The following is a 115,449-nucleotide window of genomic DNA, read 5'->3' as shown; positions in this document are numbered from 1 at the left end:
AGCACTGTCCAAACGATGCCAAGAAACAGGCCTCCTTTGGCTGGAATGCTGCTACTCGTGCTGTTTTGGTGAACTTTGAGATCAGGGGACCTTTAAGAGTGTAGACACACCACCTCCAGTAGTTCTTGAAAGATCTGCATGATACTGCCCAACAACTACCCATCTCTCCACTCTTAATGTTGCAAGTGTCAGCCATGGATAAACCACATCCATGGCAAAGCTGTTGAAGAGTGAACCAGGGGAATCAGCCCAGATTAGCCTCTGAAACTGACCCTTTCAAACTGGCCCTGGGATGGAGATGATGACTCCTACTCTGCTCCTGATGTCCTTCTTGAGCCTGAAGAGTGCATCCTTGCAGTCCCTTGGGGTTGAGGTTTGTTCTTGCTGTCTATTGCAATGCTAAATGTGCGCCCCCAAAACCTGGAGTCTGAACATAGATCCAAGCGACACTATGTGACCCTGTTCCCAAGTTATTTCTGATTGCTGAATAAAGATGCCAATAGCCAATAGCTGGGCAGAAGAGACATAGGTGGGGTTTAGGATTCCTGTGCTTGGGGTCTGAGGATAACTATGAGACAGAGAAGAAAGTGAGTGGAGGAGAAGCCACCATAGGTTAGGTGAGTTCAAGAGAACATGGCCCCGAGGCTGGCCAATTCAAGTTAAGGGCAGCCCAGATGGAACTTAGTATATAATAATTTGGAGCTATTGGTAGGAAAGTAGACTCTCATAGCATAGAGGGTAGATATCTGCCCAGCTCTTGTGATTCTTAAGGCTTTTTGTAAATATAAAGGTTGCATGTGTTTTTTTAATCTGGGAACTGAATGGTCAAAGTAGGGTAGGAACCGCAGGTCGGGATTTAAATTTTCAACACCCCAGACTCTCAGATCCTGTCACATAAGGTATTCTGGAAAACAACCTTGTCCTAAGGCAACTCCAATTCCTAGAGACCCATCAATATGACCAACTGTCTTTATGACAGGGCTTCTGTCTTTTTTATTTTAAGATTTATTTATTTTTTACAATGAGTACACAGTAGCTGTCTTCAGACACACCAGAAGAGGGCATCAGATTCCATTACAGAAGGCTGTGAGCCACCATGTGGTTGCTGGGAACTGAACTCAGGACTTCTGGGAGAGCAGTCAATGCTCTTAACAACTGAACCATCTCTCCAGCCCAGAACCTCTCTCTTCTTTCCCGTAGTGCTGCTTAGGAATGAGCCATCCATGGTTCAACCCTAGGAAGTCATCATGCTGTAATCTGACTGCCCACAGCAGCACAGCAGACTGACTCCTTCTGGAGATGGCCCCAGCTAGCGACAGCCTGTGGACAGTGGCCAGAAGACAAAATGGGGATAGTGGGATAAACTACTAGTCTCATCTTAAATACTGGTCATGTGACCTTTGCCAAGAAAGGGGTCTAGAAGGGAGCTTCCACAGAGGGATGTGGAGTTAAGGCCATAGAGAGCCTGTCTTTCAGGGGGAAACCTGGCAAAAATAATGCTCCCTGGGAGACAGTTGCAGACTGGGATTCTTGACCCCAGAATTAGATGTGCTTCCAGGAAGCAATGGTGGCACATGCCTTTAATCCCAGAACTCAGGAAGTAGAGGCAAACAAATAGATCTCTGAGTTCAAGACCAGCCTGGTCTACAGAGCAAGTTCCAGGACACCTAGAGCTATGCAGAGAAACCCAAGCACACAAACACACAAACACACAAACAGGAGATACAATGAAAGAGGAGGAATTAGGATAAGGTTATACATCATCCCAATGGAGTTACAAGTTTCCTGTAGATTGAGAAACATCTTTTTGTTTGTTTGTTTTTTACTATGAAACAATGGAAACAATTTATTAAGTGTAAATCACAAGGTTATAGAGGAAGAACAAGTAAAAAATAAACAAAACAAAACCCAAGTTGATCTTTAGCTTGGGACATGATTAGCGATAAAGACCATAGGGAACGGTATAGAAATAAATCAACTTTTAACATTATGTTTAGCTAGGAAAAGGAAGAAAAAAATGGCATATTCCAATCATATTCTATGACTGAGGGAGGTCAGGGAAGGGACTCCAGCAGGAACCTGTAGTCAGGGACTAAAACAGAAACAATGTAGGGAAGCTATTTACTGGCTTTCTTTCTGTGGTTTACTCAGCCTGTCTCCTATACAACCCAGGACCACCTATGGATGCCACCATCTACAGTGAGCTAGACCCTTATGAGTCAATCATTAGTCAAGAAAATGCCATACAATTGGGCAATGGACCAATCTGGTGGAGGCATTTTCTCAATTGAGATTCCTCTTTCCAGATAACTCTAGCTTGTGACAAGCTGACCAAAGATGACAAGAACAGCACAGCACCCCTCCTTAGTCTCATTTCATGCTTTTCCCATGAATCCCTCTGCCTGATATTAATATCTCACCATCATGTTGTCTGTTTTTCGTTTTGTTTTCTCATCCCTTGTAATTCTATTTTCAGTGTTTTTGTTAGGAACCAGGTGCTCCCCAGCCCACCTTTAGTGACTCTGTGTGTTCAGCCATATCTTTACCAGCTCAGCTGCCAAACACAACACATTTCTACTGCCGCAAGACCCTTTAATAAAGTCCCTGCCAGCACAGGCAGCTCTCTACTGTCTCTCTCTCTTTTCATCTCTCTCTTGTCCCCACTCAGAAGCAGCTTTTCGCCCACCACTAAATCTCTTGTGTGAGATCCATTATGTAATGTGATCTCTGTGGTATTCCTTGGCCCCAATCCACCAACGAACTCTCCTGCTTCAAAACCCTAACACTTTTTCTTTCATGTACATTATAGTTTGAATTGGTGCCCAGTGACCACTCTCCCCTCCCAACCCCATGAGGGGTAGCTAGACCTCTAGCACTAGGCTAGACTAGAGGGAGAGAAATGTTTCCAGGCATGAGTGTGTGCAGGCAGGAACTTGGTCAACTGTGAGTGCTTGGGCAAAGAACACACACCCGGAAACAGCTTTGGAGAGCTGGTTCCGTTTATTGGTGGAGAGCAAAGGCTATGTAAACCTTTTGAGGGATGAGTATGGGGCTTCTGGGATAGAAAAACATATTTTGCAGTTTATGTTAGATCTAAGAAGTAGAAACAATGTATTTTTAGTTACAAATAGAATCTTTACCTTGCAAGGATTTAACACAGGAAAACCAGGAATTTATTCTTTAATTCTGTTCTACAAACAGAACTCTAAGGAGGCAGAGGCAGGCAGTTCTCTGAGTTCAATTTCAGCCTAGTCTATAAAGTGAGTTCCAGGACATCTGGGACTACACATAGAAACACTATCTTAAACAAACAAACAAACAAACAAATAAATAAATATTAAAATGATTTGCTAAAACTTTCCAATTCATTTTCCCCTTAAACCAATTAGTCTTTGTTGAAGCCTGCTCCTTTTAACATAAATATAGCCATTTTGTATTCAGACTGAGTTCATAGTTACTACTTTAACTGACTCTGGAGAATGTTACTAGTAAGCCAAAAAGTTATCTTGAATCACTTGCACCCTGTTATGTCAGTGTTCTCAAATTACCTGTCCACTTTTCTTACCTAACTCAGGACCAATCAGCTTAAAAGTTAGCTGATATAAGATGATGTCTTTATGCACGAAGGCAGGTACTAGATAAAACAAGGCCTGTCATTGGACAAGAAGGAAGACTGGGCGGGACAAAGTTTTAGAAAGAGGAGGAGCCAGAGCGAGGAAGAGGAGCTGCGAGCAACGTGGAGGTTCTTCTCTGCGCATAGATAGAGGTTGTTGTGAATATTTTTAAGGGGTGGGGTGTACAGGATTTTATGCTGTCTAGATGTGAAAATTATATCAATTATCACATAACAAGAGGTTATTGTGTGGTGTTTTATTTCATGTGGTGACTTAACTGAGTTCAAGAGAAGGTGCAGTGGCAGGACGCACCTAGTCTGCCACGGAATTGGGGTGTGTGAGCCTGACGTGGTAAAAACCTGCCAAGGGAGTTGCGAGTGAAAACAGCGTGGTGAGTGCCATGCTGGAACAGCTCATGGACCACCAGGGTCAGAGAATACTCTGGGGGTAGTGTGGAACCACTGAGATAAACTAGCTCTAGATCTATATGGATCTATGGTGCCAGAACTAGTGTGGGAGCGACTGCCGGACTCAGAGAGAACGGGAACTAGTGTGGGAGGACCACCCGGGTCAGAGAGCAGGAACCAGCACGGAGTGATACTCGCTAGAACCAGCCATGCTGCTTTTTTTTTACGGCAACAAGCTGATAATCCTTTGTCTAGTTAGCCAAAAATGTTGTGACACTTCACTGTTTGCCTTTGAACTTTTGAGCCTGGTTTTTAATATAAAAATCCTGCCCTGAGGACAGGCAGGTGCCACAATTAGGTTTTTCCTTCCTGTGGACATGGGCATCCAGTAGTATGGTGTGGTATAATCAACTATTCTTACTTAGTGGAGATTTGAATATAAATGGATTGTGTGGCAATTCCCAGGCCCCGGCAGTCCTGAGGTTTCTTTTGCAGCAAAATCACTAATGCCAAAGTGACCAACATAACTGAGCCCTTAGCTCCTATTTCTGTCACTGAGGAAAGGAGAGGGGAGGGGAGGGGAGAGAAAAGGAGAGGCAGACAGTGCTCTGGAATTTCTGAATCTCAACCAATAGCTGTTTTTCTCTTCTGTCCCTGAGCATTACACCCAGTCTACCCTTCTCTGCCTCTGCTGCTGGGCCTACTGTTTGCTGACAGAACTGGAGAAACACACAGACATAATGACAGACATACATCCATTCTAGCATCCCTTCATCAAAGCCATAACAAGATGATTACTGGAACTTTCTTCCCAAGACTAAAGCTAAGAGTGATCAAGTGTGCCTGAGGTACAATCTATTAGGGAGCTTGAACCAAGATTGTAAGTTTGAGGCCAACTTGGGCTACTTAGGAAATTGCAGGGCTGGGGAGATGGCTCACTGGTTAGGAGCACTGACTGCTCTTCCAGAGGTCCTGAGTTCAGTTCCCAGCAACCACATGGTGGATTACAACCATTTGTAATGGGATCTGATGCCCTTTTATGGTGTGTCTGAGGACAGCGACAGTGTACTCATATGCAATAAATAAGTCTTTTTAAAAAAATTGCAGGCTACACAGGTAGACTCTATCTCAAAAAATAATTAAAGGGCTGGAAGTATGTACATTTTTAATTCCGGGATTCACTAGACAGAGGCAGGTGGGTCTTTCTGTGCCTAAGGCTAGCTTGGTTAATATAGTGAGACCCTGTCTCAAATTTGTTTTTAAACATGGAGAGGGTGCACACCTCCGTGTTTATGAGTATATTCCTCTTCTGCAGATGACTTGTGTATATTTCTTAATATCCACATGCTGGCTCCCAATCGCCTCTAACTATAGCTCCTGGGGATCTGACACCACCCTCTTATCGTCTCTGTACTCACAGGTGTACAGTGTTCTGCCTTCATGCACACCACAAGAGAGAGTCAGAATCCCATTAGAGACAGTCGTGAGCCACCATGTGGTTGCTGGGAATTGAACTTGGGCCCTCTGGAAGAGCAACCAGTGCTCTTAACCACCTCTGAGCCATCTCTTTAGACCCCAAAGTGCTGTTTTTATCCCCAACATCATATAAGCCCAATATGGTGTCACAGGCCTGTTATCCCACTGCTGGAGAGATGGAGACAGTTGAGTTCAGGATCATCTTCAGCTGAAGATGAAGTCAGAAGATATCCTGGGATACGAGACAACTTCCTCAAAAATGGGGATGTAACTGAGTAGGAAGACGCTTGGTTGCTTGGTATGTGAAAATCCTGTTCAATACAATACTTTTACTAAAAAGGAAAGTGACAGGGACAGATGGGGTTGTGGATAGAAATGAGATTTTCCAGAGCAATAGTCGTCTAGATGCAGTAACAAAAGTAGGCAAAAGGTGGCAGCAGTACACCTTCAGTCTGACAGCCAGACCAACCCAGCGGGCTACTCAAAGCAAAGCAGGCTTAGCAGCAGAAGGCATGTGCCACCAAAACTGGGGCTGAGTTCCATCCCTGGGACAGACACACACACTGCTACATTCTCACCCGATTACACACACACACACACAGAATAAACATTAGGTTTCTAGAGAGATGTTCATTGGTTAAGAGCACTAGCTGTTCCTCTAGAGGACCTTGGTTCAATCCCGAGCACCTACGTGGTGACTCACAATATATAAATCCAGTTTCAGGAATACAGTGCCCTCTTCTGGCCTCTGCAGGCAACAAATATGTACTCAGTACACAGACATCCTTTCACTCTAGACCAGGCTGGCCTTGAACTCAGAGGTCTGCCTGTCTCTGCCTCTGGAGTGCTGGGATTAAAGGCCTTTGCCACCATATCTGTCTTAGATTCTTTTTAATTAAATATATTTTTAAAATACTTATTATTGAATCAGGTAGTGGTGGTGTACTCCCTTAATCCTAGAACTCAAGAGGCAGAGGCAGGTAGATCTCTGTGAGTTCAAGGTTAGCCTGGTTTACAGATTGATTTCCAGGACAGCCAGGGCTTGTTACACAGAGAAACCCTGTCTTGAAACAACAACAAAACCTGTCTTGAAAAAAGCCTAAAATAAAAGTATTTGTGTTTGTCTGTGTGTTTGCATGTGGGACCTGTGTGTCAGGTCCTGTAGGGCTGAAGTTACAGGAGGCTGTATTTGGCCGACGAAGAAGCTGGGAACCAATCTAGTCCTCTGTAAGAGCAGAATACACAGAACCCCTGAGATGTCAATCCAGTACTATTATTATTGTCACTATTATTATCATCATTACTATCATTGTATTACTAGCATCATCATTTGCTATTTTGAATGTGTAGGTGCCTTTCAGGTGCTGGGTGTTGACCCCAGGTCCTCTGGAAGAGGCACAACCATCTCTCCTCAGCTTGCAGCTTTAAAAACAAGCAAAAACAACAACAGAAAAAGGAAACTTTTTTGCGGGGGGAGGAGCTCACAACTATAATTCTAGAGGACTCTAAGCCCTCTTCTGGTCTCTGAGACCAAGAAGGCACAGGCATAGGGCACAGATATACATGCAGACAAAATGCCCAAAAGCATAAAATTAAAAAAAAAAAAGTTAAACAATAAATGTATCTTGCAAAGGAACCAATTGGTTTCCAGCCCTGACAAAGGGGCTCATGAACACTAAGTCCAACTCCAGAGGCTGCAATGCCTGCTGCTGGTCTCCATGGGAAGCCGAATCCACATGGGACACACCCACCCAGAAACACAGAAAGTACAGGGCAGACTAAAGGAAGATCAGCTATAGCCGACTGAGACCTCAGGTGAGGACCAGGTGCAGGGTCCGTGCCCAGGGCAGTCGCTGAGGGGGAGGGGAGGAAAAACAAGTGGCTGTTTCTGGACTCTAGCAATCAGTTCTTACTCTGAAGCTTTTGCTCAAGAGGGTCCTACAGGTCAGATCCAACAGAAGCTGCAGGGCAGGCTTCAGAGGTAGCTCCAGGCTGGTTTCTATCCCTCCCTTCCAGCAGCATCCCACATTCCTATTAAACACACCAGGTCAGTGTCTGTACAAGAGGCACTTTATTAACTGGCTGGAATGCAATTATGTAAGCACAGGGTGGGGCATACAAGAGAAGGGTGGGGTACCATGGCACACAGGCAGGCACAAGAAACCCCGGGACCCCAGGCTGGGAGCCTCTGGTTTCCAAGATCCTGGTATCTTACTGATAGCCAAATTAGGGGTGAGGGGAGGGGCTGAGCATATGATAGGTAAAGTGAAGACCAGTCTACTGGCTCCCAAGATCAAGTTTGGCAAACAGATTCTCTAGTTTCAAGTGAAAGAAACCAGATAGGCCTGGTTAACTTGGAATACGCAGCACACCCACACCTCATCCCCCCGAAACCATCCCTTGGGTGAACTTAAGTTTCTTTCCTCTTACAAAGAGAGCAGTGTGTATGAAAGGCCAAGAAAGGGGTGGGGAGGCAGGCCCTATTTTCATTCATTTTCCAACCTCAAGTTTTCCATTTGGAAGCCATCAATCAAAGCTACGCTGTAGGATCTGAGTACAGGGGCCTGTGTTTGCCACAGCCACTCCCAAGCACCACTCTCATTCCTTGCACAGGGCCCTCCTCCCAGATGCTGTCTGTTTATCCAGAAGACTCCTCCAGTTCTGGGTACACACTCCTTCCTGTGACACCGGCCACCCTTGGCTGGAGGTGGGGCTACATATGAAGGCACTCTTGGTGACTCCATCCAGCTGCGGAGCCCGATGGACGAGCAGGCAGACCTCTGTCTGTCTAGGCTACGAAGGATTAAGAGTGAGATGGTATTTGCTGGCCCTTAGGCCACATCAGCCATGGAGATGCAATTCTGTCTCAGCTGGGAAGCTCGGAGCTAGTATTCACTGAGCTGACTTGCCCGCTCTCATCCAGTCTTTCCCTCTTGGCCAGAGGGTTACCAAAATATAAAGAAGCTTGCTGCAGACATCCTCACACCATCTCCCATCCTCAGCTTCAAGTTACTTCATCATATTGGCACCATCTGAGCCAGTTAGGATTGGAGAGACTCATTCTGTCCCATCTTCCAGGGCTGCACTGAAAACTCTCAAGTGCCCTTTGGCATAGAAAAGAGATGCCCCAGATCCTCTGAGTCCCTGGAAATGGGGACTCGGGGAGGGTGGCAGAGAGGCAGTTATGTGACATCAGGCAAGTCTGAGGAGCTGGGGACTCTGACCCAGCTGCGCAGCCAGCACCGGATCACAGCGTCCTGAGGGCTGGGAGGCAGGTCTTTAGGAGTCTGCTACTTTCTTGTTGGTTTTATTCAAGAGTTTCTTGAGAGTGGAAGACATGAAGTAAGGCCTCTCAGCTGAACCGTCGTTTCTCTCCAGATCCTCCACTGTGGACAGAGCCCCAAAGTAGGTGACATGAGAGAGAGTTGACAAACTGGCGTGAGGGTTGGGGGTGGGGAACAGGGAAGGGAATAGACCGAAAAGAAGCCTTAGGGTTAGAAAGCAACACACAGAAGAACGGGGCGTAGCAGCAAAGGCCTGTTACCCAAGGTATTTAAGAAGCTGAAACAGAACACCACCAGCCTCAAGGCCTGCTTTTTAAGTCCAAGGCCAGCCAAGGCAACTGAGTGAGACATTGTCTCAAAATACAAAGCTAACAAGGCTGAGGCATAGTTCGGTTGTAGAGCCCCTGCCTAGAATTCCCCAGTGAGGGGCTGGGGCATAGCTCAGTGGTAGAGCCTCTGCCTAGAATCCCAAGAGAGTAGCTGGAGATGTGGCTCAGTGGCTGAGCCCCTGCCTAAATGCTCCAGTCAGAGGATAGGCTTATAGCTCAGTGATAGGATGACTTCCTAGTTTTGGAAAAGAAAAAGGTAAGGAAGGACTACAGAAGCCCCATGTTCCCAGTCAAAGAAGCACCATCACATGCACAAACCAGGTCTCCAGAGGCCCCCTGGCCAGCTTGCCAGTCTCCCTCACTCTCTACTCCTCCTCAATTTCCTCCTGCTTGCCCGCCTGCGAACTCCCCTTCAATAGGATGTCTTTCAGCTCGGGCGACATGAAGTACGGTCGCTCCTGAGAGCCGTCATTCCTCTCAAGGTCCTCACCTGGGCCCCCCAGGAACCAGCAGGGGGTGGAAATGGGGTGGTCAGGAAAGGAGGGGGTTGGAAAAGGAAGGCAGAGGAAAAACGGAAAAGAAGTCAGCAGGCATGGGGGGGAGGGGAAAGGGGAGAAAAAGACATGTGAAGACCAGAGTTAGTGGCAGCCATGGACCCGTGCTAGTCCCCAACAAAGCCAGAAATTCCAAAGCCACAGACCCAGGGGACATAGTACTCTGGCTATATTTCGAGGACAGGAGGGTGAGAAGCAGTTAGCTTTAAGTGTGGTGAGGAAGCCAGGAAGGCATGCGTGGGCCTAGAAGGGACACCTCTGACCCCGGGGAACTCTGGGGTGAGGGTGCCTTTGTGCTTCCATTGAAGGGAGGCATTTCCTGTCATCTGGGGAGAAGGAAGTCAGGGCCCCTGATGGGCTGAGATAAAGGGGTCACTCACAGAAACAGAGGAACAGCGTGTCCACGCACATGCCGTAGACACTGAAGAAGCCGTGCGCGATCAAGTAGGAGCCAATGATCACCGTCTATTCAAGAGGAAACATCTTATTCCAGCTGGCCTATCACTGTCCTCCCTAGGCTGAGAAACCTCTCACTCTCGTGAGCCAAGAGGCTGTCTGTAGTTAGAACTCATGGCAATCCTCCTGCCTCATCTTTGAAACATCTTTTTAACTTTTACAAAAGATTTGTGTGTCTTGCTGGCATGGTTATATGTGTAGCATGTGTGTGCTTGACAACCATAAACATCAGAAGTTGCCAGACCCCCTGGGGCTAGAGCTGAGAATGGCTGTGGGCCACCCAATGGGTGCTGGACCCAGGTCCTCTGCAAAAGTAATAGTCCTCTTAACTGCTGAGCTGTCTGTCCAGCCCTAAAAACATTTACCTTTCAGCTTCAGGTGTGGTTCACACCTTTAATCCCAGCACTGGGAAAACAGAGGCAGGGGGATCTCTATGAGCTCAGGACCAACATGGTCTACCCAGAGTTCCAAGCCAGCCAGGGATACATAGTGAGATTATTTATTTGATTTATTTATTGTGTCAATGATGAACAAATCGTCTCTTGCTTTGCCTCATGTTTAGCTTTGATTATATGTACGTAGCACAGACACCTGAGTGCAATTGCTTAGGGAGGCCAGAAGAGGGCACTAGACCACCCAGAACCGGAATTAGATAGTCTAGGGCAGTTGCTGGAGACTGAACACCTTAGTAGAGAGCAGCCTCGCCCTCTTACTATGTGGCCCCTTCTCACTCTGTCTCAGCCCTTAGTGGACTGCGGTTATGGGTAAGTACATCTCAGTCCTCTTGGTTGTTGATGTGTGTGTGTGTGTGTGTGTGTGTGTGTGAAGGCCAGGTCACTATCTGATGTCCTCTCTCGCCACCTTAGTTTAAATGTTTGTTTTAATATGCATATTGCATTTCATGGTAGCGAGCACATACTACAGTATGCTAGTGGAAGTCAGAAGGGAACCTGTGGTAGTTGATTCTCTCCACCCACCATGTGGGTCCAAAGGATTCATGTCTTCAAACTTGGCGAGTTTCTGAGCCACCTTGCTGGACGTTAGTTTTATGAGATAAACTGTTGCTCAGTGATTGGCTAGAAAGTTTGGCCAGTGTGCTCTGGGGATCTGCACAGTACAGGAACTATACACATAAACCACCATGGTGTGTATGTGTTGTGGTGTGAACTTATGACTTATGATCTCTCTTGCCTCAGCATGAGCCACCACACCCAGTCCAATTAGATTTTTTTTTTTTTTTTGAGAAAGTCTCACACATCTCTCTGTCTGGCCTCAAACACTAAGTAGCCAAGGATGACACTAACCTCTTTATCCTCCTGCCTCTACCTCCCAAGTGTGGGGATGAAAGGCCTAAGCTGCCAGTCTGGCCTTCTACACCTCAACTAGGAGAACCCAACCAGCTCCACAATACTCGTTGCTTTTTTTCAACCCCAGGGCCTTTGTATGTGCTGTTGAGTTTCTAGCTCACCCACCTTTTGCTTTCAACTCTAACAGCAAGTACATGCCCCCCCGCCCCGTAGCAACGGTTGATATCTAAACCAACCGTGCTCCACACTGTCCTAGCACTGCCCTTGAGGCTTTATCCACCTGCAGTTTTAAGAATGTTTGGGACACTATAAAGGTGGATCCCACATTCCACAAGGCAATGTGGTACATGCCTATAATCTCAGTACTTCGGCAGCTCAAGTGCAAGGCCAGCCTGAATCTGAGGCCAGCCTGGACTGTACAGCAAGTTCAAGTACTGCCTGGGGTGCCTCAGGAGGGTCAGCAGATAGGCAGGGCTGTGCAAGCTGAGGACCTGGATCGGACCCCAGCACCCATGCAAGCATCAGGAGTGAGGTGGCCCTGGACTAGCCAAAACCAGGGAGCCATGGGGGTAGCAGGGGACGCTACTAGAAAATAAAGAGATCCAGACCTCAGGGCCTTCTATATTCCCTCTGCCTAGACATTCCATACTGTTTTCTCTTTTTTTTTTTTTCTGTAGCCAGAACTGGCCTTGAATTCACTATGTAGCTAAGGATGACCCTGAATTTCTGATTCTTCTACCTGTACTTCCCGAGTGTTGGGTTGATAGGTGTGTGCCATCAGTATTACCCCTGGATAATGTCCCTACTTGTCTAAGTGTCAGGCCTTATCTGTGGTAACAAAATGTGGCTACAATCCTAGGGTTTGGGAGACAGATCAAAAGTTCTATGCCAGCCTGGGTGACACAGTTGGACTCTGTGTCACTCAAGGAAAAAAAGGCAAAGAGAGGAGTTCCGGACAGTTGGCTCAGCAGACAGGAGCACTGGCCTCTCCTCTACAGGACCTGGGGTCAATTCTCAGGACCCACATAGCAGCTCACAACCATCTGTGATCCCGTGTCCCAGGTCTAGAGAATTTGATGTTCTCTTTTGGCCACTGTGGGCATCATGCGTGTATGTAGCACAAATACATACACACAGGCAAAACACCAATACACATGAAATAAAAATTAATAAATTATAAAAAAAATTAAAGGCACACACATTTAATTTCAGCAGTTAGGCTGGAGCAGGCAGATGTATATGAGTCAGAGGCTAGCCTGGTCTACAAAATGAGATTCAAGTCAGCCAAGGCTACATAGACTTTTATCTCAAAATAAAAAACAAAAACACTGAGTTTGAGGCCAGCCTTGTCTACACAGAGAGCTTCAGGTCAGCCAGAATTACTTAGACAGACCCTGTCTCAAAAAACAAGAGAAGAGCAGGGCTGTGGTGGCCCACACCTTTAATCCCACCTGGGAGGCAGAGGCAGGTGGGTCTCTGTGAACTGGAGGCCAGCCTGGTCTACACAGCGAGCTCCAGGTCAGGCAGGTCTACACAGAGAAACCCTATCTCAAAAATCAAAACAAAACAGGTGGGAAAAAACCCTAAATAAACAACAAAATAACATTTTCCTACAATAATGGTAGGAGTAATAAGACCTATTATTATTATTAATTATTATTAAAGCTGGCAAGATGGTTTGGTGGATAAAGCACTTACCACCAAGCCAGATGACAGATGACCTGTGTTCAATCCCTAAATCACGGTTGGAGAAGTGAACCAATTCCCACAAGTATCTAAGTGTTTTTGATTTTCCACAAGTGCATCTACCCTGCACAAACAAACAACTTCTAGTGCCTCTTAAGGAAACGCTGCTCCATGCCTTGTATGCAGCGGGCATTCAGTAAATAACCAGTGACTGTCCCACCCCTAATCTTCCCCAAAAGAATCTAAGCAAATCCCAACCCCTATCTCCCACCCTCTGCTTCTACCCAGACCCTGATCTGTCCCTAAAGGTGCTCACCAGTATCGGGACCCAGTAATAATTGAGAGGTGGGGCTGTATCTTGCACGATTCTGATCCGATGGGTGAAGAAGAAGAAGGCCAGGATGCCTGTGGTGGGGCGAAGAAAGATGGCTGAGTCCCCAGGGAAGGACTCCACAGATTACTGGAGCCTGACACGAGTTTACAGGTCACTCCCATGGACAGGCCTGGGGGCACCACTCACCCACACTACCCACAATCAGAAGTTTGCCCAACAGGAAGAGGAAGTCTGTAACTTTGTCCAGGACGGCCACCCTGTAGGGGAGAGTGAAGGGAAGGGTGTGACTGTGGGTTCAGAGCCTGGGAAAGAGTGGAGGCGGGAGGGAAGCACAGTAAGTGGAAGGCTGGCTGAGAGGGGGGATTAGGGCAGGAGGGGGGCTGGGAAAGGTGAGATGGGACAGGTAGTCTGGGGGATGGAGGTATGTTCCCCTAACCTGATGATATTTCTCATAAGCAGGAAGAAGGCGTTCCTGGCTGAGGTGCAGAAGTTGGTGCCGTAGATAGCAATCTGGAGTGAACAGAAGGACATTTGAGGCCCACTGGGTGGAGATGGGGAGTCCTCCCACCCAGGGCAGCAACACAGCCCTGCCGTTCACCATGATGTAGGCATTCCTATTCAGGAATTTGATAAACTTCTCTAGGCACCAGAAGCAGCACTTGAGACAGACCATGAGGAACTTGGCAAACTTGTTCTGTGCAGCTGCAAGAGAAGGGAAGGGATGAAGGAATGGTAAGAGCCGGTCTGGGTTGAATGAGACCCCCAGACTCCAACAAGACAGCTAAGGATTGCAGAGTCTGAGGCTTGCCTCAACTACTTGGCCAGCCTCAACAACCTAGTAAAACCGCCTCAGCGTAAGTAATCAATCCACATGCTGACCCACACAAGTAATCTCCAAGGATCAGGAATTAAGGTCACCCGTGGTTATTTAGTCAGTTGGATGCCAGTCTTTTAAAACAAAACGGGGGCACTGATGTACGCCTTCAATCCAAGCACTCAGAAACATAGGCAGGTGGATCAGAGCGTGAAGCCAGCTGAGACTACCCAGGAAAAAGCTGCGTCAAAAACAAAACAAAACCGCCTTGCTGCTCTTCCTGGACCCACCCCACCTCTAGACACCCAGAATTCCAAGCAATTCAGTTGACTCTTTTCAGGGGTTCCATTGTTGCTCTGGCTGTCTTAAAGCTCACTCTGTAGACCAGGCTGGCCTTGAACTCTTACAAAAGATCTGCCTGACTCTGTAGGACAGGGATTAAAGCCCTGTGCCACCATGCCTGCCTTCAGTTGGCTCCTCTACCAGCTCCTCTGCCACTTAGCTCCACCCCTTCCACAAAGGAAACCCAGCAGAGGCATAGTTCCGGCTCCACCCCTCAAGCAAGACCCAATTAGGGGCTAAGTCCAGGCCCGGGCTGAAGCTACAGGAAGGGCGGCACCTTTCAGGCGCTGGTCCAGGTACTCCAGCATCACTCGGATGATCTGTACGATGGCTAGGATGAGGGAGCCAAAAGCCAAGGAGCCCGTGTGGTACCTGGAATCAGAATCGCTGATCAGTGGCCTGGCCTTTGAGGTCCCTGCATCCCTTCCCTTCCCACCCCAACACTCCCCTTTACCTGAGTGCGCGGCCAAAAGCAGAGAAGAGGGGGAAGGCAGGCATGTCATCAGGTTTTCGCATAGCCCAGTAATAGGAGGCAAAGGCTCCAGCAAGTGTCACCTGGCCCAGGGCCAGCACGAAATTGGCTAGCCAGAAGAACATGAAGGCATTGAAGATCTGCAGGCCCAGCAGGGCACGGTGGTAGGTCGACTCGCCACCATAGAAGGCAAACTGGCAGCGGCCATTGGGACACTGGCGACTCTCATTCAGTGTGGGGAAGGTCTGGGGAGGGCAAGGAGCCACAGTGTCAGGTCAGAGTACGCTGAGGCTAGACCAAGGGCCCATCCAAGAAGCAAAACTACCCATTACAGAAGTCCAGACAAAGGTGTTGGCAGGCCTGGAGAGGTGACTCAATAGGTAAGGACTTAAATAAGGACTTGAGTTACAAGTCTCCATCCCGCCCCAAAATACATGGGTGTGGCCATTTGCTAGCCTGTAGTCCTGGTGCCATAGAGAGCTGAGATACCAGCTTAGCTCCATATTGAGTGTGAGATACTGTCTGAAAGGAATAAGGCTGAGAAATATAAAGCAGGGCACCTCCACAAACACATACGTACATACACCACACACACACCAGAAATCAAGAAAAAAGTTAAAGGAACAAAAAGTGACATCAAATGAAAAAGTTCAACATACAGGGTTGGGGACAGCTCACCTGATCGGCTCCTGCCTTTGCCTGAAATACTACCAGATCCAGCAACAGCTTGGAAACCCCACCCCGCTCAGCTGAACATATAGAGAAAGTACCAAACATCTTCAAGGGGAGGCTGCCAGCGCAATCCTGTCTTCCTGTACAGGGAGGCCTACCTCTGGGTTGCAGGTTTTCCCCAAAAGTGGGCAGGATGTGTCATCAACAATCTTGTAAACGGCTACATTAGAGGTAGACAGGAAGCTGAAGGCTCATTAAGGAAACCAAAAGCTGGAACTGAGAATCCACCGTGTGAGGGGGATTCAGGAGTGCTGGCTCACCCTTGGAATCCCGAGACTTCGGGGGCTGAGGTAGGAGGCCCACTCATCTGATAAAGGTGTTTGCCACCAAGCCTAATGACCTGAATTGGATTCCCAGGACCCACTTGCAGAGGGAGTGCTCGACTCCTGCAAGTTGTCTTTACACCTCTAAATAAACACTGCCTCCCCTTTACCCAACAGAAATGTGATAGAGGTTTGTAAAGTGACGAGAGCCATGGGAAGGGGGAAGGAAGTGCTCTCTAAAAGGACCACACACCCATCATGGTGCAGCCCCACCCTGACTATGGTAATTCAGGGACATCTGTCCCTGGGGACCCAGACTGACAAATGGAAGATACACAGACGTGCTGGCCCAGTAGGCAATGCAGAGACACAAGAGGAAGAAAGTCACCAGTGGGTAGAGCATGGAGCACATGACATGTCCCACAGCCCTGGGGAGAAACAGAGACAGACATCAAGGTCAAATATCCCAGGCTGAGCCCCCAGGCACACCCCTGGCTACCCAGCTCCACCTGCTGGCTTCTTTGATGAGGGCAATGGCGATCAATATCCTTTTTCGAAGAAAGATGAGTAACAGGATGATGACCACTTCCAGGATGCTTAAAATGATCACTGTGGAGAAGGGCGGGGAGCCATCAGGACGGGACATCAGGTAAAGACGCTTTCGGTCCCCAGGACCCAAGGTGGAAGCAGAGAATTAGGAAGAGCTACCTCTGTCAGACCTCCACACAGGTGTTACAGACCACCCATCTCAACAAGGAAATAATACACAATTTTTAAAAGTTGGGCTGGAAAGATGGCTCCGTGGTTAAGAGCACCGACTGCTCTTCCAGAGGTCCTGAGTCTAATTCCCAGCAACCACACGGTGGTTCATAGTCATCCGTAATGGGATCAGATGCCCTCTTCTGGTGTGTATTTAGAAGACAGCTATAGTGTACTTATAATAAATAAATAAATAAATAAATCTTTTAGTTAAAAGTAATAAGAAATGAAATTGATTTAAAAATAAATAAAATAACATACAATTAAAGGATTTCTCTAAGAACTGAGGGTAACCTGTTTTGGAGTCCCACTTCGAGCCCTCCAAGGTTTCCCATAATACAGTGGGGGGAGGGGTGCCCCAACTCACTGAAAGCCATCCAGGTCTGCCTCAAGTGCAGGTACACTCGGAGGTCCGTCTGGAAGCCAAGGTCCACCAGGGAGACGTCAGAGCCTGCCTCTCCACGTAGTCTCGAGTATTCCATGTAGCAGTGGAATACGCCTGCACAGAGCCACAGTGCACACAGTAACTTGGATTGTTGTACTACGGGGCACTGTCTAGCCTGGAACTTAATATGTAGAGCAGGCTTGTGCTTGAGAAGTGGATGAAAGAATGAACGGGTATTAGATGTCTCCTGTCTAGTGGCAACTGGAGCCAGCCAGGTATGGAGGCCACCCCTTTAATGCCAGGACTTGGGAGGCAGAAAAAGGCAGACCTCTACGTAGCCACGCCAGCCAGGGCTATACCCTGAGACCCTGTCTCGAAAAACAAAAGCAGATATCAAGTCACATAACTTGCCAACAACGGTTCAAACCATGATTAAGATGAACAACTTTTTCATTGGTTTTGAGACTAGATCTTGCTACGGAGCAGGTCCATATTCAGATCCTCCTGACTCCGCCTCCTTTGGCAGAAGATGACAGGCACGCACCACCATGCTAACATGTATGTTTCGGTACGTGGATCCTAAGATGAAGGTTTCTTTCAGACGTTCAAATGAAAATCAGAATAAGGGCCAGTAATAGCTTGGTGGATAAAGGCACCCACTGCCAAACCTGAATTCAATCTCTGGTACCCACATAGTAAAAGGATTGAAACCCCTTTTGGAATTTGTCCTTTAACCTCTATATGTGCACACATACAGTCACACATGCGTGCATGCACACAAACACACATAATAAATTAACATAACAAAAATACAGAAGAGCTGGGCAATGGTACCGCTTGGCATTCACTGCTGGGATTGAATCAAGGTCAGCCTGGTCTACAGAGTAAGTTCCAGGACAGCTAGGTCTACATTGAGAAACTCTATCAACCACTCCCCCAGCCCCACCCACACCCCCCAAAAATCCCGCCGAAAAAGAAAACTGAATCAGAACATGAGACACTGGTTTGCAAGCCAGACCTCTGCCCTGGGCCTTCCTCTTGATATGATCATCACAATACTACATTACCACCTTCTCATTAAGTTTCCAACTCAGAAATACCAATTATTCATTCCCATTAGATGGTGGAAGTAATTACGCATGGGAGGCTTAGTCATGTGCCCCAGGAAAGAGGTAGGCGGCAGCAAAGCTGGGATTTGAACCTTGGGCACCACAGTGAGAAGCTCTAGTCACTGGGCTAAAGAGGTGTCTTCAGAATGTCTCTTGTTGTTGACTAAAATACCAAACTGGGCCCTGGGTCTCAAGTTGAAAGCAAGGAACTGAGGGCACTGCATGTGCTTACATTGTAACACTGAATCACAGGCCCAGCCCCTCACTGGGGGATTCTAGAAAGATCTACCACTGAGCCACAGCCACAGCACCACGAGAGGCTTACAGGCAAGCTGGACTTCATCAATCCCCTCTCAACAGGCTCTGGCTGCCTCAAAGTCCCTACAACAGTGGCATGAACCTCTAATGTGCCAGTTAATCAGTAAAGGACATCTGAAGGCTTAGAAGGACTTTTTTGAAAGCTGTCACTAGGGCAGCAGACCTTAGGCAGCAAAAAGTAGGAGGAAGGGGGAGACGCACCATAGCCAAGAACTAGGATCACCATGACAATCATCACCCAGACCATAATGCCCGCCAGGAATCGCAGCAGGACGATGAACAGGAGACTCAGCACCATGGCAATGACCAGACCTCTGGGGGATAAGACAGGGGCATGAGTGACACTGTCCTTAGGCTCGAAGACAGCGGACAGCCACCTTCCTTCCAACTCACATGACAATCCAGTACCAGGAGACAGTATAATCTTCAAATATCTGCATGGCGAGCTGTCGGGCCTCTAGAACCTTGTTGGCCTTTCTAGGGTTGGAAGAGACTCAAGTCATACCCAAGAAAAGGTCAGCTCCAGTCCCACCCCAGGATGCCAGATGCCACACACTAGAGGGCTATCCTCTCACTTGGCACCCTCCACTAGATCTGTAATGTTCTTCCTGGTGCCATGTCCGTCCTCATAGGTCGTCTCATTGCCCACCATGAGGACCCCTTTGCTGGCATGGATGGCGGGGAAGCACCGCTGGGCCACTGCGGGACAGAAGGCGCTGTCAGAGGGAGTCTTTGCAGATTCCCCAGCCTTCTCCTGATCCAGTGGGAATCCCAGGACTCACAAGGTTTGCTGGGGATGATAACTGCTGGACACTCCCCATCTCGGAGCACCTCAGTTACCCCCTGCAGAGAGAATGGGAAGAAGAGAATCCCTGAGGAGGGGCCCACCCCTTCCAGTGTCCATAGCCCGACCACCAAAGGGGTCTTTCTGCTCACTTTATTGTTCTGGAAGCCGGGCACACAGAACTGCTTATAGTATTCAAAGTTGCGCGAGTTGCGCGCATCCAGAAAGGTGAGATAGCGGTCTGGGCACTGTTTCACGCAAATCTGGGGGAGCAAAAGGAAAGGGATATGGAATGAGATGGAGACCCCATCTCGGACTGAGGCCCCACGGGATGCTCATGAGAAGAGCTACGGGGAAACATCAAGGGGAAGAGGTGGAACGCCATGTTACCTGAGGGGTGGGGCAGTGAAATTCCAGCAGGACCAGGGGGTTGGCACACTTCACGATGTTGAAGTAAAACAAGAACGGTTTGTCCCTGGGGTTGAAGGATGAGAATAGAGCTGGTCAAGAGTTCTTACCTACTGGACCCAGAGATGGCTCACAAGGCTAAGGCGCTTAACATCAAGCCTGCCATGGTCTGCCAAGACCTCCGCATGGATGCTGTTGCTTAAATGAGCATACGCAAATGTACTCACGCATTTTGTGTTCCCTTTTGCCCACAGAACTCGCCCCGGCTATCAGTGGGGTAGATCACCTTCCGAGGGTCTCCATGGGTCCAGGCTGTGGAGAGACCCAGAGATAGATAGACTCTGTCACTTCTCAGCCACGGCACCACCCTGGAGCCTGGATCACAGAGGCTGTGCCTGTCGTTCCAGCACTTACCTATGATGCCCACAGCCACATAGCCTACGATGGCCAGGAAGAGCAACACACAGCAGATGACATCTGTGCATCCCCTGGGAAGCAGAGCAGCATCAGTACATGTGACATTCACCCCCATTTTTATGAATAATCTGAAATGTGGGCCAAGGATTATGTGCTTCCCGCCACCTGGTCGTTTGAGGCAGGGTTTCTCTGTGTGTAGCCTTGGCTAGCCTTAAACTCACTGTGTAGACCAGGCTGGCCTCAAACTCTATCTACCTCTGCCTCCTAAATGAGATTAAAGGCATGTGCCACCACATCTGGTCTATGTTCATTTTTAAAACTTTTAATTTTGTTACTTAAGTATAGGGGTGTCTTAACTGCACAGTGTGTCTGTGAGCCACGTGTGTGCCTGGTGTCCATGAACTAGGACACTAGGAGGGGCATCAGGATTGCAGTGCTGGGAACTGAACCCTGAGCCACCTCGCCGGCCCCAGGTCATATGAATTTTACCGCTTCTACATTTCCTAATTCTGTGTGTGCTAAAGACAACTTTGGGAGTTGGTTCTCTTTCTACCATGTAGGTGCCTGCAGGAGACCATCAGGTTTGGTAGTAGGCTCCTTCTTTTTCCCACTAAACATTTCCTCCAGCCTTAAGTTTTGTTGTATGCGTTTTTTTTTTAAATCTTTTTTTAAAGACTTAAAAGAAAAAATTTATTTGTTCTATATAAGTATACTGTAGGTATCATCAGACACACCAGAAGAGAACATCAGAGCTCATTACAGATGGTTGTGAGCCATCATGGGATTTGAACTCAGGACCTCTGGAAGAGCAGTCAGTGCTCTTAACCACCGAGCCATCTCTCCAGCCACAAGACTTATTTTTTATGTGTCAGAGTGTTTAATCCCAGGCGGGTATGAGCATCACGTGTGTGCCTCTCAGAAGGACCACAAACTGAAGTTACAGGTGGTTGTAAGGTACTATGTGGGGGCTGGGAACAAATCCTGGTCCTCTAGAATTGCAGCGAATACATTTAACCGATGAGCCATCTTTTTGGCCCTACATTTTTTTTCTGTGTGTATGTCTGTGTGCCTGTGCAGTCAGAAGCCAGAAGAGAAAGTACACCGACTGGAGTTACAGGAACTTTGAAGGTACCTGGCTTGCTCTGTGAGAGCTGAGATCCAAACTCCAGTCCTTATGAACGGAAAAACACTTCACTGCTGAGCCACCTCTCCAGTCACCAACCCATCTCCCTCTCCCTCTGTGTGTGTGTTTCAAATGTATGCGAGTGACTTTGAGGGGTTCATTTTCTCTCACCATCAAGCAGGTCGTCAGGTTTTCTGGCAATGGCCTTTACTTCCTGAGCCACCTTATGACCTTTTCTTTTACTTACTTATCACAGGGCCCCACATACTCAAGGCTCCCCTCAAAGTTGCCACATAAGCATGTTTACCCTGAAGTTCTGATGCTCCTGCCTCCACTCTGTGTGCTCTGGTTGCCTCCTCATCCCTGGTAAGATTACCCGGTGCTGGAGTGGAAATCAGGGCTTCCTGCACACTGGGTACTCTATCAGCTAAACCATATCTCCAGTCCTGGCTTTAAGAAAACAAAAAACTGGGGCTGGAGAGATGACTCAGTGGTTAAGCGCACCCCTGCTCTCCAGAGATTCGAAATTCAATTCCCAGCACCCACATGGTGACTCATCTGATGCCCTCATCTGGCATGCTGGTGTACTTGCAGACAGAGCACTCAGACATTAAAACAAAAACAAAAACCATAAAAAAAGAAAAAAGAAAGAAAGAAAGAAAGAAATCTGAGGTGCTGGAAATCATCCCAGTAGTGATAAACCACTTGTTGCAGTTGCGGGTTCAGTGTGGTAGTGCACCCCTTTAATCCCAGCATTTAAGAGGCAAAGACAGGTGGATCTCTGAGTTCAAAGCCAGCCCAGTCTACAAATGAGTTCCAGGGCCATGTAGAGAAACCTGTAACCTTGTCTCAAAACAAACTAACAAAAGCCCAAAAAACAGCAAAAAACAAAAACAAAACAAACAAAAAACAAACAACAACAAACCTCACCCAGTATGATGGCTCACACCTTTAATCCCATTAACTCTGGAGGCAGAAGCAGGTGGACATCTGTGAGTTTGAGGCCAGCCTGGTCAATAAATCAAGTCCAGGACAGCCAGGGCTTTGTTACAGAGAAACCCTGTCTGGAAAAGCCAAAACCAAACCAACCCAGTACTTGTTGCTCTTCTAGAGGGCACAGGCTCAATTCTCAGCACCAAATGGCGGCTCTTAACCATCAGTAACTCCAGTAAAGGGTCTGATGCTCTCTTCTGACCTCAGTGAGCAGCAGGCATGCAGACAAATACACATATAAAGTAAATAAAACAAATCTATTTAAAATTTTGAGACAGAATCTCTTAAGTCACCCAGGAAGGCCTTGAACTCTCTCTCTCTTAAATAACTAACCAGGGAGTGGTGGCCTGTGGCCTGCCTGGTCTGTAGAACAAGTTCCAGAATGACCAAAGCAACACACACACACACACACTAAAGAAAGTGGCCACAAGAGACAGCTTTAAAAGCACTAAATCTGATTCTAATCATCAGCCTTCAGTAGCTCCAGTCCAGGAGGATCTGATGCCCCGATTCTGGCCTCCTTGGATACCAGCCAGGCAAGATGAAGACCACAGACATAAATGCAGAAAAGCATTTCTACAGTTCCAGGGGCTCTGATACCCTCTCTAGTCCTCCATGTGTGCAATACACATGCAGACCAAATATTCCTACACACAAAATTAAATCTAAAAAAGGATATTAAGCAGAAGCTGGGGGTGGCAGTATACACCTTTAACCCCTTTGACCCAGTACTGTCCTTTTTAAAACAATACTTTTATTGACAATCTGAGAACACCATACAGCAGATAATGATTGTATCAATTCTTCTTCCTTCCCCAGGCCTTGAACTTTTGATCCTCTGCCTCTCAAGTAGCTGGAATCACAGGACTAGGAAGCCACTTATCCAGCTCAAAAAGGTTTTGTCTATGTGTATAAGGCTCCTGCAGAGGCAGGTGGATCTGTGAGTTCAAGGTCAACCTGGACTACATAGAGAGTTCCAGGACAGCCAGGGCTGCAGAGAGACCCTGTTTCAAAAACAAACAACCCCCCCAAAAAACTAAACACACAAACAAAAAAGGGGTGGGAATGCCACCCTGTGGTGGGGCCCTGGCTTAGTACTGAGGCAGGGGAGTGGGGAGCAGGATGGGAGTAGACTGTTTTGGATCTTTGGGACACAATGAAAAAACCAAGTCATGCAAGATGTCCTTTGACCATCACACACACACACACACACACACACTCACAGTAACACATGCACACCACACTGGTACATGCAAGCATGAGCACACATAAATAAATGTAATAAAGGTTCCAGTGTATGTGCACATGAATGCCTAGTGTGTGCACGAGGCTCATCCATCCCAGGCTCCAAGAGGAGTCTTTTAGTGGGTTCTGAATCACTGAACATTGCAATGATTTATCCTGCTTTGCTGGAGAGCACACTCTGAGACACATCTCCCCATCTTTCCCTCTTCCCCAGGAAGGAGGTGTTCTTACCTGTTGTAAATGGGTCCTTTGAAGGTGGGGTCGTATTTCTGAGGCGTCCCTGAAAGCCAATAGGATTAAGTAGGATGAGAAAATGACACAGCCAGCACAGCAGAAGCTGGAGACCCAGGGTCCCCTAAACCATAAGGAGCTCTGAGTCGTATCTGCATCCTACCAACAGGGGACTACACCCAAGCTCCGAGGTCATCAGAGACCATTTTCCCTGGGGGTGACCAGCTGATTCCTCAGCCTGCTGTCACAAGGAAAATGCTTGAAAGCGCTTACAATGACCAGAGCAAACAACATAAAGCCCACTGTGGAGAGGTACAGGTGTTCTGGGAATGCGTGCCCGCCAGGTCCGCGGTAGGGAAGAGTGGAACGGTGTCTGAGGCAGCTGTGGGAACCACTGAGGTGATGGGAGCTAGCATGGGCCAAAGGGGGACTGCGACTCAAGTGCAATCCCTCTCACTTCCCTTTGGCAACCTTCCTTGCCAGACCACGGTCCCCCGCTGCTGCCCCTGGGGTGCCTAAGGAGAGCTCGCGTACCGTGCTTCCCGTAGTAATGCTGCGAATCCTTCCCCATTCCTTCGGTGCAGCCCGGACGGCGCCCGGACGGTCCCAAGCCCTCCCAGACAGAGCCGCCACCCGCTGCAGCTGCTCCAGGACGGCCCAAACCGGTCAGACGGGCCCCAGCCAAAGAACCAAGGGGAGGGACCATCCAGGGGGCAGGGCTGGGTGGGGCCGCAGCTGCTACTGCCATTCATTGGCAGGCCAGATTTAGCCCTCCCTGCCCCCCACCTTGCCCCAGCCCCCACGCAGGAGCCAGAGGTAGCTCTGGTCTTGTCCTCCATCCACCCACCTTCCTCCTACCCACGAGGCAATGCATCCAGGGACACTTCTCAATTCTAAAATGTCATCCCAGACTCTTCCACCCTGCAGGACGGAAACTGAGGAACAGGGAAGAAGGAAAACAGCAGACACCAAAGAAAAAAAACATTTGGGCTAACACTCAAATAAAAGGATGAATAAGAGGGTTGATCAGCCCTTTATTTATTTATCTATTTATTGAGTCTCATATAGCTTAGGCTGGCATACAACTCACTGTTCAGCCAAGCATAAGCTTAACCTACCATCTTTGTGTCTACCTCCCCAGTGCTGGGATGAAATAGGCAGTTTATAGGTGATGCGGATGGAGCCTAGAGCTTCTCACCTATCAGGCAAACAATGAACCAGCTACAGCTCTAACCTTTATTCCAGATGGGACGTTTGTTTGTAACCAACGCTCACTGCGTAGTCCAGGCTGGCCTGAGATTCACTGTCCCCCCGACCCTTGCAGCAGTTAGCTGCCCAAGTCCAACCCTGTTAAAAGTTTGGATTTACTGATTTATGTTCAGGTTTCTCTAGTTTATTCTAGATGTAGGAGTATGTGCCTGTATGCGCACACTAGGAGTGTGTGCCTGTATGTGCACATGTGCTCTATGTGTATGCCATGCCTGGTGCCCACTGAAGTCAGAAGAAGGCATCAGATTCTCGGGAGCTGGAGTTACAGATTGTTTAAGCCACACCACCATGTGGGTACTGGAAACCCAACCCAGGTCCTTTACAAAAGGAGCAGCAAGCACTCTTAACCACTGAGCTACCTAAGTGGTTTATTTTGAGACAGGGTCTTACTACATAGCCTTGACTGGTCTCTAACTCTCAAGGATTCACCTGCTTTGACCTCCAACAGGCCAACTTGGTGCATGCATATATAAATAAATATATATAATTTGCTATTTATGTGTATATATGTATATGGGTTGGTTGGGTAATTTGCACATATCTAAGAGGTCAGCGTTGCCAATCTCTGAAAACAAGAAAAATCTGGCTAGACCAAATGTGAGATCAAGTTCAAGGCGAGTCTGGGATACAAAGTCTGGGTCTCACAACTACAGCCACAGAAAACACCAATCCTGGAACAGGAGGCCAGGGGGAAGCAGCTGGCATTGGGGCTTAAGGTTGCAAAAGTGAAAACTTCTAGTTCTCGGGAGAGTTAGTTGTGTCAAATGATGGTTTGCTGGTGCTAAAGCAAACACGTGAAAGACTGTTTTCCTTAAGCAGAAACACCTGAAAGGGTGCTTGATGGAGTATAAACATGGCCTCACAGAGCACGGGAGGTGAGCACTGAGCTTTGGTTTGGTTACTCTGCCTTGACGTACTAACAACTCACATGTATTGGTTCGCCTTACATAGTGTTGTTGAGCTCAACTTGTGTTAATGCCACACACACACACACACACACACACACAAAGTGGTTCCTGCAATAGCTCGCTGCCTCTGCAGTGTGTGCCTGCTGAAAGGACTGGACGGTGGCTGCTGGTTTGTGCCTGTGTCTGTCTGCCTAGAGGACTGGTCTGCAGCTTCTGAGTTGTGTTTGGTGTTTGCTACGGGACTGAACTGCTGTCAAATAAGATCAAACTTGCCCCAAAGAACTACTGTCGAACAGGTCCACTTTCCCCACAACCTAATAACTTTTCTCTTCCACTACCTCTGCTGGGTGGTGGGCTAGAGGAAAAGTTGAGCCCTTATTAAAAGTAGGTTACAAAACATTCTTGCTTACAGTCAGTGTTCAGTCAATGTAGGGGCCAGCAGCAGGTGTCGGTGAGGGGCATACAGCTGGGGTAACTTTATACAGTTGGCATAAAGGTATATACACACAAATTTAAGTATATTGTACATTCCCATGAGGGTATGTAATCCACCAGGAAGTATACTGAGAAAACAGGTATCCAGTTGGTGTGATGTGTACACCACCCCAGGTGTACACATGAGGACATGTAATGTGTGCATGGTGAGAGTCACACTGTACCTTCAGAACTACTACACACACTCAAACCAACCACCAAACCACACTGGGGCATGGCTCAGAGGTGCAACACTATTAGAATTCCCCAGTGAAGGACAGGGGCGGGGGTGACTCCATGGTAGATTCCCCCCAGTGAGGGGCTGGGGGCATGGCTCAGTGGTTCAACTTACTGCTTAAGATTTAAAAGCACTGAGCACCCTCACACAAAAACCACTAATACTTAGAGCTTCCAAGCCCAGTACACCCAACAAGGCTCTGCTCTCTAATCAGTTGTCCTTAGAAAAAGGCCACCTCCCCTCCTGAGGCTCACTGTAAGGAAGCCTTGACTGACCCCTAAGCCACAGATTTCAACAAACAGGCGGGGCCAAAAGCTTCAAGCCACGGCTGAGCCTGACCAGAACTCCCAAAGAAACTCTGTTTCCAAAAGCCTCCGCGGCCCTCACGCCAGCTGGTCACACCTCGCCTGGATTTAGCAGTGGACAGAGTAGATTTGGTCCTAGGCAACAACCAGCTTCTGTTCTCAGCTAGACAGTTCCTTGAGGACAGTCAAACCAAGCGGTTGCCCTACACCACATCCTCAATGACAGCCCTCTAAGGCCTCCCTCTCATGGGCTCACCTGACCCCACAACTCTTCACAGAGGCCTCAAGTTCACCTTATCCCTGTCAAGGTCATATGCAAATCTCTGTCTCTCGGCTAGAACCAGCAGGGTGTAGCCCAATGAGCCTTGCTTCATATTCAGTTCCTTTGAGACAGAGTGCTTAGTAGCTTGAGTTCTGTAAAGCCTTAGGTTCAATCCAATCCCTAGCAAACTCTTTCCCCTAAATGCTGGGTTTGGTGGCCTACAGCTATATTCTACAGCAATGGTACCCATTGCCCGAGAAGCTGAGGCAGGAGGAATGCCTTGAGTTGAGGCCACCCTGAGTTTCATAGCTAAATCCTGGCTAAAAAAATAAAGAAATAAATGTAAACACTTGGGGCTGGAGAAATGGCTCAGTGGTTAAGACACCCTCTTCCTACTTCTAAGGGAACTATGCAGAAATATGATGAACATATATGCAGGCACTCACACATCCACATAAACCACATAAAAGTAAATAAATACTTTAAAAACTTTTTATGTGTATTTATTTATGGAGAGGAGGTGTTCAAGGCACAGTTTCTTTTTGTAGCCCTAGTTATCTTGGAACTCAGAGATCAGCTTATCTTTGCCTCCAAATTCTGGAATTAAAGGCATACACCACCACCGCCTGGCTATGTTTTAAACATTTTAAAACCCTGTGCAGACCACCGTGGCACACATTTGTAATCCCAGCAGTCTGGGGTTAAGAGCCAAGTGGACCTCCTGAGTTCTGGACCAACCTGGTCTACATAGGCAGTCAGTGCTACACAGTGAGACAATGTTAAAAAAAAAAAAAAATCGGGAGCTGGAGAGATGGCTCAGCGGTTAAGAGCACTGGCTGCTCTTCCAGAGGTCCTGAGTTCAATCCCCAGCAACCACATGGTGGCTCACAACCATCTGTAATGATTTCTGATGCCTTCTTCTGGTGTGTATATATAAGACAGCTACAGTGAACTCATATACACAAATAAAATAAATTTTTAAAAAATTGAAAAGAAAAACAAAACAAAACAGAAACCAAACCAGGAGTTTAAAGCTGGCCCCATGTCCCACACCTGTGACCCAGCATTAAGAAGGTGCCCTGCAGAAGATTCCCAGTTCATAGCTGGCCTCAGCTACGCAGTAAACTGAGGGCCTACTACATAATAACAGAAGGTGAGCCTCAGCTACAAACTTTCAGTCCACAGATAAAGCAAAAGTCTGTAAGTCAGCATACTTGATATGTAAGTGGAAGACAATAAATTTAACCTTGCCCTGACTCAGAGGCAACAAATTCCACAAGAATTAATCATGCTACTATAGAAAACCTCAAACTATTTGAAGCATGAAGAAACAGCAGTGTCTCTGACAGGAAGGCTGGCAGGCTGTGGAGAAAAGATGAGGGAGTATTTGATGATTCTAGTGTCCACTGGGATCCCTGGCCCAGGGGACAGCCACATGAAGAGAGGCGCTGTTTCAACCCTCTTTACGTGGGGAACCCGTCCCTGCCAGCCCTGGTTTAGGTTTGATGGGCAGGAGGGAACCACTGAAAGTCACTGAGCAGCAGCAAAGGCCTGTTGAGGGAAGGAAACCATCTATGTTGTCTAGAAGCTGACAGCTCTCAGCTACAGAAAGATAGAACTTGGATTAACCTTCAGATAGAATTTAGATTGCAGGGGGCGGTGAAATGGCTCAAAAGATACAGGTTCTTGCTGCAGAGGCCGATGGTCCGAGTTCCATCTCCAGGCCCCACATATTGAAGACAAAGAACTGACTCCTGCAGGTTAGCCTCTGACCTCTGACCTCCGTGTGATGCCATGAAATACGTCTCACATACACATAATAGATAAATGTAATTTACACACACACACACACACACACACACACACACACAACCAGTCCTTCAAATGGCACAGAAATGGCACCAAGAAACCCCCAGTCACAGAAATACAGATCTCTTAAGGGAGTCGACCCCAAGTTCCTGAGGAACATGCACTATGCCGAGAAGCACAAGAAAGGCCTGAAGAAGATGTAGGCCAGCAACGCAAAGGCAGTGCGTGCACACAGAGGCCATCAAGGCCCTTGTGAAGAACTGAGGCCATCAAGCCCAACATACCAAAGGGCTCCAGCTGCAAACTCAGCCGTCTGGCTTTCATCGCTCACCCCAAGCTTGAAAAGAGGATTTGAAGCTACATGGCCAAGGGTCGTAGGCTCGGCCAACCAAAGCCCAAGGTTCAAACAGAGGCAGGGGCCAAAGCTCCAGCTCGGGCTCCCACAGGTGCCCAGGCTCCTGTGAAGGCTCCTGCCACTGTGAAGACAGCCGGCCTGCTGTGACACACCCACCTCACACTATTGCACCCGTGTCCTGTGCTGTTTTTACAAATAAACTTGAAGCAAGATTTAAAAAAAAAAAAAAATTGTAGAGAAGGCACTGGGATGGGCTTGGCTCCAGCCTGGCACTGAGACCTCTAGGGAAAATCCGAGAACATTGCCGGCACAGTCTGATGGGTTCCAGTAGCCCTCATTAAGCTCAGCTGCTTGGGGATGAGAGAGGAGAGGAAGCTTGCAAGAGTTTCTCATCATGGAGGCTGATTCACCCTCCGCAGGATGGGAAAGGGTTGGGTTTTGCAACCACAAAACCAGACAAAGTTAACAGAGCTGAATTCGTGAGTGGGGAGGGGAAGGGGCTAAAGCCCCTATCTAGGAGGCGTGAAGTCCTTTTCCACTCCTGGGGCTGAATACACTCGTGCTCTGCACATCACCTCTACCTTGGGAAATAGAGGCAGGAGAATGGGAAGTGTAAGGTCCCTGACTGGGACTACAGCTAAATGGGTAAGAGCATTTGATCCGTAAGCACGAGGACCCAGGTATGAATTCCAGGCAGGAATCCATTTAGAGTCACTTAGCTGGGCGTAATGGCTATGCCTTTAGTCCCAGCACTTGGGAGATAGGAGCAGGTGGATCTGTGTAAGTTCAAAGCCAGCTTGATCTTACAGAGTTCCAGGACAGGCAGGGATACACAGAGAAACCCTGGGGTGAGGGATGGAGAAGAACAACATTAACAAACTGAGGTCTTACTGTGTGTGTAGCAGCCTCCAAGACTAGAAACATTCTATCCTGCAGGGAGGCAAAGAACAACAAAGTAGCTTCAGGAAGTCCCTGAAACTGACCAGATTCACTATACCCTCTCTGCCAAAGTAAAGAATAAAAGCTGAGAGTCCCTCTTCAAGGAGATGAAACTGAGTCAAGAAGATTCAGAGATGTGAAAAAACTACAAAGTCTCCCTGACAAAAAGAACTGTCTGGAAAAGGTTTAGACCAACTGAGGAACCTGGAAAGATCACCCTCCAAGCTATTGAGCTGCCTGCAGGCTGTGCATGTGCTCCAGATTCCCAGCTTTGGGAGCTGTCGCCCATGCTGGGGTGGGCTTTGGTGACATAGCGGTTTCGAGTCACTTTCTTGTAACTCCACACCCGTTATTCCTGTAAGTAACCCCAGTAAAAGCCATGGTTCACCAAGTTGGATTTTGGTGGTATCCGCTGCACTTTGGTCTGTTGTGGGTTCCCTATATGGGGTAAGTGAACAAGTGTGTTTCGTTTCCTCAGGAAATGTTGTCAAACAATGGGCATAAACCAGACACGGTGGCACCCACATTTAATCTCAACAAGTTCCAGGTCTGCCAGCACTGCATAGTTAGACCCTGAAGAAAAAAAAAAAAAGAGCTGGGTGGCGGTGGCTCATGCCCTAATCACAGCACTCAAGAGACAGAATCAGGCAGATCTCTATGAGGCCAGCCTAGTCTACAGAGTGAGTTTCAGGACAGCCAGGGTTACACAGAGAAACCCTGTCTCAAGAAACAAAAAACAAAAAAACCCAACCCAACCCAAACAAACAAAAGGCAGAGAGTAGCGGAAGACAAGGTCCCCAGTACTCTGCTCTCAAGTGCTCACACACACACACAGGAAAAGGCCTGGTGAGACGGGCCGGAGGCGCAGAGGCCGGGGCAGAGGCTGCTGTCCTGAAAATCACTATATAGATCAGGCTAACTGCAAATTCACAGGGATCCTCCGGTCTCTGCCTCATGAGTGCTGGGATTAAAGGCTTGTCCATCATGATAATTTTTTCCAAAATCTGCCTGAGCTACATGAGATTTTGTCACAATAAAACAACAAGATGGGGACTAGATACATGGTTCAGCCATTAAGAGCTCAAACAGCTCTTACAGAAGAAGACCTGAGTTCCTATAACTGTAGCTCTGGGGATCAAACACCTCTAGCCTCCTCTGGGAGGAGGACCATGCTCACTTGTGCAAGTGAAGGTGCATGCATTTGTGTTCTCTCTCTCTCTCTCTCTCTCTCTCTCTCTCTCTCTCTCTCTCTCTCTCTCACACACACACACACACACACACACACATGGGGGTGGTGAGGAAAGACAAAATTAGAAAAGCAAAAGCTAACTTAAGCGGGATCTCACTTGACAGAAAGTTAAACTGAGGCCACTTGGTTAATCCACACAGCCGGTGACCAACATAGCACCACAGTTGAGACTGACAACCAAGCCCTCCAGGGCTAATCTGGCCAGTTCTCTGGTAGTTCCTTTGTGTGGGAGTTGGAATGCAGTCTGTGCCCTCCCCAGCTACAATCCTCACTGGGAGATATTAAGACAAAGACTAGCTGTACACAGTGGACCCTTTGGGAGATGATTCGGAAAAGGGACTTTTGTCTTGTGGTTGAGCCCTGGTGGCTTTATAATAGAGCTGGGTCTGTGACATGAGCCTGTCATCCTTACTATTATGGAAGCTGAGAGCAGAGTATGACAAATTCAAACACAGAAAGGGTGAAAGGCCACCCTAATGCAGTGCCACGTGACCATCTGCCTCAAGCGCCTGTTACCCTCCCCACGTGACTGTACCTTGAAGTGTGAGACACAATAAACCATTTCTCCTTATAGCCCACCACCCAAAAGGTCAGCTTGAGCGTGACTAGCAGAATCCTGGCTGAGGATCCACTATTGAGGGGCTGGGGGCGTGGCTCAGTGGGAGAGCACTTGCCTGGTAGCCCTGTGATAGCCAACTTTGTCAATCTGACACAAGCTAGGGTCATCTAAGAGGGACCCCAATTGAGAAAATAAATGCCTCTGTGATGTCTATTTTTGTTTGTCAACTTGACTACATCTGGAACTAAAACCCAAAACTGGAGGGCACATCTGTGAAGAGTTTCTGCCTAATTTGAAGTAGGAAGAGCCACTTCTACTCCTCATCATTCATGTAGGAAGACACCTTTAATCCAGACGTTTTATACAGATCTAACCTGGGCCACACCTTCAGCAGGAAGCCTATAGAAGGATGTGGAAGAAGGGATCTTTTGCACCTGGCCTGCCTGCCCTGGCCTTTCGAGCAAGTCCATTCCTTAACTAGCCTACTTTGTCAGGATCGCAGCACACACTGCAGACCAGCTGAGACATCCAGCCTCGTGGACTGAGCTACTAGATTCTCGGACTTTCCATTCATAGCCAGCCAGCCATTGTTGGATTGGCTGGACTGCAGCCTGTAAATCATTCTTATAAATACCTATGGTGGTTTAGATATGCCTGACTCAGGGAGTGGCACTACAAGGAGGTGTGGCCTTATTGGAGAAACTGTCACTGTGGGGGTGGGCTTTGAGACCCTCCTCTTTCTGGCAGCTTTGAGTTCAAGATGTTGAACTTTCATTTCCTCCTGCACCATGCCTGCCTGGATGCTGCCATGCCTCCACCTTGATGATACTGGACAGATCCTCTGACCTATAAGCCAGCCCCAATTAATGTCCTTATAAGAGTTGCCTTGGTCATGGTGTCTGCTCACAGCAATGGAAATCCTAACTAAGGTAATACCTTAGATAGATAGATAGATAGATAGATAGATAGATAGATAGATAGATAGATAGATAGATAGACAGACAGATAGGCAGATTCATTCTATAAGCTCTGCTACTCTAGACTCTAGAAAATTCTAATTAATACAGCCTCCATAAGATCTGGTTATAGCCTGTCCCCTGCTCCAAAACGGGGTCTCTGTGTAGCCCTTGAACTCATAGAGATTCACTGCCTCGGAGTGTTAGGAGGGTATTTTCTTAATTAGTGATTGATGGGGGAGGGCCCAGCCCATTATGAGTGGTGCCACCTCTGGGCTAGTTGGACCTGGGTTCTATAAGAAAACAGGCTGAGCAAGCCATAGGAGAGCAAACCAGTAAGCAGCACCCCTCCATGGCCTCTGCTTCAACTCCTGCCTCCAGATTCCTGCCTAGTTTGAGTTCCTGACTTGGCTTCCAAATAAAACTCTTTCCTCCCCAAGTTGTTTTTGGTCACAGTGTTTGATTAAGGCAATGGTAACCCTAACTAAGACAATGCCCCAGTGTGGTATAGGGGTGTGGCTCAGTGGTAGAACTCCTGCCTAGAATCATCAGTGAGGGACTAAAGGCATGGCTCTAAGGAAGAGCATTTGCCTCCCATGTCAGTGGCCCTGAGTTCCATCCCTACCATGGGGAAACACACACAGGCTCACTGACTCTCAGCCCTTGCCTCAGATTTCTTCTAGCAAGAAAATCATCACCAGAAAAACCCTGTGACCTTGGCTCAAACTGGAAGCTAACTCTCTCTCTCTCTCTCTCTCTCTCTCTCTTTTAATTTTTTTTTATAACTTACATAGTCTACACCATGGAGTTAAGAGCAAAAGAATCCAACCAGACCCAGATGCAGGACAAGGAAGTGGGGTCGTGGAGGGGGGAAGGGCAAGGCATCTGGACTGTGAAGTCAGCCGAGGGAGGTCCAGCCAAGCTGGGCATGAGGGCTCATCTACACAGTGGGAGTGGGAGATAAGGGAACCAACACAGGCAGTGTGCCAGGATGCTTTTGCCGGGACATCAAGTGGCAGCCTGCCCCCACAACTTCCAAATACTAAGTCAAGGGCTCCAGTGTCCAAAGCCTGGCCTATACAGTCCCTGCCTTCCCAGAAGTCTGGGCCTGGCCCAGAGAGATTCTGACAAGAATTTGGGGGCAGTGCCCATCAGTGAAGGGATAAAGAGAGTTGGGCCTGTTAGCTGATGCCTGTAATTCTTCCAGCACTCAGATAATAGAGCCAGGAGATGGTAAAATTGAGACCAGCTGAGGCTGCAGAGTGAATTCTAGACCAGCCTGAGTCTACCTCTAAAAATAAATTAATAAATTAAATTAAATAATGTATAAATTAATTAGTTAAAAACTGGGCATAGGGGCACACACCTTTCATCCCAGCACATGGGAGGCAAAGACAGGCAGATCTCTCTTGAGGCCAGCCTGGTTATATATTGAGTACCAGGACACTCAGAGTTAAGTAGAGAGACCCTGTCTCAGAAAATGAATGAATGAATGAATGAATAAATATAAGAGCTCACAGGTATCACTGGTGGAGCCCTGGCTTTGTGGGAAACTTGAGAAACCTGGGTTCTTCCTCAGCATCACATCAACTGAGCAGGGTAGCACACTTCTGTCATCCCAGCCTTCAGGCAAGTCAGGAGTTCAAAGCAAGTCCTAGACTTTCAACGGAGTCTGAACCTGAGTGTGAGGGTAACCTGGGCTACTAGAGACCCTGTCATAAGCACATGAGACACTTTAGTACAAACTAAAACAAAACAAAACAAAACAAAACAAAAATAGTCCAAAGATGGAGAGGAAGAAACCACTTTTACCCTCACTTCCTCTGCTAGGCAAGTTCCCCTTTCTCTTCAGATGCTGTCTGTAGGCCACAGACCAAGCACATCTGTAACCCACTGTCTCCTAAGCTCCATGTGTTTGGTGCCCGGATGAACCACAGGAACGTTCACTGTCTTTGAGTTTCACCCACACCCCAGTCTCATCACCCACACTATTGCCTCCTGGCTTCCTCCCCAGCAAGGCTAACTCCTTCTTGGATAAGGCTACAAAGTAATCTAAGTTCGTTTAAATTAGACCTATTTCCTTTTATTTTACCTGCGTGTCTTGCCTGCCTGTATCTCTGTGCACAATAGGCCGGCCTGGTGCCTGCAAAGGTCAGAGGAGAGAACCAGGTCCCCTGGGACTGAAGTTAATGATGGTTGTGAGCCACCACCTGGGTTCTGGGAAAGGAAGAGTCCTCTGCAAGAACAGCCAGTGCTCTTAACCACTGAAGCATCCCTCCCTCCAGCCCTGCTACACTGTATTTCACTGAGCATCGCTTTTACAGAGAACCCTTTTCCAGACTGTGGCTCAAACCAAGGTGTAACTCCAGTTCCAGGGGACCCGACACCTTCTCCTGACTTCTGCACCCACACAGTGCAGACATGCATTCAGGCAAAACATCCATACATATAAAACTAAAATCATAAGTCTAAAAAGATACAGATGTGGAAGAGTCCTGGAGAAATGGCTTAGTAGGCAAAAACCTTGGTTGAAAGCCTAAGGAGCTGAGACCCCAGCACCCACATAAAAGCTGGGGGTAAAAACTGTAACAGGCTTAGGCACAGACACTGTCTGAAACATAGTGTGAGAGTTGAAAGACACAGCAAACTTGCTGCCAAGCTGGTGCCATCAGCACCATCCTCGAGACTCACATTGTTGAAGGAGAGACTCCCACAGCTGTCTCACACAAACACAATAAATGGGTAAATGTATTTTTAAAAACTTAACAAAAGTGGCTGGGCAGTGGTGGCACATGCCTTTAATCTCAGCACTAGAAAGGCAGAGGCAGGCAGATCTCTGTGAGTTCGAGCCCAGCCTGGTGTACAGAGCAAGCACCAAAACAGCTAGGGCCACACAGAAAGAGAAACCCTGTCTGGGAGGGTGGGGGTGGGGAAAACAACCTTATAAAAGTGTAAACCTTACATAAGGTGTCAACTTGTGGTTTCCACATATATGAACAGGATGGCACATGTGGGGCATGTGGAAGTATGTCACCAGACAAAAACTGGTGAAGTCGAGCAGATTAAGAAAGCCTGGCAATTCTCACACTTGAGAATGGTAGGCATTTGAATTTGTTCCCAACCCGGTTCCTGTCTTGGGGCATGTGACCATGACACTGCACATGGAGGACCATGTAGCATAGAACCCAGAGTTCTCCGTGTTAATGAGGCTTTAACCAATAAGCTTCCCTTCCCAGACATTCCTTCCTGCAAAAGATAAGTAATCTCTGGTCCACCCTGAGTAAACCCTGAGTTTCCACGATGAATGAATAAACAGTTTGGTCATGCAAGGACTGTCTTTCTCATCAAGAACCTCCATGGGAAGAAACCTTCATTACCTAGCCAAGCCACCTAAGTCTCCACAAAAGGCCCTTCCAGCACCAAGCATCCACCCCTGAGGTTCACAACGGCATCTGGATGCCCAGGAGGCTGGAAAAACTCCAGCCCCAGCCTGCACTGTCTCGCCTGGGCTGGAGCCCCCATCTCAGGCTGTGTTCCACGAGTCCGGCACCCCAAGGATGGAATGTAACCTAGTACCTCCCTGTTTTCGTCTGCCTCCACACACACCCCAAAAATTATATACACACATATCCATACATCCATATATCCACATGGGAGAATTGGTTTCTGGGGAAGGAGAGACATTTCCTCAGTGCTGTGACCATTGGTAAGGAGCTGACAGCCCTGTAAACAGTCTGTAAGGGACAAGCCCACTCTGTAAGGGACACGCCCCCACTGGATCACACACTAAGACAGGAAAGTAAGGGGACTTATGAACCTTTAAACTCAGTGCTCAGGAATGGGAGGGGGAGGGTGAATATGATGTAAATATATCAAGTGTGCTAAAGATATCATAATGGGGCTGGGCAGAAGGCTCAGTAGTTACAAACACTTTCTGAGCCCTGGCCCTCTAGAAATCACTAGGTAGAACAAGCTGGCCTAAAACTCTCAGAGATCTGCCTGCCTCTGCCTACAAGTGTGGGAACTAAAGATGTGCACCCCATACCCAGCGTTTATTTATTTTCATACATGCGCGTGTATATGGCATGTGTGCCTGAGTTTGTGTGTACCATGCGCATGGAGGGGGATGTGAGATACTGTAGAGTTGGGAGTTTTCAGTGGTTGTGTTCTGCGGTTTGGGTGCTGGGAACCAAACCGTCCTCTACCAGAGCAGTAAACACTCTCAGCTACTGAGCAGTCTAACCAGGCCAGCCACCCCCCCTTTTTTTGACACATGCTCCCATGTAGCCTAGGCTGGGCCTCAAACTCACATATACCCACCGATGAATTCTAAGCTTCCTACCCTGAGAACTGGGCACCTGGACCATGAGTGCTAGGGATCCACGTACACCTAGCAAGCGCAGTGCCAACAATAACGATCCCCAGCAAAGATGTCTGCTTGTCAGCCAAGCGTCACTGTGTGCTGCTCTGCTTTGGATTCTAGAATCTGCCTGCTCATGTCGAGGCTGGGCTAGGAGGAAGGCTGTGCCACTCAGGACGTGGGTCAGGCCCTGAGCCATTTCCCTTTCCAGTGGAGCTGCCACCTTCTTCCAGATTCTCGTTATCTACCAGGAAAGGCGCTTCCTGCCCTGCCTGCTCTGCCCTGCCCGGTCATGCCTCAGTCATGTTTCCTGATCTGCCTGTCCATTAGTTCATGGAAAAGTTACATCCCCCATGCCACCAGCCTCAGGGATATCTGAGCACACAAGGCCTTCTCACACACATATCATTGACAATGTAAGTCCAGCCAGGCATGCTGGCACATGCCTGTCACCCTTGCACTTAGAAGGCAGAGCAGTATAATAAATTGAAGGTCATCCTGGGCTAGATAGTGAGTTCAAGTCCAGCCTGCACTACATGCGATCCTGTGTTGAAAACCAAACAAGGGCTAGCCTTATGCATAATGGTGCAACCTCAGAAAGGTCACTCACTCACCCAGCCTCACAGTAAGTAAGGTCAGAACCTTAACTTTTGGCCAGGCTTTTCATCCCAGCACAGACAGAGAGGAGCAGAGAGGGGCAGAGAGGGGCAGAAAGGGGCAGAGAGGGGCAGAGAGGGCAGAGGGGTAGAGGAGGCAAAGAGGCAGGGGCAGAGGCAGGCAGATCTCTTGAGTTCAAGGCCAGTCTGGTCTACAAATAGAGTTCTAGGACAGACAGACAGTAACACCCTAAAGCCATGTCTCAAAACCCAAAAAGATCAGAACCTTGATATGAAGCTAGATCTGGGGCTAGAGGGATGGCTCAGTGGTTAAGAGCACTCACTGCTTTCCCAAAGGTCCTGAGTTCAGTTCCCAGCAACGATCTGTAATGGGATCTGATGCCCTCTTCTGGTGTGTCTGAAGACAGCTACAAGGCACTCACATAAAATAAATAAATTAACTATATAAAAAAGAAGAAGAAGCTGGATCTGTCTAAAGCCATCCTGTAACAATCCCTGAAGTCATTCCCATGGCTAACAGTAAAGAATGGGAAGCCGCTTACCACAGGGTTGGCCATTATGCCCACGAGAAAGCTGACACGGGCTACAGAGTATTATTCACATATAGGAAACCAGCGCTGCATCAGCTGTGCGTGGTGATGCACAACTATCACAGAATTTAGAGGTGAGGCAAAAGGATCAGGTTTTTCATTTTGGTCAGGAGGACTAAGTTTCAGACAAAATAAGGTCCTTCCTATAGTAAGGCCTGGTAGCCTGTAGTCCCAGCCTTGTAAGGGCTGAGGTACAAAAATGGGATGACCAAGGTCAAGGCTGTCTGAGTTACACCACAAGAACCTACCTCACAAATGTGCATGCTTGAGGCCTCGGTTCCACAAGGAAGAAAGGGAGGGAGGGAAGGAGAGAAGGTAAGAGGAAGAAGATAGATGGAAGGAAGGGAGGGAGGGAAGGAAAGAGAGAAAAAAAAAAAGAGAACAAAAAAATTCCATTTGCAAGCAGTCAAACAGGGTAGAAGCCAGGTAGAACTTCCTTCATGGGCTCCGAGTTTGGTAGAGAAAAACATGAAGCTTTCCTTCTGCCTGGAACACACTTGTCTCAACTCAGCTCACCCAGCCGGCACACTCCAACCTCCATTTCCTAAAATAGACCCAAGTGGCTCTTCCACACATAGCATGTTGTCCACTGCTCTACAACCTTGACAACCTACAATTACACGTTCATTCTCATCCTCCTCCCGTGGGCTAAGCCTTTCTCTGCTTGGCGGACTGGACTGCTGCGTTCCCCACACAGACCTTTGCCTGTGAAAGGTTCATTAAATTCTTGGGGCCTGAAACTTGGCGGGGAGGGTGTTGAGCGGCAGAGTGGGATCTAGGCTCAGACACTTGCTGAACTGAGGCCTTGGCTTCCAGTCCATGCCGCACCCTGAGCAAGCGTGTCGCCTTGAATTTCAGCCTCAGGGCTTGCAGAGGTCTTGAGCGCTGGGTTCCATCCCCACCCACACATAAACACCAGTGCTTTCTGAGCATGAGCGACACCATTGAGATTCCAGCTCTTGCTAAACACGAGCCAGGGTCCTAGCTTTCAACGCCACTGCTTACTGACCATGCTGCCATGTCCTCAGCTTCCATGCCAGGACAGCGTACAGCTCCCCTCTGCCTCTCCCCCCACGCCCCCCACCCCTGCGAAAACCACTTCCACCCTTTGGCCAAACTGAAGCTTGGGAGAATCATGATCCTTGCTCACTCTGCCCTACTCCTATTCCAAACAGACCTCAACAGCAAAGATTCCCTCAGGTGTGATACCCCAGCATACCCAGGCTCCCAGACTAAGCCTCCCACACCAGAAACAGCCAGCAGCACTCAGGAGTTGCATAGCAATCCCAGAGCCTGGGGCTTCAGAGAGGGAGACCTGGTGGTCTGGGGCTGTCAACTTCAAACTGGGAAATCTCTGAAAGGCTAGGTTCTGCTACCTTCCTTTAGGCCAGGAAGGGTGTGTCGCAGCCTCTGTTAGCCTCTGGAATCGTCTATTCTCTTTTTTTTTCTCCCCTGAGGGCACAGTCCCAAGAAAGAGGAGGAAGGCTCAGTAAGAGCCTATTTGGCTTTTCTAGTTACTTTTGAACCATTTCCGGGCCCCCCTCCCCAAGACTCTAGAGTTTAGCAGGTTCCAGGAAGTTCCCATCACACAAAGTGGTACATCAGGGGGAGGGATAGCACTCCTCTGCCATAGTCTCAAACATGCCTCTTAAGGCTTGTGGCACATTTAGGCCCAGAGAACCCAAAAATAGATAAGAGGAAGGAGGCTCATAGTTCAACACTCAGTCCGTGGGAACCCGGAGCCGGGAGGGGTGAGAAAGCTACATCTTGGCCCCACCCCCAGCTCCAAGTGGCTGAGGCCACCCTCAGGCCTTACTGTGGCCCGGGTCTCCTGTAACCCTTAAAATTTACAGGCACCTGCAACAATCAGCATAGGCAAGGAAAGTTTCAGCATTGCTTCCCCCTGCCCCCTCGTCAAAGGCACCCTCATTTCTGTCCTTCCCTGTCGCGTTGGCCACCTAATTCCAGTTATTCGGGACTATCCAACCTTGCCTCAGTTTCCCCATCTAGTCCTAAAGCTTGGGGGGTCGCACTTCTGGATGTAAATTGCAAAGATGTGGAAGGCATTGGTGTCTTAAGGAGACGGGACCTGAGGCGAGGTCGGGCCCAGTTCTTGCCCACACCCCAAGCTAAGATCGCCGCGCATCCCCTCCCCCGCCCACCATCTAATGCTTCCAGATAACGGGACCTCCAGGGGAGGAGCATGCGTCATATAAGTCCCGGCCCATCACTCGGGAAGGGAGTAAGCTTGAAGATCCCCGATAAGAGACACGGGGGACAACCCGGGTTAGAGCCAAGCGCTCCGGCTGAGCCAGCGCGGGATGTAGAGGCCTGAGGACGCGGACAGAAGGGCCTTCGTCCTGCCTGCAGCCTCGAGCGTTTTGGTTTAAGGCTCTCAGATGTCTCCCTTCCTCAAAACCCCCTCCTTCCCCTGTCAGTACAGGAGATCTACAGGCCGAAGGCTACTCCTACCATAGACTGCGTCCTTCCGATCGTCCTCCATGGCCGCAACAGAGGCCATGAGTCGCAAGCCAGCGAGACCCCAACCCAAGCGGGCGGGAGACACCGCGCGCTGCAGGCCCCGCCCTGCCCGGCTGACCCCGCCCCCCGCGCGCTCGCCTATGGCAGCCCGGTGCCTCGGGGGGCGTGGCCAGGGAGGGGCGTTGTGCCAGCCACCTTCCAGTTTCCAGTGGCTCTCTCTGAGGACTCCTCTCTGTGAACAATTAGTGTGTTGCATCTGCTTGTCAGTCATTCTTTTTGTTGTTGTTGTTTTGACTTTGTGTTTTTGTTTTTTGAGACAGGGTCTCTACACAGCCCTGGCTGTACTGGAACTCACTCGATAGACAAGGCTGGCCTCGAACTTAAGAGATCCGTCTGTCTCCGCCTCCCAAGTACTGGGATTAAATGTGTGCTCAACCACCACCCTGCAAGTCATTCTTTGTCTGGGTTTGAGCACTGACTGTGAACTAGCTGATGGAGAAAAAGTTGTCATGTGTTCATCCGATTGGCAAGAATTTGCGAGTTTGAACACAAATCAGAAGGGAATAAAGTAGGAGGAGCAGAATGTTACTTGGCAACCAGGCACGAAGGTTTACCCAATCCCAGCACTGGGGAGGCAGAAGCTGAGGATCTCCTTTAGTTCTTTGCCAACCAGGTAGGTAGGGCACATAGTAAGACCTTATCTCAACGAAGAGAAGGAAAGAAAGAAAGAAAGAAAGAAAGAAAGAAAGAAAGAAAGAAAGAAAGAAAGAAAGAAAGAAAGAAAGAAAGAAAGAAAGAAAGAAAAGAGAAAAGAAAAAGAAAAGAGGAAGGTAGGGCTGGAGAGACGGTTTCTTGGCTAAAAACACTGGCTGCTCTTCCTCAGGACCTGAGATCAGTTTCCACCACTCACATAACCCGTAACTCCAGCTCCAGAGGATCTGATGCCCTCTTCTTGCCTCCACATGTGCTGCACTCATTGTGTGCCTGGGTGCACACACATACACACGGATTTAAAAAAAAAAAAAAAAGGTCTGGAGAGATGGCTCAGTGGTTAGAGCACTGACTGTTCTTCCTGATGTCCTGAGTTCAATTCTCAGCAACACTTGGTGACTCTCAACCATCTGTAATGGGATCCAATGCCCTCTTCTGCTGTGTCTGAATACAGCTACAGTGTGCTCATATTTGTAAAGTAAATAAATATTTTTTAAAGACCATGTTTTTAAAAAAAGAAAAAAGAAAGCAGTCAAGTGGCATAAAGATAAAATCCCAGCCATGTTCATCCCAGATGGTCTCACTTGCCCTGACCCCAGAGAAGCCATTTGAAGTAAAGTCTTAGTGCCAGGTTTGATTATCACTGTGTATAATAATCATAAAAAACACACATATGCACAGACACAAACAAAAGTAAATAAATTATTCTTGAAGGTGACTTTTTAAATTGTATTGCTTTTGCTTTATGGGTATGAGTATTTGGCTACATGTGTGCATGGACTCCCTGTTCATATGATGCCCTCAGAGGCCAGAAGGCATAATAAATCCCCTGGAATTAAAATTATAAGCAATTGTAGACCATCACGTGGGTGCTGGGACTTGAACTCAGGTCTTTTACAGAAACAGCAAATATGTTTAATCAGTGAGCTACCTCTCTGTCGCAGATAGGGTCACTTTGTTATGACAAAACACTAAAAGCAACTAAAGGAGGAAAGAAAAGGTTCATCCAGTGAGGGTGGGAACCTGGAGCAGGCGCTGATGCAGAGGCCATGGAGGGGTGCTGGCTTGTGACCCATGGTTTGCTCAGCCCTTCCACATCAATCACTAAGACACTACCCTACAGGCTTGCTTGCCTACAGCTCATCTATGGAACATTTTCTGAGTTGAGATTCCCTCCTCTCTGATAACTCTAGCTTGTGTCCAGTCATAAAACTAGGCAGTACACTCATTCTACAATACAAAATAAATAATTTTTAAAGTATTTTTATTGTAGTTGTGTTATTGGGGATTTTTGTTGTTGTTGTTGTTGTTTTGTTTTGTTTTCCTCTTTGGCTATCCTGAAGCTCAAAGAGATATCCCTGCCTCTGCCTCCTGAGAGCTGGGATGAAAAAAAAATGTGCCACCACCACACAACATTTTTTTTTTTGAGACGGAGTCTCCCTGAGGTCCTAGTTGTCCTGAAAGTTGCTATGTAGATCAGACTGAGAGCGATACTCCTGCCTCTCTACCTCTGAGTGCTAGGTTTAAAGGTGTATGCCACCATATCCAACCATAAAAGGAAGTTTTGAAAATAGCTGCTGCCAGGGGCCTGGAGAGATGGCTCAGTGGTTAGAAGCACTGACTGCTCTTCCAGAGGTCCTGAGTTCAATTCCCAGCAACCACATGGTGGCTCACAACCATCTGTTAATGGGATTCAATGCCCTTTTCTGGTGTGTATCTGAAGATAGTTATGGTGTGCTTATATGCATAAAACAAATAAATAAATCTTTGGGGAAAAAAAGAAAGAAAGAAAAGCTGCAAGTGCAGAGAGCACCTGTCTTGATATAGGGGGATGATCAAAGAGTTGCAGGTCTGAAGCAAGCGTGGGCAACAGGCTGCCTCAGCCTAAAACAAGATACAGCTGGATGTGGTTGCACACTTGGGAGGCAAAGGCAGGATGCTCTGTCTGAGTTCAAAGCTAGCCTGTTTTACATAGTGAGTTCCAGGACAGACATAGCTATGTAGAGAGACTCTGTCTCAAAATATCAAAGAAAGAAAGAAAAAAGAAAAAGAAAAGGAAGAAAAAAGGAGAAGAGAGAAAGTGTGTGTGAGGGGTCAGGCCCACTGTTCCAGCATCCACCTGTAAATACAGGTCAGGGTCCCTCGAGCAGACCCAGGTTCAGTTCACACAGCCACATGGCAGCTCACAGCTGTCCATAACTCCAGTTCCAGGGGATTCTGACACGCTTTTTTAACCTTCTAGGCACCAGACATACATGTGGGGTACTCACAAAGGTCAACAAGAAACCACTCACATATGTAAAGATAAACTTAAAAATCTAAAAACAAACATTAAAAAGCTAGAGAGCAAAGCAAGAAGACTCTCTAGGCTGCCCTCCAGCCTCTACACACACATACAAATTCAAATACACATGCACAAACACTCGAGCACACTCACATGTGCACACACATGCGCACACACGTACACACATGTACACACACACACATACACACACACACACACACACACACGGGAACAATTAGTAACAGTGACATCCCTTGGGTGATAACTAAACTTTCAATTTGAAACCACTTCACATATTCAAACTAAACAGAGTGTGGTCTGAGACAAGAAGAGTAATTTCCAGGAAGCATGAGCTGTGAGGTTTTTTGCCTCATTTTGTTTGCTTTGGTTTGGTTTTATGTTTTGAGATAGGGTTTCTCCCTGTGGCTCTAGCTGCCCTGGACCAGGCTGGCCTTGAACTCAGGGATCTGCCCACCTCTGCCTTGGGAACACTGTGCTCAAGAATGCTGGAATTAAAGGCATGTGCCACCACTGTCCAGCTGTGAGGCCCAATAAAAATAATTGTAGCCAGGTTGTCTTGGGGTTTCCGTTGCTGTGAAGAGACACCACGATCAAGGCAACTCTTATAAAGGACGACATTTAACACAGAGGTTCAGTTCAATATCACTGTGGTGGGAAGATGGCAGTGTGGTGTTGGAGGAGCCTAGAGTTCTACATCTTCACCCAAAGGCAGCCAGGAGAAGACTGTCTACCGTATTGGGCAGAGGCTGACCATAGGAGGTCTTAAAGCCCACTTACACAGTTACACACTTCCTCCAACAAGGCCACACCGATTCAGATTCAGACCTAATAGTGCCAGTTCCCATGGGCCAAGCACACTCAAACCACCATACAGGTGCAATGATACACACCTATCATCCTAGCACCTGGGAGATAAAGGAAAAGCAGTAGATAAAGGCCAGCCTCAGCTACACAGAAGTTTGAGGCCAGCCTGGGATACATGAGATCCTGTCTCAAAAAGCAAAAAATTTTTTTAGCCAGTGGAAGGTTTGAAATATTGACAGACATGATCTAAAATGAGTTGTAGAATAGGAATGGTTAGGGTTAGAGAGATGGCTCAGAGGATAAGAGCATGGACTGCTCTCTTCCAGATGCTCTTCCAGAGGTCCTGAGTTCGATTTCCAGCAACCACATGGTGGCTCACAACCATATAAAATGAGATCTGGTGCCCTCTTCTGGCATACAGGCATATTTACAAGCAGAACACTATATAAATAAATAAATCTTGAGAAAATAAAGAATGATTAATGTTCAGTGGAGATCACCAGCTGCCTTTTCAGCACAAACTTTTGCCAGCTGTCATCTGACTACCACACCACACACACACATGCGCACATGTGCTAGCACACACAATATTTTTTAAATGGAAAAGAGCTGGATGGTGGTGCACGCCTTTAATCCCAGCACTCAGGAGGCAGAGGCAGGTGGATCTCTGAGTTGGATCATAGCCTGGTCTACAGGGTGAGTTCCAGGACAGCCAGGGCTACACAGAGAAACCTTGTCTCGGAAACTGCCCCTCCCTGCAAAATAAAAGTGACAGTTAAAAATTAAAATGCTTAAAATAGAGGAAGGATAGAGGGTGTGGCTCTGTGGTATAACTTCTGGTCTAGCATGTATAAAGTAGGTCCATCCCCAGCTACCACAAAGGAAGAAGGAGAGAAAAAGAAGAGAGAAGTGGAGTCTCAAGGGTGACTGATCGTCTAGTCAGGGGTTGTGTGGGCTGCGGGAAGAAGCACAGAAGAGCTTGGCAGGGTGCACAGGACTTCTAGGCCGTCCTTGACTGTATGTGTAACTAGTTTCAGGAGAGTCTGAGCCACATAGAACCATCTACAAAGCTTCAATAGGTTCTAGAAAGATGGCTCCCCTCGGAGTACTTGCTCTTTCAGAGAGCCCCACCTCAGATCCCTGAACCCAGGTTGGGCAACTAACAACCACCTGTGACTCCAGCTCCCGTGGACCCAGTGTCCTCCTCTTCTGGATTCTGAGTTCGCTGAAGACAAAGGGATTAACACATAGACACATAAAATTACAATAAAACAAATAGTATTTTGAAGGTAAATAAAGAGCTAGAGAGATGACTCAGAAACTGTGAGTATACACTATTCTGTGGAGTGTGTGTGTGTGTGTGTGTGAGAGAGAGAGAGAGAGAGAGAGAGAGAGAGAGAGAGAGAGAGACTAGCATATGCAGAAGAAAAGCAATCCAGGGGAGTCAAGAAAGGAAGTCTGACTGGGCTGGAGAGATGGCTCAGAGGTTAAGAGCACTGACTGCTCTTCCAGAGGTCCTGAGTTCAAATCCCAGCAACTACATGGTGGCTCACAGCCATCTGTAATGAGATTTGACACCCCCTTCTGGTGTGTCTGACAGCTACAGTGTACTTACATAAATAAAATAAAGCTTAAAAAAAAAGGAGTCTGACCAGAGGAATTTAGGAATATTTAAGCATATCAAGTGGACAAAAACTTTACTGGTTATGAGTAACTCAGTTCTGTGTGCACAATAAAGTTTGAAGCATGACTACATTGAAACTTAGCAAAATACCTGTGACATCATCTACCCATGACATCATCTATTAAGATGGTTTCTAGAGCTGGGCATGGTGGCTCTTGCCTCTAATCCCAGCACAGAGGAGGCAGAGGCAGGCAGATCTCTGAGTTTGAGGCCAGTCCTGTCTACAAAGCAAGTTCCAGGACAGCCAGGGCTACATAGAGTAAGTCTGTCTCCACAAAACAAAACAAACCTAAGACATAAATAAATAAACAAGCTTCTTTAGATTGACTACACTTTCAGAAAGATGAGTTTTATGATTTGACAAGCTGTTGCTATAGGTCTAGTGTGGTTTGAAGAGGTCACACAGGTAGGGCAAGGGTCTCATCTTCTCCAGGCCTTCTGTGCTGGTAACAATGCAGCCCCTGTATCCCTTTCTCTGATGGAACAACCCGTGTTTAATATTCAGGTTGTTCATCTGTGAGCATGAGGATCTCCGTGCCTCCTACATCTCCACATTTTGTTGTTGTTGTTGTTGTTGTTGTTGTTGTTTTAAAGAGAAATTGGCAGTTGTAATAGAGCCCAAGTTTGAATGCATCACTGCATGGCTGGTCTGTTAGACAAGCACAAGATAGTTACAAGAATAGCTAACAGGTGGGCCAAAGAATGGGGAAGCCATCTTAACCATGATGGCCATTCACAGGTCATGTGAGGGACTTTTGCTTATCTCTTTATGCAGATGGATTTCTTTAATTTGACCATCAATAGTGTGAGAAAAATCTGACACATTAAAGTAACACATGCCAGGAAATTATTGACCATCAGAACTGTGCTTGAGCCACAAATAATCTATAGCAGCTATACTTTGTGAAGCTGTGGTTCTTGGGTTGCCTATCTCTTGACTAATCTCTTCTAATATTTTTACTGTCCAATCAGTAGTTGAACTAACCATACAAGCCGCTTTCGAAACCTCTCTTTGAATTCCAGTCATCACTTCTGGGGCTGGTAATATAAAAGCCGAAAACCAACCCTTAGCAAAACAACGTCATATATCTCCTACCACAGGTAGCCTTTTTTTTTTTTTCCTTTTATCATTTTGAAGACAGGGTTTTTCTGTGTAGCCCTGGCTAAACTCACTCTGTAGATCAGGTTGGCCTCGAACTCACGAAGATCCGACTACCTCTGTCTCCCAAATATTAGGATTAAAGGTGTGTACTTTTGATCCTCCCTGGCAAAAGGCATCTATTTAGACTTTGCATTGGCAAGCTGGGAATGAACATGTATAATAGTCTGTAAATATAACAGTATCCTTTCAAGGTCAGTAGAAGTGTGCCCTTGTCTCCATAAGTCATAGCTTAGTTTTTCTGTTGAGATGTTTCCTCTTGGTAGGTTTGTCTGTTATCTTCGGATTCTTCGTTTGTGGATCCAGGATGCTGACCTGGATGGATGTAATGAGCAGGAGCCACCTGGGACTTAATTCATTTTCTGGAAAGATATAAGCACAGCCTTACCCTGGTCTAAGAACATCAGGGCCTTTCCCTTAATTAGTTTCTAGATCTTTCTACTTAACATGACTTTAGACTGTTTCTCTTTAAGGGCAAAATATCTTGGGGGATCAGAAGAAACCTTATTGTTTATAGTGAAAATATTTATTAGTATGGGTTGGTCCTCTGTGCCTTCCACACTCCTGCAGAGACCCGAGTTCAGTTCCCAACACCCACATAGGTTGGATCACAAGTGCCTAAAACTCTAATTCCTCTGAACCCAAGGTTCTTTCCTGACCTCCCCAGTGTCCCACACACTCGGCATGTACATAAGTAAATACTGTCTTTTTAGAGTGGAAGAGCCTGGAAGTGGTACTGATATTATGATTTTTTAAAGATGTATTTATTTATTATATAGAAGTACACTGTCACTGTCTTCAGACACACCAGAAGAGGGCATCAGATCTCATTACAGATGGTTGTGAGCCACCATGTGGTTGCTGGGATTTGAACTCAGGACCTCTGGAAGAGCAGCCAGTGCTCTTAATCACTGAGCCATCTCTCCAGCCCCATTTTATGATTTTTAAAATCATTATTATTCTTCTTCAATCTTTTTTTTTATAGTCCAGTCGTTATCCCTCTTCTGGTCTGCCCGCTGACTGGTCCTCACCCCATTCCTCTTCTCCTGTCTCCAAGACGTCCCCAACCCCTGATACTGTTCTTTAAATGTATGTGTGTGGTAAGCATTTGTCCGCACATGTGCACCTTGTGTATTCCTCCTGCCTGTGGAAGTCAGCAGAGGGCATCGGTCCTCCAGAACTACACTACAGGTGGTTGTGCTGTGGGTGCTGGGAATTGAGCCTGGGTTCTCTGGAAGAGCCTTCACCTCGGAGCCATGCGTCCAGTCATAAAAGCTGAGTTCTTACAGAGCTGACTCAGAGTCAGGAGAAATTACAGTTTTTTATAAGAAGTTTTTATAACAACTTTCCAGTGTGGGGAAAGCCTCAGAGAGGTTATGCAATTTTCACTCTGCCGCACAGCGAACATGAGGAGGAACAAAGACTTGAACCGCAGGAAGTGGGATCAAGAAGCCCACACCCTCTCCAAAATTGTACTGCCCAACCCCTGGAGAATATTTTTTGGGGGGCAAAATACATGTAGTAGTTTGTTTCCATATGGCATTGGGGGTGAAGGGATAAGGAGGGATTGAGCTTGGGAAGACATCACACACCTGATACACTTGTACGTAAAAGACCTGAACAGATGTTTTTCAGAGAGATAGGAAGTAGGCAGTGCAGGTGCAAAAGAAGGACTTGTAAAAAGATTTATTTCATATTTGTTGAGAGCACAACTTTAATCCCAGCACCCAGCAGTGAGAGGGAAGCAGATCTCTGTAAGTTCAAAGCCTCCTTAGTCTATAATGAGTTTCAGGACATCCAGAGCTATGAAGAAAGACCCTGACTTCAAACAGTGGAGGCGTTTAGGACTTCCTGAACTTTGGAGGCAGGGTCTCTCCCTGTAACTTGAACTCCCTAGTTTAGCTGTGCTGGCTGTCCAGAGAGTTCCAGGACCCACCATGTCTCTCATGTCTTTTTCTGTGGGTACTGGGATCCAAACGAATTCTGTCTGCCAAGAGTTCTCCCCACTTCTCTACCATGAAAGTCTTAAAACGGGTATGAGGTGAGGCCCAATCAGAAACGAAAAGTACTTGCAGCCAAACCTGATGGCCAGAGTCCCTCAAGTTGCTCTGACCTTCACAGGTGTGCCCTGGCACAGGTGTTCCCCCCTGTCTCCCCCCCACTAAATAAGTAAATAAATGAAAAAAGGTAAATGCTTTAAAACAGATATTAAAATGCACTGTGCACACACAGTGTGGTAGGTCGTCCTCCCAACAATCAGGATGTAGAAACAAGAGGATCAGCAAGCGGTTCAAGGCCAGACTGTCATCTCGAAAACATCAACAAGCAGGAAACCCCAGGGGAGGGTTGTGTCCCGACCCCAAGTGGGAAGTCAGCGGGACCTCCCCACAGAGTAGGAATGACACAGAGCAAATTGGATGAGAGTTTTTTGCACTGAGGGGTGAGGAAGGGGAGAAAAATCACTAAGTCTAGGGCCCTTGCGGAGTGAACCCCTGATGCTGGGTTGGGAGCCATAGGTGTGAGAAGGAGGGTGGGCCCTGGTCACTGAGTTAGATTTCTTTAGAGGGAGGGAAGGAAGGCTGGTAAGTAGAACCCAGGTGGGGTATGAGGAGGGGAAGGACAAGGAGACATTTAGGACAAACTGGGACAAAGCCGCCACCTCTGGGGCTGGTGATGGCTACTGAGCCAGACTGGGCTGGGCTGGGTGACAAGACAGTGCTGGTCTGTTCTCTGCCCCCACTGAGGCTCTTAGTCTCATGAATTTTTTAGCTAAATAGGCCTTGGGCTTCAGATTCCAGGGCTCGGAGCCCAGGCTTCTGGGTTCCATTTACCATGTGAATGCATCTCTGGTCCCAGGAGAGTGTTGATGGTTTTGTGCTGTGCACATTCAAGTCTGGAGGCCTGAGTGAGGAGCCAGCCACCTTTCTTTAAAATTATATTTGATTTATTTCTTGTGTATGTGTGCCGAGGTCAGAGGACCACCTCCCATCAATCGTGAAGGACCTAGAGATTAGATAGGGTGCTAAAGCAAGCACCTTTGAGCAATTTCACTGACCCCCCCCACACCCTATACTGAGTTCTGTTTGTTTTTAGTCAGGTGACCTGAAACTGACTGTGGAAATCTGCCTGTTTCTACCTGGAGAGTGCTGGGATTAAAAGTTTGTGCTATCAGCTTGGTTTCACAGGCTCTACTCCTTGTATTTTAAGGTGTGTGTGTTTGTGTGTGTGTCACAGGGTCCTTGTGAAGGACCCTAGGGGCTTTCACCAGCCTTACACCCACCACCTCAGGTCAAGGCTAGGCCAAGTTCCATTCTCCACCCACAGTTCTCAGGAGAAGCAGGAACTTTCTTGAAAAACTGAAGAACGTACTGACTGATAGTCACCTGACCCTCTGGTCCCAGATAGAGTTTGAATGCTTGCTAGCCAATAGATTCAAAGGGCAATGTGCTTAGCCAATGAGTTTAAACTGTAACCTTGCTGATGTAACCTGTACCCCTAAAAAGTATAAAAACTGATTGTTTATAGCCTTTGTGGCCGCCTTCCAGTCACTCGTCACGAGGGGCTGTTTGAGGGTCAACCCTGGCGCTCTGGAAAAATAAACCTCTTGCGTTTACACCGAATTCCTTTCTCATGTCTCACTTGTGTGTGTGTGGGGGGGTCTTAGTTAAGAAGTAGTTAAGACTCACTTCGAGTCTTACAATTGCAAGCCGGGGGGAGTCCCAGGGATCTGCTCTCTCACTCCCAACAGGGGGAGGCGAGCCCAGGCTGCCCTGAGTCTGCTGATGATCAGGAAGGATCCCTCTCCTATGAGTGGAGCCAACCTATTGTAGATTGTGGGTCTAGCATGCAAGCGTGTCTGGGGTCTGGCCCCAGCACCACATAAACTGGGCATGATCATGCATTCCTGTGAGCACTCAGGCAGGAGGATAATGATTTCCAGGCTGACTGGGACTTTATAATAACATTAATAACAAAACCAGTCAAACAAAATTGTTGGATGACTTTACCCTCTTGGAGACTAATTTCAGGCTCCCCATCTTTCCAACCAAAGATAACAGCAGCCCTCTGGTCCCCTCAAAGTGTTATCCAGAAAATGAGGGCTGAGCTTAGCTGCTAGAGCACTTGCCTAGCATATACTAAGTCCTGTACCACATCAGTGGACTATGGTAGGGTATGCATGTCACCCTGGCACTTAGAAGGTACAGAGGTGTTCAGGAGTTCAAGGCAATTCTTGGCTATATAAAAAGGCTTGGGCTATACGGGTCATTAAAAAATGGTGTAGGAGTAGTTAGTTAACTGTAGAATTTCTTCTTGGACGGTATTTATGGCAAACCTGAAGATGGTGCAGCTACTGGTGAGGGTTAGGTGGAAGAGTTGGGAATTTAATGTTAGCCTATGTTATACACGGAGGCCCCAACAAAAACATTATGGGCTGGGAGTGTAACCAGGGACACTGCACTGGCAAAGGTGGGCGTTCCAGCCCCCAGGACGGTAAAAACAAGCAGAACAAGAGAATAGTGGCTTGTTAACCTGGCTGTGCGGCCCTGAGACTTTCTGTGCTCCGCTTTCTCCCGGGTGGTGGCTGATAAGCTCTTCATACAGCTCTGCCTCTGCTTTCGGACAATTCTGAGGGCAATTCTCATAGCTACTTCTCCACACAGCTGCTTGAAAAAGGTCAGAAGCGCAGACGATGCCCAAGCGGGCTTTCTCGCCCCCTGGCGGCCACGTAGGAAACGGTTCTTCCACAGAGGAGCGCTATGCTGCTGGCTAGGGTAAGGTTTGGAGTGTTTTTTCCACCACCCTCCGCAAAACGGTATCCCAGCAATAGAAAAGTAGAGACAATATGATTTTGAGTTTAAGGGTAGCCCTGGCTATTAAAAAAATGAATGAAATTAGAAACCAGAAAATAAATCAGGCATGGTGGTTCGTGACTATAATCACAGAACTTGTAAGGCTGCGGCCAGTCTGGATCACATAATGAGCTCCAGGCCATCTGGGTTATCTCAACCTTCCTTCTGGAATTAGTAATAATACAAAACAAACAACACAGGCCAAGCATGGTGGCGCCTTGCATCTCAGCACTCAGAGGCAGACACAGGTGGACTCAAGGCCAACCCGGTGTAAGGAGTGAGTCCTAGGACAGCCGCAGCTACACGGAGAAACCCTGTTTTGAAACAAACAAACAAATAAACAATTAACAATATCGGAAAGTAGTCAAATGTATCGTGTCAGAAGGATTAACAGCACTGAACATCTAGTGGCAGGGACCAGGTCACACATAGAAACAAAATAAAGTCCTGTTCAGACTGGTCTGTGTGCGTGAGAGAACAAGCTTCTTAGACGCATGAACAGACGGATGCCCCGGTAGGTGGATGGATGCTTGGGTGGGTGGATACGTGTACGTATGGGCGGGTTAATAGATGTTGATATGAATGTGTATATGTATGTGCAAGGGAGTGATAGACCGATGGATACGTGAGTGGAGGCGACGTGTGGGTAGGCGGAGGAGAGCACGGTGGGCGAGTAGAAGGATCAATGGATGGATGTCCTGGAGTCTCGCCATTCACCCAGGCATTCCTGATCCCTAAAGAAACTTGAGATAACGGAGCAGTCGTACCTCGCTGTTCTGCCTTTCCTCGCTCCTGGAGCAGCTTTGGCATTTGCTGCCGACCGTGCGGCTCACCTGACGGCCTTCCCTTTAAGACGCAGTTACCTGGCGGCCTCCCCTTTAAGACGCGCTCACCTGGCGACACACCTGGGCGAAGGCGCTTCCGCAGGAAGAAGGAAGCAGCAGCGCCGCCGCCTCTGCAGCTCGCTCTCGCCTCCTAGCTTCACCGGCTGCCACCATGTCGGCCTCAGCAGTCTTCATTCTGGACGTCAAGGGCAAGGTGAGGCTCAAGGCGAGGGATCGAGGTACTCCGGGCGAGCCCGCGGGCCTAGGGCGCAGGACCGAGAGCTGGGGACCCGCCCTCTCCAGCCAGCGTCTGTGGCAAGGGGTTTTACCTTTCTGAGAGTCATTTTTCCTGGTTGTAAAATGAGAATAAGAAAGAGGCCCACAACCCGAGCGTCCTGAACCAGTGAACACAGTCCTTCTGCTACCCTGGAGTTCAATAAATGCGCCTAGGAAATCAAGGGAGTTTGAATGGGGCTTGAGCTAAGTGACATACTCACTGGCTCAAAACCAAAACAGGCTCAACAAGTCCAGTCTCTGGCTGCGTAAGCCTGGTGACCAGAGTTTAAGTGAAGTGAAGGGGAATACAGACAACCTACAAAGTTGTCCTCTGACCACACACACACACACAGGCCATGGACCTGCACCATGCACACAGAAAATCATGGTGCCTGTAAAAAGAAGCGAGCCAGAAAGACAAGGGGGCCAGGTGTACTGTTAGGCACTTGTCTTCCTAGCGACTCTGGAAGCCAGTCAGAGGGATGTCCTGACCTCTGGAGGGGATGGCCAGCCTGGGCTACAATAGCAAGACAAAGAAATAAAATAACCTTGAACAAGAACTGCTCAGGAGGGGCAGTTCAGTTCCACCTTAGTTTAAAATCTCAACCTCGTAAGTCTGGAAAATGGAGACAAAGAAACCTGCCTCAAAGCTGAGGCAGGCACCAAAGTCCTCAGCAAGGTTCCTTCTCTTCCTCAGTGGTGGGGGTGGAACCCAAGCTAAGGCAGCACACTGCCACTAAATTGCATCTTAATCCCCTTTATACTTTTTTTTAAAAAAGATTTATTTATTATACATAAGTACACTGTAGCTGTCTTCAGACACACCAGAAGAGGGCATCAGATCTCATTACAGATGGTTGTGAACCACCATGTGGTTGCTGGGATTTGAAGTCAGGACCTCTGGAAGATCAGTCAGTGCTCTAACCACTGAGCCATCTCTCCAGCCCCCCTTTATACTTTTTTTTTAAATTACACTTATTTATTTTCTCTGTTCTGTCCTATCCTGGTGTGTGTGGATGCTGGGTTTGAACCTCAGGCCTTCAGGCTTGGCAGCAAGACCCTTCAACCACTGAGAGCCACTGAGCTACACTCTAGCTATTTTTTAAAATTTTATTATTACTTTTATTTATTTATTTATTCAGAATCTCATGTAGTTTAGGTTGGCTTTGAATTTACTATGTAGCCAAAGATGGCCTTGAACTTCTGATCCTTCTGTCTCTGCCTGCCAAGCCCATCCCCAGCAAAACACTCATTAGCAGAAAGTTGATAGGGTTCGCTATGCACCCAGGAGCTGTGGGTGCTGAGTGTCCACACAACAGGTGAAAGCCCAGGCATACAGAGCTAGAGTCTTAGCCAGGCCCCTCAGGTAAGTCTGGGAGTTACATACTGAGTCTGACATGATCGTAGACACCTGTATCCCCAGCACTCAAGAAACTAAGGCAGGAGGATTGAGAACTGAGACCAGCTTTTCATAGAAAAAGTGACTAAATAAGAAAAGCAAAGACAGGCAGGGGAGGTGATTTACTCGGTAGAGTTTGTAATAGTGGCTCTAGTCAGGGTGGAAGCAGGAGGGTCAGGAGTTCAAGGCCATCCTATGTTACGTCTGGATTCAAGGCCAGCCTTCGATGAGTTATCACCCCCTCCATAAAACAAAAAAAGAGGCCAATGTGTATGGGAAAAAGTTAGAATTAGACATCCTAAGGTGTGGGTACTGGGGTGATTGAGTCCTGTCTATCTCCCCCCAGCCCCTGATTAGCCGAAACTACAAAGGTGATGTGCCCATGACGGAGATTGACCACTTCATGCCGCTGCTTATGCAGCGTGAGGAGGAGGGTGTGCTGGCCCCGCTGCTGAGCCATGGCCGAGTGCACTTCTTGTGGATCAAACACAGCAACCTCTACTGCATCCTGCTCATACTGGCCAGAAGTGCCAAGAACCCAGTCCTGAGGACAGTGACAGTGACCTGAGCAGGAATGGCACAGTGCATGTGCCTGGGGTAAGGGGTAGTAGAAATGGAGGGGGCATAGCAGGGGACATGGAACACTACTCCCTCAAAAATGGTACTTTTTCCTTAACTCTACTGCACCAGTGGTGGCCACCACGCTGAAAAATGCCAACGCCTCTCTGGTGTACTCCTTTCTGTACAAGACTGTGGAGGTAGGTCCTGGCCTCTCATTGGCTGGCTGGTCTGTCTGTCTGCTTGTTTCTGTGCCTGTGAGTGTGACAGGGAGCTGTTGGAGGGGAGAAGAAGGAGCCGAAGCGACACAGAGGAAGTGTCCCCAACAGGAGATACACTGGACAAAAAGGCTTTGAGGTGTGAATAGAGCTAGGCTAAGGGGTTCGAGCACAAGGAGGCTCAAACCCTGGGGGAGAGGACATCTTCCTCCCCAGGAGATGCAGGTTGAGCATCGTGTGCTTGGCACTGGACGTGCTCCAGATGTCAGAATCTTTGCGTATGTGTTGTGAAGTAGTCTAGGGATAGTACCAAAGACTTGGAGAAATGTATTCGTGTTTCAGATATACATGAAACAGCTTAATCAGGTTGTGGGGAGCTGTGACCCCTCTGGGGGGGTCAATGGGCCCTGGCACAGAGGTCACATAGCAGATATTTATGTTATAATTTATTTAGAACTTATGTTATAATTAAGTAGCAAAATTACAGTTAGGAAGTAGTAATGAAATAATTTTATGGTTGGGGTCATCACAACAGGAGAAACTGTATTAATGGGTTGTAGCATTAGAAAGATTGAAAATCACTGGCATATATTTTTTTTCTTTACTTTCTTTCTTTTTGGGGGGCAGTGTCTCACTTTGTAGTCCAGGCTGGCCTAGAACTTGGTATATAAACCAGGCTATCCCTGAGCTCACTTCCAGATGCTGAAATTTAAGGCATGTACCACTGTGCCCAGCAGGAGGATAATTTAAATTTTTTACAATTCATGTGTATGAATGCACCTCAATGTATGTTTGTGTATCACAGAGGCCAGAAGAAACCAAACAGTTTTTTTTTATTGGATATATTTTATTTACATTTCAAATGTTATCCCCTTTCCCGGTTTCCCTTCCATAACCCCCATCCCCCTTCCCTGCTTCTGTGAGGGTGCTCACCACCCACCCACCCCCTTCCACCTCTCCACCCTGACATTTCCCTACACTGGGGCATCAAGTCTTGGCAGGACCAAGGGCTTCTCCTCCCATTGATGCCCAACAAGGCCATCCTCTGCTACATGTGCAGCTGGAGCCATGGGTCCCTCCATGTGTACTCTTTGGATAGTGGTTTAGTCCCTGGGAGCTCTGCTTGGTTGGTATTGTTGCTCTTATGGAGTTGTAAATCCCTTCAACTCCTTTTAACTCCTCCAGTGGGGACCCTGTTCTCAGTTCAATGGTTGGCTGTAAGCCTCTGCCTCTGTATTTATCATGATCTGACGGAGCCTCTCAGGAGACAGCTATATCAGGCTCCTGTCAGCATGCACTTCTTGGTATCAGCAATAGTGTCTGGGTTTGGGGACTGTATATGGGCTGGATCTCCAGGGGTAGCAGTCTCTGGATGGCCTTTCCTTCAGTCTCTACTTCAAACTTTGTCTCCATATTTTCTCCTGTGAATATTTTTGTTCCCTCTTCTAAAAAGCACTTTGGTCTTCCTTCCTCTTGACCTTCTTGTGGTCTGTGAATTGTATCTTGGGTAGTCTGAGCTTTTGAGCTAATATCTACTTGTCAGTGAGTGTGTTTTTTTGTGATTGGGTTACCTCACTCAGGATGATATTTTCTAATTCCATCCACTTGCCTAAGAATTTCATGAAGTAAAAAAAAAAAAAAAAAATTCATGAAGTTGAGACCAAAAGTTTTATTTACTTTTTTTATGTATTTGTGTGTGTGTGTGTGTGTGTGTGTGTGTGTGTGTGTGTGTGTGAGTGATGCCTACAGAAGCCAGAAGAGGGCATTGGATTCCTTGGCTCTGGAGTTTCTAAAGGTTCTGAGTAGCTGGTGTGAGTGCTGGGAACTGAACCAGGGTCCTCTGCAAGAGCAGCAAGCAATCTTAACCAGTGAGCCATCTCTCCAGACCTCAGATTGGCTTTTTATTATTTTATATATTTTAAAATTTGAGACAGGATTTCAATATCTAGCTCTCTCTTACCTAGAACTCATAGAGACCTGCCTACCTCTGCCTCCCAAGTACTAATATTATTATTATTATTATATATTAATAATTCATTAAAAGAAGATCAGGAAGTTTGTGGTGCTACTTGTTGGTCATACGTGAAGACCTGAGTTCAGTCTTCAGCACCTACATAAACAGTCACGTAGCGCTCGAATGTGCTTGTAATCACAGTGCTTGGGAAGCAGAGTCAGGGACTCCCTGGCACTTCCTGGCCAGTGACTGTAGCCTGGGCAGTGAGCTCCAGGGACAGTGAGAGACAAGACAGTGGGGAATAACAGAGGAAGATGGGAATCGACCTCTGGCCTCCACACACATGCACAGGAACGTGCATAGGCTTGTACACACATAAACATGTACACATACTACACATGTACAAACACATACAGAGACATGTGTGTGTGTGTGTGTGCTTGTGTGTGCACAATGCACACACACAGACATATGTATACACAATAGGCTCACATTCACACACACTCTTGTTGTCTTCCTTGGGGAGATGTAAACAATGTTTACTGCTCTTGTGGTCCCACTGACAAATCAAGGTGCAGTTCCACCGAGGGTCACTCTGGGGAACTCATGAGTTACTGACTTAATGGGCAGGAGGACTGCGGTGATTTCATTTACTCTTATTTTTTGCTTTTTCAAACTCTTTCTCTGTGTAGCCCTGGCTGTCCCTGAACTCAGTCTCTAGACCAGGCTGGCTTTGAACGCAGGTCCACCTGCCTCTGCCTCCTGAGTGCTGGGATTAAAGCTATGGGTCATCCTGGCCTGTTCTGTTTATTTTTGAGACAGGTTGTCATGTAGCCCAGCTGATCTTGAACTGCCTGGATCATGGGTGTACCTGGTTTGTTTTATATTGAAACACTTTTTGCATTTACTTAGTTACTTCTTTGTGTGAGTTTGTGTCTGTGTGTGAGGCATGGGTGTGGAGACCAGAGGACAGCTAGCCTTCCAGCACATGAGTCCTGGGGAATCATACTTAGGTCATCAGGTTTAGCAAAAAGTTGCTTCATGTGCTGAGCCATCTGCCTGGTCTATTTTGTTTTGACTTTGGTTTTTCTATTCTGAAGAATTGCATCTGTGAACTCCATTTTACTCTATTTATACCAGGTCACCTGTCCTATCCTTCACCTGACTGATGGTTTGCTCTATCTATTACATCACCTGCCCTATCCTTCACCTGACTGATGGTTTGCTCTATCTATTACGTCACCTGCCCTATCTATCATCTGACTGATGTACAAAGATTCATGATGCGTACACAGGCCAGGCGGCTCTTAACCACTGAGCCGTCTCTCTAGCCCCACGCTTGCTTATTTGTTTGTTCATTTGTTTTGTTCGTTAACACTAGGTCTCTCTACTTAGTCTTGGCTATCTTGGAACTTGCTATGTAGATCAGGTTGACCTTGAAGTCACCAAAACCCAGTGGTATCTGCCTCCTGACTGCTAAAACTAAAGACATGAGCCACCATATTTGGCCTCCAAACATTTTTTTAAAGATTTATTTATTTTATGTATGAGTACAGTGTTGCTGTCTTCAGATACACCAGAAGAAATCATCAGATCCCATTACAGGTGGTTGTAAGCCACCATGTGGTTGCTGGGAATTGAACTCAGGGCCTCTGGAAGAGCAGCCAGTGCTCTTAACCACTGAGCCATCTCTCCAGCCCCCTGCCCCCCTTTTTTAAGGGAAGCAAGATAGACCAGTCCTCTCCTTTTAGATCTTTGAAGGCTACAGGAAGAGGATGGAAAATTTATGGCCAACTAAGTTCCTCAGCCAGACCATCTCAAAAACCGGTCTGGAGTGTGGCTCCTCTGTCTAGAATCCCCCAGTGAGGGGTTGGCTTGTGGCTCAGTGGGAGAGTCCTGATCTCATGTGTGTGAGGTACTGGTCTCCTTCCGCCCCTGTACCGTACACACCCCCAGTAAAGCTGTTATATATGCCCTTTGGCTGTTCTCCTGGTGCTTCATGAAGTAGGCTTCCACTGCCTTTTCCTCCTCCACACTCCACATCCAAGACCTGTCCCTTTCCCTCATTAAATTGCTCCTTGAGACATAGGCCCAGTCTCTTTGCAGTCCTAGCACCCAGTAGGCCCTCCATCATGATGGCTGAGTGTGTTCCCAGCTTATGTGGTGTCTGTCCTTGGAACCGCGCCCAGGTCTTCTGTGAGTACTTTAAGGAGCTGGAGGAGGAAAGCATCCGAGACAACTTTGTCATCGTGTACGAGCTACTGGACGAGCTCATGGACTTCGGCTTCCCGCAGACCACGGACAGCAAGATCCTGCAGGAGTGAGTGCGGGGGAGAGGCTGGCGGTCCCTCTGAGGTGTCCCTGCGGTTAGCTGTGGCCCTCACTGCTTTTTCCAACAGGTACATCACACAACAGGGCAACAAGCTAGAGACGGGCAAGTCTAGAGTACCACCTACGGTCACCAACGCTGTGTCGTGGCGCTCCGAGGGCATCAAGTACAAAAAGAATGAGGTCTTCATTGATGTCATAGAGTCTGTTAACCTTCTGGTGAGTTCTGTGCCTCATGTCCTGGGGGCAGGAGAGGGGGACTCTACCTGTTGACACCCCATGTTGGGAAACCCCTTTGCAGGTCAATGCTAATGGGAGTGTCTTGCTCAGCGAGATTGTGGGCACCATCAAGCTGAAGGTGTTTCTGTCTGGGATGCCAGAGCTGCGGCTGGGCCTCAATGACCGAGTGCTCTTTGAGCTTACTGGCCGTAAGACTGGGGGGAAAGGGAACCTCTTCCTGGGAATAGGGTAGGAAGCAACCAGAGGCCTCCTAGACAGCAGCCAGATCTGAGATAAGTGTGCGCATTCCCTCCAGCGATTGCATGTCAGCCAAAAAGTTCACCCTACAAATGCTCTCTTTGTTGGTGAGCCAGCTGCAGACCAAGCCCATTTCTGGCCTTGACATTAAACTTCTTACAGTGGTCCCTGCCTGTCTGCGCACTCTGGAGGCTGAGGCAGAAGGGCTAGGAGTTCAAGGTCTTCTCCTTAGGTTAGAGAAGGTTATGAGAAGAGGGCAAAGACAAATGGGAATTCACAGGGGGCCAGCCTAGCCTAATCAGCAAGTTCCATAACAAAGGAGGTCATACCAAAACACAGGAAGCAAAAGCAGGACCCACACAAACAGAAATGAAGAGAAAAGGAACAGAAGATATGACTCACACAGTAAAGAACTTGCACACCAACATGAAGCCCTGAGTTCAGATGCGTGGAGCACATGTAAAAAGCAGAAATAGGGTCTGCTGTGGTTTTGCACCCCTTTAATCCCTGCACATAGGAGGCAGAGGAGGCCGATCTCTGTGAGATCTAGGCTAGCCTGATCTGCATAGCAAATTCAAGGACAGCCCTGTTTCCCCCAAACAAATCAAATACAAAAACTAGGCATGGCCATGTTTATCTGTAACCGTGGCTCTAGGGAGTGAGGCAGGGAGCCCCCAGAATGTTCTGTCCAGCCAGGCTAGCCAGTTGCTGAGCTCTGGTTGAACAAAACACCTTCTACCACAGATAAGACAGAGGGCCAGAGAGAAGGTTCACGGGAAAATCACTTGGCTGGAAATCACAGTGGCCTGAGTAAGGTCCCTAACCACACTGGGAAACCTAAAGTGTGGTGTGCGGCTGAGACCTTAGCACGTCCTTCATGTTGCTGTTTGCTTGTTTATTTACTTATTTATTTACTATGTGTATGTATTTTGCCCGTATGAATGTGCATACTTGCACCATGTGTGCATACTGCCCACAGAAGCAGAAGAAGGTGTCATACACATTCCTTGGGATGGTGTTACACATAATTACCAGCCTCCACATAGGTGCTGGGAACTGAACCTTGATCCTCTAGAAGAATAGCCAGTGCTCTTAACCACTGAGCCATCTTTCCATGAAGTCTCAGCACTCCGATGCTTAGTGGAGGTAGAGGCAGGAAGATAACTCCTAGAAGCTCATAGGCTAGCAAGACTGGAGGGCACGGCAGATCAGAAAGCAAGATCCGATCCGGTGCCTTGGCTCGGTGGGAAGAAGCAGATGAAACATACCACAGCAATGTGTTCAGAGTAAAAGGCTATGTCTCAGTGGCTGGAAACACTTGCCAGCAAGCCTGACCATCCGAGTTCAATCCTCAGGCCTCACACAGTAGAGAGAGTGGACATCTACAGTGTCCTCTGACCAAACACATTGAGCAAGCATGCCCCACCTACCAAGTAAATAAATTAATGTCATAATCTAGAGAAGTTAGGCAATGATTAACCTCTAGTTAACACATGAGTGAAATATGAACCCATATATTACATACATACACAAATATATTCACAGTATACACATGCACACAAAGGGAAAATTGGAGCCTAGAAAGGCACCACTGTGGCTCAGCATTCCTTGGTCCTGCCAAGGACCTCAGTTCAGTTTCCAGCACCTTTAGCAGGTGGCTCACAACGATTTACAACGTTAGCTCCAAGAGATCTAACAACATCTTCTAGGCTCTGTGGGTACCAGCACAAGTGTGCATATAAAATCACCCAAACACTCAAACCTTCATCTAATTAAAAATACTAAAATTTGTGCTGGGTTTGGTGGCTCCCAGAGACAAGTGTATCTCTGTGAGTTGGAAAACAGCCTGATCTACACATGGAATTCTAGGACAGCCAAGACTAGGTTAGAGACTGTTTCAGAAAACAACACAACAAAAACCCCATTAAAAGGTTTAGAAAAATAAACTCCAAATGAGATTTGGAGAACAGAGTTCAGGGTGGGATCCAGACTCTGGGTGTGCACCATGTCCCCACTACCACTCAGCCCAGTGCTAGGCTGCCTTTTCTGCAAGGCCAGAGAAGGTGGGGCTGGTGGGGCAGGGTCTCCTCTTCAGCTCCAGGGTCACTTTTCTTGCTCCACTCGAGTTTCAGGCAGCAAGAACAAGTCTGTGGAACTGGAAGATGTGAAATTCCACCAGTGTGTGAGGCTTTCACGATTTGACAATGACCGCACCATCTCCTTCATCCCCCCGGATGGGGACTTTGAACTCATGTCCTACCGTCTCAGCACCCAGGTGAGCCATGACCCAGCCCAACACAAAGGAGAAGGTAGGCGGTGGTCAAGTGCAGACGTCAGAATCTGTGAGAACTGCCTTCTCTTCTGCTGCAGGTCAAACCCCTGATCTGGATCGAGTCAGTCATTGAGAAATTCTCCCACAGCCGAGTGGAGATCATGGTGAAGGTGAGCCCAGGGGAGGCTTTCTCAGTGTAGATTCCATGGCGTTTCTGATTAGCTGGGCTCTTGGCTGGGGATTCAGGATTTATGTTTGTTTTTAACTGCTTTTTTTCTTAATTGCGTGTGTGTGTGTGTGTGTGTGTGTGTGTGTGTGTGTGTGTGTTTTGCCTACATATATGTTGATATGCAAAACTTGCCTGTCTAGTGCCTATGGAAGCCAGAAGAGGGGATTGGATCCCCTGGAACTGGAGTTGTGGGTGGTTCTGAGTTATCATTCCGGTGCTAAGAATCAAACTGCAATCCTCTGGAAGAGCAGCCAATGATCTTCACTGGGCTATCTCTCCAGATTTATTTTTTTATTTATATTCTTTGAAGATTTATTTATTTTGTGTAAGTACACCGTAGCTGTATTCAGACTCACCAGAAGAGGGTATCAGATCCCATTATAGATGCTTGTGAGCCACCATGTGGTTGCTGGGAATTGAACTCAGGACCTCTGGATGAGCAGCCAGTGCTCTAATCACTGAGCCATCTCTCCAGCCCCAAATTTTGATTTTTCAAAAATGCTCTCAGTTGTGAGATCTAGGTGGCCTTGAACACTGTCTCCATAGTTCAGGCTGGCCTTGAACTTGAGATCACAAGCATCCACCTCTGCGTCTTGCTCAGGAGTGAATTCTTTTTGCCTCCTGCTCTCCGGACAGGCCAAGGGTCAGTTTAAGAAGCAGTCGGTAGCCAATGGCGTGGAAATCTCTGTGCCCGTACCTAGTGACGCTGATTCTCCACGCTTCAAGACCAGCGTGGGCAGTGCCAAGTATGTACCTGAGAAGAACGTTGTCATCTGGAGCATCAAGTCCTTCCCTGTGAGTCCTGGGAAAGGTGGGCCCAGAGTGGAGGGGCCCTGGGGTAGGAGAGACTTCCGTGGTGGTGGGGCTTGTCCTGGCCACAGGACCAAAGGAGAAGAATGTCCCAGGAACCTCCTCTAGATGAGAATATGTGAGGATTACGTGGATCACACGGCTGTCCTTGAGGGCTGAGGAAGGGGACCAAGCCTGGATGTAGTGGCCCATGCCTGTCTTTCTCCTATTTGGAAGGTGGTGGAGGCAGGAGGATAAAGAATTCAGACTCACCCTAGCCTAAATGACTACTTCTAATCTAGCCTAGCTTCATAAGACCCTGTTTCAAAAATCCGAACCAAACCAATCAAAGGTAGGGAAGCTGAGGTTTCCTGAAACAGCACCTCTCCTAGTTTCTCCTTCATAGGCTCAGCTCATCTGTAAAATGGGTTGGATGACAATTGACCCACAGTCTTTTTATTGTTTTGTTTTTTTTTTTTTTTAAAGATTTATTTATTATATATGAGTACACTATAGCTGTTTTCAGACACACCAGACGAGGGCATCAGATCTCATTACAGATGGTTGTGAGTCACCATGTGGTTGCTGGGATTTGAACTCAGGACCTCTGGAAGAGCAGTTGGTGCTCTTAACCACTGAGCCATCTCTCCAGTCCCTTTATGGTTGGTTTTTAGACAGGGTGTGTCACTATGTAGTCATAGTTGGACTGGAACTTACTATGTAGACTGGGCTGGTCTTGAACTCATAGAAATCTACTTGCCTCGGGCCTCCAAAGTACTAGGATTAAAGGTGTGTGTGTGTGTGTCTGTTTGTCTGTCTGTCTTCTCCAGACTGAGGAACAAGAGTTAGTACCCTTCCTTTGCTTGTACTAGCACAGACTTTTTCTATGGGTCTCAGCCAGCGCTCCTGAGTTTAAAGTCTGTGACAGTACACTGTTCTGAGGGTGGTCTGAGAGACAGCGGGGAATAACTCAGAGAGTCTGATGCTTCTGTGTATCCATAGGGGGGCAAGGAGTACTTGATGCGTGCCCATTTTGGCCTCCCCAGCGTGGAAACTGAGGAAATAGAGGGTCGGCCGCCTATCGGGGTGAAGTTTGAGATTCCATACTTTACTGTTTCCGGCATCCAGGTGAGGAACAAGGATGGGAAGGTACCCTCTTTCCTCCCTCCTGGCTTAAGTCACCTCTCAAATTATGTCTCATTTATTCATTTGAGCTTTTATTTATTTTGTGTATCAGTGTTTTGCATGTGTCTGTGTACCATGTGTTACCTGTAAAGGTCAGGAGATGGTGTCAGATCTGGAACTGAAGTTACAGGTTTCCATCCACTGTAAGGATGCTGGTGCTCTAATCCAGGTCCTCTGGAAGAGCAGCCAGAGACCTTAACTACTGAGGGATCTCTCCAGCTCTGTCTTAGACTTTCTAAGGATTGCTGTGACAGAACACCATGACCAGAAAGCAAGTTGGGAGGAGAGGATTTATTTGGTTCAAACGTCATTGGAGAAAGTCAGGACAGGAACTCGACAGGGCTGGAACCTGGAGGCAGTGATGCAGAGGCCATGGAGAGGTGCTGCTTACTGGCTTGTTCAAGCTGCTTTCTTATAGAACCCACGACCACCAGCCCAGGGATGGCACCACCCACCACGGGCTCGGCCCTCCCCCATTAAGCACTAGTTGAAAAAATGCCTTACAGCTGCATCTCATGAAAGCATTTTCTCAACTGAGGCTCCTTCCTATTTGATGACTCTGTCCTGTGTCAAGTTAGCACAATATCGCACAATATCAACCAGTCCAAGCCCCCTTTTTAGTTTTTGAGACAGGATCTCATTGTAGCCAGACTAACCAGGAACTTGCTATGTAGACCAGACAGCATTGTACCAGAGACCTGCCTCCCTCTGCTTCCAAGTGCTGAGATCTGAGGTGTATTTTTATTTTGTAACCCAAGCCAGCCAAGGACTCAGTCTGAAGTCCAGGCCAGTCTCAACTCAGTTACGACCCAGGCTGGACTTGAAGTTATGACATCCTTCTCTAGATTTCCAAGCACTGGTATGAAGTCATGTGCCCTCATGCTCAGGTCTCCATTTCTGCTTGGTGGTCTGTTCTCAGGCTGGGGCTTCTCCCTCTCCCCCTCCCACGGTCACTATTCACCCCTGCCTTCTCCTGCTCACAGAGTATTCTTTGTTCTCTTGGCCTGTTCTCCGTCCGCTCTCTTCTGTATTCTCCCGTCTGCTCCTTTCCCCCGATGGCCTGGGTAACTTCTTCGTCTTCCATATCGTGCCCAGACTCCAGTTAGCATCATCCTAAAGTGTGCCCTGTATATTTTCTTGCCATAAGCCACCACTTTTCCTTCGGACTCTGTTCACCTCACCCTCCCAATACCTCCCCCCACAAATACTGGGGATTGAACCCAGGCACTGCCACATGCTAGACAGGGGCTTTATCTATGAATCTGCTCCAAGCACTCACAGGGGACTCTAGAGGGAGCTTACTGCTGAACCACATCCCTCGTCCTTGCCAATACTCTTTATGTTCTCCCAGGTCCGTTACATGAAGATCATCGAGAAAAGTGGGTACCAGGCCCTTCCCTGGGTCCGCTACATCACCCAGAGTGGTGGTAAGGTGGCTCTCTGGGACACTGGTTGAGGAGGTGGCAGGCATGGGGACTGAGGATGTTGATGCTGTGTTTGGGGAAGTTCTAAATTTTAGCTCGTCTAGCACCAAACCTGTCCTTACCGAGCTTCCTTGGGCTCCAGCGTATACATATTTAAAATGGGATGGCTGGCCTGCTGCAGGGTGACAGTAAAATCCAGAAGATGTTGACACTTAACACCTACAGATGCTGGCTGGGTATGAGCATGCTTACCAGGTGAAGGTGTCTGTGTGGAGCCCATCCTGATCTAAGCAAAACTTCCTTTTGTGTATGTGTTTGTAAGGCTAGAAACCAGGGCTTCACACAGGATGAAGCCACATCTGGAATTTTAGGCAGTGGTTCCACTTTTGAGCCATGTCCCAAGCCTATTAGCCCTAATAAGCATCTGGAGTATTTCCTGGGGTGATTCTGTGTGTTGGGACCAGGATAGATTTTGTGGGTGTAGGGAAACTCTCCTTCTTCCCCCTTTCTCAGCTCTCAGATGGTCCCTGCTTTTTTTTTCCTGCAGATTATCAACTTCGTACCAGCTAGAACGGAGAAGTGGGGCTTCCATCTTCCATCTCCCCAGATACCAGCCACAGACTTTAAAGATCTGTGTGTGTGTGTGTGTGTGTGTATGTGTGTGTATGTGTGGGTGTCTACATGTCTGCAAGTCTGCGAATGTGTGTGCACATGCAGGGTTAGGGCACTGAATTAACACATCCTTGCTGCCTGAACCTAACCCCCTTTACCTCTCAGCTGTCTGGGGTGATTTCTCTGTGTCTCTCGCCCTTGGAGCTGTCCCACACTGATTTTATATGAAGAAATATAAGAGGGCCTGAACCGCGTTACCCCTTCCCCCATGAGTGCCTTCTTGCAGTGAACTGCCTTGGGCAGATCTAGGGCCCACCTTTTATAGCTGCTAAGCCGAGGCCGCTGGCCCTCCATCTGGGTTTTAGGGTGTCATTAAAGTGAATCTAACAACTGTGAGTGTGCTTCTTCACTAGGGACTGGGAATGACCGTGAGCGCTTGCGTAGGAGCATCCACTGACGACTTGTCAAGTCTTTTCTGGTTCCTCCACAGCCTTCTGTCGTCCCTGTTACTGTCTGGTCCCTCTGTAGCCATGGCAGTTGCTGTAAAATCTGTCAGTACATCATTGCCCTGCTTAGTCCTGGTGGCCTTCCCACTCCACTGCACCGCCCTGCCCACCTTCCTGCCCTTCCAGTCTTCCTATCCTACTCTACTAGATACTTCCGCACCCCAGGCCCTTTGTATATGCAGCACCTGCCTATCTTATAGTATCTTCCTTTGTTTTGATTTTTATTTTTTACGAGTTCATCTTGCCTCTGCCTTCCACATGTAGGTGGATTACAGGCATGAGGCCCATGACCAGTTGTTTTCTCTAGTTTTGCTTTTATTTTTAGACAAGGTCCCTTGTAATCCAGGCTGGGTTCAGGCTTGCCCAGTAGCAATGAAACCTCCACTTCCAAGAGCTGAGATTACTGACATGCGTAACATCTCCAATTTTTTCTGGCTTCAAGGAAAATATTTTAAATATTTTTCAGTGTGTGTGTGTGTACCTATATGTGGGTGTGCATAGATCTATGTGGGTGTCTGCAGAGGCCAGAGGCTTCAGATCCTCCTGGAGCTACAGTCAGTCACAGGCAGCTGTAAGCTGTGTGGTGTGGGTGCTAGGAACCAAACTTGAGTCCTAGGGAAGAATAGTTTGTCTTTTAATGAGCAAGGCTTGTCTTCGGTCATGTTTTGTTTGTTTGTTTTGAAGACAGATCCTTAGTATGTAGCTGGGACTGTCCTGGAATTTACATTGTGGACCACACGGCCCTTGAACTGAGAGATCTACCTGCCTCTGCCTCTTGAGTGCTGGGATTAAAGATGTTTACCACCACACTTGCGATTATGTTTGAGAGTTTTGAAGACTGGCTATCTAGCCTAGGCTGGCCTACAACTTAATCCTCCTGCCTCAGACTCCTGAGTGCCAAGAGTACAGGGTTTAATGGCCCTCTTTATCACCTCCACATCATTTACTATGAAAATTCAGTGACATCTCCTAGCCTAGTCTGTGGGTGTCTGTGGGCTGAGAGAGCATGGTTGTCTCAGGAGCTTCTCGGAAAAACTCACTTCCCAGATCCACATGGAAGACCTAGTCAGGCCAGCTTTCTGTTCAACAAGGACTGCTTAGCCTGAGCTAGACCATGTTTTTTTTCTCAGCAACTAAAATTTATAGCTTTAGTTTATTTTGGGGAGAAGGAATTGTTGTTTTTTGTTTGTTTTTGAGTCAGGGCTTCTCATGTAGCCCTGACCATGCTGGAACTCACTCTGTAGACCAGGGATTAAAGCGCATGCACCAACATCCCGCAGCGGGCTTCAGTCTATTTTGTCTAGTGTGGTACTTACCACTGTCCAAAGGTAGACATGGGGGCACAGACCGGCAATCCCAAGAGATAAAGGCAGTATGATCAGGAGAGTGAGCTTAGTCTAGGCTTAGTAATTTTGAGACCAGTCTAGGCTTCAAAAGACCTTGTCTCAATAAAAACTGTTAGGGGGCAGAGGCTTATAGATCAGCGTGAGTTTGTCAAGTCCATGAAGCCCTGTGTTCCGTATCCTGCACTACATGGACTGTGGTTATAGTAACACTTGGGAGTGGCATTCAAGAGGCTCAGGTGTCATCTTTGGCCACAGAGAGAACTGGAGGCCAGCCTGGGCTACATGAGACCATTAAAAAAGACTTTAAAAGAAAATCGCCAGGCTGGAGAGATGAGATGGCTCAACAGTTAAGAGCATTGGCTGCTTGCTCTTCCAGGGAACCTGGGTTTAATTACGAGCACCCAAATGGCAGCTATGTGTAGTTCCAGTGCTAGACTTGACAGCCTCACACAGTCATGTGTGCAACAGAAAAAAGAGAAAGGAAAGAACTGCCAGATGTAATGGTGCACATCTTTGATGCTATGCACTTGGGAGGCAAAGGCAGGCAGATGAAGAACAGCCTGGCCTACGTAGTGAGGTCCAGGACCCTGTCTTGAAAAAAGGTAGAGAAAAGTTTTGAAAGAGAACTATTAGAATATTTGGGTGAGGGGCTGAAGAGATGGCCCAGTGGTTAAGAGCACTGACTGCTTTTCCAGAGGTCCTGGGTTCAGTTCCCAGCAACCACACGGTGTCTCATAACCAACCATCTTTAATGGGATTCGATGCCCTCTTCTGGTGTGTCTGAAGGCAGCTTCAGTGTACTCATATAAATGAAATAAATCTTTTAAAAAGAATATGTGGGTGTTTGTCTATATGTGCACCACGTTGGCATAGGTCAGAAGAGGGTGCTGAAACTGAATCCTTGATCCTCTACAAGGGCAGCCTTTCTCAAAATTCTCAAAAAAAAAAAAAAAAAAAGAGAGAGAGAGAGAGAGACCAGCTTGGTAGTCTATTCCTTTAATCCCAGCACGGATGGAAGAAGCGGGTGAATTTTGAGTACAGACAGATCTACACAGTGAGTTCCAGGCCAGCCAAGGTCACACGGTGAGACCCTGTCGCAGAAACAAAACAAACAAAAATGTTAGAAGCACGCACTTTACCGCCTAGAAGCCATTCCTTCAATACCGCAGTTGAATGAATGAACCAAGCTCCCGGTTGTACCATAAGCTTATTAGGATTTCTGTGGTACGTGAATGAATAGAATGTTCCAGTTGAAGGGGTTTCCAGTCTTGCCTCCCTTCCTCCCGGAGGCGCTAAAGACCCAGGATCGGCCCGCGCCAGCCAGTCTCCAACCTTTGCTGCAGTCAGTTAAACCTCTCTCCCTTTCCCGCCCGCCCGCCGGTTAGTTTTGAAAAACCAAAAACCCTGCGGTGGCGGGCCGCTCCACCGGTTGCCGCTTGCTGACCAATCAGGAGCCGCGCCACCCCTACGGGCGAGACAAACCTCCCCAGCAACGCATGTTGATTGGCTGATATCCTTAGTAGGTGGGACTTCTGGAGGTCGGGCGCTGGGCAAAGCGGCTCGCGCTACTCTGTTGCGAGTTCGTAAGAAAACAAGGGCGCTGTGGGCGGGGCCTGGGGCGGGCTTGTCTCGCCCACTAGCGGCTGACTCCAGTGGCCAGTGTAGCTCCGGCTCAGAGCAGACCCCGCCCGCGCAAGGAGAGGGAGGGTGAGTCTGGGGAGACCCGGCCCAAGGGGCGGGCGCCGAAGGGCTGGGCGGGGTTCCTTGCTGGCTCTCTGGGTGACAGGGGGGAGGAGCTGGCTGCGAGAGCGGGGGTCGTTAAGAGCCGAGGGCGCAGGGTCTGCGGCCGGGGAATAACCATAGAGTTGGCCCCGGTGGCACCGCAGCCCCAGTGAACGGAAGCCCTAGTGTGCTGATCCAGTTCTTGCTGGTTCCTCAGCCGTGACCTGAATTGGGCTTGGGGCTGGGTGGGGTTTCACAGACCACCCGTATCCACTATGCTTCTGGAAGAAGTCTGCGTCGGCGACCGGTTAAGTGGCGCAGCGGCCCGTGGCGACGTGCAGGAGGTGCGCCGCCTCCTGCACCGGGAGCTGGTGCATCCTGACGCCCTGAACCGCTTCGGCAAGACGGCCTTGCAGGTGAGGCTTGGCTGGCACCCGGCCTCCACACCCCATCCCTGTCGGTCTCCTGACCCGGGTTGGCGATCCCCTAAGGTCTAATCCTTGCTTGCACCGATGTTGGGTGGGTGGTGAGAACGCGATGGGGGAGGGGATGGCTTTTCAGCTCTGAAGAATTCCTTGTCTAATAGCCTGGATGATTCAGCTGCAGACCTTTATTTCGTGAGTGGGTTGGGGTTCAGCTTCTTTTCGTACCAGTCCTTGAGGACAGCTCATATTTCTTGAGGCTTCTTAAAAGACATTTGATCTCTGGAAGGTGGAATGCATGTCCTCCCCAGGGGAGACAGCCCCCCACCCCTTTGGAGGTGTCTTCTTGAAGGGTCTCTGGTTATTTCGGGGGAGACTTCATTTCAGCAGGTGATGTCGGTTTTTTCCCCCTTTTGTATCTTCTGCGTGCCCGGTGACAAAAAATGATTCCTTCTTGCCTGAAGGCCCCATAATTTGGGGTGTCATTTGTAGGGGAGTCCTGTGTTTTCATGAGTACTCATACATTCTGAAGATCATGCCTATGTCTAAGGAAATTATTCCTTGACAAAGGGGATCCAAATTGGCTAGAGCATCTCTTTCTCAAAAATTCTATGTAGTTCCCAGAATATGGGGTTGTAGTATTGGAGGGCTTTTCGGTCCTAATGATCACACATAGAGGCTTTGCACCTTTCTGGTGCCCTCTCCCATCCATTCTCTCTGCTTCTTTGTTTCTTCTTTTTTTTTTTTTTTTTTTTTTTATTTCCGAGACAATGTCTCACTCTGTGTCTCAGACTGGCCTTGAACTTGAGACTATCCTGCCTGGGCCTCCAAGGTCCTGGGATTACAAGAGTGTGTCACTATGCCTGGCCCTTTTCAATTTTCATGAGAGTCACTTTTATAATGGTTTGTGTGTGTGTGCGCGTGTGTTCTTAAGAGACCTTTGGGCTGCACAGGGGTGGCACAGGCCTTCTTTAATCCCAGCACTCTGGAAGCAGATCCAGGTGATTCTCAGAGTTTGAAGCCAACCTGGTTCTACAGAGAAAATTTCAGACAGCCAGAAAGCAATCCCTTTTCTGGAGGGGGTAAGGGCTGGGGCTTTAGAGGTGGGGGTTCTTTATTTTCAAAGAACCTGCTCCCTGGGGTCCTAATCTGATTGATCCCTTGGGACCTGACTTTTCTGGGGTGTTCCCATTTACTTAAAGGTCCCCTTCTCTGGCATTCTTGGTTTCTGGTAGACCTCTTTAGGCTGCCTGACCCTTCTATGGTGGGAACCTCCTCCTGACTTTCTGCTCCCTACCCCCATAGGTCATGATGTTTGGAAGTCCAGCAGTTGCTCTGGAACTCTTGAAGCAAGGTGCCAGCCCCAACGTCCAGGATGCTTCTGGTACCAGTCCAGTGCACGATGCAGCTCGAACTGGGTTCCTGGACACCCTGAAGGTTCTGGTGGAACATGGTGCTGATGTCAATGCCCTGGACAGCACCGGGTCACTCCCCATCCATCTGGCCATACGAGAAGGCCACAGCTCCGTGGTCAGCTTCCTAGCTCCTGAATCTGATCTCCATCACAGGGACGCTTCAGGCCTCACTCCCCTGGAGTTGGCTCGGCAGAGAGGGGCTCAGAACCTCATGGACATTCTGCAGGGGCACATGATGATCCCAATGTGACCCAGGGCCACTGTCTCCAGCCTTACTGGGTTACTTGTCAACAAAGGAGGAAAGAAAGAAACTTTCTCTTTTTCACTCCTGTCCATAGAAGAAAGGAGTGGGAGGAGCAGTTTGTGGTTTATTGGTGTTGATTTCTTGAGTGTGTGTGTTTGGGGAACGTTTCTCATTTGTTTTTCTCACCCCTTTTTGGTGTGTTGGACAAGGAAGGGGCTCCTACAGGCAGCAGCCACCTAAACGGTTCAGTTTCCTCTGCACTGGGGCTGCACAGAAGATCTCAGGGCAGGGGTTTAAAGCCCTAGCCTCAGAGTGAGGTCATCACCTGCTGGGCTCCTGGAAGCTGGTGACCTTGGCAGGTGTGCTCAGAGCCCTGAAGTGTGTGAGCCATCCACTTTGGGCATGGGCGGGGGAAAATTTCAAATCAGTTAAAAGGATAACATGAGTTCATATTTTTTGTTCTTGGAAGGTTTCCAGTGTGTTGTACAGAGTTTGAAAATATATATTTATTGCTTTATGGAAAGAAATTGTTTTGTGTGACTATTTTATGTTTTGGCCCATTTAACTAAGACAGCGCGGATGACTTCAGATTTAGGAGTCTGGAATGGGGTATTCGGAGGGTAGGATGAGACTAGGGATGATGTGGGGTGATGGGGCGACACGGTCATTCCCAGGGCGTCAGGGTAACTATGTTGGGTGGGGCAGCGGTCGGGTGCTGTCGGAACGGAAGAGCGACAGGAAACCGCAAGTGGAGAAAGGGGCCCCCAGATGTCAGCTGGGTGCCGGGAGCCTGCAGGGTGGAGAAGGGTGGGCGGTGGCTTGTGGCCTTTTCCCCGCAGAGGCTTGTCCCCGTGGGTGTGGCCTGCTGAGCAAAAGGCCAACGAGATCCCGGAAGAGTGGAGGGTGGAGCAAGGCGTGTCTGTAATGGACATGCCCGTTAAGAAAAGCTCTTAGGGGGTGTGCCTAAGGGAGGCCCCACCCTGGAGGGGGCGGTTGCACGCGTGCGCGCTAGGCCTCACAGACGCCATGCCGGAACCGCGCGCTTCTGCGTCTCTAAAGGTTAACGCAGCGTTTGCTGCGCGCTACAGTCGTTACCGCGAGCGTGAGGAGCTGCAGCGGCGTGAGTGAGGGGCGCCTGTGCCGGCCAGGGTGTGGGAAGCTGCGGGGGTGGGTGTGCGTCTGGTGATGGTGGCTATGGGGAATCCCGTGTGCATTCGTTCCACAGTGAAAGATCGCTATGGAGATCCGGACGACGGCGGCGACTCCAGTTCCGAGTCTGACTCCAGCGATGAGCACGTGGTGAGCTTCTACAACCAAGCTTCGCATCCTACCCAGAAGTACACGGGGCTTTTCCCAACCGTGTTGTGCTGTCCGGGATCCCTCAAGACCCGCCCCCATGCTTTGAGTGACAGGCAGTCATCCCCTCAACCCTGGAATCGCCTAATAAGTCTTTCTGGAAGAGATTCCAAGTCTCCCAACCATTGAGCTCTCACCTGGAGGCACAGGGGTGCCTTACCCTATGGGGATGTTCTAGATTTACCTTCTGACCCCTTAAGTGACAGATAGCCCCTTCCAGGTGGTCACTAAATTTACCTATTTTCCTATCTTGACCTCAAGCCTTCTACAGCACCCCATGTAGATACACAGAGAGACCCAAGCCTCATGTCCTGCATCCAGCTCTCTTAAGTGACAAGCACCATTTTCCATGTATCTAGGGATTTACCAAATCCTCTCTATTTCCGCAGAAGGACAAAGCACCTTATCTTAATTGCATAGGGTCCTAGAAGAACATCCAGGTCCACACCCTAATCCGTTGGGTGACAGTGTCTAGGAGACACCAAGTCCTCACTGTTATCCAGATGTGGCTCTAAACTTCCCATCAATTCATAAAAGATATCCTCCACTAACCCAGTAGAGCCCTAAGGTGTTAGACACTTCCCTATCCCTTGAGTGACAGGTAGTGCCTCCATCTCTAGGGATTGTCATATCCTCTCTATTCACTTTATCCTCCATCACCACAGGTACCTCACATCCTGACTAGTAGTCCCCTAGGAACCACCTTTTGATTCTTCAACCCCAAGAGTCTGACATGGAAATACATGGGGCTCTACTGTCTTCCACAGCACCTCTAATCTTGGCTTCATCATATGTGGCCAGGGCTTTCTGCCAGTCTACCCAAGAGCATGTTGAACTTCCCTACACGGTTGCCCACCCTGTCCTATTGAGCTTGAACCTCTCTTCCCGACTCCTCCTTTACTCTGTCAAATGCCTGCCACATCAGTCCAGACATGGTGCTGTGTGCATTTCTCCTCTTCCGGACTCCTTATTCTTCCTTCTTTTCCCCTCCACTCGACCCTCAGGGTTGCTAGTCCCTGCTGTATCCTGTCCTCACTACCCACCCACACTGTGTCCAGCTGCCTTCTGAAGTCAACCCTACTTCCTTTTCCTACTCTAGGAATTTGATCCCCAGCAGGAGAGAGACTTCTACAGAACTCTGTCCTTGCTGAAGAAAAAGGACCCTCGAATTTATCAGAAAGATGCTACTTTCTATCAGAGAACAGGTGGGTAAGGATCTTCTCTAGTGCCTTAGTTTGGATGGGATGGAGTTGTTGAATGAATTGTTTCCCTTCCCAGAGTGTCAGTGCATACCCCAGGATCTCAGCTCTCAGGAGGCTGGTAACTCAGGGCTCAGGGCCAGCCTGAGCTACATAATGAGATCCTGTGTCAGAGAAACAAAAGGTGAGGCAGGAATAGGGGTGAGTTGGTTAAGTAGGTGCCATGCAGAGACCTGAGCATCTTTCTGAGAAATCACGTGATGGAAATTGGTGGGCACACATTGGTGATGTTGGTGCTGGGGAAGCAGAGACAGGCAACTCCCGGGAAAGTTGCTGGGATGCCGTCAGCCAGTGTGATGCACACCTTTATCCCAATACTCCAGAGGCAAAGGCAGGTGGAGCTCTGAGTTTGAGATCTACAGTGAGAGTACGAGGCCGGGACAAAATGAGACCCTTATCTAAGAAAATCACCCCTCTCAAAAAAAAAATCAATGAAGAAAGGAGGGCGAGAAAGAATGAATGGATGCCATTTGAGGGATTGTATGTGTAAGTTGACCTCTGGCATCAACATACACTAGAAGAAAAGCTTTCTCTATGAATCCATGAGTTTAAAGTGCCAGGTTGGATTTTTTTTTTTTTTTTTTTTTTTTTTTTTTTTTTTTTTTTTGTGGTAGCTTCTCAGCCTGGCCTGTAACTTACTCTGTAGTCAAGGATATGACTGGACTTGTGGTCCTTTGCTGGGATCACATCCAGTTATGTGCCGCATAGCTGAAATTGAACAGAGCCTTGTGCCTGCCAGACAAACACTATCAATTTAGCTATATCTGCACCTAAAGATTTTGTTTAGTTAGTTGCTTTGTTTCTTTTGCATATAGTGAGTTTTAGCATAGCCTGGGCTATATCATTCTCTGTCCCTGGAAAAATAACCAGGGAATAAGGGTGATTCACTGTTTTACAACTGGAAGTGGCTGGCAAGGATTCAGAACTTAGGTCTGCTCCAAGCCCTGCCCCATGAGGTTCTCTGCTCAGGGCAAGGGAGAAGTTGTGCGTAACAGTGGGTGTTTTCTCGATATCCTCCAGCTGAAACTTCATCTTCAGAGAGTGAGGAGGAGCCAGCAGCCTTGGGGAAGCAGAAGAAAATGCAGCCCATGTACCTGAAGGACTATGAGAGGAAAGTCATCTTGGAGAAAGAAGGGTAAGGAGGAGCCTCATCACCCCTGTCAGCTTCCAGTTCCCTAGGGACCATGAGGGTGTTCCAGAGTGTTTGTTTCCTTGTAGAGGTTTCTCTGTAGCTCTGGCTGTCCTGGAACTCGCTCTGTAGACCAGAATTCAGAAATCCATCTGCTTTTACCTCCTGAATTCTGAGATTAAGATTGTGTACAACTATGCCTGACCTTTTTAACATTCTTAATTTTATTTACTATCAGGGATTTAGGGCCACAGCACATTTAGAGGTTGAGGATAAATTCTAGGACTCTGTTCTCTCCTTCCATCTTGTGGATTCTAGTGATCAAACCTCAAGTCTGCTGGTTTGGCCTTAAGAACCTTTACCTGCTGAGCCATCTTTCCAGCCTTTACTATTTATTATTATTGTGTGGGGAAAGAGTGGTTAGATGGGTTGGTGGGCCCATACATTATCCACGGCATGTGTTTGGAAGTCAGAGGACAACTGTGGGTATTCTTTCTCCCTGATCTCTACATGGGTCACAGTTCTTGAACTCAGATTGTCTGGAATCTTGCACAGAATATGCTTCTCTAGGCAGAGCCATGATGCTGACCTATATTTAGGGTTTTACAGGTAGAAAAGCACAAGGTATGATGGTCTCCAGACCAAAACAGCCACTACATAGTTAGACCTGACTCCAAATAAAAATAAATAAATAAATAACAATTTAAAAATAGAAGAAAAAATGAAGTAAAGCCCAAACCTACACATTAAGGGAATCCCTGGCGCAGAGCCTCTGTGATCCTACCTGCAGTCTTAGGCCCTTCTCACCAGAAGTTCAAAGCAGTGCTCTACCCCATGAGGATAGGGACAAGCAGGCCTGTGGCCCTCAGGAGCATGTAGCTGTCCTGATAAAAACCCATTGTAATAAGAAGTCACTGAAGGTTGAGGCCAAACATAGAGGTGCTCAGCTCTAACCTAAAGAACACAAGAGGTCCACGTAGGAAGATGTTGAGTCTGGGCCAGTCTCTGCTATGTGGTGATACTTTAACCCCAAAGGCCTGTGGGGGGGTTTGCAGAGTGGTGCTTACTAAGCCTGCGCATTGCCTTCACTCTCTAGAACTCAGACAGGAGAGAAGTGACTTTGCATCACACTGTGACATACATATGTAAACACACAATAGGTAACGTGAAATTTAACTTTTCCTACCTCAGACTTGCTTCCTATGCTCATGTCAAGGATCGAAGCCATCTGACTCTAAGGGAGTTCTGTGTCTTTTGTCTTCCCCAGACACTGCACGTACAAACGAAAACCCTCCCACACATACATATAATATAATATAATTAATATAGTATAATATAATATAATATAAAACATCACTTAGTATTTTAAAAAGCTGTACAGGTAACACAGCAGCTAAGAGTGCTCAGTGCGTTTAAGAGGACGTGAGTTCAGTTCTTAGCATCCACACCAGGTGGCTACCGTCTGCTTGGAATTCCAGCTCTCAGATCCCAGTGGTAAACCAGGGGATACAATCTCCTCTTCTGGTCATTACAGGCACCCACACATGTGGTATGTAAACACACGCACTATGGACATACACATAAATATTCTTTTTTAAAAACATGTATTTATTTTATATGAGTACACTGCTGCTGTCTTTAGACACAGCAGAAGAGGGCATCAGATCCCATTATAGATGGTTGTGAGCCACCATGTGGTTGCTGGGAATTGAACTCAGGGCTTCTGGAAGAGCAGTCAGTGCTCTTAACCATTGAGCCATCTTTCCAGCCCCATAAATGTTCTTGAGGGAAAAAAAAAGCAAACAAAAAGCCAAGGGTGAGGGCACAGGCTTCAGCAGACGGCTTGTTTGCCATGAGGAAAGCCAATGGTTTGCTTCCTGGCCCTGTTTGGGGAAAAAAGAAAGAAAGGAAGGAAGGAAGGAAGAAAGAAAGAAAGAAAGAAAGAAAGAAAGAAAGAAAGAAAGGATGAAAGGATGAAAGAAAGAAAGGATGAAAGAAAGAAAGGATGAAAGGAACAAGAAAAATATTGTGAAATAAAAATACTTTTAAAACTAAAAAGTTCTAGCCAGACTCAGGAGTGCCTCCCTATAACCCCAGTTCTGGAGAGACAGGAGCAAGACTGTGGTCATGGCGTTTTAGGTCAGGCTGCTTCAGGTAGCAAGTTGCAAGTTAGATAGAACTACACTCCGGAACCCTTGTCTTCCGGGGTGGGAGGTGGCTCAGTGGGTAAGTTAAATCCTGCACATAGCCAAGCACTTGTCTGTGACCGACCCCAGCCTTGAGGGGCAGAGCTAGTGGATGCAGGAGTCTAGTAAAGCAAGCCTGGCTGCCACTGTGAACAGTGAGATGCTGTCTCGGGTTAATGCTGAGGGGAGCCGGGCTTGCTGGCACACTCCGCTAGTCACAGCACTCTGGAAGTAGAGGGAGGTAGATCCCTGAGTTCTAAGCCACCCTGGTCTACGTAGTGAGTTCAGGCCAGCCGAGGGAACATACATGTGACTTTGGCACCCAGCACCTGTACCTGGCACATAATACACATACACATTTCATACATACACACATACAAAAGATTTCTTTGGGAAAATTAGTAAGTAGACATTAATGCCAAATAAACCCATTTTGAACTCAAGACATTGTGTGTTGAGCTACTGTGCGACAACAGTACATTCTAGGTTTTGTCTGGTTTTTGTGCAGCAAATATGTGGACGAGGACAACTCTGATGGGGAGACCATTGATCATAGGCTCAAGGTGGGTAGAACAAAAAGCTGACTGGGGGTGTCAGGGTTTGTGGCTGGCCTGGGGCCCATTTCCAATTCCTCTGCAGGAAGCATCCACAAAGAGCTATGTAGAAGAGCAGAAACAGCTGAAGGAAAGGTAAGCGTGGGCTGGAGTGGGTGGGGACAGGAGCGTTGCTGACAGCCCCTTGCCGGGTGTCACTCTGAGGTCTATGAGATCTCTCAAGTCTGTTCCCTGGCGCGCAGCTTCCGGCCTTTTGTGGAGGACAGCAGTGAAGAGGAAAGTGCTGGGGAAGGTGGCTCTGGGCTGCTGAAGAAGCACACTAAGAGTGGGGCAGAAAAGGTGAGTGCGGGGACTCTGCTGGGGCTGGAACTGGAGACTGGCAGCTGGAGTCCTGAGAGCCCGAGTGCTTGCCCTCCTTCCACAGGCCCAGGAGGACATGGACTACCTTGAGTGGCTAAAGGGGCAGAGGGAGATTGACAGCTCTGAGTCACTGAAAGAACTGGTAAGTCCTCAGGGCTGGTTCCTACTGTACCCCACCTCATACTCAGATACCCAAGGACTCTTGAGGGACTGGGATTTGGATCGGTGGTAGAGCCCCTTGCCTAGGGTCCTCCAGTGAGGGGTTGGGGTGCAGCTCTACTCTTGAAGCCTGCCTAGATTCCTTCAGTAAGCAGCTGGTCATGGCTCAGGGAAGTGCTCACCTAGAACGCACAAGGCCCTGGATTCCTTTCCAGCACCAAAAAATAAACAACGACATATTCTTTGAGGATACACATGAACAGTTTCTGGACTACAGTTTCTCAGCGAATAAAGTGAACTAATACAGGCTGGGTGTGGTTGTTCAGATCTGTAATCTCAATACTGAGACTGAGACAAGATGGTAGTTAGTGCCTAGTTAGCCAGACTCCTCAGGCAAGATGTTGTCTTGAAGAACAAAAGGCACAGAAAGATGGTCATTTGCCGACTATCTTGGCTGTGAAATTTCAGTTCCTTGGGTCCATTACAGGCTACCTCAGTGCCCCTCACCAGGGGACTGAGCTGGTGGGACCCTCTCTTTGCCTAGACACACCTCAGGGAGTACTGGAACAACCCAGAACTGGACGAGGGGGAACAGTTCCTGAGGGATTATATCCTCAACAAGCGCTATGAAGAGGAGGACGAGGAGGAGGAGGCAGAGGAGGAAGGGTAAGCAGTCGCCGCTTCACAGTGTGCCTCAGGATACTCTCCAGCACCCAGGCTAGGAAATAAGCACATTGTGAGCTTTGGGTTCTTAAAAATAGTTATGATTTGTAATTTCTTCCTTACGTTTATTTATTTGCAGGGGCGGGGCAGTATACCAAAGATAGGCATTATACTGTGGGAGTCAATTCTCTCCTTCCGCCATATGGAACCATGGGACCAAACTTGGGTCCTAAGGCTTGTCAGCAAGCACCTCCTGAGCCATCTTACCAGCTCCTTATAGAGTTGTTGTGGGAATAAAATGAGGTCATGAACTGCATCATGTTGTCCTTCAGGGCTCTGGGCCCCCCAGTCCAGCTGGCAGTGGATGACTCCTCGGATGAAGGGGAGCTGTTTCTGAAGAAGCAGGAAGACTTTGAACACAAGTACAACTTCCGCTTTGAGGAGCCTGATGCAGCCTCAGTGTGTGCCCAGGCCTGGGTCGGGGAGGACATGGCTGCCTGGGTCCAACCCCTTCATCCACAGGCCATCTCTGAGGTCCCTCTGTGCTCCTCTCCTGTCTCAGGTCAAGACATATCCACGAAGCATTGCATCCTCTGTGCGACGCAAGGATGAGCGCCGGAAGGAGAAGAGGGAAGAGACGAAGGAGCGGAAGAAGAGGGTGAGTGTGGCTGGGTGTGGTGGTCCATCCCCTGGCCCTCCAGAGCCGAGGCACAGACACTGAACATTTTGGACGTGCCTGAAGTAGGTAGAGATTTCAAGGCTAAGCTGGGAAACCTACTTACACCATCTCCCAGAAGAAAAGAAACAGAGGCAGGAGGATTGATTCTTGGCCAGCCTGGGCTATAAAGACCCTATGTCCAAAAAATAAAATAAAATAAAGATAGTAATAAAAATCATGTGGCATGGTGTTGTGCACCTGCATCGACAGTGCAGGTCACCACAATCCCAAGGTCAGCCTGGTCTACATAAAGAGTTTTCGGCACCTTGAGTTAGTGAGACCATCTCAAAAGCACACACAACAGGCCGCAGCTCAGTGGATAAAGCACGTGGTGCACAGAGCATGAAGGAAACAGGCGTAGCTGAGAATGCCTGGATTCCCGAGTTCAGGAGGCGGAGGCAGGAGGATCTGTAGTAAGGTCAGCCTGAGCTGTCTCAAAGGAAAACAGAAAACTGTATCGGGAGGCCCCAGTGCACGGCTCTACGTATTAGGAATGCTGAGCTTTTCCCACCCGCAGGAGAAGGCCAGGAAGCAGGAGGAACTGAAACAGTTAAAGAACCTAAAGAGGAAGGAGATTCTGGCCAAGCTGGAGAAGCTGCGCCAGGTCACTGGCAACGAGACACTGGGCCTTGAGGAGCAGGACCTGGAGGACGACTTTGACCCTGCCCAGCACGACCAGCTCATGCAGGTATGACAGCTCGGGAAGTTGTCTGTGGCCAGAGGTCCCCTAGCCTTGACCTCTGTGGCATCGTTTCCTTTGACGTGAAAGAGGCAACTGCACTGGGCCAGGAGGATCAGCACTTGAAGGCTGGCCTGGGAGACAGTGGGGTGGAGGTCAGCATTCAGCCATAAAAAATAATCCTCTGGGAGAGGGGCATGGGAAGGGCTAGGGTGTGATAGAACCCCTGCCTACAATCCTCAAGTGAGGGGCTGGGCCATGGCTATGGTAGATCACCTTTTTATATTTGGGGTGCCGCCTCTGCCACCCCAAAACAAAACAATAAAACAAAACCAAGAAAACCACCAACAACAAAGAATGGAACCTTCCAAAGCTAATGCATAGCCCAAGCTTTGGTTTCTCTGTAGAGGACCAAGTTGCTGTCGCTCTTGTAACTAAGAATTTCATCAAGAGCCTGCTCCAGACTGAGCATATGCAGAGTGTTTAGTAAGTGCACACACAGGCCTTCAAGAGCATTGGCTGTTCTTCCAGAAGACGGAGGTTCAGGTCCCATCACCCGCATGTCACCGCATAACTCTTTGTACCTACAGTCCAAGGGGGTCTGGTTCCCTCTTCTGGAGCACCAGATGTGCATGTGGTATAGTCACACATCCAGGCAAAGCTCCATACACACTGAGTAAAAGTAAAGGCAGAAAAAAATGAAAATCAATGCACAGTTGACAGTGCTTTTCCTCTGACAGGCCCCCAACAGATCTGTGTTTCTCTGGTCATAGAATTCAGGGTGCCCAGCCCCAACCACCTTGTAATTGGGAACCGACTATATACCTGACATATCCCTGTATAGACACAGGGATCACGGTACTACTGGAGACATGGCTGCAGCCTTGTAGAATCACAGCTGTGGCCTCAGATGTAGATTGTAGTGGTAGGGGTGGTACCAGGGCTTTATGTATACTGGGACAGCACCATGCCATCTGAGTTCCAGCCTCATTTTGTAGCCCAGGCTGCTGCTACCCATGATCCCCTGCTGCTACCCATGTACCACGTCCAGTGGAGGTAGGATCTTGGGGGAAAGTTCCCCTCAGCCTGTCAGGAATGATGACAGCTCCGTGGAGTCCTGACTAGCAATTATGTCTTGGGTAATGGGGTACAGTGATGGCAGGGTCTGAGTCCTCCAGAGCTGAAGCTGTTGTGAAGAACCAGTGCAGCCTAGACAACAGGCAGCGCCGTGGGGGGGGGGGGGGTCTCAACTCATAGGAGACCATTCCTTGGAAGACTCAGGAGCCACACATAGTTGGGTGTGTTGGCATGGGCTTAGAATCCTGGCACTTGGGAATCTGAGGCAGGACTGCCAGCCTGGGCTACAAGACTTTGTCTCAATAAAAGCAAAAAATTGCCATTCATACGCTTGCAGTCACTACACTCAGAGGTGGAAGCAAATGGATCAAAATGTCGAGGCTAGCCTCTGGTACATGGTTTGAGGCCAGCCTCGTCTACGTGAATCCCTGTCTTGTACAACAGTAAGACTGATGAGGTGTGCTGGCATTGCCATGGGGCAGCTGAGCTCCTGTAGGGGTGTGGGTGCTGCTGCCCCTTAGGCCTGCCCTTCCCTTGCAGAAATGCTTTGGAGATGCCTTCTATGGTACTGCGGAGGAAGAGAAGCCACATTTTGAGGAAGAGGATGGGCTGGAAGGTGTGTGTCTTTAGAAAGCTGGGGGAACAGGGTCAGTGCAGCCCAGGTGCTGGCCTCACTTTGCCTGTCCTCTTTGGAACCAGATGACTGGAACTGGGACACGTGGGGTGGTCCTGAGCAAGACGGTGCCTGGAACCAACAGGAGCTGCACTGTGAGGACCCCGACTTTAATGTGAGTGCCACTGGTCTGGGTCTGAAGTAGGGTGCAGTTGGTAGCCTGTTCCAAGGCTTAGCTGCACGGGCTGTGTGAGACCTTAAGAGCAATGCATGTACCTGTCTGGGTCTGGATACTACTGAAGCATTTAGAACTGACCAGCCCTTTCTGATAGATGGATGCAGATTATGACCCCAGCCAACCTCGGAAGAAGCTTCGTGAGGCCCCCACCTCAGGCAAGAGAAAGCGCAAGTCTCCATTTGCAGCTGCTGTGGGACAGGAGAAGCCCATGTTTGACCCTGGTGAGGCACAAGACATGATGGGGTAGTGTGCCTCAGGACCTTGAGCACATACTGCCCTAGCTGTGTCTCTTGTGCAGGGAACAGGACCTTTGAGGAGTACCTAGATGAGTACTACCGTCTGGACTATGAGGACATCATCGACGACCTGCCCTGTCGCTTCAAGTACCGCACTGTGGTGCCCTGTGACTTTGGGCTCAGCACAGAGGAGGTTGGAACCAGGGCAGGCGGGGAAAATTGACAGAAGGGCAGGGGATTGGAGGAGGAGAGCATTCTTTGTAGTGAGGTTTGATAGGAAGATCTGAAATTCGATGCTGCCTCTGTCACTAAGAGCTGAAAGTCTTAATGGAGGGCAGCACTGGAGAGGCTGAGGTCAGAGGGGGCTGCCGTGACTCCCAGGATAGTCTCAGCTATAGAGTGACATTCAAACAAACCTTGCCTCAATAACGAAACACTGAACTCAGTTCCCCCCCACCCCCTTCGGAGTAACTAAGGCCCAGAGGCAGGCCCCAGGACCACACAGTAGGTATCTTACTCCCCATGTAGATCCTTGCAGCTGATGACAAGGAACTGAACCGCTGGTGTTCCCTGAAGAAGACCTGCATGTACAGGTGACAGCAGGGTGGTTGGGGAGGAGGGAGCCAGTTTGGACAGCTTCTAGAACACCTGTGGTACACAGGTCGGAGCAGGAAGAGATGCAGGAGCAGCGGGTGTACAGCCAGAAGGCCCAGAACATGTGGAAGAAGAGGCAGATCTTCAAGTCTCTGTGCCAGGAAGAGTAAGCACTGGGCGCACGGTGGGGTGGGAGGGGGAGCTCATGTAACTGACCCAGGTATGAAAATGGTAGGGCAGAAACAGTCCCTCTTGGTAAGGTGACTTTATGGTTCAGACTTCAGACACTGAGTCAGAAGGACTGCACCCTGAGGTGTATATCTGTAATCCCACCACTAGGGAGGCAGGACAGGGTTCATGAGTTTGAAGCCAGTCTGGGCTCCACAGCAACAATTGCCTGCCCTTATGGGATGTAAAGATTGTGTTTATTTAAGACTTGGGTCTGTGTAGTCCTCTTGGAGCTTCTTAATGTAGGCCAGGGTGGTCTCAAATTCAGAGATTGCCCTCTACCTCAAGTGCTTGGATTGAAGGTGTGTACTACCACGCCTAGTGAGATTTTGTCTAGTGTGATTAAAGTCCTGAGTTTTATCCCAAGCCTGAGCAAGATAAATTCTTACAAGCACCTTATAGGCTTGTTAGCTGTTACAAGGACAGTTGTCACTGCCACCCCCTAGAGTCTAAGGACCCAGACTCTCAGTTGGAACAGACGTGGTAACTGCACTAAAGGCACATGGAATTGACTGACATACATGGCTTCCGATGGTCCAGTTAACCTGTCATGTTTGTGAAAGTTATCTCAGGTAGCTGAGGCCATCTGGGTTCTGTAAACAGACAATAAAACCAGGATTCCGGTTGAGTGGGCAGAGTGCTTTCCTGGCCCGTATAAAGCCCTGGCCTCTATCTCAGCACTGTATAAAAACCCCTGAAGAGTTCTCAGTTCAAGGCCACTGTGGTCTACAGTGAGTTCCAGGACAGAGACCACATCACCTCACTCTTTTTTTAAGAAAAAAAAAAAAGTTGGGACTGGAGAGATGTCTCAGTAGTTACGAGCACTGACTACTCTTCCAGAGGTCCTGAGTTCAATTCCCAGCAACTACCTGGTGGCTCACAACCACCTATAGTGAGATCTGATGCCCTCTTCTGGTGTGTCTGAAGACACTACAGTGTACTCATGAATAAAATTAATTAATTAAAGGTCATCTTGGGTAAACAGTTTAAGGCTAGCCTGGGCTACATGAACTCCTTCTCAAACAAAAAAAAGGGGGCGAAACCATGTTCTGCGTGCAACAGGCTGACCTAAGCCTTGACATTTCTCCCTTTAGGATGGAATTGCCCACAGAAGCCACAGGAAAGTCAGAAAGCAAAGCCAGCCCACAAGTACAGCTGCCCATGCCCAATGGAGCAGACGGGAAGAAGCCTCAGCCTGAGACCTTAGCCAAGGAAGAGGAGCGGGCCCACACATCCTGCCCAGAGAAGCCAGCATCCCAGAAGCAGAAGAACAAGAAGGCTAGGCTGCTTGGTCCCACAGTGACACTTGGAGGTCACAAGTTCAGCCGACAGAGACTGCAGGCCTTTGGTCTCAACCCCAAAAAGCTGCACTTCCGCCAATTAGGTCGCCAAAGGAAGAAACAGCAGAGCCGCTCCTGAGGGATACAGGGAGCCAAGCTGCCTGCGAGAGAGGGCACTGCTGTTTCTTAAGCTTGGAAACACGAAACAACCACAGGCGTGTTCAAGTCTGCATCTTTATCAGCCCCCACCACGGTCACAGTCTGCTCTCCCAGGACAGTGAGTACAGTGATCCAGTGCAGGCTACAGAACTTGAATCAGGCCCTGAGTGAGTGCCCTGGAGCCCATTCTCCATCCGGGCTCCTCGGAGCCGGGCAGCTGGGGGTGAGGACAGCTAAAGGGCATAACCCCAAGCTGGGGGCCCAGGTAGGTCTCAGCTGTGTTGGGGAGGACAGGGGTCCAGTACCACCACTGGAGTCCAGATCCTATACCTGACATGACATAAATAAAAAAATAAATAGTCTGGCATTTTTCCCCATCCCTTCCCATTATAAAAACACAAAGTCCTCAGAGCTGGGCCTTTTGGCCTTGAGTAGACGTCCTGTGCAAGGTAGCCGCAGCGTGGGCTGGGAGAGCTGGGTGCAAAGGGCATCCAGGCTGTGGTCCTGAGCGTGGCCCTCAGCCACTGTGAACATGGGGTAGCGTTCTGTGACTGAGGAGGAGCTGAGGATCTGTAGGATGGAGGAGAGAGGTGTCAGTCAGTCAGCTTTCAGAACTGCGCCATGCATAACTGGCTCGCTTATAAATGGCTGACCCCCAAATGCCCCCAAACAGTGGCCAAGCTTTTCAGATCTATTCTGGGCTGAGCTTCCTAGTGGTGGATGAAATCCCCTGGACTGAAGTAGTCCTTGATGTACTTGTGCTGTCGAGCATGAGTGGCTTGTTACTGTGAGTGTCTGCTACCTCTAAGATCATACCCCATGATGGTAGCTCACCCTCATCAGCTCCGAGCAGAGTGTTTCAAACTCCTTCCGGTTCCCAGCGTAGAACCCCACCGTACAGCTGGGGTCCATCTTGGCAAAGGCCATCTTGCGTGGTGAGGTGCAGTGAAAGGACTGGGCAGATAAGAGAGGTTTGAGGGACCCCAGTTTTGTGCCCATACCTGCCACCCCCATCCAAAGCCACCAACCAGCTCACCTCCAGGGGGAAGTTGGCCTGGCTGACATCCACTGTGGGCTGGCAGTAGTGAGGATCCAGGTAGAGCAGAAAGTCATCTGGTGGGGGAAGGAGACTGAGTAAACTAAGGTGGACAGGAAGGCAGAGGGTTGTGACCTAAGAAAGTGGGTTCTGCCTTACCTTGATAGCCAATGAAGTACAGTGAATGCCGGGGTTTGCCCCCCATAATTCCCAGGCAGAGTTCTGAGCGCAGAAGCTCCTGTAGAAGAGAGGCTGGCATCAGACAGGAGCTCAGCACACCAAGCTGGTACCTAGATCCTTTGAAGCCAGGGAATCGAGTGGGGCAGCCATCAGCCTAACCAGCCCAGTCTGGTGGCACTAAGATTTCTAGAGCAGAAAAGCCTTAGCTGCTGGTGTGAAGACCTTAGAGAGAGGGAGGGAGAAAGGACCATAACTTCTTACAGGGTTTATTTAATTCTGTTTTTCTGTAGCCTTGGCTGTCCTGGAACTCACTGTAGACCAGGCTGGCCTGAACCTCAAGCCCACCTGCCTCTGCCTCCCAAGTGCTGGAATTAAAGGGTGAGTGAGCCCCTATGTTTCTGTGCCCCAAGTGCAGTACTGGAAGAGGGTGTCAGCTCCCTGGAGTTATAGGCAGTGTGAGCAGCTGGTGTGTGCTAAGTAACACTCTGGACCTTTCCAAAGAGCAGTGTCCCCTCCTAACCACTAAACTACTTCTCTAACCCAATGATTCACAACCTTATGTTGTGGTGACCCCCAAACCAGTTATTTTTAATTGCCACTTCATTACTGTCATTTTGGCACTATTGTGAATTGTTATGTAAATATCTGTTTTCCAGTGGTCTTAGGCAACTACTGTGAAAGGGTCATTTGACACACACACACACACCCAAATGGGTGTCATGATCCAAAGGTTGAGAACCACTGTTGAAAGATCTAACAGAGATCCACATGCCTCTATCCCCACAATTCCTGGGATTAAAGGCTCCACTACACCTGGTGCTTTTCCTAATCAGAGACTCTCATATAGCCAAGGCTTGCCTAAAACTTCTGATCCTCCCTGTCTCTACTGCCTCCCAAATCCTAGCTACAGTGACAGGTCTGTACCAAGAGGACAGACAAATACTTGAGTTAGTCTCCCTGTGTAGCCCAGGCTGCCCTTCCACTCTAGATTCTCCTGCCTTAACTCCAGGGTGCCGGGATGGAAATCTGATCTTACATGTGGGCTCTGACAGTCTGCCTCACCCACTGAGAGCCAGAACATGAAGTGAGGAGAGACCCGGAGGGAAGGCGACAGATGATACATGGCTTTGGCTACAGGGAGAACTTGGTGTTTTATTTGAGTGCAGACTTGCCAGAGGGTTTCTGCTTGAGACTGACTGTCATGTCCTCTTTCCCTGGGACACTTCTCTAGTTCATGTGCCTTCTAGAAGGTCCTCCTGCCTCCCAAGTGCTGCTTTTGATAAGAAAATACATTTGTGTGCTGGGATTGAACTGTGTGCTGCCTGGCACACACCTTGAGCTTCTTCCCCAGTCTTCCAGAGCAGTTCAGCTTGTTTTCAGGTCCACTCTACCTGACACACTTAGAGCTCTGGCTCATGTCACTGGTTGAATCCCAGTCCTCATGGTAGCCAGTGGACTAGTTGCAGCTATGTCACTAATGGGTAGCACCAAGTGAGGACCTGCATTCAAGCCCCAGAGCCTGTGACAGAAGCCTGCTAGTATGTGCCTGCAATTGTCTCAGAAAACTGATGGGGGCTGGGGAGATGGCTCTAAGGATAAGAGCACTTGCTCACCAATCATGAGGACCTGAGTTCAAAACATTAGCACCAAAAGACCAAAACAGCACCTGTGTAAAACCCTGGGCATGGTGACACATGACTGTGGGGGCAAAAATGTGGTATCACTAGGGACTGCTGGCTGCCACCCCAGCTCCAGGGCTAGTGAGAGAGACCCTGTCACAAAGGAATAACAGAATGACAGAGTAGGTACCCTGTGTCTTCTCACTTCTGTGTGTGCACACCCATTTACATATATCTGTATATACCATATACACTTACATAACAGAAGAGGACACTTATGCGTGTGTGCATGCTCACGCACACTCTCACATGCGAACACACATAGGTCCCAAAGAATGACACCCATGGCTGACATGTTAAGTGTGAAGGCCCCTAGGCAGAGGTGCTCCATCACAAGGTGCCTACCTTCACACAGGGCACATACACAGGGTTAAGGGTCTCCCCACCCAGTCGTACAGGCACCAGGATGACAACAGACTTCCACTCCGCTGTGGGATCTGGCCAGGACACCAGGCGTGCCACATCTGCCTTGTACACTGCAGAGACAGGGCAGCAGGTCACCTTTCTACCAAGGCTTCTAACTCTAGGAGCACACTGTCATCACCCTTGCAACTCCTGGTGAGCAATGCAGTTCTCATCTGCAGAGACTTTCTAGTCCAAGACAATCCTGGGACCTCCAGGCAAGCACTGACTACCCCATGAGCAGGAAGAGTGAGTGAGGGCCTAAGGTTCATGGGGTCCAGGCTGGCCTAGAACACTACATAGCCAGGATGACTGTGAGGCCTGGCCATCCTGGATTACCTCTCATGGGCTGAGACTGCCACCAAACTGGTTTTATACCGTGTTAAGCATGAAACCCAAGGCTTTATGCATGTCAGGGAATTGCTTTCCCTACCAGATGAGCCATAATCTTAGCAACACGGATTCTGAGCAGGCATCAGCAAGCCCCACTTCAAACTGTTTCTTGTGGTGCTGGGGATAAATGCCAGAGCCTGGCTATCAATGTGTCTTCTTTACAATTTAACTACAGTTCTCAGCCCCACCCAGCCCCAGCCTGTGTGTGCATGGATGGTGCACATTCACATGTGTGTATGGGTGCACAACCTGTGTGCAAACTGAGGTCACAGGGCAACCTCTGTCCCTCAGGAACACCCCCATCTTATATTTGACAGGGTTTCTCACTGCCTTGAGGCTAGAAAACCAGATGAGGCTGGCTGCCAGAGAGCCCCACAGATCACCGTCTGCCTCCGCTACCACGCCTTGGCTCTGGTGATGGAAACAACGGAGCTACCTCCTCAGTCCTCATAAAAACACAACCCCTTTTTTCGAGACAGGGTCTCACTCTACAGCTCTGGCTGTCCTGGAAGTCCTCATGTAGACTGGAGTGGAGTAGAACTAGCGGCCTCTACCTCAAATGTCAGAGTTAAAGGTAGCCGCCTCTTAAACTGCAATCCCCCATAGGCTCAGGCAGGAGAGTCTAAGTTCAACATCATACTCATCATTTTTTTAGGTTTTTCAAGACTTGGTGTCTCCGCGTGGTCTTGGCTGTCCTGGAGCTCACACTGTAGAGCAGGCTGGCCTCAAACCCTCAGAGATCTGCCCGTCTCCCAAGTGCTGGGATCAAAGGCATCCACCACCATCACCTCTCGGTCTCATACTTCTTACACGCTAGCTTGGAGGCCAGCCTGAGCTACAAGAGACCCTAAGTTAATAAAAACAAAGCTATATTAATATAATTAGCTGACCTGGAAGAAAGCAATGGCTAACATTGGGACACCCTCCATAAGCACTGTTTTGATTAATTTAGTTGTATATGTCACATGTGGGTCAGTTTTCTCCTTCAACCATGTGGGCTCGGGAGATCCAATCCATGTTATCAGGCTTGGCTGCAAAAACCTTCACTAGCCAAGCCTTCATTGGGCTAGCCCTTTTGTAAAAAATATAATATTATTATTGTGTATCTGAGGGTTTATATGTCAAAGCACAAAACTGGCGGTCAAAGAAAGGTGCAGGGTTCAGACTCGAGCTGTCAGGCTTTTGCAGCAAGCCCCTTCAGTCACTGAGCCATCTTGTGAACCCTGGGTTTTATGATTCAGTGAGTCACTGAACCCTCTGCCAGCTTGTGAGCCTGAGAATACCAGACTGGCTAAGAATCAGGATAGTTTGGTGGAGTTAAAGCGAACAGGGCTGATGGGATAGCCAGGCAAGCGAAGGCACCTGCTGCCATCTCTGGAACCCACAGGACAGGACCCACTCCCCAAGGTCACGTGCACCTTGCTACAGGCCTCCCCCCCACACACATAAATAAAGGTGTTCTTTTTTAAAGTGAGACTGGAATGAGGAAGGGTGGAGGAGGGTCTCCTGTCTGAAACCTTTCATTCTGACTTCCTAGACTTTGCAGAGGCAGGAGAGGGAACCTTTATCCCAAAACTTGCATCAGCCCCTGAGAAATCAGGGCTTTGGGTAGCACTGGTTCCAGGTAGAAGTTTGTTCCCAACCTTACCTGTGCAGTCCTGAGAGACATACACCACCAGGCGGGTGACTTCTGAGCAACTCTCCACAGCTTTCCTGGGGGCAGGAAAGCAAACATGCTTGAGTTCCTGTGGTCACCAGCAGCTCCCATCTTCCCTGCAGTGAGTCTCACCTGAGGATGTGTGCCACCACAGAGGGTCCGTACCAGTCTCCTGCCTTCTTGCCAGAGCTCTGCCCAAGATCCACTAGCCGATGCAGACCAAAGGGGGCCTGAGGATGATCAGCAAACCAGGAAACAATCCGCCGGTGCCAACGATCCTGTTCCATATCCAGTGCACCCTGGGTCCATCGCGGGGGACGACGACCAGGCCCTCGGTATCGACTGGGAGAGGCTGGCCCTGGCATCTCAGAGGAAGCCAATCCTGCGCCCTCCACCCACCTCCAGTCTGAGGAAGAGATGAAACTGAGAGCTAAACGTGTACACTTGCAGCCAAACTTCACACAAAATTCCTACTTCCCTCACATTTGACTCGGAACTCTAATACTCATGGGAATTCCAAACTGCCTACTTGTTTTGTTTTGGTGAGACCAGGTGTCGGTATAACAGCCCAGGCTGTCCTGGAACTCATTCTGTAGAGGAGTCTCAAACTCACTGAGATTGGCCTACCTCTGCCTTCCAAGTGCTGGGATTAAAGGCCCTGCTCCACCAAACCCTGCCAAACACTTTTTTTTCCTTTTAAATAAAGGTTTATTTTTAGCCTATGTGCAGGAGTGTTTTGCCTCCAGGATTTAAGAGCTCTGTGAAAGCCTGGTGCTCAATATTCCAGAAGAGGGTGTCAGATACCAGGAAACTGTAATTACCTATGGTTGTGAGTAGGTAACTCACATGTGAGTGCTGGAAATCAAACCTGGGTCCTCTGCGAAAGTAGCAAGTGATCTTAACAGCAGAGCCATTTCTGTAACTCTTATTTACTTACTTACTATGTATTTATTTTGTTTTTCAAGGCAGGGCTTTTCTGTGTAACAACTATGGCTGTTCTGGAACCCACTTTGTAGACCAGGCTGGCTTCAAACTCAGAGAAATCTGCCTGCCTCTGCCTATGTACTAGGATTAAAGGCGTTATGGCAAATGCCTAATTAATTTTGAGACAGCTTCTTGTATAGCCTTTGGAAATAATTTTGAACTGTTTTTCCTAACTCCCCCAAGTACTTGCTAGGTTTACAGGCAGACACCACTTAAGATCTTGTTTTCCTGATACATACATACATATATAATATATATATGTGTGTGTGTGTGTGTGTGTGTGTGTGTGTCACACACACATATTTATGTCAAACACACATACACATCTCTGACTGGCCTAAACTCAATATGTATACCAGACCAGATACTGTATCTCAAAATTCTGTTCAGCCTCCCAGGCTCTGGGATTCCAATGCACTGTTCAACTCTCAGGTTGCGACAGCTTTAAAGTGCTGCCCCAGACACCTGGCACTGGCAGGCTACGCAGGCTACTTATACACAACTCACCTCTAGGCAGAAAATGCAGGAGCAGACCCTGGGCCAGCATCATCTGACCACTTCGTAACATACATCCCCAGCCACAGTCTGAGGTCAGGCTGCCTCCAGCTAGGGGTGGGAAGTCCCGGCGGTATGTGAGCCACAGTCGAGATACAAAGTCCCTTTGAAACCGCTGGATGTCACCTATGAGAACCAACTCGTCAGCCTGGCAACCAAGGAAAGCCCTAGGAGACTTTCCCTCCCCTGGTCCCAGATTTGACACCTCACCCTCTCCCTCGAAGTGGTAGCATCGCCCACAGAGATGAACACTGGAGATCTTGCTGAAGCTGGTCCGGCTTTTAACTGCCCAACCTGGGAAGACACAGGGTAGCTCCCAGCAATTTAAAGCACTCAAGTACCAGCAATGGGCCTTCCATTCCCCAGTGGTAAAATGAGCCTGATCCTAGCAGAGATGTCAGGGGGCAGGCTCTGCAGAACCCATGCCACACCACATCTGTCTAGAACACAAGTGGGACTTAATCACATCTTCAAAAGGTTCACTATCCACCCAGGGAGCCAGGGCCATTCTATCCTGACTGTTGTTGGGTTTGCTGTAAATGTATAAAGCACATTCTTGTTCTGTGTATATCAGCTTGTGTATGTATGTGGACAAGCACCACAGCTTGGGTCTGGAATATAGAAAATTTGCAGGAGTTGGTTCTCTTCTTCCACCATCAGGGTCCAGGCTGGAGCCGAGGTCCTCAAGCTTGGTGGCAAATGTCTTTAACTACCACTAGCCTTTTTCCAATTAAAAAAAAAAAAAAAAAAAAAAAAGCCCACTGGTGTTTTGCCTGCATGTATGTCCCTGTGAGGGTATTAGAGCTCATGAAACAGAGTTACAGACAGTTGTGAATTGCCATGTGGGTGCTGGTAACTGAACTTGGGTCCTCTGGAGGAGCAGCTAGGGCTGCTGAGTAGTCTCTTTAGGACCCCTACTTCCGATTTTCGAGAGAGAGAGAGTCTCATGAGGAGCTCAAGTCAGTCTGGAACTCATTATGTAGCCTAGGCTAGGCTAAAACTCTTGGTAAACCTCCTGCCTCAGCATCCCAAGTACCGGGATTACAGTTGTGAACTACCATCTGCTAGCGCTATTCTTACTATTACACCTATTTTATGAAGGGCAGTAAACAGACTGAAAGAAAGCAAGGAATTTGGCCAAGGTCAAACAGGTGTGACAGGCGGGGCTTGAAAACCATCTAAGTCCAGGACTGGAAAGGGCAGAGGACCTGAGGGTGACTCCTGGGTGGGATCATCCCCAGGACAGAGTAAAGGTTCGGTTTCCTTTGCTCTGACCCCTCTGACACCCTTGACCCGTGCACCCCCTCCTCACCATACTTGACGTTGTTCCAGGCTGTCAGGAACTTGGCTTTGAACTTGTCCACCTCGTCAGGCTCCGCGGGGTCCGTCCCAGATGAGCCGAGAGCTGCCACTCCGGACCCCGAAGGTCCGAGGTTGCTGGGATCCGGGATCCGGGTTTGTCCCCTCGGCCGGCGACAATCGGGCCGGCGCGCGTCCTCTGGGCTCCCGCTGCGGTACTGCGCCGCGGCCGGCGACACGGAGTTCATGGACGAGCCGGGAAGAAGGACGCAGGTGTCCCCTGAGGTCCGGGGAACTGCGAACGCTCAGGGCCAGCCCCGCGGCCAGAACAGCGTTACTCTATACCCAGAGCCGAGCTCCCGGGTCCGGCTCTAGTCGCACCAGGTATCCGGAGTGCCGCAGCCAGCGCCATCTTGGTGGCCCAAGCACCCGGATACGGTGGGCTTGGTCAGAGAGCAAGCCACGCCCTCCCCTGTCAGCCTCCCCAGGACTCGCCACACCCTCCTAATCTCACCGCGCAGGCGCAAGGGAGTCCCGGGGCCCTTATCTGAGACCAATGGGTCAGTCCCTGAGAAGATCACGCCCATTGTCACCCCTTTCTAAAGCCTTGCAGACCCTCGTTATGGATGACACTTCAAACTGCGGACGCCAGACCTCTTCTCGCTCCAGAGCGTTGATTTCCCCTCCCTGCCACTTAAATCCCACTGCAGTGGAAATTCAATGTTCTGGGTGCGACACCTGGGGTTTGTCATTCCGGTGGAGAGCTCGAATCCACGTAAGATGCTTAAGTCTCTTCTCATCTTCCATCCCAAGGGTTGAAAAGACCAAACGCAGGTTCCCATAGAATTGGGCCATCTGAAGGTCCTTTTCCAATATTTTGAAACGGGCTCTCACTTAGACCTGTCTATCCTGAGGAGGGCACATTCCGAGTATGCAAGCCCTGCTTAGCTCCTGTCACACGCCCAGAAGATATGACCTCAGCTGCAGTGAAATTTGAGAGCCCAGGCAGAGAACACACTGTGTAGCTTTGGCTGGCCTCCAACTCTTGGCTGCCCATCTGCTTCAGCCTCCCAAGTGCCAGGAGACTCTAAGAGTGAGCATTCTGTGGAAGGAGCTGAGTTGATAGGCCTAGTATGCATGAGGTCCTATGTTCTATTCTCAGAAACCAGGGGTAGCGGTGCATGCAATCCAAGTCTCAGGGGGCAGACGCAGGAGCGCAGCGTTTGAGGCCAGAACAAAAGAGACTGTGAACACAACAGAGTTTATCAACCCAGAACAGATGTCACCCTGGGTGTGACTTTTTTTTTAAAGATTTATTTATTATATATAGATGGTTGTGAGCCAGCATGTGGTTGCTGGGATTTGAACTCAGGATCTCTGGAAGAGCAGTCAATGTTCTTAACCACTGAACCATCTCTCTAGCTCAGGGGATGTGACCTCTATCCTTGGCCCTAATACCCCATTGGTCATGATTCTCTATGCCTCAGTTTCCTCCTGAGAAAAATTTGAGGGAGTTATTTGTACAACTATAAAAGAAAAACAATTTTGGTATTTTTAAATGAATATTTATTTATTTAATATGAGTACACTATAGCTGTCTTCACACACACCAGAAGAAGACATTAAATCCCATTATAGATAGTTGTGAGTCATCCTGTGATTGCTGAGATTTGAACTCAGGACCTCTGGAAGAGCAGTCTCTTAACCGCTAAGCCAGCTCTCCAGCCATAATTTTGGTATTTTGAGACCTGATCTCATGTAACCCAGGTTGGCCTTGAACTTACAAGCTATGTAGCTGAGGATGGTCTTGAATTTGCCTATTATTTATTCATTACATTTCTTTCTCTCTCTCTCTCTCTCTCTCTCTCTCTCTCTCTCTCTCTCTCTCTCTCTTCCTCTCTCTCTGTGTGTGTGTCTGTGTGTGTGTGTGTACATGCGTGCACATCCTTGCCACATTTCTTGTGTGGCAGTCAGAGGACAACACTTGGAAGTCACCTTTGTTCTTCTACCACAGGAGTCCTAGGGACTGAACTCAGGTCATCAGGCCTAACAGCAAACACCTCTTTACCTGCTACTCTGTCCTGAATTTATGATCCTTTCTCCACCTCCAGAGTGCTGAGGTTACAAGCATACATGTCCTCCTGCCTGGCTCTAACTGAATCTTCATACAACTGATAGATAGCCAAGGAAAGATACCATCCCAAAGAGGGAGAAGGGTGGTGGGCTGTTAGAAAGTAAGATGTCAGACTGGAGAGATGGCTCAGTGGTTAAGAGCACTGACTACTCTTCCAGAGGTCCTGAGTTCAATTCCCAGCAACCACATGGTGGCTCACAACCATCTGTAATGGGATCCGATGCCCTCTTCTGGTGTGTCTGAAGACAGCTACAGTGTATTTACATACATAAAATAAATAAATCTTGTTTTTAAAAAAAGAGAGAAAGAAAGTAAGATTTTTTTTTTTATATAGAATGGGAGAAGATGCAACCTCATTTATAGTTGAATTGGGGGAGAGGGGAATCAGCAGGGAGGGGGCGTGGCTGAGCAGAAGATTGGTAAAGCACTGGTTTAGCACACATTGTACATGTTCAGTCCCCATCACTGCAAAAAAGAAAAGAGAGGCCAAAGGCATTTTTTTTCCAATAGTGGGTGTCTTAGTCAGGGTTTCTATTCCTGTACAAAACATTATGACCAAGAAGTAAGTTGGGGAGGAAAGAATTTATTCAGCTTATACTTCCATATCGCTGTTCATCACCAGAGGTAGTCAGGACTGGAACTCAAGCAGGTCAGGAAGCAGGAGCTGATGCAGAGGCCATGGAGGGATGTCACTTACTGGCTTGCTTCCCCTGGCTTGCTCAGCCTGCTTTATTATAGAATCCAGGTCTTCTAGCCCAGGAATGGCACCACCCACAATGGGCTGGGCCCTTCCCCCTTGATCACTAGTTGAGAAAATGCCTTACAGCTGGATCTCATGGAGGCATTTCCTCAGCTGAGGCTCCTTTCTCTGTGACAACTCCAGCTGGTGTCAAGTTAACACAGAACCAGCCGGTACAGTGGGTATGTCAGTGCTTTGACTGTGTAGACGTTTCCCTGACATGAAATCATACCAGATTACCACCTAAGTAAGATACTTGAATAAGGCTGGAGCTGGGGCTTCACTGGTAGAGTGCCTGCCTGTCTGGCATGCGCAAAGTGCGAGCTCAGTCCCTAGCACCACATAAACTGTGTATTGGTCACATGGGGAATGAAGGCAGTTCAGAGTTACCCTGGCCAACATACATAACAAGTCTGAAGCCAGGAAAACGACCAAAAAAACAGGGGTGGGGTAAGGATGCTGGTCAGTCATAGCTCACAACTTTAATCCCAGCACTAGGAAGGCAGAGTCAGGTGGATCTCTGAGGTCAAGGCCAGCCTGGTCTACAGAGCAAGTTCCAGCACAGCCAGAGCTACACAGAGAAGCCCTGTCTTGAAAAACAAAACAAAACAAAACAAAAAAGAAATCCAAGAGGGAGAAAGAGACAAAACAAAGAGAGAGAGAGATAGAGAGAGACAGGGACAGACAGAGACAGACAGAGACAGACAGAGTTCTCATAGTGACACATGCATTTGATCCCAGTATTAAGGAGGTAGAGGCAGGGTGAATCTCTTTGAGTTCAAGACCACCATGGGCTACATGTTGAGACCCTATATCAAAAACACACACAAATACTAGAACAACAAAACTCAACAACAACAACAGCACAATCAAAATGGGGGGAACAAGGAGTATGTAAATATGTACAGGTGCTTGTTGCTAAGACTGGTGACATGTGTTTGACCCCCAGGATCCACGTGGGAGAAGGTGAAAACCAACTCCCAAGAGTTGTCCTCTAAACATCCAAATGAATTCTGTAATATGGTAGTACGCGCACACACACACACACACACACACACACATACACGTGTGTGTGCACGTCCAGGTCCACATACCCTAAATAAAAAGGTAAAGAGAGAGAGAGAGAGAGAGAGAGAGAGAGATCTTTTAAAAATTTCTGCAACAGGCTACATTCCCAGTCCTCTTCCTCATTTCATAATGGCATGCATTCAGCTGGGTGTGGTGGCCCATGCCTGTCACCCTAGCATTCAGGAGGCTGACTGACACCAGAGGACAGCTATGAATGGAAAACTGGGCTTAGCTACACAGTGACTTTGAGGCTAGCCTAGGCTTCACAAGGAGAGTTATACTCCAACAACAATGACAACAACATCAACAACAACAAGAGTTCTTGCAAGTTTCCATCACTGAGGGGTGTGCACCAACCATCCCCATTGGGATTTCCTGACTGAAACATGTTGTAAGAACAACTGAGGTTGAGCAGAGAGTGTGCCTCTGATCTTGAACTTTGACCTTTTCCTTGGCTGGCAACATTTACCATAGTTCTGTTTTGTAATACTGAGCTGAGGAAGCAAGCCCGGGCACTCAACCACCCACAGGATGGTGAAGGAACATAGCCAAGAATTCACCACACACCTGGTGGGGAGGGATTGGGGTATGCCATGCAATACTCTGGGGAGAGTCTTATATAGCCCATGCTGTCCTCCAACTAGTGATGTAGCTAAGGTTGGCCTTGAACGTTTTCTGTTAATAGACAAGGTTTCTAGACGACTCATCCTTATTTATAATTGTGAATGTCAGCAAGTATGTATATGTGCAATTCACATGCCTGTTGCTAGCAGATTCCCTGGAGCTGGAGTTACAGTTTGGGAGCCAAAATGTTTGTAATAGGAATTAAACCCAAGTACTCTGCAAGACCAGCTAGTTCTCCTGACCACTGAGCCATCTTTCTAGCTCCAACTTTGATTTTCTGATCCTCCTCCCTTTAACACCTAGTATGACAAATGCACACTATCACAACAGTGTGTGTGGTGTGTGGGGAGGGTGATCGAACCCAGGGCCTCAAGCATGCTATGTGTGGGAAGGGCGATCAAACCCAGGGTCTCAAGCACGGTATGTAAGACTTTGCTGCCTGAGCTGAGTCTCAGCCCCTCTAACAGTGGTATTTCTCTCTCTCTTCGTGTGTGTGTGTGTGTGTGTGTGTGTGTGTGTGTGTGTGTGTGTTTGTGTGTGTGTCTGTGTGTGTCTGTGTGTGTCTGTGTGTGTGGGAGGGGACTGCAAGAGCCACTTGCTGTGATTGAAGAAATCAAATTCTGGTTCTCTGTAAAAGCCTCTTTTTTTTTTTTAAGATTTATTTATTTATTTATTATATATGAGTACACGGTATCTGTCTTCAGACACACCAGAAGAGGGCATTAGATCACATTACAGATGGTTGTGAGCCACCATTTTGTTGCTGGGAATTGAACTCAGGACCTCTGGAAGAACCAGTGCTCTAACCACTGAGCCATCTCTCCAGCCCCAGTAGCCTCTTCTCTTAACTGCTAAGCTCCATTACCAGTTCTGGAAAAGCTTCCAGCTGGTGGCAGCCCTTGGTTTCTGAGCCAGGTTCTCACCATGTGAGGCTTTCTGGCCTAGTGTCAGAATCTTCCTGCCTCTCTGTACCCTGAGTCATGGTGAGATTTCGTGGTCATCACTACACACAGATGGAGATCATCAGCCCGTCAAGGCTGAGACCCTGGCTTTCACTGAAAACACCAGGAGGGAGGGGAGGAAGAAGGAAGGAAGGAAGGGGAAAAAAGGAAGAAGGAAGAAGAGGGGAACAAAAAAAAAAATTCCATCTGGCAGCATTGGGCATCACATGACAGTCCCTTTGGAATGGCTTCTATTCAGGGAGGTTTCTCCCAGTTACATTGTGGTATTAGCTCCTCAAATTAGCAAAGTCTTTTGGCCATTCCAAAACTGCTTTCATGTACCGCCACCCAGTCCCCACACCCTGGGTGAAATATGTCTCACCCTGAACTCCCTCCCAGGTTAAGCAGTTGTTGGCCAAAATGATACAGGCTGAACGAAAACACAGCTAGTAGAGGGAGGACATCCTCACAGCCCATGAGTTTGTATTACACTCCTTGTCAAACTCCCCACTGTCTGGAGCCCTCCTGTCTTGCCTTTCATGTTTGTACAGCATGGGGCCTGGGGCTGGTCCCTTGTTGAAAAGACAAAGAATTAGGAAAGAGAAAATAGAAAATTATAAAGGAAAAAAAGGAAGGAGAGAAAGAGAGGACCAGGGTTATCCTTGGCTATATAAGGAATTTGAAGCTAGCCTGGGCTACATGAAACTTCTGTCTCAAACAAACAAAAAACATTTTGTTTTGGTCTAATGTTACTTTCCTATTAAAAGTAGAGGGTGGAAACAAAGCTGTCTCTTCCTTGTAACCGCACTGGCTGCAACTCAGTGCCTCATTTGTCAGAGAAAGACACATGGCTAGAGAAACAGGGACTGTTAGGTGGCTCAATGGGTAAAGGACCTTCCTGCCAAATCTGATGATCTGATCATACACACACACACACACACACACACACACACACACACACACACAGGCCAGAAAACCTTCTACAAACTAACTTTACCTTCATTGTTTGTGATTAAAAGTGAGCACTAAGGGCTTGTCTGTATTCCAGACAGAAGGATTTAAGGGGTGTGCTAAAGGCTGAGCCACACTGTAACTAGAGACAAGTTCAAATATCCTGTAACAACAAATGTAAGCACACACACACACACACACACACACACACACACACACACACACACACACACACACACAGAATGGCAGTAGCCAGGATTCCAACTCTGATCTACCCATCTGACCCCAGAGCTCCATGGACCCTGTAGCTTGCCTGTTTTTTGAGATTTGGAACAGGCCACAGGTCTGGAGAAAGGGAGGCAGAAGCTGTGGGTATCGGGTTGTTAGGACCACGGTCAGATGCCAACAGCCTGACTGTTTGAACTGCAATCAGAGGGCAGCTGTCCTACAAAGGGTGGGGACAGGAAGAGTGACTGCAAAGTATGACCCAGTGATAAAAATGGACTTCAGGCTTGACAGTGCACCTCTGCCTTCTTGCTTCTCCACAGACTCTGTCAGAATCAGGAGTCCCAGGGCACCTTGGGCAGCAGGGCAGAGCCCATGTTTTAGAGTTAGGCATTGAAGAATGTATCTCAACAACTGAGAGGAAAAGCAGAAACATTGCCTCATGTTGGAGACTAGCCTGGTCTACATTGGGAGTTTCAGGCCGGCCTGGACTGCACAGCGAGACCTTGCCTCAGAAACACCAGTGAAAAACCATAAATGACCAGTTGAGAAATAGCCTAGCGATTTCAAATGGCTACTGTGACATCATAAGGCCCCAAGTTGGCCTGCCAGAACTCACCTTCTTCAAAAAAGGTAGAGACAGGAGAATCATTAGGGTTTGCTGACCTCCGGCCTAGCTGAGAAAATGAGACCCTGGGGTTCACACACAGGCACACACACCTGTGCTCACACAGGCACACACCTGTGCTCACATAGACACAGCACACATACAAGGAAATAAACCTTTAAAACAAAACTGACGACCTCAAACCAAAATACAAACCACTGGCAGAGAGTAGCACTAAGAAAAAATAGTAGCCAGGCACCTCCCTTTTTATCTTGGCACTGGGGAGGTTGAGGCAGGAGGATCTCTGTGAGTTTGAGACCAGCCTGGGTTACATAATGATGCCCTGTTTCAAAAAGAAAACAAATGGTGATCGTAGAAACTGTTGAAAGCACAGTGAGACATTGCTTCACACTCACTAGAGAGTTACAATAAAATCAAATGTTTGGGGGCTGTTGAGAGGGGTCCCATATATTTCAGGCTAGCTCTGACCTCCCAGTAGCTGGAGATGGCCTACCTCCAACTCCTGATCCTCCTGCCTCTGCCTCCTGAGTGTTGGGTGTTGGCATGACAGAAATGACCACATCTGACCTAGATTTTATAGTATGTAAATTGTCATATCAGAGCTTCTAAAAGCATACAGTCCACCAGGCGTGGTGGCACATGCCTTCAATCCTTATGCTCAGAAAGCAAAGGCAGGCTGATCTGAGTTTGAGGCAAGCCTGGTCTAAACAGAACAAGTTCCAAAGCAGCCAGGACTACACCGATATTACACACACACACATATAATGTACGAGTATATATGTAATGTATACGAACAAATTCATGTGTGTCATGATGCATCTATTCTTCTAACAAGAGACTTAGCCCAAGCTGGCCTTGAACTCACCATCTTTCGGCCTTTCTCTCACTGACATGATAGGGGTCGGATACCAACAACCACTGTAATATTTCTCCATTTCACAGGTAGCAAACTGAGGTCAGAGAGGTTGATCTAGCAGTGCCCAGTCACACAGTGAGCAGGTAGTCACACTCCTTAGGCCTTTCTTGCCCTAAGCCAACCTCACTGAATTCAGGCCAGACTGAATTCAGCGTCTCTTACTGTAGGTGTTTATGCAGCCTCCGGGCCTTTGCGTGTGTTCTCCCAGCTTGCTGTGTGACGGTCCTCTCTTTTCTCACCCAGCATGAGAAGTGAGAACCAGAGAGCTGCCAGACTTCCAAATCCAGTACTTGGAAGGGAAGGGGTTCACAAGGGTCACCTGGAGGAAACAATCAGGACTCTATCTCCTCCCCCTCCTAAGTTCTTGGCTTTTGTTTCGAAACACACCCGAGCTGTACAAGAGAGCCCTTGTGGGTAGATGAGGTTAGATTTTCCTCTGCAGCTTTCTCCAAGCCTGAGGTGGAGCCTTTCCCCAGCTCACTCAGCATCTTGGAGGTGTGTCTCCCAGCGCCACGTCACCTTCTCCTCAGCCCCACCTCTGGTTTTGGAGACCACCAAGATCCCTAATAAGAAACAAACTACCGAGGGCCTGGTGCTGGGTCTCAGTTGGTAGAGCGCTTGTCTGCCATGCACAAACCCCAGCATTCCTCCTACGTTGCTGACCCCCAAACCCTGACCAGTTAAATGTTCTGGTTCTATGAAAATCAAGCTTACACTTCCCTGCCTTGTTCAAGTTGGGGCCTATAGAAGGTAGCTGGGGAGTGAGAATCAGCTGTCCCTTGCCTGTTCTGGCGTTCTGTGGGGGGGGGGGTGGGCACCCTTCTGTCCCTTGGCAAGGCCCCACCCTGCCTTCTAGAGAGTGGGCACAGAATGGGTGTGGTAGGCTTTGTGCCTGAGGATCATCCGTAGAACAGGCTGGGTAGGTGAACGGCCCAGACAAGCCTGGGGGCAGGCTGAAGCAGGAGTGCGGGGGCCAGGGCTGGTTTCTAGCTGTATCTACGGGTGGAAGTGGGAATTGGGTGTGGTGTTGTGAATGCCTGTGGTGCAGTTGTCACCCCTCCTGATTCCTCTGTTGAGATACAGTGGTGGCAAATAGTGCCCATGCTCAAAATTACAGGACTCCAGCTGTATGCACAGTCAGTGTTTTGGTAGGGAACCCTGAAATGTCTCTATTCCAGCAGCCTTAACATGACTGACTCTGGATCCATATTGTACAGACTTTGCATTGCCTTGGCTCCATTAAATTATAAAAGGGCTGTGTGCAGGGGTCCATGAGCATCAGGGAAACAGTGCACGCCAGCTGATTCTCAAGAAGTGAATGTTTCGCTTTGTCTTTTTTGTTGTTGATATTGTTCTCTGTGTTAGAATTTGGTGTGTGCGTGTGTGTGCACACGCGCACAGAGATGTGCATGTGCGTATGCAAATATTCCAGTGCCATAGTGCCCCTGTGGAGGTCAGAGGACAACTCTCTGGACTTGGCTCAACTCAGGTTGTCAGGATTGGTAGCTGGCTGAGCCATCTGGTAGACCCACAGCAAACACTAAGCCATCTCATTGCCTAGGCTCAAAGGTTTTAGGCATCTCTGAAGACTAAGAAGGGCGTAGGGCTGGGACTGAGTGAGTTAGGGTGTATACATATCAAGACGTGAGGCTGAGTGGACTACTTAGCCTAAGAGATTTAGGGAATCGTGGCTGGTTTTGGAGCAGAGACCAATCCCAGTGACAACAAATGTTGGTTCCAGCTGTGAAGTGAAAATTAGGGACAGAAGCATGGGTGGGCAGTGTATCTCCTGACATCTGTCCAGGTCGCTGCAGCCTAAGTCCTAGGATCCTACCTAGTCTATGGGAAAGAAAGCAAGGCACCTGCAGGAGTGCCACCAGCAGGCCAGAAGAGTCCCACTGTGCCTGGCAGGGCTCACGGGGTGATATTGTCGCCTGGGAGGTGTGAAGCAGCCACCTACCACACCGCTTCCCCTTTGATACAGAAGACCATTTGTCAAGGCCAAGTGGTTACAAGGCGAGGCCCCAGGAATTCGTTTCCTAGGCACCCTCCTTCCCTCCTCCCCCCAATTTGTGCCTGGTCTTGGAGTTGTCAGGAACCCAGCACTTAAGGCCCAACCCATACATCCCATTGGCTATGCTGTCAGGTGCATGGTAGGAGCGGTTCTGCCCACTGGAACAGCTGGGCCTGGAGCCAAGGGGATCCCACAGGGGTCTACATTAGAGAGCTCTCCCAAGGGATTCAACAGAGGCATGACCCAGCCTGGGACATTTCGTGATTCTTCCCACCGGCAACCACTCTAGACTCCCTATGACTTCTCTGTATGGTTTCTAATAAGTACTCACCTCTCACCCTGCCTCCCATAGCTGGCCAGCTGGGGCTGGAGTGACACTGGGCAAAGGGTACGGTCTCCAGGAAGGTCATTCAGACAGTCACCAGAAACTGGACTGTGGCACAGATCTGAAGTTGGAAGAGCTGGACCCTGGCAGGGATCTTGTGGGAATTAAAAGAGCCAGGCGAGAGAGGGGGCGGGTAGTACCAGCTGAGACTGACCTGCAGGAGAAGTGGCCTGGGGGAGGTGTAGGAGAGGACTCAGACCGAGGAAGAGAGACACACACAAAGAGATAGGGAGAACAGATACCACGAGGTTCTGAGAGGAGCCAAAAAGACGGATCACTGAATAAAACATACTCAGGATCTGAGTTCAATCCTGCGGACCCACAAGAGGTATGGAGGAGACAACCAACTCCGATATGTCGTCTCTGGTCTCCATACACATGACATAGTACGCACACGCGCGTGCGCACACATACATAAGCATAATTGTAAAAAAAATTAAAGCTAGGAATAGTAGCGCACGCCTTTCACCCCAGCATTCAGGAAGCAAAGGCAGGCAGATCTCTGAGGTCAGCTACAGAGTGAGTTCTAGGACAGCCAGGACTACACAGAAAAACCCTGTCTCAAAAAAACAAAAAAAGAAAGAAAGAAATTTTTAAAGTGACCCTAGGGGAGAGAGACATAGCGAGTAGACATTCGTTTATCATTTATTAACTCATTCAGAAGTGTTTACTGTCAATAATCTGTGCCCTAGACAGCCTCATGATGCCAAAAACATAAGTGCTATATTCCATGGTTTAGATCCTAAAGGTTGAAAGAAGTGGGGTGGAGACAGAGAAGCCTTTGAGTGGGAGGAGTCAGATCCTACTTATTTGGGGACCTGGAAGTTCCCTCCACCTCCACTATCTCTCTTATAGCCGCCCCTCCCCCCTTGCCTCACAGAATGGTCGGAAAGCAGGGAGGGATCCCGCGCTGTGGAGGAGAGACCTGTCCTCACCTGGTGAGGACCAGAAGACTCCAGCAGCCGCTCCCACTAAAAGTATCTCGTAAATTGAGCCTAGGTACTGCGCCCTTAAGGAGTCTTTGGGATGCAGGCTCAGGGGTCCAGACATCAGGGCACAGACAGGACCTTTTATCTGGAGTAGGAGAGTGGTTCACCTAGAAAAGCCCGTTTTTTCCTGCGATTCTGGGCCCTCCCACCCCGAGTGTCCCTGGGAGGGGACTATAGGGAGAAGCTAGGACTTGCTGGTACCAGTCGCCGCTGAGGCGCTCTCCGGTGCCGCGGCGGGTGGCACAGGCTGGCAAACCCCGGGCTGGGAGAAGGAGGGGGCAACTGCGGGCGTTCGCCGGTACTCGACGTCGGGGGCCCGCCCTTGCCTGCCACTTCCAGCCCCGCCTCAATGCAGGCGTCCAGTGTTCCCAGGCGCACCGCCTAGGGCGCATGACCGGACCCAGGCGCAGGGGTGAGTGTCTCTAGCACTGCGGGAAACTTGCGGGAAGGGGGACTCTTTGGAGAGACTGCAAGGCTGGAAAGGCACAGCGCTCCTTGCAGAGGTTTCTAGATCTTTTATGGGACTCCCAGCAGAGAAAACTGAAAACTCCAGGGATACTTACAGGTCCCCTGGCTGAAGGGAGTGGGGACCCCAGGAACCCTCCAGCTCAACCGGGCTCCTTCAAACTTTTCCTGATATCACTCTCTCTCGTTTCCAGGCATGTCAGGCCACTGGGGGTGTTGGTACAAAAGTCCTACCCTCTCTTGAGTGAGAAAGCTGTTTAACCTGTACCTCTGTATTTGATGCCTCTCTGGTACTCCGAGTGGCTCGGTACCTCCCAGTCTGTCTGTGCTACTCTGCCACCTCCTCTTTGTCCCTTTGCCTTCCTTCCAGGTACTGAGAAATCTGTTTCCTGGGCCTGGGTTTTCTCATCCTCAAAGCAGAGAGTCCTGGAAACTGTGCCACTGTTTTTGTGGGATTGTCTTTGTATAAGAGATGGACGCCTTTGGGTCTACCTCTGTGTAAGGCATTTCTCTGGAGCTTCCTTCTGTTCATGTGTAAAATGGGACTAAGAGGTCTAAGGATCTGGGCCAGTTGGTAGAAGAAGGCTTGCCTTGTATGCAGAGAGCCCAGGGATTCAAGTTCAGATAAACTGAGTGGTGACATGTTCCTGTGACCTCCAAACTCAGGAGGTAGGCAGGAGGATCAGAATTTCAATTTTCAATATAACTGCCAGCTATATAGTTTGAGGCCAGCCTGGGGTACCTGAGGCTTACTCTTTGTGTGTGTGTGTCCAAGGCTTCTATGAAGGGCATTTCTTTTTGTAAAAAAAAATTCAGGACATTGGTGACATGTGTGTGTCTTTAATCCCAGCACTAGGGAGGCAGAAGCAGTTGGGTCTCTAAGTTTCTGGTTAGCCTGGTCTGTATAGACCCAGGCAGGGCTGCATAGGAAGACTATCTCAAAAACAATTTATTTTAAAATCACATTTACTCTGTGTGTGTGTGTGTGTGTGTGTGTGTGTGTGTGTGTGTGTTGGTGGAAGTGTGGGTGGGTCTGTGAATGTATGCATGCCACAAACATAACAAATGTGGAGGTCTGAGGACAGCCCAAGAGGGTTGGGTTCTCTCTCTACATTGTGTGGGTTCCAGACTTATGGGCGCTCCTGTCCCACGGAGCCATCTGGCCAGCTTTTCGGAGGAATGTTTTAGGAACCTGCTTTTGTTTATTTGTAAGCTAGGACTAAGGGAAGAATCGCTGATAAAAGGTAGATGGCTCTTAGAAGAGTCATTGTGATTTAATGACATGTGTCTCCTGAGGATCTCTGTGCCATGAGTGACCGGAATCAACCTTCTCACTGGCACTTTAAGGAAACAACTTTTCTTTCGTTGTTTTGTGCTTTGTTTTTCGAGACAGGGTTTCTCTGTGTGGCCCAAACTGTCCTGGAACTCACTCTGTAGACCAGGTTGGACTCCACCTCACAGAGAGCCATCTGCCTCTGCCTCCCAAGTGTTGGGATTAAAGCCATGCCCACCACCACCACCCAAGCAATAGTTAAAGAAAGAAAAGAAACAAACAAACAAGGAAAAGCCTATGTGTTTCTCTTGTGCGGTCTGGGGCACTGGGCCCCAGAGTGGTTGTGGGTGGAGGTTGTGAAATTGTGCTACTGGGTGTGAGACCCATTCTCAGGGCTGAGCCCCTGTGGTGACTTCTGTCACTGATTCTGCATGTGAATGTCTCATGTGGAAATGTACTCTCATGTTTTCCCGTAGTTGGTTACAAGAGTGTGTGCATTTTTTGGAGTGGGGAGAAAGCCAGTGCTGGAACTGGAGCACATGGTCTTTCACCTTAGCTACAGGTCCCCAGCCAGGCCAGTGTATCTGTGTCCTGGCTGTGTAGTGCCCCCTTCCTTGTTTGGTGTCTCTGTGCTTGTAGCTGTGGTTTTCTGGATTCTCGTTTGTTTATGAATGTGTATGCATCTGGATATTTTTCTGCTTTTGTGTTATCATAGATCCTTTTTATTTTATTTAATCTTGCCACAGGGTCTTGGAGCCCAAGTTGGCCTTAAATTTACTATGTAGTTAATGATAACCTTGAGGTTCTGACTTAACCCCCCCCCCGAAATTGCTGGGGGACAGATGTGCACCAAATGCCCAGCTCACTCCTCCTCCGACTTTCCAATAGCCACTCTGCGATGTCCATTTCTGGGGTGCTGGATTACAGGTACCTGGCCATCATGGTTAATTAAAAAAAATAAATTCTTTACTAATTTTATTTATTTATTTTGTGTGCTGTGTAGGTCAGAAAACAGCTTTTAGGAATCACTTGTCTTCTCCTTCCACCTGGGGATTAAACTTAAGTCACCAGGCTTGGTGACAGGCAAGTTTTAAGTGCTGTTTTGGTTTTGGACATTTAGCCCAAGCTGGCTAGCCTGGGACTCGCTAGCCAGGGCTGCTTTTGCTTCTAAAGGTGACTTTTTTTTCTTAGTTTGCATGCATACTGGTCCACAAATGCCAATCAGAGGGGCTGATCCGTTGGTGCTGAAATTGCAGGCAGTTTTGAGTTGTCTGATGTGGGTCCTGGAAGTAACCCCGAGTCCTCTGGAATAGCAGCAAGAGATTGTAGTCCTTAAACTATCTCTCCAGACTGAGGATGGCTCTGAACTCCTGAACCTTTGCCTCTGTTTCTCAAATATTGGAATTATAGGCCTGAGCCACCAAGATGACAGGCTGGTCCTTCCAGATAGTCTCTATGTGGAGTATTCATAGCCAGGCATTTCTCCTCAAGACCTTAGGCGGTGTGGTGGGGAGGCCCAGGGATTGGGGACCCTCTTCCAGGGTTCTTTCTTCAGGATTCCTAGATCCTGACTGTCCTTGCCTCCCGTAGACTTTTGCACAGTGCTCCGGTGAACCATCGGCAGGACACAGCAGGTACATCTCCTCGACGGGCGACGGGCAGCCCATGGAGTCCGGGCTGCTGCGGCCAGCGCCGGTGAGCGAGGTCATTGTCCTTCACTACAACTACACTGGCAAGCTCCGCGGGGCGCGCTACCAGCCTGGCGCCGGCCTGCGCGCGGACGCCGCTGTGTGCCTGGCTGTGTGCGCCTTCATTGTGCTGGAGAACCTGGCTGTGCTCTTGGTGCTGGGCCGCCACCCTCGCTTCCACGCACCCATGTTCCTGCTCCTGGGTAGCCTCACATTGTCAGACCTGCTCGCTGGGGCGGCCTACGCCATCAACATCCTGCTGTCAGGACCGCTCACGCTGCGCCTGTCGCCTGCCCTCTGGTTTGCGCGCGAGGGGGGCGTCTTTGTGGCGCTCGCCGCTTCGGTGCTGAGCCTCCTGGCTATTGCTCTAGAGCGCCACCTTACCATGGCCCGTCGTGGACCCGCGCCCGCCGCTAGTCGAGCTCGCACGCTGGCGATGGCGGTGGCCGCCTGGGGCGCGTCGCTGCTGCTGGGGATGCTGCCGGCGATGGGCTGGAACTGCTTGGGACACCTGGAAGCATGCTCCACCGTGCTGCCGCTCTACACCAAGGCCTATGTGCTCTTCTGCGTGCTGGCCTTTTTGGGCATCCTGGCTGCCATCTGTGCGCTCTATGCAAGGATTTACTGTCAGGTGCGGACCAACGCACGTCGCCTGCGGGCGGGTCCTGGGTCCCGCAGAGCCACCTCCTCCTCGCGATCCCGGCACACGCCGCGGTCGTTGGCCCTGCTCCGCACGCTTAGCGTGGTGCTCCTGGCCTTCGTGGCCTGCTGGGGGCCTCTCTTTCTCTTGCTATTACTGGATGTCGCGTGCCCAGCCCGCGCGTGTCCTGTGCTCCTGCAGGCCGACCCTTTCTTGGGTCTAGCCATGGCTAACTCGTTGCTGAATCCTATCATCTACACCTTCACCAACCGAGACCTGCGCAACGCGCTCCTGCGGCTGGTCTGCTGTGGCCGCGGACCCTGCAACCAAGACTCTTCCAACAGCTTACAGCGATCCCCCAGTGCTGCCGGGCCTTCAGGTGGCGGCCTGAGAAGCTGCCTGCCACCAACCCTGGATCGCAGCTCTAGCCCATCAGAACATTCGTCCTCCCAGCGGAATGGGGTGGACACCAGCGGTTCCACTGCCAGTCCTGGAGCAACAACCGCCAACCGGACCCTGGTGACCGCTGTTACAGACTGACGCTGCCCAACCTGCTGTCGCCCTTTGCACGTGCAGACTGACTTGCCAAATAAGCGCATCATCTGTAGGAAACAGCCAACGACAGAGGGGACATTCAAGAAGGGAAAGGAATTGGCCACCGCATAACAGGAACAGACAAAAGAAAAAAATGCTCGTGAGGAGTGAGATGGACTGTAAGGGAAAGAAGAAAGTGGTGTGACCTGAGCTGGGAAGCCCTGAAGGGGAGCCATCCGGTGTGGGTGTGGCTGCAGCAGAAACTGAGGAGCAGCGAGTAGGGCGACCGAAAATGAGAGGGCAGGTTGTAGGGAAGTCTTGTTGGTTCTGAGGAAGGCCTTTGGTTTGGCTTTGAATGAAGTGGGAACCTCAGAGAATTCTAAACAAAGGAGGGGCCCTCCTGGCTTCAGACCTCCACAGGTACCCTGTGACTACCAGAGTTCAAGGGGATAGCTGGAAGATGAAGGGATAAAGGGGAGGCTCCAAGTACGCTCAAAAGCAGGTGAAGTCTAGATGGAGTGTGCTAAGGGCTGGCAGGAGGAGTGGCTGGCTACAGAGTAAGGCAGAGCCTTGGAGCAGGCATCAAGGTAAGCCTAGGTACAAAAATTTGGCTCTGGAGACTTAGCCAGATATCAACTGCCAAACTTCCAGAGTGTGGACAAGTTCTTCATACAACTTACAACCACAATAAAAACAGTTCAAGCACTTGTCCTCACTGTGATCTTTCAGAATAAATACATTAATCTATTTATTTTTTAAAATGTTTATTTTCTGTATATGAGTACACTGTAGCTGTTTTCACACACCAGAGGGCATCAGATCTCATTGAAGATTGTTGTGAGCCACCATGTGGTTGCTGGGATTTGAACTCATGACCTCTGGAAGAGGAACCAGTGCTCTTAACCACTGAGCCATCTCCCTAGACCCCATCTATTTATTTATTTTTTATTTTCCCCAGAAAGCTGTGACCATCTTTAAAAGTGTTTATTTATTGGGGTTGAGAGATGGCTCAGCAGTTAAAAACACACGTTGCTCTTGCAGGGGACCCGTGTTCCATTCTCAGCACCCAAGTGGTGATTCACAACCATTGGCAACTCCAGTTCCAAGGTGTCTGATGCTGTCATCTGACTTCCAAGGGTACTAGGCGTGCCTGCGGCACACAGAATGAACACACGCTCACACACATAAGCTAAATAAATCTTTTTAAAATGTTTAAAATTGTTTATATTCATTTATTTTGTGAGAAGCCCCACTGTGCAGCCCCAGATGGCCTGGAACTCTTGAGTGCTGGACTTAAAGGAGTTTTATTTGGGTGGGGGGTCATGGGATAGGCTTTTACTTTACAGCAACATCAGTTCAGGCCAGTCTGCTGTACATAGTGAAACGGCGTCTTTAAAACTCTTATTTACTCTGTATTCTGTGCTTGCGTTTAAAACAATTATTTACTTATGTATTCTGTGCCTGTGTGTGTGTATACCCACTGGCCACAGGAGGAGTGTGGCTGTCAAAGGACAGCCTTCTGTTCTCTCCTTCCAGCACAGCGATCCTAAGGATCCCACTCAGGCTGTTCTTCTTGCCAGCAAACACCTTTATCCCCTGAGACATATCACGCCCTCCCCCCCAGTTTGGTTTGTTTTGGTTTCTCACTAATTATGACAAACATCCCCCGATTTCCTATGACGAAAAGCTTTTTTAGATTGCTCATCAGTCTTCCCCAATCCAAGAACAGATTCATCTGAGTCGCCCATCCTGCAAATAGTGCTCCCTCACACCCACCCCCCTGCCCATCTGCGCCCCCCTCCATGCAGACAACATATGATTTAAACTGTTCATTAAACCTGCCTGTGATCTTGTCAACTTCGGCCATGTTCATCTGGCTGGACGCCAGGTCCTTGACACTGATGATGCGGTTGCTCTGTGCCATATGCAGGTCCACGAACTCACATGGTTTGAGGCTGCTCTTTCGCACTCCAGGTTCAGCTTGAGCACACTTACCCAGCCCCCACACTGAAACAACGATTCTTGTACCCAGGCTGACTTTAAACATGCTACAAAGCCAAAAAACGACCTTATGTACTTGTGAATTTTGTTTCCTGTGAACAAAAGTGTGGCCTGCCACACCTGGCTTATGCTGTGTTGGGATAAAGTCCAGAACTCGAAACTAGGCAAGAGCTCCGCTGAGCTAATGAGCCTCCATTTGGTAGGTGAAGAAACTAACGCTGATTCCCTTGTCCCAGTGTCTTAGTAAGGCTTACCCTAGGGGCCCTCATGCAGGAGGGGCCTGCCTAGTATTCGCTGCTCTTAGGGCAGTCTGGCTAGACTACACTAAGACTCTCAGGAAAGCTCAGCATTGTTGCCTGTGTGGCAATACAGAGCTCTAGTTTGTGTCTTGCCATACAATCCCTGGCACTTGCCTGGCTGGTGGGCGGGCACGGGTGGTGGTGGTGGTGGTGGTGGTGTGTGTGTGTGTGTGTGTGTGTGTGTGTGTGTGTGTGTGTGTGTGTGACTCTGTGTGAGGGTATGGGAAAGAAGGACCTTGGCTGCGGTTTAAAGTGCCGGGCGCCACCTTGCAGTTGCCTTGGAAATTGCCTGGGTTCTGCTTCTGGCCGCTGGTTAAGATGCAGCGCGCCTCCTTGAGGCAATACTGGGTAAGCAGCGTGGAAGCGAGTGATGCAGGGGATGAGCTCAGGCTGGGGACTGCAGGCCAACCTGCACAAAAACAAATATTTCCTCCAGGAAATCGCGAAGAGCTGGTAGGGGGGGGGGAGCACGGTCCGGCTGGCTCCCAGGAATCCTCCCCACAGTTCTCACAGCTTCTCATATCTTTCCTGGTGTGTTGGTTCGGTGGTTTGACAATAGGGAACTTAGAGATTCCAATAGTAAATTTAAAAAGTACCCAGTTTTCTATTTAAATACTAAATTTAAAAAGCACTTGTAAAGAACTTCCGGACATATTCTGTGAGTGAAACCCAGCCTTTCGAACATGCTAGGTTCACCCCTAGTGGTGGGTTCTAGCCTGAGCCTGCTTTTTTTTTTTTTTTTTTTTTTTTTTTTTTTTTTTTTTTAAGATTTATTTTATGTATATGAGGACACTGTAGCTGTCTTCAGACACCAGAAGAGGACATTACAAATGGTTGTGAACCACCATGTGGTTGCTGGGAATTGAACTCAGGACCTCTGGAAGAGCAGCCAGTGCTCTTAACCACTGAGCCATCTCTCCACCCCTGCTTGCTTTTTAACTTAAAAAAAAAATTCTAAGTATGTGTGTGTGTGTTATTGTGTATGTGTACATGTGTGTATGTGTACATGTGTGTGTTAGCTAGAAGTAGGGCATTGCTGGGATTGGAGCTACAGGCATCTGTATCACCTGGTGTGAGTACTAGGATCCAGGCTCTGGTCCTCTGATAGAGCAGTTAACTGCTTTTCCCTGCTGAGCCATCTCTCTAGCCCTCTCTTTTGCTTTTTAAATAATTTTGTGACACAAGGTCTCATTGTTATCCAAAGTGTCCTTAAACATGTCATTCTCCTGCCTCAGCATCCAGAGTAGCTGAAATCACACAGCCCCATCTTGCTTCTTTTAACTGGCTGTATAGTATTTCACACTACAGAAGTACCACCAGCTATTGAGTCAGAAGCTTACAAAGCGATGCAGGAGTTGGGCGAGTCCCTTGATAGTTATACCGTCCTATAATCATGCTGTGTCCGTATGAATGAGCCTTGATAAGTCTCCACAGCCAGCTCACAGGGCCTATAGACTTGATTTTGAGAAACAGAACATGTGGTCTTAGCCAGTGGGGCAGGAATTCACACCATGGCTGAGTGTGATGAGACGCCACCTCTGAAGAAGCCTGGGATTGCAGTTTTACTGGATTTAGTTCCAAGTCCAGAACGTTAAAAAGGTTGAATTCACCTGGGGTCTCCAGGAACTTCCCACATGGATCACAATAGTTTCCACTGGACATTTCTTTATTCAGCTGCTAAATATAAGTACTTACTTAAAAATTATATAGCAAAGCGTGGTGTTTATATTAAAAATACCAGCACTTGAAAGGCTGAGGCAGGAGAATTACTATGAGTTCAAGGCCAGTCTGGGGTACAAAGTGAAACCCCAGTCTCAAACAAATATAAGTAAAGCTGGGGCTGGAGAGATCTGGCCCAGTTGTTAAGAGCACTGGCTGGGGCTGGAGAGATGGCTTAGAGATTAAGAGCATTGACTGCTTTTCCAGAGGTCCTGAGTTCAAATCCCAGCAACCACATGGTAGCTCACAATTATCTGTAACTCCAGTTCTAGGGGATCCACTAAGCACCCTTATACACATACGTTCAGGCAATACAGCAATGCACATGAAATAAAAAATAAATAAAATTAAACCAGAATACACATTTGTAATCCCAGCACCGTGTAGATGGAGACTGGAGGAGATTCAGAGTCCGAAGCCAGTCTCCGGTAAAAACGACGTCCCGTCTGCACCAATCAATCAGTCAAATCATAAATATTAACTTTTTAAACTTATTTTATATGGTTCTGGTGCCTGTGCAGGCCAGAAAAACTGGAGTTACAGGCGTTCATTTCCACCCTAATACCAGTTCTGGGAACTGAACCTGGGTCCTCTGAAAGGACAGTCAGTGCTGTAAC

General features: G+C 48.5%; 6 protein-coding genes across 13 annotated transcripts; 4 read left to right on the top strand and 2 right to left on the bottom strand.

Moving 5' to 3' along the window:
* Positions 1-7,561: 7,561 nt before the first annotated feature.
* Positions 7,562-41,313, bottom strand: SLC44A2 (solute carrier family 44 member 2 (CTL2 blood group)). 5 transcript variants are annotated; one of them, XM_080930382.1, is made up of 23 exons: positions 41,205-41,313; positions 23,843-23,891; positions 20,248-20,321; positions 20,061-20,145; positions 19,816-19,900; positions 19,578-19,688; positions 19,424-19,484; positions 19,217-19,340; positions 19,035-19,118; positions 18,843-18,955; positions 17,197-17,328; positions 16,580-16,679; positions 16,406-16,498; positions 15,906-15,990; positions 15,058-15,320; positions 14,881-14,975; positions 14,046-14,149; positions 13,884-13,957; positions 13,634-13,704; positions 13,430-13,518; positions 10,045-10,129; positions 9,429-9,600; positions 7,562-8,883 (listed from the first exon to the last, which is right to left on the bottom strand). In XM_080930382.1, the coding sequence occupies exons 1-22, from the start codon at positions 41,251-41,253 to the stop codon at positions 9,476-9,478; spliced, it is 2,151 nt and encodes a 716-aa protein (XP_080786508.1). In that variant the 5' UTR covers positions 41,254-41,313; the 3' UTR covers positions 7,562-8,883; positions 9,429-9,475. The 5 variants fall into 5 exon arrangements, with proteins under 5 accessions (XP_080786508.1, XP_080786509.1, XP_080786510.1 ...); XM_080930383.1 differs by having other exon boundaries at positions 9,473-9,600; XM_080930384.1 differs by lacking the exon at positions 41,205-41,313 and adding an exon at positions 24,377-24,502.
* Positions 41,314-53,716: 12,403 nt separating this feature from the next.
* AP1M2 (adaptor related protein complex 1 subunit mu 2) lies at positions 53,717-67,265 on the top strand. Of its 4 annotated transcripts, none has more exons than XM_080930412.1 (12): positions 53,717-53,764; positions 55,572-55,752; positions 55,916-55,983; positions 60,250-60,275; positions 60,355-60,502; positions 60,585-60,711; positions 62,893-63,035; positions 63,131-63,202; positions 63,898-64,056; positions 65,053-65,178; positions 66,587-66,662; positions 67,207-67,265. In XM_080930412.1, exons 1-12 carry the CDS (start codon positions 53,723-53,725, stop codon positions 67,227-67,229), a joined length of 1,191 nt encoding a protein of 396 aa, XP_080786538.1. In that variant the 5' UTR covers positions 53,717-53,722; the 3' UTR covers positions 67,230-67,265. The 4 variants fall into 4 exon arrangements, with proteins under 4 accessions (XP_080786538.1, XP_080786537.1, XP_080786536.1 ...); XM_080930411.1 differs by having other exon boundaries at positions 62,887-63,035; XM_080930410.1 differs by having other exon boundaries at positions 60,145-60,275.
* A 3,459-nt stretch (positions 67,266-70,724) lies between these two features.
* CDKN2D (cyclin dependent kinase inhibitor 2D) lies at positions 70,725-73,401 on the top strand. Its single transcript, XM_080930031.1, has 3 exons — positions 70,725-70,830; positions 71,105-71,261; positions 72,573-73,401. Exons 2-3 carry the CDS (start codon positions 71,121-71,123, stop codon positions 72,930-72,932), a joined length of 501 nt encoding a protein of 166 aa, XP_080786157.1. The 5' UTR covers positions 70,725-70,830; positions 71,105-71,120; the 3' UTR covers positions 72,933-73,401.
* A 549-nt stretch (positions 73,402-73,950) lies between these two features.
* KRI1 (KRI1 homolog) lies at positions 73,951-86,402 on the top strand. The gene is made up of 19 exons (XM_080930738.1): positions 73,951-74,046; positions 74,152-74,225; positions 75,382-75,487; positions 76,562-76,676; positions 79,365-79,419; positions 79,496-79,545; positions 79,653-79,749; positions 79,835-79,912; positions 80,474-80,595; positions 80,925-81,051; positions 81,155-81,250; positions 81,828-81,998; positions 83,607-83,682; positions 83,766-83,854; positions 84,012-84,138; positions 84,216-84,346; positions 84,682-84,746; positions 84,815-84,913; positions 86,070-86,402. The coding sequence occupies exons 1-19, from the start codon at positions 73,953-73,955 to the stop codon at positions 86,392-86,394; spliced, it is 2,097 nt and encodes a 698-aa protein (XP_080786864.1). The 5' UTR covers positions 73,951-73,952; the 3' UTR covers positions 86,395-86,402.
* A 67-nt stretch (positions 86,403-86,469) lies between these two features.
* Positions 86,470-95,026, bottom strand: ATG4D (autophagy related 4D cysteine peptidase). Its single transcript, XM_080930739.1, has 10 exons — positions 94,613-95,026; positions 93,511-93,594; positions 93,253-93,426; positions 91,894-92,167; positions 91,753-91,817; positions 89,655-89,785; positions 87,610-87,688; positions 87,451-87,527; positions 87,249-87,368; positions 86,470-86,984 (listed from the first exon to the last, which is right to left on the bottom strand). Exons 1-10 carry the CDS (start codon positions 94,845-94,847, stop codon positions 86,802-86,804), a joined length of 1,422 nt encoding a protein of 473 aa, XP_080786865.1. The 5' UTR covers positions 94,848-95,026; the 3' UTR covers positions 86,470-86,801.
* A 14,590-nt stretch (positions 95,027-109,616) lies between these two features.
* On the top strand, positions 109,617-110,819 carry S1PR5 (sphingosine-1-phosphate receptor 5; the record flags this gene model as incomplete). Its single annotated transcript, XM_080930692.1, has 1 exon — positions 109,617-110,819. One exon carries the CDS (start codon positions 109,617-109,619, stop codon positions 110,817-110,819), a length of 1,203 nt encoding a protein of 400 aa, XP_080786818.1.
* Positions 110,820-115,449: the final 4,630 nt, after the last annotated feature.

The sequence above is a fragment of the Micromys minutus genome (assembly GCF_963924665.1).
Source record: "Micromys minutus genome assembly, chromosome: 16".
NCBI classification, from domain to species: Eukaryota; Metazoa; Chordata; class Mammalia; order Rodentia; family Muridae; genus Micromys; species Micromys minutus.
The sequence above is the reverse complement of the archived record's forward strand: the minus strand, read 5'-3'. Positions and strand labels throughout refer to the sequence as shown.

What these genes read in the sequence shown, in the direction of transcription:
- AP1M2 (XM_080930409.1), top strand. Translation starts at nt 53,723, where the DNA reads ATGTCGGCCTCAGCAGTCTTCATTCTGGACGTCAAGGGCAAG. An exon ending in GACAGCAAGATCCTGCAGGA is followed by an intron (nt 60,276 to 60,354) that starts GTGAGTGCGGGG and finishes TTTTTCCAACAG; the next exon opens with GTACATCACACAACAGGGCA. An exon ending in GGAGCATCAAGTCCTTCCCT is followed by an intron (nt 64,057 to 65,052) that starts GTGAGTCCTGGG and finishes GTGTATCCATAG; the next exon opens with GGGGGCAAGGAGTACTTGAT.
- KRI1 (XM_080930738.1), top strand. Translation starts at nt 73,953, where the DNA reads ATGCCGGAACCGCGCGCTTCTGCGTCTCTAAAGGTTAACGCAGCGTTT. An exon ending in TACTTTCTATCAGAGAACAG is followed by an intron (nt 75,488 to 76,561) that starts GTGGGTAAGGAT and finishes GATATCCTCCAG; the next exon opens with CTGAAACTTCATCTTCAGAG. An exon ending in GTCATCTTGGAGAAAGAAGG is followed by an intron (nt 76,677 to 79,364) that starts GTAAGGAGGAGC and finishes GTTTTTGTGCAG; the next exon opens with CAAATATGTGGACGAGGACA.
- CDKN2D (XM_080930031.1), top strand. Translation starts at nt 71,121, where the DNA reads ATGCTTCTGGAAGAAGTCTGCGTCGGCGACCGGTTAAGTGGCGCAGCG. An exon ending in TCGGCAAGACGGCCTTGCAG is followed by an intron (nt 71,262 to 72,572) that starts GTGAGGCTTGGC and finishes CTACCCCCATAG; the next exon opens with GTCATGATGTTTGGAAGTCC.
- SLC44A2 (XM_080930382.1), bottom strand. Translation starts at nt 41,253, where the DNA reads ATGGCCTCTGTTGCGGCCATGGAGGACGATCGGAAGGACGCAGTCTAT. An exon ending in TTCACTGCCCCACCCCTCAG is followed by an intron (nt 19,689 to 19,815) that starts GTAACATGGCGT and finishes TTGCTCCCCCAG; the next exon opens with ATTTGCGTGAAACAGTGCCC. An exon ending in CTTATGAGAAATATCATCAG is followed by an intron (nt 13,705 to 13,883) that starts GTTAGGGGAACA and finishes TCTCCCCTACAG; the next exon opens with GGTGGCCGTCCTGGACAAAG.
- ATG4D (XM_080930739.1), bottom strand. Translation starts at nt 94,847, where the DNA reads ATGAACTCCGTGTCGCCGGCCGCGGCGCAGTACCGCAGCGGGAGCCCA. An exon ending in CTACCACTTCGAGGGAGAGG is followed by an intron (nt 93,427 to 93,510) that starts GTGAGGTGTCAA and finishes TGGTTCTCATAG; the next exon opens with GTGACATCCAGCGGTTTCAA. An exon ending in GTACTTCATTGGCTATCAAG is followed by an intron (nt 87,528 to 87,609) that starts GTAAGGCAGAAC and finishes TTCCCCCACCAG; the next exon opens with ATGACTTTCTGCTCTACCTG.